Here is a 144,179-nt window from a genome sequence, read left to right on the forward strand (position 1 = left end):
GTAGAGGTCGAGCCAATCCTTCCTCATCATGTACGGTGGGTCGCGAGCCAGGTCCGGGCCGGTGCCATCATCGGGGTCGTTGGGAAAGGCACTCCTACACTCGTCGACATCGATCTCCTCGTCCTCGGGGCCCACCTTGACGCCCTTCGTGCTACCATCGCCGCCGCCTTCGACCTCATCATCAAAAGAGAGAGCGATAACCTTGTCGCCCTCCACACCGCCGTCATCGCTGCCTTCGACCTTGTCATCAGAGGAGAGCGCGATAACCTCGCCGCCTCCACGCCGGCAAAGATCGCTCGCTCTGCCTCCACGAGCTCTGGGTGCTGCTGGCGGAGCTCTTGCATGTAGGCCCCGTTGGCGGCCTCGGCCTCGAGGCGCTCCCATGCCTCGCGGTCCTCCTGCACCATAGCCAAGCTCACCACCCTGGGTCTGGCGGAATGAGGTCGACCGTATGTGTGACGAAGGGGAAATTGAGCCTAGCCGCCGTGCCGTGGTAGCGGACCTGCCAGCGGTCGTACTCCATGGCCGCGAGTTCGACCGTGTAGAAGCTACCGAGCCACCGGCGGGTGTGGATTGACCCCGCGGAGGATAACGGGGACACCTTGGCGGCCACCTCGCCGGCATCGGGCGAGAAAGCCGCGATAATCCTCTTTTTGGCCATTGGCTCCTCGAGCTCTTCGGCACACATATAGAGGTTGAGGATGGAGGCGCCGGCGATGCCGGTGACCTACCAATGGTTTAGAGGGTTGTGTGTGTCTGTGTGAAGAGTCGTTTTGGGAAGTGTGTGGTGTGTGTGGAGGGGGGGCAAGGTGGTGTTTGAGGAAATACTGTGGCAACTGGAAATTTTACTATGTGGGAGTAACAAGGTGGGGCTACTGAAAATTTGGATCAAGGGTGAGCAGATATTTTTGAGATTGCGAGGGATGCAGAAGCGGGAGTAAAATGGCAGGGCTACTAAAAATTTGAATCAAGGGACTGAAGCAAAGCGGGAGTAACAGACATCACACATGGTCCGCACAAGCTAATCGTGTGCTATCAAACATTAAAACCTTCCATGCAGTAGATCTTTTTGAGATTACGAGGCAGTAATATTTTCGAGATTGCGAGGGATGCAGCGGCGGGAGTATTTGGGGAGGGAGCTAGTGTGCTTGACACGCCGGCTGTGGAATGTAGCCGTCACACCTTCTTGAGTAAGACATAGGCGTACTATACACCGACGGTGCTCCATGATATTTTGTACTACATCTCACATGGTTGGTGATAATAAACTGTGTGGGATCTACTTGATTTTTCATCTTGATTTGAATTACATAATGGGGTCACAGCGGCAATGGATGGTGTTTGAATTGCTAGATCTTTTATCCGCAGTGAACATTGTCAGATTTCGGGTTCCGGCAAACCCTTGTGAGGTTCAAACTTTGGGGTGCACATGAAGTACTCTCTCCCCCTAGCTCGCTTGCTCAACGATTCCACAACCTAGCTCGACGAACCCAAAGAACATGAGTCACAGAGGTTTATACTGGTTCAGGCCACCGTGTGGTGTAATACCCTACTCCAGTGTGGTGGTGAATTGCCTCGAAGGCTAAGGATGAACTAGTACATTGGATGAACAACCTCAGGAGGGAAGGCGTTCTTGAGGTCAGTGAGCTGGTGGATGTGAGGACAGAATGGGTCCAATCCCAGATCCGATCCTATCAGATCAGATCAGATAAGATCAGATGATTTCTATGGTGGTGGCTAGGTCCTATTTATAGAGGCCTTGGTCCTCTTCCCAAATGTTAGGCGGGAAGGGATCCCACAACGGCCAAGTTTGAAGGGAGACAACTAGTACAAGCTATCCTGATAAAAGGTGGTCTTTGCCTGCCAAAGGCTCTGGTGGTGATGCTGTTGTGGGCTCCGTGATGACCTTCGTCCAGCCGTCCTGGCGGTCTTTGTCTTGTTGCACTGATATGGAAACCTTTGCCTGATGCCTCGGGACCCCACGCCTGCGCTTTCCGCCTTAGCACCAAAGAGGAAACTGGTACACTACGCCTGCTAGCACCCGCCTGGCCTTGGTCGTCATGGCTCACGTCACGTGAACCACGCGAGGTGCTCTGTGCATAGATATCTCCACTCCTTAGGAGCCAGCCTAGAGAGGCTACCCCTAGGGAGGTCTTAGTGTCGTCCGCCTTGTGAGGCTTGGCCCCTCACGAGGGTCTTTAGTTGTTGCTGAAGATGGGCTGTACCAGGCCGTTGGTGGAGCCACGCTCTGGGCTGCAGGCATCACTACAAAAAAAACACACTTTCGTGATGATACGTGTTTGTCACAGTAGGTCGCATTTTTTGTCATGCATGCACATCCTTGACAATTTTATGACAGAATCAAGATAGTCACATCTGTGCTGTCGTAGAAGTGTTCAATGACATTACCAAAATTATCATCATAGAAGTGTCCACTTCCATGACGATAAATCGCGCGTCATAGAAGTGCTTTCGTCAAGGGTGACCGACACGTGGCATCCACCATAACGGAACGCTGTTAAGCTATCGGGTCTGGTTTTGGATCTGATAACCCGCTAACAGCCCCGACCAATGGGGATTTTCTATGTGTAAAATCATCATTGGCTGGAGGAAACACGTGTCGGCTCACCGTTGGGATAGATGTCATCCACTCATTGGACATAAGGCGCCTATGATACGTCGACACGTGGCACGGCCCAACAGAGGCCCATTCCTATGAAAAGGTCGGCCCGTTGACTTTGTCAAAAGGTGGCGGGCCGGCCCACGGAAAGCCTGTTAACGGCATGTTCGCATATAGCCCATTTACAGCCCGCTAACCCAGGGCCCATTATGACCTATCTGAATTAGGCCCAGTAGCGTAATCTGGGCCGTCCAATATGATTCCAGCCCATTTTAAGTTCCGTCCCATGTATGGGCCATGACGTCTTTCGGCCCAAATGAGGCCCTTTGTAAGTCTTGGCCCATTAACGGCCCGTGGTGAAACTGGCCCGTAATGAACAGTGTATCACTTTATACCCATTAACGGCCCATTAATCCATTGGGCCGTTTTGCAGCCTATGTTGTATTTCGGCCTTCTCAAGGCCCATTTATTCTTGGGCTCATTTCCAGCATTTGGTTACTTACGGCCCGTTACTGCCATTTTCTGCTTGTGGGCCAAATTCAGCCCGTGGTTACAGTCGGCCCGTTTGTGGCCCGTTAATACATTGGGTTGTTTTCATAGCGTCATCAAATACGGCCTAGTAACGACGGCCCGTTATGGTCGGCCCATGAATGGACGACTCCAACTCTAGCCCGTTTACGGCCATAATGCGGTCTGTTTTTGGCCCATGTTTGGCCAATCGATAATACGGCCCGTCTAAGGCCCATTGATGATACGGCCCATAGAAGGCCCATTGTTTCTACGGCCCGTAGAAGGCCCATTGTTTCTATGGCCCGTAGGAAGCCCAGTGTCACTACAGTAAATATGTAGCCCATGGCATGTTAAAGGTGGGAAACTACTATAGGTTTAGACCTGCTAATGGCCCAAGATGATTATAGGCCCACGTTTTGGCCCATATGAGTAACGAGTCGGCCTGAAGACCAACAACACTGAGATCCATTGATCCTTCCGGCCTAAATTATAGCATACCGACCAAAGAATAAACCTAGACTATACAACAAAGAAATTACGGCATATTATGAATCAAAGTTCGCTACCCAGTGATAACAAAGCGCAACATGACCGCGAATTACATACATTGGTCATCAAAGGTCGCCACCAGTGCATATAAATGCACCGACAAAAGAATATACAAAACTGAGAACACTTCAGAAGGCAATAGACCTGGCAAGCTCAGGCCCCGCAAGCAGTCGAACAAGCTGATGAGACCTCAGTTGTGTCAATGATAGATGCTTCATCCCTAGCTGTATGGCACCATAGTGCGCAAGGCAGTCCCCTGACATCTTCATTACATCTTTGACTTCAAGTCGGAGCTGAGCTGAAGAAAGCCTTTCCGCTTTAAGTTGAGACTGAAGAAGTCGAACTAATTGAGGCAGCGACTGCACAGAGGTTATCTCACGCCTGCTGGTGAGTAGCCTCAACTCATTGTCTTCATCAAGACAGGACCTTGGGGTCATCTTACTGTCCTCAAGATGGTTTGGCTCACTATCTTTCCTAAAGTTCTGCCTGGCATAAGAGATACGACTCTAAAAGAGAAACAAGGAGACACGTAACAGGTTTCACAATTATATAAGCAAATAAATGGATCTGTTCTGCATAAGGAACATGTTTTTACAACTACAATTTAAAACTGGTAGTTGTTGCAAACATCCAATCAAATGTAAACAGCAGTGGAGGAAATGATGCCTATCCAAATCTATACTAGAACAAAGTTTCAAGGCTTGAGAAGGATGAACTTACATTACATGTTAACACGGGCTGGACAAAGCCCTTCTCCATGTTGATGGAAATATAATTCAATAAATTCCCCAAAGAAAATTCTTTTATAAGCGTTGCCAGTATTCTACATTTTGCAAAGAGTAAATATAGATCAAATAATATTGGAAGAAATAGAGGATAATGAAGCTCAGGTGCAGACTGACGATACATAATCAAATAGCAATTAATTAAGTACAGCATTACCAAGGCAAAAGGTACTGACAAGAGGAATGCAGACATCAACGTGTGCAGTGCCATTGGCTTTATTCAACATTTTGGTAAGAGTAAATGTAGACATGATAATTTGGAGAAAGTGGAGGGCAGGGCAAATAAGATGCAGAGTAATGCTAGACAATCAACTATCTCACGATGCATGTACAGTAATACCACCACCGTCCGCTATTAGTTGTCGCTCAAATGGATGTATCTAGAACTATTAAGTTCTAAATACATCCAATTGATCAACAATTAATTCGATGCAGAGGGAGTACATGACAACAGGTACTTACATGAGCAATCCAAAACTTCATAACCATTGTGTTAATTCTACATTTATCTAAGAGTAAATATAGATCTTCTAATTTCAAGCAAAGGAAGGATAAAGAAGCAAACATTTACAGTGATGCTACATAATCAAACAGCAATGAGTGTAAGTATGCCGACAAAGGGCAAGAGGTACTGACAAGAACAATGCAGAGCCCAGTATTGTCATGAGATCCTATGATCCTTTGAGCAAGGAGATTCATCTGAAATTAGTTTTCATACAAGAGAGAAGGTAAGGCACATGCAGAAATTTACGAGCTCAAATTTTGAATTAATGTCATAGACAGTACCTGACGCTGGGCTGTCAGCAGTTCTAACAGGGGTTTGGCCACTGGAGTAGGGGTAAAGTCTATTACAGTTGGGCATGTGTTTTCTGTGGCTACTGATGTATCTGATTTAACAGGTATCACTACCTTTTCCAAATACCTAGTTTGTACTCCTTGAGGATCTGCAATCACGCTCTTCCTTTTGGACATCTATTATGAAAGAACAACATTTGACTGGAAAAACATAGTATGACAACACATGGAATAGGTACAGAAAATGGATAGGTATGGCATATACTCATATATGATGCTTAAACTAAGCAGATGGTGTAACAAAGTAGAAGTAATGCAAGAGGTCAGATGCAAAATATATGCGACCAATACAACTTTGCCAAGTTAGAGCATGCACCTTGATGGGTGAATAAGATAGGCCATCCTCCACCATGCCAAGTTTGTTAGCCAGTGGATCGTTCCACAATATTACTCTCATGCACCCATTCTCATATTCATTTTGATAATGTTCAATACCTGACATGCATGAAAACATAAAAACAAGTGAGATTATATTTGTAATACCTGACATGCATGAAAGCACCTACGCAGATCATAGTAGAGTAGATAAAAGGGGAAAACCCTAAGCATCAAGAGTAAAATTAGGAAAGTGGAACTAGATGGACCAGTGGGTGGCGCACATGCTTTTCAAAATGAATATAGGAACATTAGGTGACCAATTAAACATTCTCTGTTTTAGTAATATGAGCATCATATCAGATTCGTATTTCAACACGTAAGCTTTGGAATTATGAGTGGCATGTTGTTTCGCTTGATGTGTTGAGGTCTTGAGGAGCAGTGCTAGCACGACACGATGCAGGGACGCACCTACGATGATGGTAGTGAATATAAAGGGGGGAAACCATAAGCTTTACGAGTATAGTGACCGTGACATGGCGTATCTGAAGGTGCAAACCGGACAAAGCTACTTCGCAACCAATGTTTGCATTCAACTAGCCACTACGATTTGGTATGGACAAGAAAAGTACAGTAACCAATTTAAGATCTATTTTCCGGGTGAGATCAATAACTTAAGCACATATGGAAGAGTACCACCTCTCTTGCGACACCGTGTAGGCCCCTGCTGATACATTGAGGGTGCTGCGGGTGCGATGGCTATCGACGGCGGGGAAGAAGACTTTAGATGGCAGACGGCCGGGTTGGGGGATAAATCCTGTTGCCGTGGACGAGGCGGTCGTAGGAGCGACAACGGCGAAGTGGATGATGACGCCGATGAAGCAAGATGAAGCGATGAAAGGATCCTGGTCTGGCGCCGTGGATGAGAGATGTCCATCTCTTGCAGTGGACGACGAGGTAGGGGTAGCGGCTCCGGCAAGGTGGAGGATGGGGTGGTGAACGGAGGAGGCTGGCCGCAGTGGGGAGGTTATCGTGGAGCCTACGGTGTATGAATGGGGAAATGGAGGGGGAGGGGGATCTCAAACTTTGGGACGTGCTTGTCTGAAATGTGGGAAAGTTACGAACTTATGCCCCGTTTAAAATTTCAGACATCACGTCGGTTGGGGATAGGACGTTAATCTCCCATCTCCCAAATGTTTGCCGGTAATGATTTCGGGCGAGGAGAGGGTGTTTTGCCGCCCACGATTGGCGCCCATGGTGTATGAACGGGGCTGACAGGTAGGGCGGTTGTGTCACGTCTGAGGGAAGTTACACATCCGCCCCTATTTAAAATATTAACCTACATCGATTTCGGACGAGAAGAGTTTGTTTTGCCGCCCACCGTGGATGAATGGGGAAATGGAGGGAGAGACACATGTCTCTCGGACGAGCTTGAATCAAATGTGTTTTGCCGCCCACATTTGGCGCCCACCATGTATGAATGGGCTTAGAGGCCGTCGTGTCATGTCTGATTGAAGTTACTAGTCTACCCCTATCGACAACAGTGTAAATCTGGTCGATAAGGATGTCAAGTGTTAGGGTTAGACAGTAATTTCCATCTCGCCAACACTTGCTTCGGGCTACCCACAAATGATAGTGGGTGTTTAGCCGCTTCGTTCAAAACTTGGGAGAATTAGCATTCACGTTTGCCCTGGGCCCTGGAAACTAAATCCAAATCCAATTTTTATCCAATTGCGAATATCCACAGATAATTCTACGTTTTTTATTTATTTCTTCAAAACCACAACAAAGATCTATTCCACCTTTATATATGATTATGATTTAGAAATGTCGTGATCTTCGAGTTCAGTAGGTTGGATACACTTTGAGTCAAACAGTTATTTCATCCAATACAATATGCTCACATGAAAAATAGTTCACCTTATGTCAGTCATACAAGTACTGAGGATTACCTCGCCTAAAAAATTTGGATCATTACAACACATGGACAACATAGGGGGTCTTACAACATAATCCATTCAGAGACATGACACAACATGCAAGTACAATAATCTAATGACAATTTCAACTGCTATCTAAAGAAGAACTGGGATTACCCTAGGCTTCAGATAGCAGAAGCAGCAGGACCTCCTCCGTCTTCAAATGCAACATTCTTACTTCCTCCCATTCTTGGGTTGCTTGCATAATGCGTGCAGCTAATTGCATAATTTCCAGCTTCAAGATCGAGATTACCTCATTCATGGCAGCCACACCATCTCTTTTTGCCTCTAGTAGAGCCTCAAGAACTATAATATCTGTGCTCAGAATGCTCTCCGGTGGTGTTGCCTCTGAGCTGTTACCATCTGGTAACATGGATGGCGCACTGCTTCCACAAATAGATTATGGGGTTGTACATTGTGTCCTAGTGTGAACGGCATCCTGAAAGGTTTCCGCTGGAGATAAGTAAGAGATAGTTATCGCATGATCCAGGCAGTAAGCTTACATGGTAAACGACATACGAATTATTGCCGAGCATGGCAAGCTATATTTAAATGTTTCGAAGCAGAATCAGCCGAAAAGAAATTAAAATGGTAAGATGAAACTACAAATGTAAGTGGCAAATAAACGACATCCGCCGGTCCCATCTAGTAAGTTTTTGCTAGCTCCCTGGTTCATTTTCCTCAAAAAAACAAAAACTCTTTTGAACTATCATACCACTAGTGGACTTTAATCGGGATTAAACGGGGCCCAGTTGACATCCCTAGTTGAAAGGGAGGGTACCACTGCTATATTTAAGTTGCCAAGGCATCTAAGCAGTTGAAATAATCTGAGAAAGCACTTGACAGTGTAGCCTCATATAAACTACGAAGACAGTCTTGTGATGAAGTTCAGAGGAAAAGTTAAGGAATCAAATGAACTAGGCATGCATTTCTTTATGATAGTATAGCAGGCACTGCTGACATATTGGCCAACTCAGGTATAGAGTAACAAGTAACAAACAAGCATTCGAATCAAGCAATACAGCAAAGCAGACAACTGAACTATTTGTTATTCTCTAGGATTAGAGGTTGAGGGCACAAGCCAAGAAACCAGCCCACACACATTACATTTCACATGTACTAAAACACACTGGCTTACCATATGTTGCTGTGAAGCCTCACTGCTGTTGCAATGTTCTTTGAAGATATCGTCAGCATCCTGTGGTTGCAAATCTACTTGTTGTAGTTTATTCTACACCCTCTATTTAGGTAAAAATTAATTTTAATCGCATGCACTGGTTCGAATTGATCATCAATGGTTCATCTAAACTAATGAAAGAAGGGTGTGTGCATACACGACAATATATCTGCTTCCCTCTATTTTTATGCTTGTTCGAGGTGCCAGCCCCAAAAGAACAAATATTTTTCTTGATGGGGTTGGCAGCTCCATAATTAATAGAAGCATCAAATTAGTCATGCAACTTGGGAAGATCAAGAACACACAAAAAAGTAATGAATAGAGGCTCGTAGCAGTGATGTAATAGCCAGCATCAGAAAATGTAGGGTAAAACAAACAAAAACCAGCGGAACCACATGCTAGTTTGCGGATGTGTAATTAAGCATGGAGAACATGAAGTAGTATGATGGAACCAATAGGTGGCATCAGAACAACACCATTATCATAAATATAGCATGCAAGAAGTAAAATAGTAGGCACTGATATCTAGGAAGTACAATAATACTTAGGACAAAACTAAAGCATATTAACTATATGTGCACTGGTATGTAATTTAGCACGTGTAACATGTTCGTTGCCAGAAGTATGGCCCTACAGGTGCAAGCAGAATAACGCGTCTCATGAAAAACTGAATGTTGCCCTGAAGAAATTCAAAGGTGCGGTGCTTATGCTAAGAAGGTGAACGTAGGCGTCGGCCATTGGATAATAGTACCTGATTCTCGGCGAGGTATGGGTATCGTTGGCATACTTGATAGATAAGGATCATTGATGGTGCTCATGTTGCGGTTGAGTTTGGGCCGGCTGTCGCCGTCACTGAAGCGGCTCCGGTGCTACGGTTGCGGCGCCTGTCGACATACAAGAAAGCTCATCTATGGTAAGTGAACAGTTGCACGATAAAAAGAAAAACCGAAGGATTACAGATCGAAATAACCTGATGAGGTTGCGGTGTCGGTAAAGCAGGGTCGGTGAAGTTGAATATGGCATCCGTGGAGCGGGTCCGGTGTAGTGGACGAAGGCTTCGGCGGGCGCATTGTACAGTGCTTTTGGTGAGGCGGATCTGTTGTGGCGGACGAGTGCTTGTATGAAGGGCCAGCGAAGGGACGAACGAGGGAGTCAGTGAAGGGCCTACACTGTGGTGGACGAGGGCGTCGGTTAAGCAGATCCGGTGCGGTGGACCATGATGGCGGTCAAGGAGATCTGGAGCGATGTACAAGCCAGTCGCTGAAGCGGCTCCGGTGAAGTGGTGAGTTGGCAGTTGGGGGTTCCAAGGTGCGGAACGTAGATCCGTCGGGTTGTGAGGTCCACCGCTGCAGCGGAGGACTAGATTCGGCGGCTTGCCGTGGTTGGGGGGGTCGGGGAGGGGAAGGGGAGGGGCTCTGGGAAGAATGTTGGGGGCAAAGAGGGGAAAATAATGGAGTTACCAAAGCAGCCCTTTTCCGTTCATGTGGCAGGGGTAAAACAGGAATATCGCAGGGCTAAACTTTCGAGCGCGAGATATTTCGATGTGAGCGGGAAGTTTGAAAGCTTTTGGCGCCTGAAATTATATTTTGCTCTTGTACGGCCGACTATGATATCATGGCCGAGAATTTGTTTGTTTTGCACGCAAAATAAGTGCAAGTTTTGAATATCAATGTCTCCAACTCGAAACTTAGATTGTCCATTCAATTCAAATATGGATCATTGAGCTACTACAAGCAAATACCATCATATGGTCCAATTCAAATGCAATTCCAAATGTGTTTATCCTAAATATGACGACACAAGCAAAAATGTGTATGTGTATAAATAAAGTGGATGATTATAAAGTTTGAACATGCCCGTATGGGTATATCTCTAGGTTTGATATATGAATTTGAAATCATGAAATCCCGGCTTAAAAATGTACCTCCATTTAAATGAATTACAAATGCTAATGATGGAGTCGAATTCCAAAATTCCAATCTTAGGTTTGTAATTCTGGTACATTAAAGTATATCACGCATGTTCAAAAGTATCGTTATCTCATAGTCCAAATTGTGAAACAAATTGATCAACCTTGAGTGCACACACTATTGACCATGTATATCTCAATTATGCTAAAGTCCCTCAAATATAGCCAAAAACTACTACCTACCGATTAGGTTAGTTTAAACCCTTTTATGACAGGGTTGGCCCACACGTCCCTGCTGACGAGGCAGCTTAAACCAACACATTTTGTTTGACCATTGACACAAGGGACCCACATCTGACCTTCTATCCTGTTATTCCCCCTCAAATCATGATTTTCCTGAACATTACTTCAAACAGTACTGATGCGTGTTCGTCGGTGGCTCCGGTGATGAGCGAGTTGGCCGCCGCTCCGCCGGACGGGCCGGATGCCGCGCTGGCCTCCGCAACAGTTGGCAGGCTGGCCCGAGGGTGACTCACGAGTGAGAAAGCCCCTACGCTGGCCTTCGCTCGAGCCAGATGACTAGCCTTAGCGCGGCGCGCGTGAGCAAGCCGCCGCGCCGCCGTGCCAATCTAGCTAACAAACCTTGCAGACAAGAAGCTGGACAGAGCTATCTTGGCTAGCTAGCGGCCGCGAGCGCCGGACGGAGCTGGCATCCGGGCTGCCGCAAGATGGGCTCCGCACCGCTGGCGGTTTTGACCTCGCCTTCTGCCGTTGGCGGTAGCTGTGTCCCGTGGCCAAGGATGACTAGGTGGACGGCCGGAGATAGGAGGTCACTCAGGGATTTTTGTGCAGACGGACATGTAGGTCCCAGAAGTCATAACGTGTCACACCCTGCATTTTGTAACACTTCATTTGCATTATTAAAGCATGAAAATTTGGACCAACAAAAAACTTTTGCATTGTTTGGCTTTTTATTTTGGAGTTGGTTTTTCTCTCTGTGATTTTTCTAGTGCTCTTTAAAGTCAACTACTCCACCTTCTGTACTTCATCTCCTTGCCCCAAACTTCTGCCCAATGATCATGCCATGTGTATAGTACAATATAGTATTTTCTTACAAAAATAATTTGGCCAAAAAGTATTTTCTAAAATTAGATTTCCAAAAACCCTTGAATTGAGATTTGCTGCAAGTACTTAATTAAGGGCAGCAAAAATATTTCCAAAAGTATTTTTGACTCCTATTAGATATAGGATACCCATAAACCCCAAAAAAATAATTTTAAAAGTTATTTTCCTATTTTATTTAAAGGCTTTTTCTTAAGGCCAGAAATGGTCTTTAATAGGGATAAATTATTTTATTGATTCAAAAATATTTGACAAAAATCAGGGAAACTCAGTGGGCATATATTTCCCATATATAAGAGTTTCAACACATGGTCATGTTCAAAATATTGGACAAAACCTCCCAAAACCATTTCTGCCCATTTCAAGGATTTGAAATATTTCTACAGGAAATATTTTCATAAAAATCCAAGAAAAATCCAGCAAGTCACAAATGCATGTTGTGATCACCTTGCAAAGCCTCAAGTCAATTAAAGTCATTTTGGTTCACCAAAATGCCCCAAAACCCTTTTGTGTCCAGAACCAAATTTGAGCAACTCTACATTGCCAAGTGTGTTCTTTTAATTTGAATTTTTGTGGACATGTTCAAATCCCCAAATGATGATGCTACACCAAGTGGTGCATCAAGGAGAATGGTTTTGCATGACTAGATCTTGGAAAACCCATTTCTGCTAATTTCTAGGGTTTACCAAAGTTACATTGGCTACTTTGCCCAAATGAGATCAAACTTGGTGGAACATCCTATTTCTAAGTGTCATTCCATCCTCTTAAGTATGATGGCAATTGGAGTTCATTTGCTTGACAAAACCTTTATCAAACACCTTCTGCCATTTTTCCAAAAACACCATTTTGACCCCTTCCACTAATCTCCTTGAGCTCAACTTTTTACCACAGCTCCTCCTAGTCCCCTTTCACCTCCAGTATTAATGGAAAATCCACAGCTCACTTATTGGATGGGTAAAACCCCACTTCCTCTCTCTGGACAGCCCATTTGCACACTTCTTCTTCCTCTCCCCTCACCCTAGTGGCCATCCATGTCATCCAATGCTTCCTCCCCTTTCTTTACTCCCTCCTAGAGCTACCAGACATTAGTGGCCGCGCCCACAAGGCATATAAAATGCCATGGCATGCCATTTGGGCGCTCTGGAGCGCGCTACAGTGCGCTCCCGCACTGTAGCCGCCCCCTGCCAAGCACCTCCGGCCACCTCGGGCCTCCCCCGCACGCCTGCCGATGCGCCTCAGCGTCCGCAGCACGCTACGCGGTCGGCCCCCTCCTCTCTCCTCCTCCCCGTGCCTCCGCGCTAGCAAACAGAGGCCGCCCGAGCGCGCCAATGGCGCGGCTCATACGCGCGCGTCTCTGACCCCTTCCCGCTCTCTCCCTTAGCTCCCCTCGGCAGTCCACGCCCAGGAACACCCCAGACACGGCGCCAGCTCCTCCCAAGCCCTGTGGCGACGAGCAAGAGCTCTCCGGTGCACGAGTCCATGGCACCTCGCCGTTCACCTATTTAAAGGCCTCCCCGAGCCCTTTTCTCCTCACCACTCGCTCTCTGCACCACCAAAACCTCCCCCTGCACCCCCAGTTCCTCTCCAGAGCCGCCCAAGCTCGAGATCGAGCTCGAGCTCTGCCGCTTCGGCTCGCCGGAGTTCGCGAGGTATAGGCTTCCCCCGCTCCTCCTCTGCCTCGATCTGGAACCCCTGCATCCCACTGATCATTTCCCCTCTCTCCCCCGCCTCGTTTGCAGCCGGAGTCGGCCGGAACCGTCGACACCCGAAGCTCCTCCGCCGCAAGACCTCGTCGCCGGCAAACCAGGAAAATCCGGTGACGTCCACCACCTCCACCCGAACGGCAACACGACGCTGAGCCCAGTCGCGCCCTCGCCCGACCTCGCCGTGCCCTACATCGTCGCCGGTGAGCTCGCCGGCCGCCTGGACTCAGGGTTAGGAATGACAGGCGGGCCCCACCTGTCAGCCTCTCCCCTCCATCGCCCCCCTCTCTCTCGCTGACACCTGGGCCCCGCCCGTCAGGTTTAAACCTGGCACGCGCGCGTGCACCAGTGCGCTGGGCCGCCTCGCTGGCTGGGCCTGCTGCCCTGCGGCTGTTCTGGCCCAGCAGTCACTTTTTCCAAAAATTCTACAGGACAGAATATATGTCCAAATGAATTAATTCCAATTCCTAAATTCCAAAAATATTGCAACCTATTTAATGGTGCAACTTTCATTCAAATCCAACAACCTTTTCTTCACTGTAAATATTTAAATGTGATTTTAAGCATTTAAATATGCCTTTGTAAATCCATTTCTCCTATTCTGCTACACCAAGTCCAAAACTAGGAATTTTCCCCTTCTTAGTTTTCAACCTAGTATTTTACAAAAATGAGTTGACATTTTTCTGAGCACTTTGGTTTTTCTGTTTTATTATTGCCTTATTTTTTTCTCGTTATTATTTTGCGACGATAGATTGCGTTGCTGACGAAGGAGTTGGACCAGAAGACTTTGAAGACCCAGAAGACTTTGTTGAGCCTGGCAAGCAGCCCTTTGACCATGTCTATGAAACCCTTTTTCTGCATTTCATATAGCACTTTATTATTGTTGCATCGGGATCATGATGAGAGGGTAGCCACTTTGGTGGGTTGCCTTCATTTCCTCCTAGTTGATACCTACATTGTGCATGACCCTACCTCCTTATGAGGGTTATGCCGGTGGGAGTAGATAGGATGCTAAAGTAGTGCTACGCATAAAGGGATGGGAATATGCATGGTGATGGAGACATAGTATTTTCCAGGACTTTTCGAAAACCCCATCGGGTGACACTTATGCCCGGGGGAGATGATGAGTTGGGTAGCCACTTGATGACGAAGTGGTGTACTGAGGCGAGTGTGTGTGTTGCTTTCAAAAATGGATTGGTTTAAGTTGCGACCGTTATTCCAACCTTACATGCGCAACCACTCTACCCTTATATGGGAAAGGGCGTTATTGATTACCTAGGTCGATACTAGCTTGGAGCCCGCATTACTAGTGACGGGGGAGAGTTGGTGCTCTCTCTCGGGACGGGGTCGTGCCAGGTAGGGCGGCTAAGAACATTTTTATGGGGCACCGGACACACCGTTGGTACCCCGTGCCAGTGGTATGTGATGAATATGGGAGCAAGGCTCCACAATTTTTAGGTTGTGAAATGTTGGGCACGGGGGTTACTACCAATCGAGTGGACTCCATGTTAGTGTCGTCTAGGGAAAGATAGTGATCGGGTGCTTACCCCGGGTACTTGAGGTACCGCGGGTCGTGGATGACACGGAAGTTCCCCGGATCTTGTGGGTAAAGTGTGCAACCTCTACAGAGTGTAAAACTATTCGAATAGCCGTGTCCATGGTCAAGGACAGTTGGGTAACCGCTCTTGGGCTACGTCCACTTGTTTACAAACCAGTGTGTGTGTTGGATAAGTGGGAAGAACTACTTGGGTCAAGTCAAGGACTTGACATGATTGAGTTGGGTTGGTGCCCGCTCTGTTTATGTTGATATCTATAACCTGTCCTCATGGTTACTTGAATTCTCCTGATGCATGTCTTATGAGTGGTCGAACTTGTCATTGCACTCAAAACTAGCTTTCCGCAAAAATTTACCTATATCATGATTGTTGTATCTTGAACCAAAACATGGGTTGCTTGCGAGTACATTCAAAGTACTCATTGGCTTGCCACTGGTTAATTAATTGGCCAGGCATGGAAGAACAGGAGTTTGAAGAAGAATTCTGTGGAGACGAACATGCGAACTAGGACGCTTCCCAGTCAGAATGCCTGTAGGGTTAAGGCAGATGGCATGGGTTCTACTTATCGACGAAGATTTCCGCTGCTTGTGTTTCATTTGATGTTCAGCCCTTAAGGCTTTATCAATGTAAGGCTTGACCATAATGGTCATAATTTGTGTAAGACGATATGTATGGATGTAAGACTCTTGTTATTCAGCTTCTGTGTGTTCAGTGAGCAATGATCTCTGGGATCACTGTACATGTGCATTCAGTGATCATGACTTATGAGTCGGGGTCCCCATAGAGCTGGTATCAGAGTCATCCTGACTGTAGGAAGCCTTAGTTAGCATGGGCGTTAGTTAGCTTGAGACCATCTAGACTTCTCTTCTTTTCTAAAGCTTACCCACCCCAATATATATTTCCCTTATTGACCTCTCCCATTCAACCTTTGTAGATGGCTGTCGTACCTGAAGACTTCCTGACCACAGGATTTCCCGTGCTTCTCGGGGATAGCCTCAAGAAGTGCCAGTTCCACCGAGCTCCCATTTTCACCTACCATGAGCATTGGATCAATGACACCGAGACGGAGTATCATGTGGAAGTGATCGTGAAGGCCAATGACTCTCCAACAAGCTGGTTCTTCGAGGGACCCCAGATGGCAACGCTGGTTCTTGCCGTCGAGACGGCAACCCTCAAGGCACTCACCCGCCTCCGAGACCTTCTTCCAGAGATGGCAGACGAGTTGGCAACCTGCTTCTTGCCTTATCGGAAGGAAGGTGAGGATGAGGGTAGTGCACCAGCTCCACCATTAGAAGAAGGACTTCCACTCCGATTCCAGACCTACTTCAGCCTTTGTGCCGATAGTTTGGCACAACACTTGGCCTCGAAATCGATGAAGCTCCGAAAGGAACTTCATGAGACCAAGGCACTTCTTCGCCAAGCACAAGAGAAGACGGATAGGATCAAGAAGGAAGGTGCTTCCCCTAGTCAACCCGCAATCGCATACAGAGGCGGAAGACCCCCAAAGGATGGAGAACCACCACAGCAACACCGCATGAGCGCAAAGGAATACCGCAAGCTCTTCGCACCACCGGCAAAGCAACGCCGTGTTGAGCTCCTTCACTCCCCCACCCCTTCAAGTGAAGAGGAAAGTCAGGCCACCGATGACGAGGAGGAAGACCCAGAAGAGCCAGACTACGCGACCGAGCATTCCACCACTTAGGCATCATTCGCAACCCGGATATGCCCGTTAGTAACCCCTACGGTAGGATAGATTGTGTACCCCTATGCGAAGTCGAGTCCTTGTAATGGTTCATATGAAACCATGTAGTGTTGTGTTTGCTTTGATGTGTTTGATGGACGTCGTGCTTTCCTTCGGGAACTTGTAAGCGACCACATCACCCATTTGGATTTCAATGAATGTGTTTGGCCTTTTGGCCCTTGCATGAAAACAATTGGTGTCATACCAACCCCCTTACTAGGCATCCCGTCTATATTGCTTTTCCCATCTTTCCCAATCATGAGACCTTGATCGCTCCAACAGGATGCCTGTTGTAACTCGTACTGGTACCTCTACCCAGCAGCAAGAAGCCGGAGAAGGAGCCAGTCAGGACCAAACCCAAGGACAAGTTCCACCACCGCCACCACCTCCAAACATGGACATGGCTCAGCTTCTCCAAGCCTTCCGAGAGGAACGCCAAGCCAACACTGCAGCCCTCCAGATGATTGCTCAAGCTTTCAACCGCCAGCCGGCGGGAAACGGCAATGGACGTTCCACGTTGGTGGAGTTCAAGAAGCATGCACCACCCACCTTCATCGAGACTGCTGAACCCCTGGATGCAGACGACTGGGTCCGCACCATCGAGGATCTGCTGGAACTAGTCGGATGCACTGAGGACCGTGAGAAGGTGGCATATGCTGCTCACTGTCTCGGGGGAACTGCTAGAGCTTGGTGGGATGGATTCAAGGCCATGCATGCTGAGCGAAACATCACTTGGAATGACTTCAAGGCAGAATTCCGCAAAGCCCACATTCCTTCCGGAATCATGGCCATCAAGAAGCGTGAGTTCCGAGCCCTGAAGCAAGGTAGTAGCACTGTCAAGGAGTACATGCAGAAGTTCAGTGTTCTCTCAAGGTATGCCCCTGAAGATGTCAGCACTGATGCTGCCAAAAGGGAGCGCTTCATGGAAGGCCTTAACCAGACTCTGCAGTACTCGCTTGTTGTGTGTGACTACCCGACCTTTCCTGATCTGGTGAACAAGGCACTCATGCTTGAAGATAAGCGACGTGCTTTGGATGACACCCGTAAGCGCAAGATGATCAGCAAGGGTAGCTCCAGCAACCAGAAGCCTCGCCCGTGGCAGCCAGCCCCGGTCAAGCCAACCTATCAGCAGCCAAGAGCTCCTGCACCCCGCACCAACTATCCACCCCAGCAGTATGCCAACCCCAGGCCATCTTACAACAACCCCAATAACAATGCCGGCAAGAGTAGCAACCCCAACCAAGTCACTTGCTTTGGATGTGGTCAGCCAGGACACTACTCCAAGAATTGCCCCAACAAGAAGCCATATGCCCCGCGCCCCAATGCGCAGGACCCAGGACAAGGTCGTGGAATGCCACTAAGGAACCAAGCTCCCCGCAACCCTCCCAACAACGGCAGGGGTCGTGTGAATCATGTCACTGCTGAAGAAGCCCAAGAAGACTCGGACGTCGTGCTGGGTACGTTCCTTGTCAACTCAACACCTGCAACTGTCTTGTTTGATTCTGGAGCCACGCATTCATTTGTCACCCAAAGATTTGCATTAAAAAGTGGCATGACCCCTACATCCCTAAATAACCCTATGGTGGTACAAACCCCCGAAGCAGAGATGAGAGCCAAGATAGGATGTAAAGGAGTCGGGATTGTCATTAATGGGGTAGACTTCCAAGCAGACCTTATCATCTTAAGATCGCAAGGCTTGGATGTGATCTTAGGAATGAATTGGCTCATCAAGCACCAAGGCTTGTTAGATTGTGCCAACCGGACCGTCACTGTGACCAATGACCAAGGAGTCAAAGTTAAATTTGCCTCCAACCCCTCCTCTGCTCAAGCCACCCAAGTCAACTCTCTGTCAGAAGTTGGATTGGAGCAAGTGCCGGTAGTATGCGAATACCCCGATGTCTTTCCTGATGAGCTACCGGGAATGCCTCCTGACCGAGACATTGAGTTCATCATCGAACTCATACCCGGGGCAGGACCCATCTATAAGAAGCCTTATAGAATGGGATCGGAAGAGTTAGCAGAATTGAAGAAGCAACTGGAAGAGCAGTTGAGGAAGGGATTTATCCGCCCTAGTGCCTCCCCTTGGGGATCACCTATTCTGTTTGTGGAAAAGAAGGACGGTACCATCCGCTTATGCATTGACTACCGCTCCCTCAATGAAGTTACAATCAAGAACAAGTATCCACTTCCCAAGATTGAAGATCTGTTTGATCAACTCAATGGGGCCAAGGTGTTCTCCAAGATCGACCTCAGATCTGGATATTACCAGCTGAAAATCAGACCCCAAGATATTCCGAAGACGACATTTGTAACCAAATATGGCCTGTACGAGTGCACGGTCATGTCCTTTGGATTGACCAATGCCCCAGCTTACTTCATGTATCTCATGAATAAGGTCTTCATGGAATATTTGGACAAGTTTGTCGTTGTCTTCATTGATGACATTCTTGTCTTCTCGAAGACGGAAGAAGAGCACGAGCAACACTTGAGGATGGTCCTAGACAAGCTTCGAGAGCACCAACTGTATGCCAAGTTCAGAAAGTGCAAATTTTGGCTGCGCGAAGTTGGATTCTTGGGTCATGTTTTGACTGAAGAAGGATTGTCGGTCGATCCCACTAAGATTGAAGCCGTGACTGAATGGCAATCCCCAAGCAATGTGAAGGAAGTCAGAAGCTTCCTCGGACTCGCGGGATATTACCGCAAGTTCGTTGAAGGATTCTCAAGCATTGCACGACCCATGACTCAGCTCTTGAAGAAGGACAAGAAGTTTGAATGGACGCCGAAGTGTGAAGAGAGCTTCCAGGAGCTAAAGAAGAGACTGACCACCGCCCCAGTTCTGGCCACACCAGATATACACAAGGAGTTTGTGATATATTGTGATGCGTCAAGAACCGGACTGGGAGGTGTTCTGATGCAAGAAGGCAGAGTCGTAGCTTACCTTTCAAGGCAACTACGGCCTCATGAAGAGAACTATGCTACTCATGACCTCGAGTTGGCAGCTGTAGTTCATGCCCTGAAAACATGGCGACATTACCTCCTAGGGAAGCGGTGTGAGATATACACAGATCATAAAAGTCTGAAGTATATTTTCACTCAGAAGGAATTGAACATGAGGCAGAGAAGGTGGCTAGAGTTGATCAAGGATTATGACCTCAGTGTTCAATACCACCCTGGAAAGGCTAATGTGGTAGCAGATGCATTAAGCAGGAAGGCTTGTTCCTTGAATGCTATGCTTAAGGAAAGGCTACCCGCCTTGTATAAAGAACTTAAAAGCTTCGGGTTGGAACTGGTTGCACCAGGATTCTTAGCCAACCTTGAAGTCAAGCCTACCCTGATGGATGATATTAAGGAAGCTCAGAAGGGACACGAAAGTATCGAAGGCATCAAGAGGAAGATCAAGGCAGGCAAGGCCCCAGGATTCTCAGAGGATGAGCAAGGAATTGTGTGGTTTGGGAATCGCATTTGCGTACCCAACAAGATTGAGCTCAAGAATTTGATCTTGCAAGAAGCTCATGACACCCCGTATTCCATCCACCCCGGAGGAACCAAGATGTATCAAGACCTAAAGGAAAGATTCTGGTGGCATGGCATGAAGAGAGAGAGATAGCCACTTTCGTCGCTAAGTGTGACATATGCCAAAGGGTTAAAGTTGAACATCAGCGACCCGCTGGATTGTTACAGCCTCTCAAGGTGCCTGAATGGAAATGGGATAAAGTCGGAATGGACTTCATCACTGGATTACCCAGGTCAAATAAGGGACATGACTCCATCTGGGTCATAGTCGACCATTTGACCAAAGTAGCCCATTTCATTCCTGTCAAAACGACTTACAAGGGAAACCAGCTAGCCAGCCTCTACATCAATAGAATCGTAAGCCTTCATGGTGTTCCCAAGGAGATGTGTCAGACCGAGGAACCCAATTTACCTCAAGGTTCTGGAAGAAGTTCCAAGAGGCCATGGGGACCAAGTTGTCCTTCAGCACTGCTTTCCACCCACAGACTTGAGGTCAGACAGAACGAGTGAATCAGATACTCGAAGACATGCTCCGAGCCTGTGTCTTAGCATACGGAGCTAGGTGGGAAGATTGCCTCCCTTTCGCCGAGTTCTCCTACAACAACAGTTATCAGTCAAGCCTCCAGATGGCACCATTTGAGGTATTGTATGGGCGCAAGTGCCGCACACCCCTCAATTGGTCAGAAACCGGAGAAGGACTAGTCTTTGGGCCCGATATCCTCCGTGAAGCAGAAGAGCAAGTCCAGCTTGTTAGAGAGCGTTTGAAGACTGCCAAGTCAAGGAAGAAGAGCTACGTTGACTCACGTCGGAGAGACATGACCTTCCGAGTTGGAGACCATGTCTATCTCCGGGTCACACCTCTCAAGGGAACCCAGCGTTTCCATGTCAAAGGGAAGCTCGCCCCAAGATACATCGGCCCCTTCAAGATCACTGACCGATGAGGAGAAGTGGCTTACCAGTTGGAACTGCCACCTGAACTATCCGAGGTGCACAATGTATTCCACGTGTCACAACTCCAGAAGTGTCTCCAAGTCCCAGACAAGCCTAATCTTTACAAGGACGTCGATCACCAAGCCATTGACCTTCAGCCTGATTTGACTTACCGTGAGAGGCCCATCTGCATTTTGGATGAGGCTGAGCGACGCACTCGAAGCCGCAGTATCAAGTACTTCAAGGTCTAGTGGAGCAACCACACTGAAGCAGAAGCAACCTGGGAACGTGAAGACTACCTTAGATCCGAGTTTCCGTATCTCTTTAAAGCCTAGTTTAGGAATCTCGGGGACGAGATTCTTGTAAGGGGGGTAGGTCTGTCACACCCTGCATTTTGTAACACTTCATTTGCATTATTAAAGCATGAAAATTTGGACCAACAAAAAACTTTTGCATTGTTTGGCTTTTTATTTTGGAGTTGGTTTTTCTCTCTGTGATTTTTCTAGTGCTCTTTAAAGTCAACTACTCCACCTTCTGTACTTCATCTCCTTGCCCCAAACTTCTGCCCAATGATCATGCCATGTGTATAGTACAATATAGTATTTTCTTACAAAAATAATTTGGCCAAAAAGTATTTTCTAAAATTAGATTTCCAAAAACCCTTGAATTGAGATTTGCACCGCAAGTACTTAATTAAGGGCAGCAAAAATATTTCCAAAAGTATTTTTGACTCCTATTAGATATAGGATACCCATAAACCCCAAAAACATAATTTTAAAAGTTATTTTCCTATTTTATTTAAAGGCTTTTTCTTAAGGCCAGAAATGGTCTTTAATAGGGAAAAATTATTTTATTGATTCAAAAATATTTGAAAAAAATCAGGGAAACTCAGTGGGCATATATTTCCCATATATAAGAGTTTCAACACATGGTCATGTTCAAAATATTGGACAAAACCTCCCAAAACCAGTTCTGCCCATTTCAAAGATTTGAAATATTTCTACAAGAAATATTTTCATAAAAATCCAAGAAAAATCCAGAAAGTCACAAATGCATGTTGTGATCACCTTGCAAAGCCTCAAGTCAATTAAAGTCATTTTGGTTCACCAAAATGCCCCAAAACCCTTTTTTGTCCAGAACCAAATTTGAGCAACTCTACATTGCCATGTGTGTTCTTTTAATCTGAATTTTTGTGGACATGTTCAAATCCCCAAATGATGACGCTACACCAAGTGGTGCATCAAGGAGAATGGTTTTGCATGACTAGATCTTGGAAAACCCATTTCTGCTAATTTCTAGGGTTTACCAAAGTTACATTGGCTACTTTGCCCAAATGAGCTCAAACTTGGTGGAACATCCTATTTCTAAGTGTCATTCCATCCTGTTAAGTATGATGGCAATTGGAGTTCATTTGCTTGCCAAAACCTTAATCAAACACCTTCTGCCATTTTTCCAAAAACACCATTTTGACCCCTTCCACTAATCTCCTTGAGCTCAACTTTTTACCACGACTCCTCCTAGTCCCCTTTCACCTCCAGTATCAATGGAAAATCCACGGCTCACTTATTGGATGGGTAAAACCCCACTTCCTCTCTCTGGACAGCCCATTTGCACACTTCTTCTTCCTCTCCCCTCACCCCAGTGGCCATCCATGGCATCCAATGCTTCCTCCCCTTTCTTTACTCCCTCCTAGAGCTACCAGACATTAGTGGTCGCGCCCACAAGGCATATAAAATGCCATGGCATGCCATTTGGGTGCTCTGGAGCGCGCTACAGTGCGCTCCCGCACTGTAGCCGCCCCCTACCAAGCACCTCCAGCCACCTCGGGCCTCCCCCACACGCCTGCCGATGCGCCTCGGCGTCCGAAGCACGCTACGCGGTCGGCCCCCTCCTCTCTCCTCCTCCCCGCGCCTCCGCGCTAGCAAACAGAGGCCGCCTGAGCGCGCCAATGGCGTGGCTCACACGCGCGTGTCTCTGACCCCTTCCCGCTCTCTCCCTTACCTCCCCTCGGCGTAGTCCACGCCCAGGAACACCCCAGACACGGCGCCAGCTCCTCCCAAGCCCTGTGGCGACGAGAAGGAGCTCTCCGGCGCACGAGTCCACGACACCTCGCCGTTCGCCTATTTAAAGCCTCCCCGAGCCCTTTTCTCCTCACCACTCGCTCTCTGTACCACCAAAACCTCCCCCTGCACCCCCAGTTCCTCTCCAAAGCCGCCCGAGCTCGAGATCGAGCTCGAGCTCCGCCGCTTCGGCTCGCCGGAGTTCGCGAGGTATAGGCCTCCCCCGCTCCTCCTCTACCTCGATCTGGAACCCCTGCATCCGACTGATCATTTCCCCTCTCTCCCCCGCCTCGTTTGCAGCCGGAGTCGGCCGGAACCGTCGACACCCGAAGCTCCTCCGCCGCAAGACCTCGTCGCCGGCAAACCAGGCAACTCCGGTGACGTCCACCACCTCCACCCGAACGGCGACACGACGCTGAGCTCAGCCGTGCCCTCGCCCGACCTCGCCGTGCCCTGCATCATCGCCGGTCAGCTCACCGGCCGCCTGGACTCAGGGTTAGGGATGACAGGCGGGCCCCGCCTGTCAGCCTCTCCCCTCCATCGCCCCCCTCTCTCTCGCTGACGCCTGGGCCCCGCCCGTCAGGTTTAAACATGGCGCGCGCGCGTGCACCAGTGCGCTGGGCCGCCTCGCTGGCTGGGCCTGCTGCCCTGCTGCTGTTCTGGCCCAGCAGGCACAGGGCCCTTTTTCTTTTTCTTTTCAGTCACTTTTTCCAAAAATTCTACAGGACAGAATATATGTCCAAATGAATTAATTCCAATTCCTAAATTCCGAAAATATTGCAACCTATTTAATGGTGCAACTTTCATTCAAATCCAACAACCTTTTCTTCACTGTAAATATTTAAATGTGATTTTAAGCATTTAAATATGCCTTTGTAAATCCATTTCTCCTATTCTTCTACACCAGGTCCAAAACTAGGAATTTTCCCCTTCTTAGTTTTCAACCTAGTATTTTACAAAAATGAGTTGACATTTTTCTGAGCACTTTGGTTTTTCTGTTTTATTATTGCCTTATTTTTTCTCGTTATTATTTTGCGACGATAGATTGCGTTGCTAACGAAGGAGTTGGACCAGAAGACTTTGAAGTCCCAGAAGACTTTGTTGAGCCAGGCAAGCAGCCCTTTGACCATGTCTATGAAACCCTTTTTATGCATTTCATATAGCACTTTATTATTGTTGCATCGGGATCATGATGAGAGGGTAGCCACTTTGGTGGGTTGCCTTCATTTCCTCCTTGTTGATACCTGCATTGTGCATGACCCTACCTCCTTATGAGGGTTATGCCGGTGGGAGTAGATAGGATGCTAAAGTAGTGCTACGCATAAAGGGACGGGAATATGCATGGTGATGGAGACATAGTATTTTCAAGGACTTTTCGAAAACCCCATCGGGTGACACTTATGCCTGGGGAGATGATGAGTTGGGTAGCCACTTGATGACGAAGTGGTGTACCGAGGCGAGTGTGTGTGTTGCTTTCAAAAACGGATTGGTTTAAGTTGCGACCGTTATTCCAACCTTACATGCGCAACCACTCTACCCTTATATGGGAAAGGGCATTATTGATTACCTAGGCCGATACTAGCTTGGAGCCCGCATTACTAGTGACGGGGGAGAGTTGGTGCTCTCTCTCGGGACGGGATCGTGCCAGGTAGGGCGGCCAAGAACATTTTTATGGGGCACCGGACACACCGTTGGTACCCCGTGCCAGTGGTATGTGATGAATATGGGAGCAAGGCTCCACAATTTTTAGGTTGTGAAATGTTGGGTACGGGGGTTACAACCAATCGAGTGGACTCCATGTTACTGTCGTCTAGGGAAAGATAGTGATCGGGTGCTTACCCCGGGTACTTGAGGTACCACGGGTCGTGGATGACACGGAAGTTCCCCGGATCTTGTGGGTAAAGTGTGCAACCTCTACAGAGTGTAAAACTATTCGAATAGCCGTGTCCACGGTCAAGGACAGTTGGGTAACCGCTCTTGGGCTATGTCCACTTGTTTACAAACCAGTGTGTGTTGGATAAGTGGGAAGAACTACTTGGGTCAAGTCAAGGACTTGACATGATTGAGTTGGGTTGGTGCCCGCTCTATTTATGTTGATATCTGTAACCTGTCCTCATGGTTACTTGAATTCTCCTGATGCATGTCTTATGAGTGGTCGAACTTGTCATTGAACTCAAAACTAGCTTTCCGCAAAAATTTACCTATATCATGCATTGTTGTATCTTGAACCAAAACATGGGTTGCTTGCGAGTACATTCAAAGTACTCATTGGCTTGCCACTGGTTAATTAATTGGCCAGGCATGGAAGAACAGGAGTTCAAAGAAGAATTCTATGGAGACGAACATGCGAACTAGGACGCTTCCCAGTCAGAATGCCTGTAGGGTTAAGGCAGATGGCATGGGTTCTACTTATCGACGAAGATTTCCGCTGCTTGTGTTTCATTTGATGTTCAGCCCTTAAGGCTTTATCAATGTAAGGCTTGACCATAATGGTCATAATTTGTGTAAGACGATATGTATGGATGTAAGACTCTTGTTATTCAGCTTTTGTGTGTTCAGTGAGCATTGATCTCTGGGATCACTGTACACGTGCATTCAGTGATCATGACTTATGAGTCGGGGCCCCACATTACGCCCGGTCAAATAGAAGGCGTTGTCTTAATGGGCGACATGGGCCCTTTTTGGATAAGTTAGAGGTTAGATTCTAACCCTGTACTAACTCTAACCAAAGTGGTGTTTGGATGGCAGGGTTAGATTGACAACAAATGTATCCAAACAGGGCCATGGGTTGAAACGTGCCTATAACGGCACTTTGTATAGTAGTCGTTTCTTGGTAGGGCTGGTTGGTAAGAGCATGTACAATGGTTGATAAGGTAGTCTTATCTTAAGTCTGCCACGTATGCAAGTGGTAGTAGTTTCTTGGCATTATTTGTGGTTTCTTGCATTATTAGGGGTTTCTTGTAAGGCTACTCATAGTGGGGACTGGGAGTATCATATGCTAGTAACATGCGTATGATGCTAGTGTATGATACTACCTCCATAGTGCATAGTATCATAAACTAGTATCATAGATGATCATATTTATTGCCATGCATGACACAAAGTAGCATAGCATTTAACATGATACGGTATCTACCTATGTTACTCTAACACTCTCTCTTCTTTAATTATGTGCCACATAAGCATGTTTGCTAGTCCCAAGTGCATGTTACCACTTATGTTACCCCCACTATGGCCAGCCTAAGGAACAATGTACTACTAGCGACAAAAGGTGATTCTATGTTGCGTTGTACTCCAACGAGTACTACTACTGGTCGCGGGAGTGTATACCTCGTTTTGTGGGTTCGATCCCGGCCGAATGCACGGCGGTCTTTCTTTAAATTGTAACTTCACTGCGAGCCAATATTTTACACGGGTAGTTTGAGTTTTGAAGTCAAACGGACGTGCGGCAACACAATTTGGGTGCACTGGCACTGGTAGAAAAAGGGACTGTTGTCCCGGTTTGTAAGAGCCTTTTGTCCCGGTTCTTGAACCGGGACTAAAGGGTCGATACTAATGCCCCGTCCCTTTAGTCTCGGTTCAATCTAGAACCGGGACAGATGGGCCTCCACGTGGCCTGTGCGCGGAGCCCAGGCAGGAGACCCTTTGGTCCCGGTTAGTGGCACCAACCGAGACCAATAGGCATCCACGCGTCAGCATTTCTGTAGCTGGGGTTTTTGTTTTTTTTTTGAAAGGGGGGGGGGTTTGGAGGTTTGGGGGGGCTAATTTAGGTGTTTCTTATATTGTGTTAGCTAGTTATAATTAATAGAGAGAAGTGTCCTCTCTTATGTCCGTGCTTGGTCGACGCTACGTACTATACATACATATAGAGAGGACTAGACACGCTAGCTAGCTTGTAAGCAAACGAAGGAAAGAGAAGATCGTCATGAACATATATGCATATAGAGAGAAGTGATATCGACCACCTCTCCTTCTCCGAGAGATTGGTCGAACAACAAGTTCTCGTATATCTATCCGACACTACCGGCTACATATATACAATAATTATCTCTTACAAATATAATCATACGGACTCATGGTCCACATAGTATTCTCCGTCTTCAGCGATCACGTGTCAAGAAAGAATGCCGCCAATTCCTCTTGAATTGCTCGCATGCGAGCTGGTGCTAGGAGTTCATCCCGCTTCAGAAACATCTAATTTGAAGAAGGGGGTCAATACATATATATATGAATGAATGAAACTCAACATAAATGATGGTAATAAAATAAAATTGTGAATGTTGTTATTTACGTACTTCATATTGTTCGTCAGTGTAGCCCCGCTCACAGGTCGTGTGGCGGATGGACTCGCAAACATAGTATCCACAGAAATCATTCCCTTGTTCCTGCCACAACCACTTTACAAGAAATAGAGGTCAATCAAACTGATAAGCAAGAATGCCAAATGGTATTGATGAAACTAGCGCTTGAATCAATAGGAGATGCGCGGAACGTGCTACTATAGTACTTACTTTCGGGTGTCTAAATTGCAGCTTCTTCGGGAGTCCTGGAGCTTTTTTGGAGAATTTTTTTCCAAACCCTGCCAGACAAAGAAAACAATTACTTGATATATCAGGAAATGAACAAAGTTGCTGATATGGTGGATAATGATCGATTTAACTTACTTCTCGAGCATTTGAGTCATGTCCGCATAGTCCTGGGGATCTTTTCGTCTTGAGTCTAAGACGGTTACTAGTCCCTGCTCAAGCTTAATCTCTAGGAGAATATAGTGGTAACTGCACACGCATGCATAACTCATCAATTACATTACTATAACCTTGACTAATATATAAGGGAAACTGAATACGCACAAGACAGTAACACTCACCTGAAGTTGTAAGGAAAGAGTATTATATCTTTGTTTTCATTTATTACCAACGATCGTAGCAAGTTGGCCTCGGTATCTGTGGCATGAAATTTAACCTGAGTTGCATCTATGAGATATGTGTTAATGAACCCAATATCACCGACTTGTCTTTTCTTCAATTCGGCGATCTTCAATCTGCATAATATAGTGAGGATGATTATAAATACATGCAGTGAAAGAGCTGAGCTATATAGAGAGACTTAATGACAGAAGTAGTACTACTTACAGACAGTAGCAGGTGACCGTTGTTTTATCGAGGGCCAATTGATTGAAAAACTGAAAGAACTCCTCAAATGGAACAGGCAACAATTCAATTCCAACGAAGTCATGCTCCTATTTAACTTTCACATACAAAGTACTCCTCCCCCCAGAGTCTCTGCAGATTTTCAAGTACCAATCATGCAATCTTCGCATCATCGTTGATAGAGATCTTTCATCTTTGACGAGAGGCTTCCCGTACTCGTATCTTTGTATCTGCACCTCCATGAAATCATAACGTACATCGTCGGGCAGGTAATCGCCAAGATTGCTATAACCGGGCACCATCCTCGGATCATTAGCGATGTTGTCGCTAGGCACCTTGAGCGGGGGGCACGATTGCTTCGCTTGTTTGCCGAGCTGGGCAATTTGTTTCCCAGCTCGTCGTTCTTTCAGCCTTTGATCACTGACAGTACTTCCCGACCGCTCCGCTTCGGCAAATTCCTTTCCAGTAATGCGCTCATAGCTTGCTTTCGGCGGAGACTTGGGTGGTTTTGTCAGGGCAACCAGAGTGCGCTTCGCTTTCACCGGATCTACCTTCTCCTCCGGAGGTGGATGTTTCTTTGCTTTCACCCCTTCAAAGTAGTTCCTCACTTCTTCTCGTGCGATCTCGGCATTCTCCTCCGGGGTCCTCTCGTATGGTAACTTCTCTGGAGTCTTCAGAGAAGGACCGAATCTGTATTTCCTCCCGCCTCTGGCTGTACTGCTAGACGCCGGCAGAGCAGACGGAGCAGTTGTCTTCTTTACTAGCTTACGAGGCAGACGAGAAGGACTACAACGCGCCGGAGCAGCCGGAGCGGCGGCAGGTCTCTTCCGCCCTTGCTGACGAGGCGGAGAAGGAGGAGGCTGGCTTCTCGGGTGCGTCGGCGCAGGCGGAGAAGGAGGCGGAGTGCCGCCAAGCACCGGAGAAGGAGCCGGTCGAGTGCCCTGATCATCACTCGCTGGAGGAGGAGGCGGTGGAGGAGGCGGAGTGCTCTGACTCGCCGGAGGAGGAGGCGGTGGAGGAGGCAGAGTGCCCTGACTTGCCGGAGGAGGAGGCGGTGGAGGAGGCGGAGTGCCCTAACTTGCCGGAGGAGGAGGAGGCGGAGGCGTCCAGTTCGGAAGGTTGATGAGCTCCTTCCGCCATAGGCATGGAGTCTTCAGAGTAGACCCCCAGCCTAGTCTCCCCTTCACCGGTAGGGTGGTCAAGCTGGAGGTCCTCAAATCCCTCTGTTATTTCATCCACCATCACCCTAGCATATCCTTCTGGAATCGGCCGGCAGTGAAAAGTTGCGCCGGGTTCAGTAGGATAAACAGAGCCAACAGCCGCCTTGACCTTCAAATTCATCCATTGCATCATAAGGTGGCAATTTGAGACTCCGTGATAGCATCCATGGGATAGCTGGCAGGAGCCGTCAAGGCATGCTCCGGCTGAAGCAGCTCGGTGGAAGCCACGCTTCTTCTCCGCTGAGATGGCGGGGTAGCTTCGGGGGAAGCTTCGGCAGTACGTTTGCTGCGATTTGCTTCTCGTTCCTCTATCGCTTGTACCCTTGCTTGCAGCGCCTGCATTTGGGTCTGCTGCAATTTTTTCCTCCTCTCCTGGGATTTGTAACCGCCTGTGTCTGGAAACCCAACCGTCCACGAAATGGAGCCTGGCATGCCTCGTGTCCGTCCAGGGTGGTCAGGATTCCCGAGGACCATTGTGAGCTCGTCGTTCTCTCTGTCTGGAAAGAACGTCCCTTGTTGCGCTGCTTCAATATACTGCTGAAGCTTCCTGACTGGTATGTCCATTTGATCATTCGTCCAAGTGCACTTCCCTGTTACAGGGTCCAAGGTTCCGCCAGCCCCAAAGAACCAAGTCCGGCAACGGTCCGACCAGTTAATTGTCTCTGGTTTGATCCCTTTTTCAACCAGATCATTCTCAATCTTGGCCCACTTAGGCCGGGCTACGAGGTAGCCACCTGACCCCGTGCGATGGTGATGCTTCTTCTTCGCAGCATTTTGCTTGTTTGTCGCCGACATCTTCTTACTCTTTTCCGATGTCTTGTGGGCCACAAATGCGGGCCAGTGATCTCTGATCTTCTCATATCTGCCCTTGAATTCTGGTGTCTCTTTATTTTTGACAAACTTATTCAGCTCTTTCTTCCACCTCCTGAATAGTTCTGCCATCCTCTTAAGAGCAAAAGACTTGATTAATTGCTCTTTAACTGGCTTCTCTGGATCATCCTCTGGCGGTAGGGTGAAATTTGACTTCAGCTCAGTCCAAAGATCATTTTTCTGCATATCATTGACATAAGACACCTCAGGGTCTTCTGTAGCCGGCTTTAACCATTGCTGGATGCTGATCGGGATCTTGTCCCTAACCAAACCCCCGCACTGAGCAACAAATGCGCTCTTTGTCCGGAGGGGTTCAATTGGTTGGCCGTCGGGCGCGATTGCTAAGATCTCAAACTTTTCATCCGAGCTCAACTTTTTCTTCGGGCCTCGTCTCTTTACCGAAGTTGTGCTCGATCCGGAGGGCTAGAAAAAAGAACAAAGACTTAATTAATATGTGTACATACCAAAACAATGAATGCATCAATTAGCTAGTCAGCAGAAGCTTAACTAATATATATACCTGGTCGGACTCGGTTCGGTCACCGGAGACGTCATCACGGTCTCCTTCTTGCACCGGCATTGGGTCACCGGAGCCGTCCTCATGGTCTCCTTCTTGCACCGGCATTAGGTCACCGGAGCCATCATAATCATAGCCAGCTGCTTCCAGACCATCGGTGTCGTTGAGAAACAACGAGACGACGGCATCACTTCCACATGCGATTATGTCCCCCAACAACTCTTCTTGTACTTCATCTCGGGCGGTGTCCATAGTTTCTACAAATATTGACAACATGGCAATTATTATTCAAACATGACAGATGGATATATTAGTGGCAAACGTAGAACTAATATTAATTAGTGGCCTCGACGCTGCTTCTCTAGGGTTTGGGGTGGCCTCGACAACGCTTCAAGGATAAAAAAAGAAGAGGAAGAAGAAAAAAAAGAGGAGAAGAAAGAATAGAGTAAGAACTCCTCTATTCTTTCTTCTCCTCTTTTTTTCTTCTTCTTCCTCTTTTTTTATCGGGAACGAGGGTCGTCGAGGTTCACCGAGCGGTAGAGGAAACCCTAAATAGCAAGTATAGTGGGTGTGAGATACATGTGGCCGTCGGTGTCGGACACTACATCCACATCCCACAAGTGACGTGGGCGTCGAAGCCCGCGTCACTTGTGGGACATGGATGTAGTGTCCGACACCGACGGCCACATGTATCTCACACCGACGATACTTGCTATTTAGGGTTTCCTCTACCGCTCGGCGACCCTGACCCTTGACGACCCTCGTTCCCGATAAAATAAAGAGGAAGAAGAAAAAAAAACAGAAGAAGAGGAAGAAGAAAAAAAAGAGAAGAAGAAATCTTTCTTCTCCTCCTTTTTTTCTTCTTCTTCTCTTCTTCTCTTTTTTTTCTTCTCTTCTTCTCTTTTTTTTCTTCTTCTTCCTCTTTATTTTATCGGAAACGAGGGTCATCGAGGGTCAGGGTCGCCGAACGGTAGAGGAAAACCTAAATAGCAAGTATCGTGGGTGTGAGATACATGTGGCCGTCGGTATCGGACACTACATCCACATCCCACAAGTGACGCGGGTCGTCGAGGGTCAGGGTCGCGGAACGGTAGAGGAAACCCTAAATAGCAAGTATCGTGGGTGTGAGATACATGTGGCCGTCGGTGTCGGACACTACATCCACATCCCAGAAGTGACGTGGGCGTCGAAGCCCGCGTCACTTGTGGGACGTGGATGTAGTGTCCGATACCGACGGCCACATGTATCTCACACCGACGATACTTGCTATTTAGGGTTTCCTCTACCGCTCGGTGACCCTCGACGACCCTCGTTCCCGATAAAAAAAGAGGAAGAAGAAGAAAAAAAGAGGAGAAGAAAGAATAGAGGAGATATCCTCTATTCTTTGTTCTCCTCTTTTTTTTCTTCTTCCTCTTCTTTTTTTATCCTCTTCTTCCTCTCATGTTGGACGACCCTCGACCCCTCGGCGACCCAAGACCCCCTCTCGACCCCCTCACGTCGAAGTTGTCGGGTAGGGGGTATATCGACAACGACATACCCGATACATACATACATACATACATATCACATGCATCCATCCATACAAACATACATACATATCACGGGGCTTCTTCTCTTCTGGGTCTGCGGCAGGCAGCTCGAGGAGGGAGAGACGCCCTTCCTCAGCCCTGGCGCACTTGGTTGCCAAGTTGAACAACTCCAAGGAAGTGCACAGGTCTTCATGCATCGCCAGCTCCTCCTTCATCTTGACATCGCGCACGCCGTCGGAGAAGGCTGAGATGATGGCCTCCTCGGTCACCTTGGGAATCTTGAGGCGTGCGTTGTTGAAGCGCTGGATGTACTTCTGCAGGGTCTCTCCGGGTTGTTGCTTGATGCGGTGCATGTCGCTCACGGCGGGTGGCCGGTCGCGAGTACCTTGGAAGTTGGCGATGAAGCGGGTGCGCATCTCGTCCCAGGAGGAGATCGTGCCTGGAGCCAGGTTCAGGAGCCAGGTGCGGGCCCCGTCCTTGAGCGCCATGGGAAACCAGTTCGCCATGACCTTCTCGTCTCCGTTGGCAGCTTCGATGCCCAGCTCATAGAGCTGGAGGAACTCCGCAGGGTCGGCCGTGCCGTCGTAACGAGGAGGCAGGTCTGGCTTGAACTTGCCGGGCCACGCGACGCTGCGTAGCTCGGTGGTGAAGGCACGGCAACCTGCTGTGGCCATGGGAGGCCTTGGGTGACGGAGAGCTTGGTCTTGCATGTCCCCACGCGCTGCAGCCGGGAGCAGCACGGGGTCTTGACGTGCGGGAGCAGGAGCATGGTCGTGACGTGCTGGAGCAGGGAGCGCCCGGGCAGCTTCTTGCGGGCGAGGGACTTCTTGGCAGCTCTGCTCTTGCCGCGCTGGCACCTGACGGAGCGGGTTCCGCCCAGGGGCCACGCGCCTTGGAGCCATGGCACCTTCTTGAGGAGGAGGCGGCTGGGGCGCCCCCGGAGCTTCGCCGCCCGCGTGGGGCGGGGTGCGGTGCAGTGGAACGGACGGCGCAGGAGAGCCCCCTGCAGCGCGGACAAGCTCGGCGACGCGGTCGAGCCATTCTTCGTAGACGTCGTCGACGGGACGGTAGCGCAGGAGCTCGTTTGCCGTGATGAGCGCAGCTCGAGCCTCCATGGGTGCGCGGAGCGCGCGGGACGAAGAACCAGCTTGGGTGAGCGAGGGAGTAGCGGTGCGGCCGTCTTGCCGCACGGACGGATGCTGAGACGACACTTGCTGCTCGTTCCCCGCCGGGCCGGTGGCGGCGTTGACGGCAGGTGACGGGGAACGGCGAGGACGCCCGCCGACAGGAGCCGTCTGGGCGACGCGGGAAGCGAGAGCGGCCCGGCGCTCGGCGCGGGCCCGACGAGCGTCAGACATGGACGCGATGGTCGGAGGAGAACGGGGTGGTGGAAGACGAATTTCGGCGCACCCCTACCTGGCGCGCCAAATGTCGGATTTCAGGTTCCGGCAGACCCTTGAGGTTCGAACACTGGGGTGCGCGCGGAGATTTCGCCTTCTACCTACCTGCACCCCTCCGCCTCGCTAAGATCTAAACTATGGAAAGAACAGCACAAGAGACACATGGTTTATACTGGTTCGGGCCACCGTTGTGGTGTAATACCCTACTCGAGTGTGTGGTGTGGTGCATTGCCTCTTGGGCTGATGATGATGAGCAATACAAGGAAGAACAGCCTCGCGAGGGTCTGTTCTTGGCTGGGGGGGATGAACTGCTAGGAGGAGTTCAGTCGCCCTTCTCTCTCTCTGTGTGTGTGTGTGATGCTACTCGATCCGATCCTAGCTAGTTTCTCTCTTGGCTTCTAGATTCTCCCTTCTTGATTGCCCCTCTACCCTGGGGGTGGCTAGTCCTATTTATAGGCAAAGGCCCTGGGCCTCTTCCCAAATATTGAGCGGGAAGGGCGCCAATATTGGCCATTTTGAAGGGGAACATCTGGTACACTTATCCTGACTAAAGTTGGTCCTCGCCTGCCAAAGGCTCTGGTGGTGACGCTGGCTTGGGCTCCACAATGACTTCCTCCCTGCCGCTGGACTGGTCTTGGTCTCGTTGCACCAAAACGGGTGCCTTTACTTGATGCTCTCGCCTGCGCTTGCTCCCTTTGCACCAAAGAGGAAAGGAGGACACTTCGCGGCTGGCGCCCGCCTGGCGCCTTTGGTCGTCATGGCTTGCGTCACGGGCACCTCGTGAGGTACCCCGCCTTGATCTCTCCGCCTCCTCGCGAGCCAGCCTGATGAGGCCGTGGCTGAGGAAGCTCCGTGTTGTCCGCCCCGCGAGGCTTGGCCCCTCGCGAGGGTCTTGGATCTGTGTTGATGAAGATGGGCCGTGCTGGGCCCCCTTTTGAGCCACGCCGCAGGCCGCAGGTAGGCAAGTCTGGGGACCCCCGTTCCCAGAACGCCGACAAATACATATAGGAAGAAGAAGAAAAAAGAAGAGAAGAAAGAATAGAGGAGGAGAAAGAATAGAGGAGAAGACTTCCTCTCCTCTTCTTCTCCCTCTTCTTCCCCTTCTTCCCCGCCTCTCTCATAAATTTCCGACGTCCCCCCTCCCCCCCCCCCTCATCATCATCTATCATCCCCCCTCTCATGTTCGACGACCCCCGACGCCTCGGCCGCCCTCTCGACACACCCACGACCTAAAATGACCTAAAATGAAAATAACCTAAAATGCACTAAAGTTATCGAGGACCCTCTCGACACACCCACGAATAAGAAAATATATCATGTTCTTCATCTCCTCTTCTTTGCATATTCACATAGCCACATACACATACATAGCCACATACATCTTCATCTATGAATAAAAAAACATCATAGGTACAATTCATATCGACATTCATACATACATGAAAAAAATTATATGAACATCGTGAACAAAAAGGTCATCGAGCAAAATTATTTTCCATGAACATACATATAGCCACATTCATATAGAACTTTTGCATATATGAACATATATAGATGATTTTCTAAAAATGTATCTTTTGCATATAAACAGAGAGCAGCGGCGGCAATGGGTGGCATCATCAGCGACGGGGATGGAAAAGGGGGGAGCTCACTGGGGGCGGGCGGCGACGGGGAGAGGAGCCCAGCGACGGGAAGGAGGACGGCGGGCTCGGGGATGCCGGCGACGGGGACGGCGTGCGCGGGGCGCGCGGCACGCGTTGACGGGGACGATGGGCTCGGGGTGGCACACGGTGACGGGGACGGCGGCGGGCTCGGGGTGGCACACGGCGACGGGGACGAGGAGGCGGGGCTCGGGGCAGGGCGGACGGCAGCGGGCTCGGGGCAGGGCGGCCGGCGACGGTGACGGGGCAGGGCGCGGCGACGGCGACAGCGACAGGGCGCGGCGACGGCGACGGGGCAGGGCGCGGCGACGGCAAGCACACGGGGATGGGGCAGGGCGCGGCGATGGCGACGAGGAGGACGAGCAGCCTAGCGGCGTCAGCGATGGGGAATGGAGCAGTTGGCGAAATTTTCGCAAGTGTGGGCTTATATAGGCGGACCTATGGTCCCGGTTCATCGCACGAACCGGGACGAATGCGCACCTATGGTCCCGGTTGGTGCTACAAACCGGGACCAAAGGCCTCTTTTCGGCAGCCCAAAGGGCGAGAAGCAGAGGCGTTTGGTCCCGGTTGGTCGCACCAACCGGGAGTAAAGGGGGGCATTCGTCCCGGTTGGTGTTACGAACCGGTACCAATGCACCCCTTTAGTCCCGGTTGGTGCTACCAACCGGGACCAAACGCCCTGTGCTGGCGCGGTGTGGTCGTAAGTTTAGTCCCACCTCGCTAGTTGAGAGGGGCTCGGAGTGGTTTATAAGCCTCGCTGCCACATCCCTCTCGAGCTCCTCTCTATTGCAGGCTTACGGGCCTAATCTGTGCATTGCTATGCCTGTTGGGCCTGCTGGGCCTTCTGCGGGCCTGAATCCTGGCCCATGTAAGGGTTTCTAGTCGTATTCAGGCCGTGGAGGCCTAGTAGGTGGCATTTCTTTTGTTTTCTTCTTTTGATTTCTTTTTTGCTTTTTATTTTTTTATTTGTACTAAATACTTATAGTTTTTAGTGATTTCTTTTTGCTTTTAGGTCATAAAAATTATAAACTTTCTGTTAGTGCCATTAGTTTTAAAATTTGATTTTTTTTTGTTTTCTTTTTTGTTTTTTTATTTGTACTAAATACTTATAGTTTTTTAGTGATTTCTTTTTGCTTTTAGGTCACAAAAATTATAAACTTTCTGTTAGTGCCATTAGTTTTAAAATTTGAATTTTTTTTGTTTTCTTCTTTTGTTTTATTTTTTGCTTTTTATTTTTTTATTTGTACTAAATACTTATAGTTTTAAAATGTATGTGAATCACTAGTTTATGAATAACTTTACTATGAAGTTAGATTTTTGAGTGATTCTTTTTCCTGCTACTTAATATTATAGTGTTTTATCATTATACTCTATTTGGTAATTTTAGGTTATTTTTAATATCTGTTCTAATCAAAAACAAATTTTGTTATTTTTTTGCTATTAAATTCTTTTTGCTATTAATGTGTTGAACAAAAAATACTTTCTGAATTTAAGTTGCATAAATTTTATATAAGTTTAGTTTCAAAAATACTAGAGGTTTATAAAAACTTTTTAGTTGATTCCTTTTGCTTTTTTGAGCTATAAGACCCTGAAATTGAAAAGCATTTCAAATGAACTCCGAAAAGGTTGAAAGTTGGCATGGTATCATCATTTCACCCACATAGCATGTGCAACAAAGTTGAGATGGTTACGGCAAAAACTGGATGCACTTCGTGTACAAAACGGAGAATCTCTTTTGATGTATCAGGGTTTCGGACGAAAGATCATCTGTTACAAAGGGATTTCATTTTCTTGAACTTATTTGAACTCCATATTTTTTCTGTGTTCAAAATGCACCATTCAAAGCCACATCATCAATTTTCAACCCTTTCTGACTTCATTTGTTATTTTTCATGCATTTACTGATTTTTTTGAGCTATAAGACCCTGAAATTGAAAAGCATTTCAAATGAACTCCGAAAAGGTTGAAAGTTGGCATGGTATCATCATTTCACCCACATAGCATGTGCAACAAAGTTGAGATGGTTACGGCAAAAACTGGATGCACTTCGTGTACAAAACGGACAATCTCTTTCAAAGTATCAGGGTTTCGGACGAAAGATCATCTGTTACAAAGGGATTTCATTTTCTTGAACTTATTTGAACTCCATATTTTTTCTATGTTCAAAATGCACCATTCAAAGCCACATCATCAATTTTCAACCCTTTCTGACTTCATTTATTATTTTTCATGCATTTACTGATTTTTTTGAGCTATAAGACCCTGAAATTGAAAAGCATTTCAAATGAACTCCGAAAAGGTTGAAAGATGGCATGGTATCATCATTTCACCCATATAGCATGTGCAACAAAGTTGAGATGGTTACGGCAAAAACTGGATGCACTTCGTGTACAAAACGGACAATCTCTTTCAAAGTATCAAGGTTTCGGACGAAAGATCATCTGTTACAAAGTTGGCATGGTATCATCATAATAGTTGCGGGAGAAAGTCTTCACTTTTTCGTCACTTGTGTCATTTGCTTATTGTGCCGTAACCATGGATAATCTTCATCGTTTATCAGGATGCTTGGGTCAGCCTTGACATTGAAGGGAGGAATTTCATGAAACTTTTCATAATCTTCAGACATGTCTGTCTTGCCGTCCACTCCCAGGATGTCCCTTTTTCCTGAAAGAACTATGTGGCGCTTTGGCTCATCGTATGATGTATTCGCTTCCTTATATTTTCTTTTTCTTGGTTTGGTAGACATGTCCTTCACATAGATAACATGTGCCACATCATTGGCTAGGACGAACGGTTCGTTAGTGTACCTAAGATTTTTCAGATCCACTGTTGTCATTCCATACTGTGGGTCTACCTGTACCCCGCCGCCTGACAGATTGACCCATTTGCACTTAAACAAAGGGACCTTAAAATCAGGTCCGTAGTCAAGTTCCCATATGTCCACTATGTAACCATAATATGTGTCCTTTTCGCTCTCGGTTGCTGCATCAAAGCGGACACCGCTGTTTTGGTTGGTGCTCTTTTGATCTTGGGCGATCGTGTAAAATGTATTCCCATTTATCTCATATCCTTTGTAAGTCAATACAGTCAAAGATGGTCCCCTGGACAACAAGTACAACTCATCACAAACAGTGTTGTCACCTCTGAGATGTGTTTCCAACCAACTGCTGAAAGTCCTGATGTGTTCACATGTAATCCAGTCGTCGCACTGCTCCGGGTGTTTGGAGCGCAGACTGTTCTTGTGTTCATCGACATACGGGGTCACCAAGGTAGAGTTCTGTAGAACTGTGTAGTGTGCTTGAGACCAAGAATATCCGTCCCTGCATATTATTGAGTCACTTCCAAGAGTGCCTTTTCCAGTCAGTCTCCCCTCATACCGCGATTTAGGGAGACCTATCTTCTTAAGGCCGGGAATGAAGTCAACACAAAACCCGATAACATCCTCTGTTTGATGGCCCATGGAGATGCTTCCTTCTGGCCTAGCGCGATTACGGACATATTTCTTTAGGACTCCCATGAACCTCTCAAAGGGGAACATATTGTGTAGAAATACGGGCACCGGGATGACAATCTCGTCGACTAGATGAACTAGGACGTGCGTCATGATATTGAAGAAGGATGGTGGGAACACCAGCTCGAAACTAACAAGACATTGCGCCACATCACTCCTTAGCCTTGGTACGATTTCTGGATCGATCACCTTCTGAGAGATTGCATTGAGGAATGCACATAGCTTCACAATGGCTAATCGGACGTTTTTCGGTAGAAGCCCCCTCAATGCAACCGGAAGCAGTTGCGTCATAATCACGTGGCAGTCATGAGACTTTAGGTTCTGAAACTTTTTCTCTGGCATATTTATTATTCCCTTTATATTTGACGAGAAGCCAGTCATGACCTTCATACTGAGCAGGCATTCAAAGAAGATTTCTTTCTCTTCTTTCGTAAGAGCGTAGCTGGCAGGACCTTTATACTGCTTCGGAGGCATGCCGTCTTTTTCGTGCAAACGTTGCAGGTCCTCCCGTGCCTCAGGTGTATCTTTTGTCTTCCCATACACGCCCAAGAAGCGTAGCAGGTTCACGCAAAGGTTCTTTGTCACGTGCATTACGTCGATTGAAAGCGGACCTCTAGGTCTTTCCAGTAGGGTAGGTCCCAAAATATAGATTTCTTCTTCCACGTGGGTGCGTGTCCCTCAGCGTCATTCGGAACAGCTAGTCCACCAGGACCCTTTCCAAAGATTACGTGTAAATCATTGACCATAGCAAGTACGTGATCACCGATACGCATGGCGGGCTTCTTCCAGTGATCTGCCTCGCCTTTGAAATGCTTGCCTTTCTTTCGACATTGATGGTTGGTCGGAAGAAATCGACGATGGCCCAGGTACACATTCTTCCTGCATTTGTCTAGGTATATACTTTCAGTGTCATCTAAACAGTGCGTGCATGCGTGGTATCCTTTGTTTGTCTGTCCTGAAAGGTTACTGAGAGTGGGCCAATCATTGATGGTCACGAATAGCAACGCCTTAAGGTTAAATTCCTCCTGTCTGTGCTCATCCCACGTACGTACACCGTTTCCATTCCACAGTTGTAAAACTTCTTCAACTAATGGCCTTAGGTACACATCAATGTCGTTGCCGGGTTGCTTAGGGACTTGGATGAGAACTGGCATCATAATGAACTTCCGCTTCATGCACATCCAAGGAGGAAGGTTATACATACATAGAGTCACGGGCCAGGTGTTGTGGTTGCTCCTCTGCTCCCCGAAAGGATTAATGCCATCCACGCTTAAAGAAAACCATACATTCCTTGGGTCCTTTGCAAACTCATCCCAGTACTTTCTCTCGATTTTTCTCCACTGCGACCCGTCAGCGGGTGCTCTCAACTTCCCATCTTTCTTTCAGTTCTCACTGTGCCATTGCATCAACTTGGCATGCTCTTCGTTTCTGAATAGACGTTTCAACCGTGGTATTATAGGAGCATACCACATCACCTTCGCAGGAACCCTCTTCCTGGGGGGCTCGTCGTCAACATCACCAGGGTCATCTCGTCTAATCTTATACCACAATGCACCGCATACCGGGCATGCGTTCAGATCCTTGTATGCACCGCGGTAGAGGATGCAGTCATTAGGGCATGCATGTATCTTCTCCACCTCCAATCCTAGAGGGCATACAACCTTCTTTGCTGCGTATGTACTGTCGGGCAATTCGTTATCCTTTGGAAGCTTCTTCTTCAATATTTTCAGTAGCTTCTCAAATCCTTTGTCAGCCACAGCATTCTCGGCCTTCCACTGCAGCAATTCCAGTACGGTACCGAGCTTTGTGTTGCCATCTTCGCAATTGGGGTACAACCCTTTTTTGTGATCCTCTAACATGCGATCGAACTTCAGCTTCTCCTTTTAACTTTTGCATTGCGTCCTTGCATCGACAATGACCCGGCGGAGATCATCATCATTGGGCACATCGTCTAGTTCCTCTTGATCTTCAGCAGCTTCACCCGTTGCAGCATCATTAGGCACATCGTCTGGTTCCTCTTGATCTTCACCAGCTCCCCCCGTTGCAGCATCACCGTATTCAGGGGGCACATAGTTGTCATCGTACTCTTCTTCTTCGCCGTCTTCCATCATAACCCCTATTTCTCCGTGCCTCGTCCAAACATTATAGTGTGGCATGAAACCCTTGTAAAGCAGGTGGGAGTGAAGGATTTTCCGGTTAGAGTAAGACCTCGTATTCCCACATTAAGTGCATGGACAACACATAAAACCATTCTGCTTGTTTGCCTCAGCCGCATCGAGAAACTCATGCACGCCCTTAATGTACTCGCAGGTGTGTCTATCACCGTACATCCATTGCCGGTTCATCTGCATGCATTATATATAATTAAGTGTCCAAATTAATAGAAGTTCATCATCACATTAAAACCAAAGTGCATACATAGTTCTCATCTAACAACATATAGCTCTCCAGAGCATCTAATTAATTAAACCATACAATGAAACTATGTAAAACATTTCAATGCGAAAACAAATGCGATCATAATCGCAACCAAGGTAACAATTGATCCAACGGCATAATGATACCAAGCCTCGGTATGAATGGCATATTTTCTAATCTTTCTAATCTTCAAGCGCATTGCATCCATCTTGATCTTGTGATCATCGATGACATCCGCAACATGCAACTCCAATATCATCTTCTACTCCTCAATATTTTTTATTTTTTCCTTCAACAAATTGTTTTCTTCTTCAACTAAATTTAACCTCTCTACAATAGGGTCGGTTGGCATTTCCGATTCACATACATCCTACATAAATAAAATCTATGTCACGTTGGTCGGCATAATTTTCATAAACAATAAATGAACCAATAGTTATAAAGATAATATATATACCACATCCGAATCATAGACAGGACGAGGGCCGATGGGGGCGGATAGCAAAACCATCGCACTATATAAGATGCAATAATAAAAGTAAGAAAATAATACAAGTATCTATGTAAACATACAAGTAAGAATATTTTTCCTTTCAGAAAGAAGATAAGAACAAGAGGCTCACCACAGTGGTGCCGGCGATGAGCTCGGCGCGGGTGATCGACGGCGGTGAAGACGGGGACGGGGCATGACGGACCGCTAAACCTAGAGAAATATTGTGGAAAATGGAGCTTGGAGGTCGAGCTTGGAGAGGAGAAAGCTTAAGTAGTGTGGCTCGGGCATTCCATCGAACACCTTGTGTGCATAGGAGGTGAGCTAGAGCACCACCAAGCCCTCTCCCCCTCGGCCAGAAAAAAACAGAGCAGTGTGCTCTGCTCTTATGCGAGGGGGTATATATAGGCACTTCCTTGGTCCCGGTTGGTGGCATGAACCGGGACTAAAGGGGAGCCTTTGGTCCCGGTTCAAGCCACCAACCGGGACCAATGGTGGTGGGCCAGGAGCGAGGCCCATTGGTCCCGGTTCAACCCACCAACCGGGACCAAAAGGTCCAGATGAACCGGGACCAATGGCCCACGTGGCCCGGCCGGCCCCCTGGGCTCACGAACCGGGACCAATGCCCCCATTGGTCCCGGTTCTGGACTGAACCGGGACTAATGGGCTGACCCGGCCTGGACCAAAGCCCTGTTTTCTACTAGTGTGGATAGCCTAGCCACGTGAACGGGTTTTCCTTCCCAGCATCTCGTGGCTCGCATGCTCACCCTAGCCGCACCTCGCTTGCAGCTTCCTCATCAGCTAGTAGCATATTTAAACTAGCGCCTCCCAATTAAGCCCGAGGAGCCGGAAAAGCCTGTCGGGGCAATGGGAACTGTGCAATATGGCTCTGTATGTAAAGTGCTCTACTACTACTCTGTAGCTCGTGGCGTTGCACACATGGACTTCACTCCATTATTGGCTCTACTATAAAAGAAATTCCTCTTGACGTGTTTTTTGGAACGGAGGCAAAAGCTTTGCTTCATCTCATTCATAAAGAAGGAACTATTAACAAAGTTTGATGAGATCCATTACACCTCCACAAATGGAAGCGAAAAGCCTAGTCTCGCTCTATCAAATAACTCAAATGTTCTGCCCCCGCAGTAATCGTCGCTGATAAACATGCTGCTAGTGTGTGCGTGAGAGGAGCGCCTGAGTAGGCCAGCTACATGAGAGGAGCGGCTGAATAGAGCACCGAGAGTACCCACTAGGCCACTACGCAGGTGTACTTTCCCTGCATTGATAGTACAACGATGGTTCTAGAGAACAGTAGTACCCTTCACTTCCAACTATATCTCCTTGGCCCTGAGATTCAAGAGTTCAAAACTGGTGCACTATACTAGAAGTACAGTACATAGCACTAGTAGTACCCTCGCACTACTAGTTGAGAAAGTAGTACTAGTACTACTACAATACAAGTACATAGTCCTCCGTCGTGTAATGTAAGACGTTTTTTGACACTAGTTGGCGTGTACAAAAATTAGCAAAAACATACCCAAAATTTCTTAATCCACGCCAAAAACTACTACTATAGCTTACTACGCTCTATAGTTGGAAGGGACGAGGCCCTGTGGTTACTACGCTCTTATCTCCTCCTCGCCAGTTCCCCTCCCCCCGAAGAGAAGGCAGTTCGTCGCTGCTCCCATGGATTTGCCAGGCGGTTCTCCTCCTCGTCGGGGCTGGGAGACCTTGGACGATGATCCTCTGGGAGAAATCACACGGTGCTCTGACGTCCTCACCGCCGCAAGACTCGGTGCTTCCTGCACCAACTATTTCAAGACAGTGCTTAAAATGGCTTGGGAAAAGGCCATGCTTGTTGGTCTTCCATGCGTCCTCGAGGAGAAGGTTCTTCTATGGGACAATCCTTCGAACAGTCCACCGCTCCCTGGCCATGGTTGCACGTTGACTCCGCTAGAGTTGCCGACGTTGAGAGCTAGTCGGATTTTGTCCGATGAGCAAGTTAGTAATGGAGTTTGATCATGTAGTACTTAGTTATTCCATTTCCATCCCATAATTTCTCCGCTGCCCACTGTCTTATATATAGGTCTAGGTCGGTGCCAACGAAGATTGGCTTGCATACCTCCAGCCGGATACCATCATCATTTTGCACAACATCCACAACAGTGCGGCCGTTCCGGTAGACCCCTTCTCCACCATTGGGATCGGCCTTCCGGACTGGCTGGGCTTGAATACGTATGATGATGCCTACATGAGATTAAAGAAGATAGCAATTGCGGACCCGCCGACAAAGCGACGCGGCTACGATGATTACTATCTCATTGCGGTGTTCGACATAAGGATTGCCATAAATGCAAGAGGCAGTAACGGTAGAGGCTGGCGCATGTTGGCGGCGGCAGATTTGTACCCCTACACGTTCGAAGACGCCGTGCGCCATCTAGGCTGCATCTTCGCGGTGACAAGCTAGGGGATTTGTTTCATCTGGTTGCCATCATACGGTACGGGAGATTACAAACGGAATGCACAAACCATCATTTGCATCCCTAACGGTACTCCATTATTTTGCAGGGACCAGTCATCCTGTGATCAAAATAAGATCGCCGATCCTGGATGTGCATTTGCATCCGCGATTTGGTCTAACCTGGAACCTTGTAGCTAACTTTGGCATATTGGGATAAACTATCTTAGAAGTCATTACCCATGGTACCACTGATGTGCAACATGGTCTCACAATCTACCACGATCGGACCGTCACCATCTACCCAGGTATTCCATTTTCTAACCCTCTCGCCTTCTCTTTCATTGTTGTACTAGTAGGAGTACTTTTTACCTTGGAGGACATGTATAGCTAGCTAGGCCCTTGAAGACTTGAACCCACTAGCTGCCACCATTTTTGTTTTTCCATGTCTTACTATCTCATCCATGTAGCCAACAGTGGCTATATATAATAAGCCGGTTATTTTACTTCCTCTATACCGGAGTAGTACTATTTGCTGCGCAGTATTACTGACCGCCATATTTGAGCACAACATTATTATGCATGGACCTTGACTATGTACGTCACCATGTGTCCAGATCTGAGATGCCGCGTGTACCAGATGAACGGCGCCAAGTTCGACCCTCGTGATGCTACGTGGGTGCCGAGGAACACTCTTGAAGAGTACTCACTTTTCATTGGGGACAGCTACCCCATTGTGAAGCGGATGCCACCTTTCGTGCACGACACGAAAGGCCTGCCGTTCATGAAGCATGGCTATGTCTTTAGTGCGCACTGCCATATGAACGACATGCTGGGACACGCTATCCCTGATTTATGCTGCTTCAGCTTGGATGAGTTTCCATTGTGTGGAACCAGACTAGAAAGCTGTGACAATGATTCCCGTTTCCCACCGCTATGGATCGTGCCATCCAAGAAGAGCACCTGGGACTGGAACCTGGAGGAGGACATGTAGCCCATCTATAACGTGTAAGTGGAGTACGATAAATTGTGAACGGTAGCGCTGTGAATATATGTAGACTAGTCGTGCATAAATTTATCACATGAATTGGAGATGAACTTGTGTGGTATACTGGCATTTGTCCTCTAGAATTTATTACTTGTAAATGTGTTATTTGTACGTGTAACTTGTGTGGTTGTTGCACGGGCTCCAACACACTCTTTGAGAAAAAAGGTGGCACAACTTTGGATATATGTGACATGGTGGCATCATACAGTAGCATCGTTCGCTATAGTTGTAGTACGCTCCTACTAGGACGACAACTCCTATAGAACCTTGTGCTTGGCTCTTTGCCTCTTCGGGAGGTTCAACAGGTCGTACTCAAGTGAACCTTGCACTTGGCTCTTCGCCTCTTCGAAAGGTCCAACAATGATGATACTACAGTACACATTATGCTTCTGGCAATCTGACACCGATTGAACTGCTGCACGTCCACCGCGAGGGAGAGGGCGCTGTAGTCAAAACCCTCTCCTCGTCCTGCGAACCACCGCACACGTGGGAGAGGGAGAGGCGTAGTAAGCAAGCTTCTCCTCCTTCGGCGAGTAGACGGGACACATCAAAGCAGTACTAGTACTAGTCCATACTGCGTCCTTTCTGGTTAATATGGCTTAATTTGAAATGAGAAAAATACACTGGCGGTCAACGTATGTAACAATACGCTCTTTACGGTCACTATATATAGTTTTGCGGTGATTATACAACCACTAGCTCATCGTAGATCACCGTATTGCACCCTACTGACCGGCCACATAGTCGACGTGGCACTTTGTTGACTGGTTAAATTGTCACCTGATTTCTGGGTCCCACCTGTCAGTTGGCAGAGCAAAGAAACCAGCTAAAAAATAAAGAGTGTAGTACATCTACACTTCCAATGCATTGAACCTTTAATCTAAATCGATATTGATTGACTAATGCACCAACTTGTGCTCTAGGTATAGGCTACATGTCTATCCTTAATTACAGCATGCAATGACCTTCATTTAATCTTCTTCTCTCAATGGTTGCATGCACACATAAGTCTGCTACTTTTGGGCGTTAATTATTCCCTGGTCAATGTGTAAATCTCTAAATGTACAGTCTTTCACGGACGCAGGGAGTAGGTTGAGCACTTGAGCGTGAGCGTGTGTGTTGCGTCGTGTGCTGTGTGCCGCATGGGTGCGTGAGTGTTGCGTGCGTCCATGTGTACGTGTGAGTGTTGCATGTTGCATGCATGCATGCATGCATGGGGCTTACTCCCTCCCATTGACATGTTCATATTTCAAGCTTCCTCTGTTCCCTCCATATGGTGATACTCCCTCTGTTCCCAAATACGGAGTATTTGTCTTTCTACAGATTTCAACAAGTAACTACGTACGGAGCAACATGAGTGAAGTGAGCGTAGAGGCATAGGGATAATGTAGAAAGGAAGTCTTCGCGATCCATTATTCCCCATCTCGGTCAGAGAGAACTATTCAACTAGTCTTTGCATTTAAGTGACAATACACGCTGGAGCAGATGGGACACTTAATTAATAAGCTGAACCAGCATGTTGGTGTTACTAAATCAGCCTTACCTGATACTGCCATCATGTTTGCCAGTAGAGCACGCTTCTGTCCTCCATTAACTGACATATGGGCCCTCTTGTGGTAGACCCACATGTCATCGGTGTAACTATTTACACTCCGAAGGATGGTATATCCTAGTAGTAGTAGTAGAATTGAGATTTAATGCACTTTCTTCCCCATCTTCCACTCTTCTTCCTCCTCTCTTCCCCATCGTCGGCCGCACACCATTTCCCCCCGCTCACTGCTCGCTCGCCCACGCTATCTTCCTTGGTAGCTCGCGCGTACCATATCCCCCTGCTCACTGCTCGGCCACGCGAGGAGAAGCTTCTTCGCTCGCCCGCTCGAATCCACTTCCCCGCTGGCTCGCAGGCACCGAAAACCCCAATGGCAGAACCGACTAACACGCAGAGCCGCGATTGGAATTCCCTCCCCGATGTTCTCTTGGAGCAGATCTATAATCGTATGGACCTACTCAGCATCGTCCGTCTGGCCGCATGCTCTGTGTATTTGTACCATCTACTCGTCTGCAACCGGCCAACTCTTTTCAAGACACCCTGCTTGCTAATGCCCGATCCTCGCAGGTGGCCCAGACACCGACTTGACGAGCCTACAGAGGTTGCCGTGGTGCCCCTCGATATGCTACCACTACCCGTCCACCCATCCTTCATGCGCGGCCACTACTGGGGGGCATGAAGGCCAACTGGATCGTCCTCATCCACCAATCCAGTAGTCCGTGGCATCTCGTGGATATCTACACCCAGCGAGAGATCACCCTTCCATCTTTGGATACCGTCGCCATCGAGCCTCGTGGCCCGCCGGACACTCCTGCCTACTACGCAGGAGACGCGTCGAGGTTTTGGCTCGACCTCTGTTTGCTAAAGCTTGTAATCTGCGAAGTGCCCACATCATCAGAAGACTACATGGATTACAAGCTCATTGTCGTGTTCAACATGGGATTAGTCTATCTGGAATTCGGTCGCCATACATGGTTATGGCTCATCGTCGATCCTCTTTACCCAACACTTCTGTCTAATGCTATAGTGCATGATGGCATCGTTTATGCGGTCGACGCATGGATTGGCTGCCTATACTGGTGGAATCTATCGTCGTGTAATTGTTCTATCTCATCTCATCTTTACCTTAAGAATACGACTGCCTGTTCATTGTTACAAATTTAGAATATATGGTATGACTATAACCACATCATTGCTATATGTTCCTCTCATTTCCTAGATTTTTATGACCACACATGTTATTGTTAGAGTTGATATGAGAACAATTGGTATCTAATGATTGTTAGAATAGATATTATGAGTATAACCTCATGATTGCTACATGTTACTCTCATTTCCAGGATTTTTATAACAACGCATGTTATTGCTTAGAGTTGATATGATAACTATAGTAAGTGCTATGGTAGAATATGAGTAGGCCCTGTCATATCTGTTTTCCTATCATTGTTACATGATGTTTGAACCATGATATATTGCTAGAATATGAAAGCCATTAATCCTCCTTTTCTAAAAAAAGAATATGAAAGCCATTGGCTTATTTTTTTAACTTGGGGTATGATTATGACCACGACATTGCAATTCTTTGTCTATGATATGTGTCACTGTTATAATAATCTTAATTCCACACATACTCTGAACATGATTGTTTAATTTTGTCCTTTTGGTCTCCAATTTGAATTGTTGCAGCAGACGCAAATGCGCTAGCCTTCATGATCCAGCACCTGGAATCATACCAGCCGATGGGTGGTGGTTTATCGCTCGTTCAGCTGACGGTGGTCATTTGATGCTCATTTGCATGTACCAAATTGACCAAACCATTTCACCAAACCACATGCAGTACAATGCTTGGGGCGTTTGTGACATTGATGGCTATGGCTGCTTCGTGTTCGAGAATGATCCCAGCTCCGTTGGGCCAGTCGTATTCAACTGGAGGCAGGTTTACAGCCTCGGCAACCACTCCATGTTCCTCGGGCTCAATTATCCGATCATCCAACCAATCATCGATCATATCATCGGCGATGATTACCGTGCTATGCAACTTCCATTCGCTAGGGGGGGGGGGGCTATGTTTACACATCATACCATGGGTTTGATGAATCACCAAATCCAGAGATTCGTCGACACAGCTTGTTGCCAGATAATCTTCAGTGTGTGAAAGGCATCAAGCTTCCATGCGATGGATGGCTTTTGCAAACCCGGCATGCGGTGACGTGGTTCATGCCAATAGCAAATATGCACAACTTGATTCATATTGATATGTAGACTGAGCCATGTATTCTGCTGCTGTAGCACGACCCTCTTTTGTTGGATATTATGTACTATTGTTAGTTTGAAGCACTCCTCTGGTTTGAAGGATAGATACCTTTCTGGGATCAAGTGCATCCTAACTCTCCTGCGCAGGATGTACTGATAATGATGATGGAGATGCTGTGTAGTATATATATATATATATATCACTTAGGCTTTAAGTGTGTACTTGTTAGTTAAACCTATGGTTAAAATGTGACACTAAATACGACTAGTAAGTAGTACAGTAGCAGTACTAGTATACGTCGGTCAAATTATTCATCATGTCCACACATTGAATTAGGTGACACAAGAGTCTCGGCGGCGTGTTCGGGTATTCTGGACTTTAGATTTGGAGTACCACTTATCTGTCGAAATCTTTCATCATTCACTTAAAACAGTTGATTGATCATACATTGAGTACCATATAACTGGAATTAACCCATGCAAGTCGAAGAAGGATTGGCCGGTGCTGCCGGCTGGCGTCAAGTTCAAACCCACGGATCAAGAGCTGATCGAGCACCTTGAGGCCTAAGCAAGCATTCCTTCTAGCGCAATTCCAGGGCATTCAAAAGGGGCACGTGGACGCGTCGCAAGATACAGTTGGAGTGCGGCATGCACGCGATGTGGCAAAACACTAGCACGGCCGGAAGACGGGCAGCAAAAAGGTTCTGGTGCTGCACACCAACAAGAACTTTGACCAGCAGAGGACCAACTGGGTGATGCACCAGTACCACCTCAGGGACCTGGAGCAAGAAAAGGAGCGGGAGCTGGTCCTCTGCAAGATTTTCTACCAGACGAACACTAGGGCCAGGACTAAAAAGATTATAAGTTAGTTTGGTATTGGTACTTGTACTACCTTGTCATCCGCAAGTTGGTATTGTTGTTAACGATCTTTTGGTAGGAACTTGGCATTTGCTTCCAACCATCATGCCGAGGGTCGACGTGGATATAAAGTTGAATCATTTGTTTCAAAACGAATTTTCAGGCACCTGATTTTTATTTGATGGATAGCATAAGCACCTGCCGTTTGAATTCCTAGTTCTCCAAATTTTTTGAAACAAGTGCATGCTCTTATTATCACGATGAAAAAACTATATCCCTGCTGTATCCCAGTTATCAGTCTGTACTTGCAGAATTCTCTCGTTTATTGAGCACGTATATTGTTTTTTCAGGTCGAGCAAGTTTCAACTGGGCTATAGACTGCACAGGCTTGGTTTTGTTTTTAACAGGCCCAGCCCATGACGACAATGGGGCACAAAGATCCAGCAGGTATCTTACAACATCCGCAGGCACTTTTTTTACTGAATCAAACACACAACCCAGTTCTATTTTCCTCTTGAAACGCATTGTCCTACATCCGTTTTCTAATCTCTACCTATAGTTTTACTAGTTCATATACATGTATCATTATATTGAAAATACATAAAATTCACTTTTCATATTTACATCCTTATTTTTGTTGTTGTTTTCCCTCCTAGCGCTTATTTTTTTACCACTGGTTTTCCCTTAAACCAACTCAATTGTCGCACGTCTTATTTGCTTACAAAAACAAAACGATTTTTTTGGCAAATCAATAAGTTCTTAATTTTTTTTATCATTTCGGGATTACAAAAGTTCGAACTCCACTGAAATATGCAAAATAAGGTCGAACTTTTTGACCGTGGTCCTGCGCAGAAAATGGGCTGTAACAAATTACTTAAGAATTAGCAAATGGGCTGCAAATTATTAAAACATAGCAAATGGGCTCTATGTTGTCTGCCACAGATTTGGAGGCTGACTTGTGGGCCTACTAAGTTCATGCGTACACAAGGTTTATCAAAAAAGAAACTTAGTCAACAATCGACTCTACCAGCGTCAGACCGTTAGATGTCAATCTAACAGCAATCATGCTTCTTCAGTCGCTGATCTTCCTGCCCTAGCCGCCCAAACCAGCGCCATCGGAACCGCCTGCTCCAGCCTCCCATGGCCGGCTGTGCTGCCGGGCAGGCCTCACGGCCCCATCATATACTCGCATCCCTGGCATGTCTATCCCTCTACTCACCCACACCTCCAGTTATTTTCTGGCGACGGCAGCCGAACCAGTCAACCCTCGTACTCTCCATCGCATGGGCAGCCACTGCCGTGTCTTCCCCGGCTCCGTGTCGTTCCCTTCGTAGGCCTCGCCGTCGTCCACCGTCCTGGTGCTCTCGGCGCGGCGTGGTCAACGTGGTCAACGAACGACATCCATCGGAAGTGGACTGTACGTGGAGAGGCTGACAGCTGGGTCCACGGACGCACACAAGGAAATGCCTCCATATTACGCGCAAAATAATGATTCCTCCACCTGACATCTGGGAACCACCGGAAGGGCCTCTGTATTTCGCAAAAAAAATGTTCCCTCCGCTGACAGGTCGGACCCACCAACTATATCTTCGCACGCAAGGAAGTGCCTCCTTATTGCGCACAAAAAAAATGAACACCCCCTGCCAGCTGGGACCCACCATAGTGGGAGGCTAACTTGTGGGCCTACTAAGTTGACGGGGACGGAGGGCTTTGTCAAGTTAGTCAATATGAACGGTTCTAGCTCCAGTGACCGTACGATGTCCATCCAACGGCCTTAGTGCTTCTTCAACCTCTGGTCTTCTTACTCCAGTCGCCCAAAGCAGCGCCGGTCGTGCCGCCTGCTCCTGCCTCGCGTGGCCGGCTGTGCTGCCGCGGAGGCCTCACTGCCCCCATACTACTCCCACCGCTGGCCAGGCCATCCCTCCACTCACCCACACCCCTTTTATTCTGCGGCGACGGCATCCTCACACTATAGCCGGACCAGTGAACCCTCGTACTCCTCTCCGCATGGGCATCTACTGCCGCGTCTTCCCCGACTCCGCGTCGTCCCCTTCCTAGGCCTCGCCGTCGTCCACCGCCTTGATGCTCTCGGCCCGGCATGGTCAATGTGGTCAACGACCGACTTTCATCGAAAGAGTACAGTACGTGGAGAGGCTGACAGCTGGGTCCACAGCCACAACCCAGTTTTTTGTGATTTGCCAAGTAAGTTGCTTTGTCAGACCTGTTGGGCTGCAAATCTTTCAAGACGAGGAGAGCTTCATTCGGCTGGCCGAGAAAATGGCCTATCAGTAATGAGAAATGGGTTGTACATTTTTAAAACACATCAAACCGGCAATTAGTTTCAAATTTGTTTTTTTCATTTCGAGATTTTAGATTGCATTGATTTTTATGCGTGGATAATTTGTTTGATTTTATATTGATATACATTTATTTTTAAAATCAGTTTGAATGTGACTCGAAATTTCGGGATTAAAAATAGTTCGGACCGCACCGAAATATGCAAATTTTCATATAATTTTTTAACCGTGGCCACAATATGGGCTGTAATGCTAACAAAAAGAATATGGGCTCCAAAAAAATCCTTAAGAATTAGCAAATGGGCTGTAAATTATTAGAAATAATGGCAGATGGGAAGTATGATGTTTTCCATAAATTTGAGGCTTTCCTAAAAAAAGGTTGACGCACAAGCAGTGACTGCTGGATGTCCATCCAACGGCCGTCGTGCTTCTTCAATCTCCGCTCTTCCTGCTCCAGCCGTTCAAACAAGCGCCGGCAGGACTGCCTGCTCCCTCCTCCCCGCGGCCGGCTGTGCTACCGCGCAGGCCTCACCGCCCCACCGTACTCCCATCGCTGGCCTAGTGATCGCTCTACTCACCCACACCTACTGTTATTCTCCGGCGACGGCAAACGAACCAGTAAACCCTCGTACAATCGTACTCCCCTCCGCGTGGGAAACAACTGCCGAGTCTTCCCTGCCTCCATGCCGTTCCCTTCCTAGGCCTCGCCGTCGTCCACCGCCCTGGTGCTCTCGGCGCGGCCTGGTCAACGTGGTCAATGACCGACATGCATCTGAAGTGGACTGTATGTGGAGAGGCTGACAGCTGGGTCCACGGCTGTACGCAAGGAAATGCCTCCTTATTACGCGCAAAACAATGATTCCTCCACCTGACATCTGGGACCCACCAAATGGGCCTCTGTATTTCGCGAAAAAACGTTACCGCCGCTGACAGCTTGGACCCACCAGCTATATCTTCGCACGCAAAGAAGTGCCTCCTTATTACGCACAAAAAAATGAATACTCCCCCTGCTAGCTGGGACCTAGTATAGTGGCAGGCTGACTTCCGGGCCTACTAAGTTGACGGGGACGAAGGGCTTTGCCAACTTAGTCAATATGCACGTTCTAACTCCATTGACCGTACGATGTCCATCCAACGGCATTCGTGCTTCTTCAACCTCTGGTCATCCTTCTCCAGCCACCCAAACCAGCGCTGGTCGTGCCTCGTGTTCCTACCTCTCGTGGCCGGCTACGATGCGGCGGAGGCCTCACCGCCCCCTACTACTCCCACCGCTGGCCAGGCCATCCCACTGCTCACCCACACCCCCTGTTATTCTGCGGCGACAGCAGCCTCACACCGCAGTGAACCATTGAACCTTCATACTCCTCTACGCATGGGCATCCACTGCCGCGTCTTCCCTGGCTCCGCGTCGTCCCCTTCCTAGGCCTTGCCGTCGTCCACCGCCCTGGTGCTCTCGGCGCGGCGTGGTCAACGTGGTCAAGGAACGGCTTCCATCGGACGTGGACTGTACGTGGAGAGGCTGACAGCTGGGTCCACGGCCGCAGCAAGGAAGTGCCTCCTTATTACGCGCAAAATAATTATTCCTCCACATGATAGCGGGGACCCACCGGACGGGCCACCGTATTTCACGAAAAAACGTTTCCCCTGACTACTGGGACCCACGAGCTACATCTTCGCACGCAAGGAAGTGCGTCTGGGCAAAAAACGATTCGCCCCCCTAACTGCTTGGACCCACCAGCTACATCTTCACAGGCAAGGAAGTGTCTGACAGTTGGGACCCACCAGGTCAAAGCGTACGTAGCGTTGTCATTCTGGTCGCGAACGTGTACGTACATACTGGTTGATGTAGAGGCGTGCACGTGTCGTAGTAGAGGCGCGCACGTAGACCCTGCCCGTATGTACGTACGTGGCCGTATTTTCTTTCTTGCACACTGGCCGCTTACTAAGAAATGCCTACTCGCGCATACGTACGGCCAGGGCTCGTGTACATGGCTGGGTTGGAACGGAGAAACAGCGTCGTCATCGTGTTCATGGGGAGCCAACCGGCTTGGTCAGAACAGAATGCGTTGTCGTGTTCATCGAGAGGGCTTGGATGGAACAACCGATGGAAACAAGGCCTGGCGTACCGCAGAACGGAGGAAACGGCCTTGTGTTCGACCGGGCACGTTCGAAACGGGATCCTGTTCATCGGGAGGGGTCTGGCGTATCGCAAAACAGAGGAAACAGACCTCCTACGGTCGAAACGGGGGTCCTGTTGATCGGGAGGGGTGTGGCATACCGCAAAACGGAGGAAACGGACTTGTGTTGGAGCGCTACGGTCGAAACGGGGTCCTGTTCATCTCCACCATCGATCCCCTCCAGCCTCCACGGGCTACTGTTCATCCACCGTCGACCTCCTCCAGCCTCCACCTGTGACTGTTCATCCACGGGCTCCTGTTCATCCAGCCTCCACCGCGTGCTACTCCACCGGCTACTGTTCAACCAGCCCTCTCCACGGGCTCCTGTTCAACCACCCCTCTATGGGCTCCTGTTCATCCTGCCCTCCACCGTCTACTGTTCTTCCTGCCCTCCACGGGGTCCTGTTCATCCAGCCCCAACCGGCTCGATCGATCGGGGTCCTGTTCATCCAGAGGAAACACCACGGCGTCCTGTTCATCCACCCCACCTGGAACTGTTCATCAAACCCCCCCCCCCCAGCAACGCTCACTGTTCATCCAGAGGCAGCATCGATCGGCTTCAGTTAGCAGCAGTAGTGAAGGAATCGCTCGATCGGGTTTAGTTAACAACCATCGATCGATCGCTCGGGTTCAGTAACGCGTAGCCTGCAGTGCAATCGCTCGGGTTCGGTTAGAGCCCAACGCCTCGCACCCACGTGCGTGCGTGTACGAGAGAAACGCGCATCGCTCCGCCCCGACCACCCACCGTAACCGAGAACACCCTGATATTTTCCTCGCCCTCGCTTCTACCACGGTTTTTTCTGTCATGGGCGGCCCAAAGAATGTCATGAAGCTGCGTCTCCGGCCCGCCCAGGACGAAAAGCCCATTTTCTGTCATGATTTTTTGTCATTGAAGTAGGACCCCACCACATCTATGATGATACCGGGTTTTGTCAAAATTAACGTCATAGAAGTGTCATAGGTATGACAGATAAAAATTTCGTTCAGCCCAAAATGTCACAGATGTGTCTTTTTTTGTAGTGTATGCAACTCTGGGCACCCCCGGTCCCAGAACGCCGACAGTAGCCCCCGGGCCTAAGGCGCGCTCGAGCTTGGCTTCGAGGCGAATCCAAAGGGAAAGTGAGGAGCGCCATGGGCCCCAACCGCATGTGGCCTTGATTGACGCGTGGCGATTGGTGGGACACTGGCACCTCCACTTTCTCACACAGCCTTGACAACAGTTCTCGTCTGATAAAAGGCTGGCGCACGCTACAGAGTCTTCATTGCCTTCCTTCGTCTTGCTCCAGATCCCCTTTTCCTGTTCTTCACCCCAAGATCCGCCAGGAGTCCTCCCCAAGCTTGCAGCCGATGGCGTCTGACAAGCCGAAGGCCGCACGCTCGCCCTCCTGGTACGAGCCCGCCTTGAGCGCGCCTAATCTCTCGGAGATAAACTTCGCCACCGTGCTCCTGATGGCGGCCGGCGACAGCAATGAGGGCGGAGAAACCGCGCTTCGGGTCGGCTCCGACAAGCCGGAGGCCACCGATAGTACTTTCTACACCTTCTTCATGCACAATGTCTTTGCGCGGCTGGTCCCCCCTTTCTCTGAGTTTTTCTACGCCGTCCTCCGCCATTACAAGCTCCACGCACTCCATCTTCATCCCAATTCCGTCCTTCTCCCGTTGATCTTCGCCTTCTACTGCGAAGCATTCATGGGGGTGATGCCATCCGTGGCGCTGCTTTCCCTTTTCTTCTACCTCTAGAACAAGGATGGCGCACATGCTCAGGGTGCGCCAACTTCATTGTGGCAAACGAAACCAATGCAATTTCAAGAGCCGGGAAGAAGGCAGAGGGCTTCCGGAACAAACGGGTTCTCATGAACGCCAAGAGCCCCTACCCTCGGCTGGTGCTGCCGACGGGGGGGGGGGGCAGTGCCTCACAAGGGGTGGACTAGTGAGAAGCTCACCGACCCGCGGGCAGAGCAGATGTTGGGGAGGATGGCGGCCGACCTAAAGCCGGATGATCCAAAGGCGGAGAAGCTTGCGGGGGCCATGATCATCAAGGAGTTCCTGTCGCAGCACCTGGCCCCGCTCCAGGCGCGCTCGCACCCCTTGTGGAGGCTAATGGAAGAAGGAGGAGGTGACCTCCGCCTGCGCCCGGATGCCTTGTCCAACAAGGAGCTGGACAAGGTTCTCCACCTCCTCGTTGTGGAGGATCATGGATATCCGCCCGATACCCATCTTCCATTGTACCACCGCCCGGATGGGTCAAAGATCGCTGCCACCATGCCCGTCTTCAACGAGCGCGGGCTCGAGCTGCCGGTGTCTACCGGGGCCCCGGTGATGGTGTCCTCCGACGAGCCCGACGAGGAGGAGAGGCCTGACTCGGAGGCGACCCAGGAGGGAGCTGTGGAGACCTCTCCTCTCCACGTGGCAGATCTCCTCCGCACCTTCCCTGACGACAATGAGGCCAGCGAGCACATAGTGATGGAGTCGTCGATCTCTGCTGGGGTCACGACAAGGTCCGGGGGCACCCCCCGAAGAAGCCGCCGGCCGGGGTCCCGAAGAAGGGCAGATCGGCGCTGATCCCCTGAGGCGACGCTGCTGCTCCGTCGCCAGCAGGCGCTGCTGCGGGTTCGGCTGTCGCGCCCTCGCGTGCCCCTGGGGCTCGCGTGCCAGTGCCCTAGGAAAAACCTTCAGGCTTGGTGCTCCAGAAGAGGCCAAGGGAGTATGCCGCCATAGATCAGTAAGTGCTTTGTCCTAATCCTTCATTCCTGTCCTTGTTGTAGTTTCTTGATATCTTCCTTTGCACTGACAGGCCAACATCGATGGTGAAGAAGAAGGGGGTGACCGCAACCCCTGAGGCCCCGCAACCAGCTGCTGTCGCGCCTCCTCCGACGCAGAGGGACGGTGGTGGCTCGCGAGCCTCAGTATCCGGGTCGTCCTCGCAATATTCATAGGCCTGACCTTAGGAGAAGGCGATCTCCATGGCCACGGCAGCTCCGGAGGCGCCTGCCCCCAGCTTGCTTGCTGAGGCTCCGAAGGCTCAGGAGGCCCCGGCCTCTTCTGGTGCCGCCGACCTACAGGCCTTGGCGCCGATGCTGCCTCCTCCTGTTCCTATCACGCTGTTGGGTTGTGATCCTTCTGCCTCACCTGATGCTCTGGAGGAGGCTTTTTCCGTGCTGAGCCAGCTTTGGGTCGACCTTCAGGGCGCCGACCGTCGCTTGGCGTCAGGGCACCTGGAGCTGATCTCGGGGTGGTTGCGGTCTGACGCGTCCATGAGGGTGGCGTGGGGCCAGGCAGTGGCAGCTTCTAAGGAGGGTAAGCGGGCCGTCGACCTGGCCGCAGCCGCCTGCGAGGTGGCGTTGAAGGATGCCGAGGACGTCAAGGAGCGCTACCGGGTGGCAGAAGCCGGGCTGGAGACCCTGCGCAATGAACATGCTGCCGAAGCTCGTCAGCACGAGGCACGGGAGGAGAAGCAGAAGGCTCGGGAAGACGTGGTGACCGGTCGTGACACGGAGCTGGAGCAGCTGGCGCGGGCGTAGGCCGTGGAGCGCCGCCGTCTGGAGGAGCTGGAGAAGAAGATGGAGACGGGGAAGGCCCAGCTGGAGGCCAAGGCGAAGGTTCTTGCTGAAGGTCACCTGGCCTTCAAGTCCCTTGAGCTAAGGTCCCGCGAGGCACTGCAGGAGCTCTACGAGAAGGGCTTGGATAAGCCGTTTGTGACTGATGATGATGGCCCCGCCCAGCTACTTCCTCAGCTCGTTAAGGCGCTCGAGGACGTCGTTAATGGAATCGGCCCCGTGGTGGAGGGGGAAGCCCGCGCGCTCTCCTCCTCGGCTTTGACGCGCGTCTTCAGCCACCTTCATCTTCATGACCCTGATGTCAACCTCGGTGTCCTACTCGAGCCTATGGATGAAGAGCGCTGCGTAGCTGCTGCCGAAGCCGTGAAGTACCAGGTGGAGGCCCTATTGAAGAAGTTCCTCGCCATCAACCCTGCACCTCCGGCTGATGGTGTCGCCAATCCCCAGACCACGGCCGATGTCACAAGCGATGGCGACGCTGCCAACGGGGAGGCGCTCCCTGACGACAGCGCCCAAGGCTGAAGAGGAGGCTTGCTTGCGGACGGTGGTGCTCCTTCCCATTTTTACTTTCCTGCGATATGCAACGTGCTTCGTGGAGGCGTCAAAACTTGTGTTTGGTATTTGAAGAATAACTAGTACAAATGCCCGTGCGTTGCACCGGGCGGAATATTAAATATAACTTGCTCCACATGCCATTATGCAACACTTTTTAAATCCAAGTTTTGCAAACATCAGAAATAAGGATGCACTGAGTATTTCTTTTTGGACCATGAAATTTGGATGTATCCTAACAATGTTCGACATGACCTATTTCAGCTCTCCGATGAAACAGTAATTGTGTATGGCATAGTCTTTCAATCAATTTTATTTATTGTTGTACAGAAAAACATGAATATTTTTTAATTTTGAGAAGGTGTTTTTTAAGAAATTGGAGTTAATTCTCATTTTTATGGTGACGAACGTTTTTTGAAATATTATATTTCATTTGTAATTTATTTTGAACTGATTTTTGGGCTTGACCCATTGAAATACTTTTATTCACACACACACACACAGACACACACACACACACACACACACACAAAACACGCACGGACTCAATCTTTCTTCCCGTTCCCCAGTCTTCTTCCCCACTGCCGCCGCCGCCTCCCTTGCCCCCCTCGTTCTCGGAAGACAAGGGTAGAAAGAATAATGCTTCCGGTGGCTGCAACGTTATGTCTTCCGCCTGCGCCGCCGTATGAACAAGACCTTGGGTGGCTCCTGCTTCCTCCCTGTTCCCTCCCACCCCTCCTCCCGCAGTCTCCAACCATGGCGGTTGGTGGACGTGCAGCTGTTGTATGGAAGCTTGTCCTTAGCATTCAAATTGGCAACCCCTCCTTTCTTTCTTATGCTCCAACCTTGGTTAGTTGTGGCAGTAGTAGTATAGTTAGCAGATTCATATTTGCTTTGGTACTAGCCTTTGACACTTTTTGATTAGTTACTAAACAATGTGTATGGCCCAAATGGCAGCATGTAGTCAGCATGAGAAAGATCTCTATTGCTCGATAGTGTACTGCTTACATGTTCAAGCATCTTAGTCCTAACAAAACAGAGCATCACAATTGCCTTAGGAATATGCAACGCTATACTCTGAGGTCACCTTTAGAGAACAAATCAGAAGATCTTGCAGCATGTCGAGTCAACTCATGTACAACATTAATAGGTATTTTTAGATCCACTATGAATTACTCTCTCTCTCGTGTGTGTGTGTGTGTGTGTATTTCTTCTCTAGATACCAAGAACCATTTTTCTTGATTTACATTTACAGACAAACATCCAATGTTACCGACACACATCTCACTCGCATGCCTAGCTGCCTGACATGTTTTTGTGACGGATTCTTTGGCGGTTGCTAGTAGTACCCTATAAATATTTCTCATAGCTAGTTCATGATGCCACTTGTTGCAGTTGGTTGCATCGAAATTTCGTTGATTCCAGTCAATCAACAAGTTTTTCTACTAAAGCTTAGTATGTACTCACGGGAGTAACTTAAGTCTCTGGCCGAGGGATCTTTACTTTGAAAAGGTTTGATCTGAATCTATCTTGAAAGAACAGCTTGAGGTCTCGCTTATTAAGATCAGGCTTTTATGTTCTACATTTATTAAAGAAAGTATTCTAGAGAAAGAGAGCACACTTTATTCAACTTGCAGTTTACATAGGCTAAGATGTACACTGAAAACACAAAAGCTGGTGATGCCAAATAAACCATACATGTGTTTTTTTTCTTTGCATTCCTCTCGATAAACTTGCATATCTTACATTGTGCTGTTCCTGTAATTGATGCAAAGATCTAATAATTTCACATCTATCAGTCCTAAAGAGTGCAAGCTGTCCATATACACGCAAGGTAATGATGATGGAACCTATGGTTGCAGGCACAAAGGAAAGTTCATGCCTTTTTCAAAACGACAGAACCGTAGTTAGCTTGGCAAGCTTGGCATGAGATCGGGCGTACCTCAGGTGGAGCACGGTCTGTACTACGAGATTGTAAGACAGCGTAGAAAGGCGACTTGTAGCGCAAAGTGGACGTACAAAGCTAGCCAAGCCAGCGGAAGCCGTGTGTTTGTAAGCTGTGTGCTTGTATTTGTAGTAGCGCGCATAAAAAACAGAGAAAGTTGTTGGTTTAATGCCTCCAGTGTATATCAACAAAACTTAAATTGTGAGCAATCAGAAGTAGCGCCAATTTTTCAGAAAAAATAAACTGAAACATAGTGCGCCACAGAGCAAACACAATATCCATGAATCAAGATTAGCTGCAGGAATTAGAAGATCCTCTGCACACTTATGGGCAGATCCATCCTTGGATCCACTCTCTAACATCTCGGAAAGATTAATCTCAAACCACAGACAAATTCGAAAGTGATCAGGCCCAAATTCTACAGAACTTCCTAAGTAAACAAATGAACATTGTAGCAAACTGACTAGACGACTTTAGTTTGAACAGTCCAACAAGCAATTCAGCAGCACAATACCCATGACAAAGTGATACAACATTTGCGCGACTGAACCTACTCCAATTTTGGTCCTAATTTGTATCTGAAACTCATCGGTGGACACAGAGCATACGACCACAGTAAAGCAGGGCACAATTCAGTTCTAGATCAGATCTCAAGCAAGTGCTACTCTGGAGGCCGGTCGCCAGCAAGAGCAAAGGAGTAGTAACCTACGGGCCTATTGAGCAGCGAGGCGGAAAAAATAAACTGAAACAGGGGCTCAGGTGATGGATGGCTCAGGCGATGGACAGCTCAGGCGATTAACTTTCAAGAGGAGACATACCTCTGGTGTAGCCGCCTCAGGCGATGGACGGCTTGACGGATGTTCTCCTTCCGCCGACGAACTTGGCATTGGACGGCTCGACGACTCGACATCCCAGACTCCCAGCTATCTTGCTCTGGCAGCTTACTGGTAGCAGACCAAAATGTTTGGATGCCTGTTCTGGAAGTTGTTCCAAATTTGTGCAGCTCCCTAGGTGGACTCATAGAAGGTTGAACAATGTTTTGTTAATCAGATACAGCATCCCTACACTTAAAAAATGCATAAACAAAATCTACCTCATTAGATGCATCCTTATATGATTCTTGGCAGTTAGCTGAACACAGAGATAATAAGAAACACAAGAAACTGGATTTTTAAACTTGCATTATTGCAGTATGTAAGAAATTGATGATATTGTCCCCAAGTGGTCTAACAATGCACCAAGTGATTATGTAGAGAATTATAGATTCACCAAATTCTTAAATCAGTATTTTAATCAAACAACATTTGTTAATTTGAAACTATTTGATATTGTTGATTGTTCGTAAGTCTATTTTAGTTAGAGAATGTTCTCAATCGGATTACCATCCCTCTTTCTTTCAATTAGGTTCAGCAAATTCCTGTTATTACCTTGACAGTGCCCACTGCTGGACAGAGTTAATTATTTTGGCAAGAAATCTCTGTTATAAATGGTCCAAATTTATCTATATGTATTATGTATATCCCCAACAATAGAAAAAAACATTCTGGTCCTCTTCCTCGCTAGCAAATTTTCGTCAGAGATAGGGATATGCCAATGACCTTTCTCTGATTTCTGAGTTTCAGAGGTAGAGGGTGGAACAATTAGAAAGTCAACAAAGGGCTAGACGAATCTGATTGAAAAACTAAAACAAACAGAATATCTTGTTGTGAATAAATAATCAATTATATGTCCAATTAGTACTGTCCAGTTAAAGGTCGATGCTAGAATCATAGATCTTACAACTGTACTTCCGAAAAGAACCATTCAGTGTCAGACTTTTATTATTGATAAATGTCAGGATCTCATATCATACAATCATAGTCCTCCTAGATTAGGATTATACCAAATTAGTGAACGAATAAAATAACTACAATTTGGAGCTTCAAGTAAAGCAAACGGTTAACTAAATTCTCTAGTCGACAGCCATGTTGGTACCTGAAGAATCACCCTCCCCCTGCTGTTAGTTCAGCACCTCGGTCCCTCGCTCTTCGCGCAGCATCCGATCCCAAATCTCCAACCTGGTAGCCAATTATGGTCAACAAATAGTAGCATGGAATACTTTTACAACTAAGTTAGAATCAGAAAATAAGACATGCTTACCATGTTGACGTACATGACACTGGAACCACTCGTGCAATCATTTTCTAGATGTGTCTCTTTAGGTTCAAAACTGTGAATTTCAGAGATGCGCTTCTCTGAAAGCATAAAGATGCCGTATCAGACTCGACACTTGGCTCAACAAATCGTATAGTTCGGTGCAAGTATTTATACTGCTTTCATGTGCAAATCCAAGTGAGAGTAGTATATTGGTAATCCATATTTCAGATGGAAACAGGAAAACTGAAGTGTGATTTTAGAGGTGAATACCTTATCCTCCACCTCATGGATAAAACAGTCGCCGTCAGATGTGTGGTGAAGTGCTGGCCACCATGCGATCAATGCAAACAAGCACACCACTGCCCATCATATTTTGGGGGAAAATTATATAGTAGTGCTCTCCGGCGTTCATCCTTTGTTCTGTGTTTTCTTTTCACTTCTTCTTTGCAATTCTTGTTCTTGTCAGGCGTCGTGAAAAATTGACGAAGGGAAAAACAAAATAATAAAGTAAGAACAGAGGCAACGGACGCCATGGTGTGAGCTGTGAGCACAAAAATTCCTCTCACTGAATTTTTACAGCTTGGTCGACCTTTCACTTGGGCCCTTTTTTCACCACATGCCGACATCATTAGCTGTGTGGCGGTGTCGGTGGCGGCGGCGCGGCCGCTAAAGGCATTCTGCGCGGATGGCACTGCCACCGCGGATGACGAAGATGCTGTCAGTTGCTGTCGATCTACCACCAATACAAATCTTGTTTTCTGAAGAGAATCTCACCAAACAATATCAGACTCGACACTTGGCTCAACAAATCGTACAGTTCGGTGCAAGTATTTATACTGCTTTCATGTGCAAATCCAAGTGAGAGTAGTATATTGGTAATCCATATTTCAGATGGAAACAGGAAAACGGAAGTGTGATTTTAGAGGTGAATACCTTATCCTCCACCTCATGGATAAAACAGTCGTCGTCAGATGTGTGGTGAAGTGCTGGCCACCATGCGATCAATGCAAGCAAGCACACCACTACCCATCATATTTTGGGGGAAAATTATATAGTAGAAAGCATGTGAATAGAACAAAAAACATCTACTGATCTCCATCCATCATGCCATGTATGTTGGTTCCCTTGCAGTTCAGGTAAGACAAGACAACCAAATTAAGCAATTGAACAGAGAAAGCCATCCTGCAGGAGCAGAGGAGCGGGATTGATCAAGCAGTTGGGAATCAGTTAAAAAACAAAGAGGAAAGGGGAGAGGCTAGGGTGGAAGTAAGCTCACGGGAAGGTAGTGAACGGAGGGAGCGCAGCGACCGCGGCCAGAGCCTCCGTGTCCGTGTCGCCGTAAGCCTCGGCCGGATCGGACGCTGCCCCGCCTCCCGCGCGTCCTCCTCCTCCCGGTCATTTCCTGCGGCGGAGAGGAGCGTGATGAGCAGCTGGTCGCGGTCGGCGGCGTGCGCTCGAACCGGCCGACGCGGGCCAGGAGCGCGGCGGCCTGGGCCTCGCCTTCGGCGAACCGCGCCCGGAGGACTCGGACGACGCGGGGAGGAGGGCGCGGCGGAGAGGAGACAGGCCAGGGTGCGGGGAGGACGGCGCGGCGGAGGATGGCGTGCCGGCGCACGAATTGGGGATGGGTATTTTTTCTGTCGAACGCGTGCACGAGTGAGCCAGAAATACGGAACGTTTTTTTTCCATATTATTTAACAGACTGCGGGTTAATTCAAAAAAGCACAGGGACCTTTATGTAAAAACGCCATGACGGTGAACCCGAAGACTCAATTCGTGCTTTATTATTAGGGAGAGATATGTCTTGTAATAATTTGTTAGGATTCCGCGATTTCCTTCCCGTTTGCTTGATGTTCTATGTTGGCAGAGCCCGACCCCGTGCATACCTCAGCTGTCGGTGGGTCGTCCATATCATCAGGACGAGACCAAGGGTGAGGGGCTACGTGACCAGTTAAGCTTCTGAGTCGCAATGCTCAGGAGTCCCCCTTGACGCACGAACAACCTGCAGAAAGGAGATGCGAAAGTAGGTTTTAGTGTTCTGCATTGGCAGGGCCCGACCCCACGCGTACCTCATCCGCCGTTGGGTCATCCGGATCACCAGGACGTGACCAAGGGGTGAGGGGCTACATGGCCAGTTAGGCTCCTGAGTCGTGATGCTTAGGAGTCCCCCTTAACGTACAAATAGACCTCCATACCTGTCCTCAGCGAGGTCCTGCTCGGGAGGGGGGCGCGACTACCAGGTCTGGGTGTCGTCGTCCTGGGAATGGGGGTACCCAGACTTGCCTTCCTGCGGCCCACGACGTGGCTCCACCAGCGGCCTAGTATGGCCCATCATCTGCAGCAACAGCTCAAGACCCTCACGAGGGGCCAAGCCTCGCGAGGCGGACGATGCCAAGACCTCCATGGGGGCAGCCTCACTAGGCTGGCTCCGGAGGAGCTGAGGTATCTATGCAAGGGGCACCTCACAAGGTTCACGTGACGTGAGCCATGATGACCAAGGCCAGGCAGGCGCCAGCGGGCGCATTACACCGGTTTCCTCTTTGGTGCTAAAGAGGCAGGCGCAGGCAAGGAGTATCGAGGCATCAGGCAAAGGTTTCCTTATCGGTGCAACAGGACCAAGGGCCAGCAGGACGGAGGTCACCACGAGGCCCACGGCAGTGTTGTCATGGTACTAAGGCTAACAGTAGAATTGGGGGTAGGTATGAAGAGGCAAGATCCTAGCTATGGTGAAGTTGTACACACAAATTTTACGAGTTCAAGTCCTTCACGGAGGAAGTAATAGCCCTACGTCTCGATGCCCAGAGGCGGTCGACTGGATTATGTGTGTGTGTGTGTTACAGGGGTGCGAACCCTTATCCCTGAGGAGGGGGTGGCTTATATAGAGTTCGCCAGACCCCTCCTGCCCTCAGTTACACATGGTTTAAGGTACATAAAGATGAGGGCGTTACTGGTAACGCTAGTCATAAAGTGACATAAATGATCATTAAGTCTACAGAGTAAACGTCCGACCGTTGCAGTTCCAAATGGCCTTTGATCTTCTATCTATCGAGTGGTTATTGCCACGGTCGAGTGACATTGGGTCTTCCAAGTGGAATGCTTCTGGTCGGGTGGATGATGGTATCCCTTGAATGTTTTTGCCTTTAGGGTGATGTCCTAGGGAGGGTGTCTAGGTCAGGCCTATGACCCTACCCTAGGTACATAACTTCCTCATTAGCCCCCGAATGGTTCAGGGTACGAGTGGAGAAGGAGTTGAAAATACCTCCGACTCAATTTTTGCGCTTCGGAAACGTCTTGCTTGGATCAATGAACAACTTGATGGCTTCAACTTCTTTTTCAGTCGCCTCGATCCATTCTTCAATTTGTCGAATGAACTTTTGCTCATAAGCTTCGAGTGCTGATACGAAGGAAATCTTTAGTCTGATAGGGTGCTCTGCAGTTCCTGGATCTCGCAGGATTCGAAATTTTGGGAAGCGTGTGGGACGGGTGAGGGAGTCCTGGACTAAGGGGTCCTCGGGCATCCAGCCTATTATCCATGGGATGGACTGATGGGCTGTGAAGACATGAAGGCCGAAGACTGCACCGTGTCCAGATTGGACTCTACTTGGCGTGGAAGGCAAGCTTGGAGACTGAAGATTCCTTTTTATGTAACCGACTCCATGTAAACCCTAGATCTCCTCGGCGTCTATATAAACCGAAGGGGATAGTCCGCAAAAGACGCCACATATACTCATTACCATATTCATAGGCTAGATTGTTGGGAAACGTTGCAGAAAACAAAAATTTTCCTACAGTTTCACCAAGATCCATCTAGGAGTTCATCTAGCAACGAGTGATCGGATTGCATCTACATACCTTTGTAGATCACGCGCGGAAGTGTTCAAAGAACGGGGATGAGGTAGTCGAACACGACGTGATCCAAATCACCGAAGATCTTAGCACCGAACGGACGGTGCCTCCGCGTTCAACACACGTACGGTCAGCGTAACGTCTCCTTCTTCTTGATCCAGCAAGAGGGAAGGAGAGGTTGAGGAAGATGGCTCCAGCAGCAGCACGACGGCGTGGTGGTGATGGAGCTGCAGTACTTCGTCAGGGCTTCGCCAAGCGCTATGGAGGAGGAGGAGGTGTTGGAGAGGGAGAAGGAGGCAACCAAAGGCGTGGGAGAAAAGCCCTCCTTCCCTCACTATATATAGGAGGGCCAAGGGGGGGCGCCGGCCGTAGGAGATCCAATCTCCTAGGGTGGGGCGGCGGCCAAGGGGGGTTTCCCTCTCCCCCAAGGCACCTAGGAGGTGCCTTCCCCTCCTAGGACTCTTTCCCCTTATAACCCTAGGCGCATGGGCCTCTTGGGGCTGGTGTCCTTGGCCCATGTAGGCCAAGGCGCACCCCCTACAGCCCATGTTCCCCCCCGGGACAGGTGGCCCCATCCGGTGGACCCCCGGGACCCTTCAGGTGGTCCCGGTACAATGCCGATTACCCCGAAACTTGTCCCGATGGCCGAAACAGGACTTCCCATATATAAATCTTTACCTCCGGACCATTCCGGAACTCCTCGTGACGTCCGAGATCTCATCCGGGACTCCGAACAACATTCGGGTTACTGCATATACATATCCCTACAACCCTAGCGTCACCGAACCTTAAGTGTGTAGACCCTACGGGTTCGGGAGACATGTAGACATGACCGAGACGACTCTCCGGTCAATAACCAACAGCGGGATCTGGATACCCATGTTGGCTCCCACATGCTCCACGATGATCTCATCGGATGAACCACGATGTCGAGGATTCAAGCAACCCTGTATGCAATTCCCTTTGTCAATCGGTATGTTACTTGCCCGAGATTCGATCGTTGGTATCCCAATACCTCGTTCAATCTCGTTACCGGCAAGTCACTTTACTCGTACCGTAATGCATGATCCCGTGACCAGACACTTGGTCACTTTGAGCTCATTATGATGATGCATTACCGAGTGGGCCCAGTGATACCTCTCCGTCATACGGAGTGACAAATCCCAGTCTCGATCCGTGTCAACCCAACAGACACTTTTGGAGATACCTGTAGTGCACCTTTATAGTCACCCAGTTACGTTGTGACGTTTGGTACACCCAAAGCACTCCTACGGTATCCGGGAGTTACACGATCTCATGGTCAAAGGAAAAGATACTTGACATTGGAAAAGCTCTAGCAAACGAACTACACGATCTTGCGCTATGCTTAGGATTGGGTCTTATCCATCACATCATTCTCCTAATGATGTGATCCCGTTATCAATGACATCCAATGTCCATAGCCAGGAAACCATGACTATCTGTTGATCAACGAGCTAGTCAACTAGAGGCTTACTAGGGACATATTATGGTCTATGTATTCACACGTGTATTACGATTTCCGGATAATACAGTTATAGCATGAATAAAGACAATTATCATGAACAAAGAAATATAATAATAATACTTTTATTATTGCCTCTAGGGCATATTTCCAACAGTCTCCCACTTGCACTAGAGTCAATAATCTAGTTACATTGTGATGAATCGAACACCCATGGAATTCTGGTGTTGATCATGTTTTGCTATAGGGAGAGGTTTAGTCAACGGATCTGCTACATTCAGGTCCGTATGTACTTTACAAATCTCTATGTCTCCATCTTGAACATTTTCACGAATGGAGTTGAAGCGACGCTTGATGTGCCTTGTCTTCTTGTGAAACCTAGGCTCCTTGGCAAGTGCAATAGCTCCAGTGTTGTCACAGAAGAGCTTGATCGGCCCCAACGCATTGGGTATGACTCCTAGGTCGGTGATGAACTCCTTCACCCAAATTGCTTCATGTGCTGCCTCCGAGGCTGCCATGTACTCCACTTCACATGTAGATCCCGCCACGACGCTCTGCTTGTAGCTGCACCAGCTCACTGCTCCACCATTCAACATATACACGTATCCGGTTTGTGACTTAGAGTCATCCAGATCTGTGTCGAAGCTAGCGTCGACGTAACCCTTTACGACGAGCTCTTCGTCACCTCCATAAACGAGAAACATGTCCTTTGTCCTTTTCAGGTACTTTAGGATATTCTTGACCGCTGTCCAGTGTTCCTTGCCAGGATTACTTTGGTACCTTCCTACCAAACTTACGGCAAGGTTTACATCAGGTCTGGTACACAGCATGGCATACATAATAGAACCTATGGCTGAGGCATAGGGGATGACACTCATCTCTTCTATATCTTCTGCCGTGGTCGGACATTGAGCTGAGCTCAATTTCACACCTTGCAAAACAGGCAAGAACCCTTTCTTGGACTGATCCATTTTGAACTTCTTCAAAATCTTATCAAGGTATGTGCTTTGTGAAAGACCTATGAGGCGTCTTGATCTATCCCTATAGATCTTGATGCCTAATATATAAGCAGCTTCTCCAAGGTCCTTCATTGAAAAACTCTTATTCAAGTAGGCCTTAATGCTGTCCAAAAGTTCTATATCATTTCCCATCAAAAGTATGTCATCTACATATAGTATGAGAAATGCTACAGAGCTCCCACTCACTTTCTTGTAAACGCAGGCTTCTCCATAAGTCTGCGTAAACCCAAATGCTTTGATCATCTCATCAAAGCGAATGTTCCAACTCCGAGATGCTTGCACCAGCCCATAAATCGAGCATTGGAGCTTGCACACCTTGTTAGCATTCTTAGGATCGACAAAACCTTCCGGCTGCATCATATACAATTCTTCCTTAAGGAAACCATTAAGGAATGCCGTTTTGACGTCCATTTGCCATATCTCATAATCGTAGAATGCGGCAATTGCTAACATGATTCGGACGGACTTCAGCTTCGCCACCGGTGAGAAAGTCTCATCGTAGTCAACCCCTTGAACTTGTCGATAACCCTTAGCGACAAGCCTAGCTTTATAGATGGTCACATTACCATCCGCGTCTGTCTTCTTCTTAAAGATCCATTTATTTTCTATGGCTCGCCGTTCAACGGGCAAGTCAGTCAAAGTCCACACTTGGTTTTCATACATGGATCCTATCTCGGATTTCATGGCTTCTAGCCATTTGTCAGAATCCGGGCCCGCCATCGCTTCTTCATAGTTCAAAGGTTCACTGTTGTCTAACAACATGATTTCCAAGACAGGGTTACCGTACCACTCTGGTGCGGAACGTGTCCTTGTGGACCTTCGAATTTCAGTAGGAGCTTGATCAAAAGTATCTTGATCATCATCAACAACTTCCTCTCTAGTTGGTGCAGGCACCTCAGGAACATTTTCTTGAGTTGTGCCATTTTCCGGTTCAAGAGGTAACACTTCATCAAGTTCTACTTTCCTCCCACTTACTTCTTTCGAGAGAAACTCTCTAGAAAGAATCCATTCTTGGCAACAAAGATCTTGCCTTCGGATCTGAGGTAGAAGGTATACCCAACAGTTTCTTTAGGGTATCCTATGAAGACGCATTTTTCCGACTTGGGTTCGAGCTTTTCAGGTTGAAGTTTCTTGACATAAGCATCGCATCCCCAAACTTTCAGAAACGACAGCTTAGGTTTCTTCCCAAACCATAATTCAAACGGTGTCGTCTCAACGGATTTCGACGGAGCCCTATTTAAAGTGAATGCGGCAGTCTCTAAAGCATAGCCCCAAAAGGAGAGCGGTAAATCGGTAAGAGACATCATAGATCGCACCATATCTAATAGAGTGCGATTACGACGTTCGGACACACCATTACGCTGAGGTGTTCCAGGCGGCGTGAGTTGTGAAACTATTCCACATTTTCTTAAGTGTGTGCCAAATTCGTGACTCAAGTATTCTCCTCCACGATCTGATCGTAGAAACTTGATTTTCCTGTCACGTTGATTCTCAACTTCACTCTGAAATTCCTTGAACTTTTCAAAGGTTTTAGACTTGTGTTTCATTAAGTAGACATACCCATATCTACTCAAGTCATCAGTGAGGGTGAGAACATAACGATAGCCACCGCGAGCCTCAACACTCATTGGACCGCACACATCAGTATGTATGATTTCTAATAAGTTGGTTGCTCGCTCCATTGTTCCTGAGAACGGAGTCTTGGTCATCTTACCCATGAGGCATGGTTCGCACGTGTCAAATGATTCGTAATCAAGAGACTCTAAAAGTCCATCTGCATGGAGCTTCTTCATGCGTTTGACACTTATGTGACCAAGGCGGCAGTGCCACAAGTATGTGGGACTATCATTATCAACTTTACATCTTTTGGTACTCACACTATGAATATGTGTAGCATTACGCTCGAGATTCATTAAGAATAAACCATTCACCATAGGAGCATGACCATAAAACATATCTCTCATATAAATAGAACAACCATTATTCTCGGATTTAAATGAGTAGCCATCTCGAATTAAACGAGATCCCGATACAATGTTCATGCTCAAAGCTGGCACTAAATAACAATTATTAAGGCTTAAAACTAATCCCGAAGGTAAATATAGAGGTAGCGTGCCGACGGCGATCACATTGACCTTGGAACCATTCCCGACGCGCATCGTCACCTCGTCCTTTGCCAGTCTCCGCTTATTCCGCAGCCCCTGCTTTGAGTTACAAATGTGAGCAACTGCACCGGTATAAAATACCCAGGAGCTACTACGGGTACTAGTAAGGTACACATCAATTACATGTATATCATATATACCTTTTGTTTTGCCGGCCTTCTTGTCCGCTAAGTATTTGGGGCAGTTCCGCTTCCAGTGACCATTTCCCTTGCAATAAAAGCACCCAGTCTCGGGCTTGGGTCCATTCTTTGGCTTCTTCCCGGCAGCTTTCTTGCCAGGCGTGGCAACTTCCTTGCTGTCCTTCTTGGAGTTCTTTTTACCCTTGCCCTTCTTGAACTTAGTGGTTTTATTTACCATCAACACTTGATGTTCCTTCTTGACTTCTACCTCTGCTGATTTCAGCATTGCAAATACTTCAGGAATGGTCTTTTCCATCCCCTGCATATTGAAGTTCATCACAAAGCTCTTGTAGCTTGGTGGAAGCGACTGGAGGATTCTGTCAATGACCGCGTCATCCGGGAGATTAACTCCCAGCTGAGTCAAGCGGTTATGTAACCCAGACATAGTGAGTATGTGCTCACTGACAGAACTATTTTCCTCCATCTTACAGCTGAAGAATTTGTCGGAGACTTCATATCTCTCGACCTGGGCATGAGCTTGGAAAACCATTTTCAGCTCTTCGAACATCTCATATGCTCCATGTCTCTCGAAACACTTTTGGAGCCCCGGCTCTAAGCTGTAAAGCATGCCGCACTGAACGAGGGAGTAGTCATCAGCACGTGTTTGCCAAGCGTTCATAACGTCTTGGTTTTGTGGGACGGGTGGATCACCTAGCGGTGCTTGTAGGACATAATCTTTCTTGGCAGCTATGAGGATGATCCTCAGGTTCCGGACCCAGTCCGTGTAGTTGCTGCCATCGTCTTTCAGCTTGGTTTTCTCTAGGAACGCGTTGAAGTTGAGGACTACGTTGGCCATTTGATCTACAAGACATATTGTAAAGATTTTAGACTAAGTTCATGATAATTAAGTTCATCTAATCAAATTATTCAATGAACTCCCACTTAGACAGAAATCCCTCTTCTAGTCATCTAAGTATAACATGATCCGAGTCAACTAGGCCATGTCCGATCATCACGTGAGACGGACTAGTCAACGTCGGTGAACATCTTCATGTTGATCGTATCTTCTATACGACTCATGCTCGACCTTTCGGTCTTCTGTGTTCCGAGGCCATGTCTATACACATGCTAGGCTCGTCAAGTCAACCTAAGTGTTTGCATGTGTAAATCTGTCTTACACCCGTTGTATGTGAACGTTTGAATCAAACACCCGATCATCACGTGGTGCATTGAAGCAACGAACTGTCGCAACGGTGCACAGTTAGGGGGAACACTTTCTTGAAATTATTATGAGGGATCATCTTACTTACTACCGTCCTTCTAAGTAAACAAGATGTAAAACATGATAAACATCAAATGCAATCAAATTATAATAGTGACATGATATGGCCAATATCACATAGCTCCTTTGATCTCCATCTTGGGGCTCCATGATCATCTTGTCACCGGCATGACACCATGATCTCCATCATTGTGTCTCCATGAAGTTGCTCGCCAACTATTACTTCTACTACTATGGCTAACGCGTTTAGCAATGAAGTAAAGTAATTTACATGGCGTTTCTCAATGACACGCAGGTCATACAAAAATAAAGACAACTCCTATGGCTCCTGCCGGTTGTCATACTCATCGACATGCAAGTCGTGATTCCTATTACAATAGCATGAATATCTCATACATCACATATAGATCATTCATCATTCATCACAACTTTGGCCATATCATATCACAAAGCACTTGCTGCAAAAACAAGTTAGACGTCCTCTAATTGTTGTTGCAAGTTTTACGTGGCTGAAGTAGGGTTCTAGCAAGAACGTTTTCTTACCTACGTGAAAGCCACAACGTGATTTGTCAACTTCTATTTACCCTTCATAAGGACCCTTTTCATCGAATCCGCTCCAACTAAAGTAGGAGAGACAGACACCCGCCAGCCACCTTATGCATCTTGTGCATGTTAGTCGGTGGAACCGGTCTCACGTAAGCGTACGTGTAAGGTTGGTCCGGGCCGCTTCATCCCACAATACCGTTGAAGCAAGATAAGACTAGTAGCGGCAAGAAAGTTGACAACATCTACGCCCACAACAAATTGTGTTCTACTCGCGCAAGAAGAACTACGCATAGACCTAGCTCATGATGCCACTGTTGGGGAACGTTGCAGAAAACAAAAATTTTCCTACGGTTTCACCAAGATCCATCTAGGAGTTCATCTAGCAACGAGTGATCGGATTGCATCTACATACCTTTGTAGATCACGCGCGGAAGTGTTCAAAGAACGGGGATGAGGTAGTCGAACACGACGTGATCCAAATCACCGAAGATCTTAGCACCGAACGGACGGTGCCTCCGCGTTCAACACACGTACGGTCAGCGTAACGTCTCCTTCTTCTTGATCCAGCAAGAGGGAAGGAGAGGTTGAGGAAGATGGCTCTAGCAGTAGCACGACGGCGTGGTGGTGATGGAGCTGCAGTACTTCGTCAGGGCTTCGCCAAGCGCTATGGAGGACGAGGAGGTGTTGGAGAGGGAGAAGGAGGCAACCAAAGGCGTGGGAGAAAAGCCCTCCTTCCCTCACTATATATAGGAGGGCCAAGGGGGGGCGCCGGCCGTAGGAGATCCAATCTCCTAGGGTGGGGCGGCGGCCAAGGGGGGTTTCCCTCCCCCCCAAGGCACCTAGGAGGTGCCTTCCCCTCCTAGGACTCTTTCCCCTTGTAACCCTAGGCGCATGGGCCTCTTGGGGCTGGTGTCCTTGGCCCATGTAGGCCAAGGCGCACCCCCTACAGCCCATGTGGCCCCCCAGGACAGGTGGCCCCACCCGGTGGACCCCCGGGACCCTTCCGGTGGTCCCGGTACAATACCGATTACCCCGAAACTTGTCCCGATGGCCGAAACAGGACTTCCCATATACAAATCTTTACCTCCGGACCATTCCGGAACTCCTCGTGACGTCCGGGATCTCATCCGGGACTCCGAACAACATTCGGGTTACTGCATATACATATCCCTACAACCCTAGCGTCACCGAACCTTAAGTGTGTAGACCCTACGGGTTCGGGAGACATGTAGACATGACCGAGACGACTCTCCGGTCAATAACCAACAGCGGGATCTGGATACCCATGTTGGCTCCCACATGCTCCACGATGATCTCATCGGATGAACCACGATGTCGAGGATTCAAGCAACCCCGTATGCAATTCCCTTTGTCAATCGGTATGTTACTTGCCCGAGATTCGATCGTTGGTATCCCAATACCTCGTTCAATCTCGTTACCGGCAAGTCACTTTACTCGTACCGTAATGCATGATCCCGTGACCAGACACTTGGTCACTTTGAGCTCATTATGATGATGCATTACCGAGTGGGCCCAGTGATACCTCTCCGTCATACGGAGTGACAAATCCCAGTCTCGATCCGTGTCAACCCAACAGACACTTTTGGAGATACCTGTAGTGCACCTTTATAGTCACCCAGTTACGTTGTGATGTTTGGTACACCCAAAGCACCCCTACGGTATCCGGGAGTTACACGATCTCATGGTCAAAGTAAAAGATACTTGACATTGGAAAAGCTCTAGCAAACGAACTACACGATCTTGCGCTATGCTTAGGATTGGGTCTTGTCCATCACATCATTCTCCTAATGATGTGATCCCGTTATCAATGACATCCAATGTCCATAGCCAGGAAACCATGACTATCTGTTGATCAACGAGCTAGTCAACTAGAGGCTTACTAGGGACATATTATGGTCTATGTATTCACACGCGTATTACGATTTCCGGATAATACAGTTATAGCATGAACAAAGACAATTATCATGAACAAAGAAATATAATAATAATACTTTTATTATTGCCTCTAGGGCATATTTCCAACATAGATTTCTAGGGTTTATCCATTACGATCTCATGGTAGATCAACTCATGTAATACTCATATTCATCAAGATCAATCAAGCAGGAAGTAGGGTATTACCTCCATAGAGAGGGCCCAAACCTGGGTAAACATCGTGTCCCCTGTCTCCTGTTACCATCAATCCTAGACTCATAGTTCGGGACCCCCTACCCGAGATCCGCCGGTTTTGACACCGACATTGGTGCTTTCATTGAGAGTTCCACTGTGTCATCGACAAAAGGTTCGATGCCCCCCTCAATCGTCAATAATGACGTTGTCCGAGGAGGAACCTTCCTCCCCGGACAGATCCTCGTATTCGGCGGCTTCGTACTGCGGGCCAACTCGCTTGGCCATCTGGAGCGGATCGACAGCTACACACCTGGCCATCGGGTCGGATTCGGAAGCTTGAACTATGCCGCGGATATCCGTGGAGACTTGATCTTCGAGGGACTTGAGCCCGCGGCGATCGCTCCCCCTCATCCCGATGAATGTGACTTAAATCTGTCATCGGATCACACCCAGGAGATGGTTCCTGCGGCTGCAACGACCTTAGAGCCAAAGCAGATCGAGCCATCCGAGGCCTCAGAGTCCGCGGCATTGGAGCCGCACGTGGACGCGATGCCCTGCGATATTCGCTTTAACGGAACTTCGGACTCGTCTTCGGCTATAAGTTCCGGACTGTGTACACCCGCGGACACCGAGCTAGATCGGTTATGGATCTTCGAGTTAAGCGCCGCTGACGTGTTCCAGCACTCGCCTTTGGGTGACGTGCTAAAATCTTTAAAGAATTTGTCCTTGGAAAAGGACTCACAGCCGAACTATGTCCAGTTCGAGCTAGAGACGGATGATGAGGAATTTCGCTTCCCACCCGCCACCCACTTCATAGCCACCGTCAATGACTTAACTGACATGCTTGACTATGACTCAGAAGACATCGACGGTATGGACGACAATGCCGACAAGGAGCACGGCCAAGACCCTCCATTCACTGGACGTTGGACGGCCACCTCTTCATACGACGTGTACATGGTTGATACACCTAAAGGATCTAGCGACGACAAAGAAGAGCCGGATACAAACGAAACCGCCGAGACACAGTCCAAGCGCCGGCGGCCCAAACGCCGCCCCGAGCCCCGCCGCTCAAAGGACGACAACACTGGCACCGGAGAAAATAGTACTCCGGGCGATGCCAAAAACAGTGAAGACCCCACCGGGGCTACATCCGAACAGGAACATGACAGCAGGCAAGACAACCGTGACGAACAGGCCATAGAAGATGACCCGGAGGATGATAGTTACCGGCCGCCCTCCGAGGAGGAGACAAGCCTTGGCAACGAAGACTTCATCGTGCCTGAGGATCCTCTCGAGCAGGAGTGCTGTAAGCTTCAGCTCATAGCCACTGCCAGGAGCCTGAAAAAGAAACAACGGCAGCTTCAAGCTAAACAAGATCTGCTCGTCGATAGATGGACTGATATCCTGACAGCCGAAGAATACGGCCTCAACCACCCAGCCAAGAGCTACCCGAAACGCAGACGCTACCTCAATTCTATGAGGAGGCGCCGGAGCATATATCTCCCTCGCGTAATGCGGATCGACCACCACATGGTCGGGATAGGACGGCGGAACGGCCACCCTGCGGTCAAGATAAAGCGGCAACTCAGGCCGAACAGCAGACCGCCCCACCACCCCGTCAAAATAGGGACGGAAGAGTCCGAAGTCATACGTACGACCTCCGACAGACTCTGGATAGTAGTGCAGGGCACACAAGATCGATCTACGGATCACGAGGACGTGCCTCGAGGCGCGACAATGGCTACTTATTCGGACATGACAAACCTAACCACGCTCGGGCCGAATGTCGCAGACAGACTCCTTCAGAGCTCCGCCATGATGCGGCCAAATATAGAGGCGCCGCACACCCGCTCTACTTCACAGATGAAGTACTGGATCATGAATTCCCCGAGGGGTTTAAGCCCGTCAATATCGAATCATACGACTGCACAACCAATCCTGCAGTATGGATCAAGGATTTCATTCTCTACATCCACATGGTCTGAGGAAACGACCTCCACGCCATCAAATACCTCCCATTAAAACTCAAAGGACCAGCTCGACACTGGTTAAATAGCCTACCTGAGAACTCAATCGGCAGCTGGGAGGACTTGGAAGAGGCTTTCCTCGACAACTTCCAAGGAACTTATGTCCGGCCACCAGATGCCGATGACCTAAGCCACATAGTTCAACAACCCGGAGAATTGGCCAGGAAATTCTGGACTAGATTCCTAACCAAAAAGAACCAGATCGTTGACTTTTCGGATGTCGAGGCCCTAGAAGCCTTCAAACACAGCATCTATGACAAATGGCTAGCACACCACCTCGGACAAGAAAAGCCAAAGTCAATGGCAGCCCTTACGGCACTCATGACCCGCTTTTGCGCAGGTGAGGATAGCTGACTAGCTCGTAGCAAAAACACAGCCAGCGAGGCAGGCCCCACAGAGGCCAAGAACAGCACCGTAGACTCCGGCGCAATAGACACAAACGCAGAAGCAATGGCGACAACACCGAGGACACCACAATCAACGCCGGATTCAGTGGCTCCAAGTCCGGCCAATGGAAGAAACCCTACAAAAAAACAACAAAGGACCTTCCAGCCTGGACCGCATACTTGACCGTCCGTGCCAAATTCACAGCACCCCGGATAAGTAAGCCAATCATACCAATAGGGATTGTTGGGTCTTCAAGTAGGCTGGCAAATTAAATGCCGAAAACAAAGAAAAGGGATCACAAAGCGAGGACGAGGATGAAGAGCCCCGGCAGCAGAACACAGGGGGACAGAAGAAATTCCCCCCAAGTCAAAACGGTGACCATGATATATGCCACGCACATCCCTAGAAAGGAGCGCAAACGAGCGCTCAGGGACGTCTACGCGGTAGAGCCAGTCGCCCCAAAATTCTATCCATGGTCGTCATTTCCGATCACCTTCGATCGACGAGATCATCCGACTAGTATCCGCCACGGCGGTTCGGCCGCTCTGGTCCTTGACCCAATCATCGACGGATTCCACCTCACACGAGTCCTGATGGATGGCGGAAGCAGCCTCAACCTACTGTACCAGGATACAGTACGGAAGATGGGCATTAATCCCTCACGAATCAAACCAAGAAAGACTACCTTTAAAGGAGTCATACCAGGTGTAGAGGCCCGCTACACGGGTTCAATCACGCTGGAGGTGGTCTTCGGCTCTCTGGACAACTTCCGAAGCGAAGAGTTAATCTTCGATATCGTCCCCTTCCGCAACGGCTACAACGCACTGCTCGGACGAACCATGTTTACTAGATTTAACACAATGCCACACTATGCTTATCTCAAGCTCAAGATGCCCAGTCCATGCAGCGTCATAACAGTCAATGGCAATACGAAACGCTCCCTCCGAACCGAGGAGCAAACCACCACCCTAGCAGCAGAAGTACATAGAGGCCTTCTCAAGCAGCATTATAATCCAGCTGCCGAGCCCTTGGACACCATCAAGCGGGTCCGGACTATACTGCAACAGGACAGCGCGGCTCGTCAAGAGCTTGACTAGCAATTTGGCCTCCGTCCCAGCCCCAATGAGGTCGTGGCATTTGTACCACGCATACACAATTACACACTCAAAATTCCATGGACATCGACGGAGGCACGAGATAACCCGGGGTCTACAATTCGGCCAGACCGATCCGGACACACATACTTTTACCTCTTTTTCTTGTTTCAGGCACCTTTTCCACTGGCCTGATGTCAAGTCCTTTAGAAGGACTAAAGTACAATGGAGGCAAGCAACACAGGTGTGTAGGGTAACCTTTATACGTTCTTCTTGACAGTATTCATACTTATTTTTCAGGACCCGCACGCTGCGCCCCATTCCGGCATGTTAAATGGCCGGACACTTCTCGCACCATCTGTACAAAATACGCCTTGACGCATCCATCCAGTTATAATAAAAATGGTCCGTGGCCCAGTTCATGTGGTTTTCGCCTGTTACTTCGTTTTTATTTCGATCTGCTTATTTGCTGCATCGACACTCTTTTACGTTTAATATTCGCCAGGGGCTACCTGTCGCCCCACAATATGGCAGCACAGTCCGAACACTTCTTATATATGTGTTTGGCACCCCGAATTTAACATTATATGCATTAGCTCTGAATCATGTCTTTGGTCAATAGTTGGGTTGCCCGGCTCCTGTGCTTGCTACCCTATGTTCCGCTCCATCGGCTAGGGTAGTAAAGGGAGAACTTCTGCGATTGTGCCCTGGCTTTGACCAAACGAGCACCTCAGTAGAGAAAGCCGAAAACTGACTGTCATGATGTGGCGAGAGCTGGTCAGCTACTCGAGGGTTACAAATCGTTGGAGATTTTTTCCACGTAACGCGAGAGATCGGCACTTCCTGATCAGATGCTGACAGCACTCTGGCTTAAACCAGGGGCTGCGCTCATGCTTTATTATAAAACTCCTATGGCTAAGTGAGGGCGTTAAAGACATAAAGTTTGATTGCCTTTTTTGTTGCGCTAAACAACTCCTTCAAGGACCATATAATTGGATTAAGATTGTTTAGATTCCATCTCGAACACCTCCGTACTATCTACCTGAGGGCAGAAGCCGACGACTGGCCAACCCTCAGATTACGCACAACACGGCCGCACAGGAGGAAACAATTCAAAGCATAATAAAATTACTTTACAAAAACAGGCTTTGTTCCCATAATACAAGACAAAGGCAACATGAATACATTTATTCAAATACAATGTCCTACGAACATTGCGCCGCTACAAGTTGAGACCCTTCTACAACATCCTTGAAATACCGCTTGGGTGTGCGGTGCTCCTTGCCCTCCGGCGGCCCGCTGGCGACTTCAACAACATTCATCTTCGCCCACCACATCTTGCAACGAGCGAAGGCCATGCAGGCACCTTCAATACAGATGGAGCGCTTGATAACGTCCAGCCGAGGACAGGCATTCACCATCCGCCTCACGAGTCCGAAGTAGCTTCTAGGCATAGCTTCGGCTGGCCACAGCCGGATTATCACTTCCTTAATGGCTAGTTCGGCCACCCTATGCAGCTCCACCAGCAGTTTCAGCTGATCGGTGAAGGGCATGGGATGCTCTGGTGTCGCATACTGCGACCAGAAGAGCCTCTCCGAAGAACCCCCTCTTTCGGCTTGATAGAACTCCACGGCGTCTGATACACTGCATGGCAAATCCGCAAAAGCCCCTAGGGAACTCCGAACCCGGGTTAGTAAAAGGTACTGCTTCTCTGCATACTTGCTTTGCATCTTAAATGCCTTACCCGCAGTGATCTTCTTGGCCTCCTGGATCTCCTGGCGGGCGACCTAGGCCTCATTTCATGCGGTTTCCACGCCTGACGAGCCTTGGCGAGTTTGGCCCTCGATCCGACGCATCACGCGCCAAGGCCTCGCATTTTTTCACCGCATCCTGGAGCTCCTACTGGACTTCTTTGACCGGGGCCTTTAGCTTCTTAAGGGCGGCTTGCTGCTGGACAGCTTGCTCCTCGGACTTGCCCAAGGCCTTCCTCAGGGCCTCGACCTCGGTCGCGGCCTTTGCACATATCACAATACCGCTGTCAATATACAGCTCTTATCCTTTCTCGAACATATAGCAAGTCGTTCCTCACCTTGCTTCTCCTGGAGCCAAACCTTAACCTCACCGAGCTCGTTCTCGGTCCGCTCCAGCCTCCGCTTCAGCTCGGAGACCTCGGCAGCATGCGAGGTCGCGGCCAACAGGGACGCCTTCTTATCGATACATATTCATTCAGCCTCTTAGAATTAAAGATTGATCCCCTGTCCGGTTCTCCCCACCGAACACCGGACAGCGTCTCAGGGGCTACGGACTATACGGGTTTTTTCTCTTTCTTACCTCGAAACCTGTTAACAGGCTGCTGCAAGCTTCATTCAGTCCGCTCTTGGTGGACTGAACCTTCTCGATCACCGCACCCATAAGTATATGATGCTCATCCACAACGGAGGCGCTTCGTAGCGCCCCCATCAGGTCATCTAGCGCTCCTGGATGGACAGGAGCCACCGGTGGAAGCGACGCACCCTCCTCCTTCAAAGGAGGCTGCTCGCCCGATTCCGGAGCCACATTGGTCTCCGGAATCGTATTCGGCTGAGGGCCGAACTGGATATGGCCCTCTTTGCCAGTCTCCATGAGGATTGATTCCCCCATGTGTCCGGTAGTGGAGGTCCTGTCTTGTGGCGCCTCTCGGACAACGTCCGGGGCTCCTCCCTTCGGAGCGGTCCTCCGGGATAACACTTCGGTGTCGTCCCTGGCCCCTGGGGAGTAAGCAGGCGGTGGCGACATGCTCGCCATCTCCGACGGAGCCAACGAAACTCCAGATGAGGATCGCTGGATAAGATCACGGGCCGGACTGCGTTAGTGTGGATTAACCATATTAGAATAATAAAAAGGAAGGGCTGGATGTGCGCGTAAATAAGCCATGTCACTTATGATGCGGCCTAGGGCCTAGTGCAAGCGTGACATTCCAGACTGCTATCGACGTCCCACGCGGTGTCGACCGCTGGGGCGCCCTTCCCCTTTTTGGGCGCTTGTGCCTCCACATGCGTCGAGGCCACCCTCTTCTTCTTCTTCTCCTCGGGAGGAGGGATGTTTTCCTCCTCCTCCTCCTCTTCCTCGTCGTTGTCCTCAGGGACAGAGGAATGGGCCTCGTCGTCTTCGGACGTCGCGTCCGAAGTGCCCTTGCGACGGGGGCCACTCTTGGCCCCCTTGGCTTTCTTCTTGGCCTTCTTCTCCGGCGCCGTATCTGGCACTAGTACCAGCATCCTCGGCAAGCGCGGGATGACTGGTTCTTCAGGCAACGGAGCCAAACACTGGATCCGCTTCGTCCTCTCCTCCCAGTCCTGAGAGAGCAATACTAAGATCTTAGACATCATCCTCGAAACATTTAAGTTGGGAATACGTCAAAAGTAACATACCTCGCTGGCGGGGCGGTTACAATTGTGAACATGGTCTGAGTCCGTGGCCGGTGGCTTCTCGTTGCCCTTAAAGAGCAACTTCCAGGCCCCTTCATGAGAAGTGTCGAAGAGCCTTCTTAGGGTCTGGTGCTTCTTCAAATTGAACTCCCATAAAGGGCGGCTTCGGCGCTAGCACGGAAGAATCCGGCGGATTAGCATCACCTGGATAACGTCAACGAGCTTGACGTCCTTGGTCACCATTCTTTGAATGCACATCTGCAGCGCTATCAGCTCGTCAGGTGAACACCAGTCCGGACTCCTCTTGACCCAGGAGGTGAGTCGCATGGGAGCATTGGGGCGGAATTTGGCAGCTGTGGCCCAGGTGGTGCCGTGAGGTTCCATGATGTAGAGCCACTGCTTCTGCCATTCATTTACTGTCTCCATAAAGGTGCCTTTGGGCCAAGAGACGTTGGATAGTTTGCTCACCATGGCCTCTTCGCACTCCGCATGCTGGCCATCCACCACCTTCGGCTTCACGTTGAAGACTTTGAGCCACAACCCAAAGTGGGGATGAATGCGATGGAAGGCCTCGCACACGACGATAAACGCCGAGATGTTGAGGAAGGAATTCAGGAACAGATCATGGAAATCTATCCCGTAGTAGTACATCAGCCCACGGACGAAAGGGTGGAGTGGAAACCCTAGCTCACGGAGGAAATGGGGGATGAATACTACCCTCTCTGTGGGCTCCGGCGTGGGGACAACTTGTCCCTCGGCTGGCAGGCGATGAGCGATCTCCTTCGCCAAATATCCGGCCGCCCGGAGCTTAGTAATGTCCTCCTCCTTGACAGAGGAGACCATCCACTTGCCCTAACCACCAGATCCGGACATGGTTGCTTGAGTGGGAAGGAGACGAGAACTTGGGCGCTAGAGCTTGAGATCGGAAATGCGGAGATAGGGAGAGAGCGTGAGGAGAGGAGGAGTGAATCCTTATCCCCTTATAAAGGCAGCAAATATTAAACGCCTCCTCACTCGCCTTAGGGTTCACCTGTTCCCTAGGACTGTATAAATGGCACGGTTGAGTTACCCATGCCCGCATTGATGAAAACCCCGCAATAAGGGGGCACGATCTCTGTTTCGACAAGACGTGCCAATGGCAACCACGTCTCGAAGCGTGGGATGGCAGAAGAAAAACGGTTCGAAATTAAAACGGGACAGACGTGATGTCGTGTTGGAAAAAAGCTGTCAACAGATTAGATTTGTGCAAATATTATATTCTCTCTGCGGTTGTGTATGGTGTGCGTAATAGGTCAGGATACTATCATTGCATCCGAAGACTATCTTGGAGTTCGGAGAAAGGGGAACCCGCCTTACAATGCCAAGACAATCAACACGCCAGACTCCTCGTCATTGAAAGCCAGGTTCAGGGGCTACTGAGGGAGTCCTGGACTAAGGGGTCCTCGGGCGTCCGGCCTATTATCCATGGGCCGGACTGATGGGCTATGAAGACATGAAGGCCGAAGACTGCACCGTGTCCGGATTGGACTCTACTTGGCGTGGAAGGCAAGCTTGGTGACCGAAGATTCCTTTTTATGTAACCGACTCCATGTAAACCCTAGATCCCCTCGGTGTCTATATAAACCGAAGGGGATAGTCTGGAAAGGACACCACATATACTCATTACCATATTCATAGGCTAGATTTCTATGGTTTAGCCATTACGATCTCGTGGTATATCAACTCTTGTAATACTCATATTCATCAAGATCAATCAAGCAGGAAGTAGGGTATTACCTCCATAGAGAGGGCCCGAACTTGGGTAAACATCGTGTCCCCTGTCTCCTGTTGCCATCGATCCTAGACGCACAGTTCAGGACCCCCTACCCGAGATCCGCCGGTTTTGACACCGACAACGGGGGACGCCGCAGTAACCGGGACGGATTAGGCAGCGACGCCTCGATCATCACGCCGCATTTTTCGCCACGTACCGAGCGAGCGACAGTTGCGGGATTTGACACGATTGCCCGAGCCCAGTCGCCAGTCGCTCGGAAATGACTCCATATAAGACGCCCGGCTGGGAGATTTTGCACAGTGCGCCCCAGTTTCCCCTTCTTCCTCCTTTGTTCCCGTCTCCACTCTCGGCGCCGCCATCGACCTCGAGCCCGTTCCGCCGCAATGGGGAAGGACAAGACCGCCACCCTGGAGCGTGCAAAGAAAGCGACGACGAAGGCGAAGGGGAAGAAGACGAGCCGGGGCGGGTCGTCGTCAAGATCTGCTTTGCCGCGCGGCTGGGTCCAGGGCGACTGGATCCAATCCGCCCTCGTGCTAGAGGATTTGCAGGATCTGACCAAGAGTGGATTGATCGAGCATGATTCCTGGAATCTCCCAGGAGACGAAACCGAGCCACAGCCCAAAGAGGGCGAAATCCTCTTGCTCGCCACCCATGTCGACCGCGGTTTTTCCTTGCCCCCGCATCCTTTTTCCTTACTTTTCTGAAATTCTTCGGAGCTCAACTCCACCATTTCTCCCCAAATACTATCACATACCTTGTTGCCTTTGTCTCAATGTGCGAAAACTTCCTGGGATGTCGACCGCACTGGGGTCTGTTCAAGCATATCTTCACATGTCGCTCGCAGACCGTGAAGAAAGCCAGCCTGAGTGATGAAAAGACCCAGGTGATCCAAATGTGTGGGGGCTTAGGCATCCAGATGAGGGGGAAGAGTGCTTTTCCTGCGATGACTCTTCCCGACTCGGTTAGAGGGTGGCAGTCGACTTGGTTTTATTGCAAGGACAAGCCGACCCCAAGTCACTCGACAGGTCTCCCCCCTTTTCCTTGGCACGAGTCCAAAATCCCACTTCTTTGAGAGTGACTCCAGCAGAGAAGGTGGAGGTGTCCATGTTGATGGAGCGAGTAGCTCAGCTGATTCATAAGGGAGTGACCAGCTTGGATCTGCTCGAGGTATTCCTCAGTCGACGTATTCAACCTCTCCAAGCTCGTGATCACTTCATGTGGATGTACTCGGGGATTGAAGATTCCACTCGGATCAATGCGGAGGACGTTGATGAGAAGACGGTGGCACAGTGGGTGCAAAGCACGACAGGGAACAAAGACAACCCCAGGGGGTCCCGAAGAGTTTTACCATTCGACACCAACAACCAACCAGACAAGGTCTGCCTCTTATTTCCGAGTGTTTTTCATTCTGACTTGCAATTTCTTACTGAGTCGACTATCCCCTGGTCATCTTTTTTGTTTTGCGGGTTTATACTGAAACGTACTCAATGCCGAACGGGGAGCAAGAGCAGCACCAGGATGGAGAGGAAAGCGGAGGCGATAGCATGGATTGGCAATCTGATGGAGGGGAAGAGGAGGAGGAAAGCGAGGACTCGAGCAGTGGTGAAGAAGTCGAGTCACCGTCTCGCACCGAAAAATGTTCCAAACATAAGCACGACCCAGTGAGAGCCTGTGGAGAGCTAGCTAGGCCGACCGGATAGACTTCCAAGCGCACTCGGACCTCTTCTCCAGTGCCGACTGAGAAGGCCTCAAAGCAGCAAAAGGTTGTAGAATCAAAGCCTCGGAAGACCCTGCCCAAGATCAAGATCGACGTCTCCGTCGCTTCTGCGTAAGTGTCTTGTCTCAATTTTTCGATCGAAGATTTGTGCCGTTGACTCTCTTTCTCATTTGTCCGAGTGAATCTTGAAACTTGCAGAGCTGGTACTTCTAAGTCTTCTGCTTACAGGGACGATGATGAGGACGTAGAAGACACGGTCACTTCTAACCCGGGTATGACTTTTGCGAACTTGTCTTTGCTTTCTCAGCCATTTTGTCACCCGGCTGAATTCTGACGACTAATTCTTTCTACAGCTCCTCCCCATGTCATTGATCTTCCGGATGACGATGAGGACGTGCCGCTGAGGCCCAGAAGGAGTAAGAAGGCATCAACTAGCAATACGTCCCAATCGGTGCCGGCGACGGAGCCAATGATTCAACGGCCTGAAGATGTGACTCGGGCTTCTATTACTTTCGCTGATCCAGTATCAAGTGAACGCCCCACATCGTCGACTACACCAGTGTTGGCTTCGACCATCCAGCCTCATGCCTCGGAACGTCAAGCTTCCGCGACTGACCGCCAACCCCATTCTTCACTACCCATCACATTCCAGAAGACTAGGCAGGCGTCGCTGCAGAAGCCATTCGCCAAGCCGGCATAATGATGGAGCGGGTGAAGGTGGTGCATGAAAACAGTCAGGCTGCTTATGACGCCAGTGCGGCCCTTCGAGCCAATGTCCAGGTAAGTTGGCTTCTGACTGAACTCTTATCTTGTTGCTTGTTCTGTTAGGATATGCTATCTGAAGACTTTTCTTTGTTCATCTTCTTGTTATTCCGCACTCCACATCTGCACACCCACTGGGTGTTTGAATTTATGTCGAGTAACTTTCTCAGTTGAGTCGACTAGTTTGTGTCGATTGTAGTTCTGGGTTAGTGGGGGCACGCGTAGTGCACCCACTGGGTGTAGTCCCCGAGGCCACCGTCGAATGTGTGATTCGATGGAGGTCTTAAAAATGTCTTTACTGTTTCACTCTTCCACTCGGTCTGGGCGGACCATGTCGAGTGGAACCCGAACTAGTGGGGGCACGCTAAGTGCACCTACTGGGTATAGTCCCCGATACCGCGGTCGACTGCGGGCAGTCAGTTGGGGTCTGAGAATGTCTTTTGTTGACTTCGAAGAATGTCTTTGGTCTTTTTTATTCTTCTTCCACTCGGTCTGGGCAGACCATGTCGAGTGGAATCTGAACCAGTGGGGGCACGATAAGTGCACCCATTGGGTGTAGTCCCCGAGACTACTATAGAATGTTTGATTCTGCGGTAGTCTTAGAGTTTTATTCACTCAGAAGCGAATAATCTTTGATCTTGTCCATTGACATATCTTTTGCCGATTGTAGAAATCCTATGCGCTTATCTCCAAGTTTGCTGAATTCGAGGAAAAGCAGAGGCAACTCAACCTTGACTTGGAGCTGGCCAACCAGAACTTGAAAAAGGCTAAAGATGAAGTAGCTGGTAAGGAAGGTAACGACCTATCGACTGTTTATCTTGACCATCCCCCAAGTTATCTCTTCATTCTTCTATTTGACCCAAGTGTATATCTTGCAGAAAAAATGAGGCAGGCTCTGGCGAAGAAGGACCTCGATCTTGCAGCTGCGCAAAAGGAGGCTCAGGAGAAGACTGCACTTGCTGACAAGAAGCTGACTTCGGTCGGTGCGCTAGAGGAAGAAATCACCAAGCTAAAGGCATCCCTTAATGAGTCTAACCGAGAAGCAACTCGTCTGAAGAAAGATAAGGTGGCTCTGAATGAGAAGCTGGAAGGCATTTCTCGTAAGAGAAATGACCTGGAAGCTTATCTGGAAGCACTCGCCAAGAATATAACGCCCTCGATGCGTCTATATCTCCCACGTGTCGAAGCACGACTTAGAGGCATAACCGCATTGAAAGCAATGTCGCAAGTGAGGTAATCTTCGCAAACAACCCATGTAATACAATAGGGGAAAAGATACATAGTTGGCTTACAATCGCCACTTCACACAATTACATGAATAAAGCATTACATCAACCAGATACAATCAAGGTCCGACTACGGAACCAAAATAAAAGAAGAACCCCAAATGCGACAAGGTCCCCGATCGACCCCAACTGGGCTCCACTACTGATCAACTAGAACGAAACAACACAAAGGACAAGATCTTCATCGAGCTCCTCCTGAGCTTGGTTGCGTCATCTGCACGGTCTCATCGGCACCTGCAAGCTGGTTTTGGAAGTATCTGTGAGTCACGGGGACTCAGCAATCTCACACCCTCGCGATCAAGACTATTTAAGCTTATGGGTAAGGTAAAAGGTATGAGGTGGAGTTGCAGCAAGCGACTAGCATATATGGTGGCTAACATACGCAAATGAGAGCGAGAAGAGAAGGCAAAGCACGGTCGATAAAAGTATGATCAAGAAGTGATCCTAGAACAACCTACGTCAAGCATAACTTCAACACCGTGTTCACTTCCCGGACTCCGCCGGAAAGAGACCATCACGGTTACACACGCGGTTGATGTATTTTAATTTAGGTCAACTTCAGGTTTTCTACAACCGGACATTAACAAATTCCCATCTGCCCATAACCGCGGGCACGGCTTTCGAAAGTTCAAATCCCTGTAGGGGAGTCCCAACTTAGCCCATGACTAGCTCTCACGGTCAACGAAGGATATACCTTCTCCCGAGACATTCCGATCAAACTCAGTATCCCGGTTCTACAAGACAACTTCGACAAGTTAAAACAAATCCAGCAACACCACCCGAATGTGCCGACAAATCCCGATAGGAGCTGCACATATCTCGTTCTCAGGGCACACTCAGATGAGCGCTCCATACAACTAAAACCAAACCTCGAGTTTCCCCGAGGGGGCGCTGCACAGGGCTCTAGTTTGGACCAACACTCAGAGGAGCACTGGCCCCGGGGGGGTTAAAATAAAGATGACCCTTGAGTCCGCGAAACCCAAGGGAAAAAGAGGCTAGGTGGCGAACGGTAAAACCAATGTTGGGCATTGCTGGAGGAGTTTTATCCAAGGCGAACTGTCAAGGGGTTCTCATAATAGCCCAACCGCGTAAGGAACGCAAAATCCAGGAACATAACACCGATATGATGGAAACTAGGGCGGCAAGAGTGGAACAAAACACCAGGCAAAAGGCCGAGGCCTTCCACCCTTTACCAAGTATATAGATGCATTAATTAAATAAGAGTTATTGTGATATCCCAACAAGTAAACATGTTCCAACAAGGAACAACATCTCCATGTTCCAAACAAGGAACAACTTCATCTTCACCTGCAACTAACAACGCTATAAGAGGGGCTAAGCAAAGCGGTAACATAGCCAATCAACGGTTTGCTAGGACCAGGTGGGTTAGAGGCTTGGTTCAACAATATGGGAGGCATGATAAGCAAGTGGTAGGTATCGTAGCATAGGCATAGCAAAAAAGCGAGCATCTAGCAAGCAAAGATAGAAGTGATTTCAAGGGTATGATCATCTTGCCTGAGATCCCGCAAGGAAGAAGAACGAGTCCATGAAGAAGTCAAACGGTCGTAGTCGAAACGAATCCTCACAAACGCGACGTTATCGGAACTAACCCGAGGAAGCAACACCAGAAAGAAACAAACAACATAGTAAACAACCACTACAATAACATGGCATGATGCACAATCAAGTATGATGCATGTCTGGTTTATTGAAGCATGGCATGGTAAAGTGCACAAACAATCCTACAAATTAAGTGGGGCTCAATATGCAACGGGTTGCATATTGACGAAACACCACATCAAGTTATTTAGTTCGATCTCGTTTATGTACCCAACAATATTAAATGTTGTTAAACATGGCAAGAGGGTGAAGCAAAGTAAAACTACCTATCTAGTCAAGTTTAAATGAGGCCGGAAGCAACGAACAACAATTCCGGTAAATCCCCATATGCATATATTAGGTTTGGTACTGTTCTTCCCTAAACCATATTTTATAGTTGTTAATCATGCAAAGTGATGCCACCATGTTAAACTAGGCATTTTCCACCCCATTTACACATAAAGTTTGTTACAAACCGAGTTACGGTTAAAAAGTTATGAATTAAATCATTTTAACGTGGTATTTAAGCAAAGTAATTCAAAGAGAAAGTTTAAACATCTTAAACATGGATGGGAGTTGGAAAATATGAAACTAGATGAAATTCTAAGCACTTTACACATTTAAAGCATTTTAATCCGATGCACGGTTTGTGAGATATTAAATGCATGAACTCTAGGGACTTTTCTATAAAACGGCATTCTCTGGAATAAAAGACAAATTCGCAGGCAAGGAAAAAAACACCAACGGGCTGAAACTGCTGGCCCAACAGTGCACAGGGGGTTTGGGTGGCTGCTCACATCGGGCTCTCGGGCCGGAAGCGAAGAAGCGGCTGGACGCAGGCTGGACCTTGGAGGTCCCACGCTCGACTAGCAAGGTCAACAGGCACGGGCGGCTTCGTTCTATCGCTCAAAGCAGAGGACATGGACAGGCGACGCGGCTGCAGCGGAGCTGATGCAGGGAGCGGCGACGCGACACTGAAGATGGCGGGGCGGCCATGGCGCAGCTCCCGGCGACGAGGACCAGGCGAGGAGGAGCGGATCCAGGCGGAGGCGACCAGGAACTTGGCGCGCGAGGAAGGAACTTGGCGGCGGAGACTTGGGCGCAAACAGGGCTGCGGGGCGACGCTGCTGGTGAGCTGGGGATGCCGGGACCCGAAGTAGAGGAGTGGGCGCTGCTCTGGCGGTGAGACGGCGACCCGGCGAGAACCGAGGCAAGGCAGGGGCGCGAGCGTCCTCTTTTGATCGACCTGAAGCAAAGCAGCAACGGCGACAGCTTGCAGGAGGGTTCGTGGGGCTCCGGCAACAGGGAGGCGCGTCCTTGGCGAGGCAGGGGCGCGGATGACGCGGAGACGGCCGGATCCGGGCGGCGAGGAGGCAAACGGCGACTGGACTAGGACGGCACAAGGACGACGCCGACGAGCTCCACGCCACGGCAGACGGCGGAACTTGCCAGTCTTGGAGGAGATCGAGGCACGGCAGGAGGGGCCTTGCTGGAGCTAGATGGCTGGATCATTGCGGTTGCGGGTTGGACGCGCCGTGGGTCGTGGGGACTTGGTCACCGGAGCGGCGCGGTGACGAGGCCAAGGCTGACTCCTTTCGGTCCCTGCGAGAAGACGCAGAGGAAGAGGGAGATGAGATGATGGGGATGGAAACAGAGGGAAGAAGGAAAGGGAAAGGGCGAGGGAGTCCTGGCCTGGCGCTCCGGTGGCGGCGAACTCCGGCGGTGAGCTGCAGGAGGAGAGCACGGGAGGGGCTCCAAGAGAAGGTCCTCTTCTCTGGGACGACAGGAGGCAGAAGCCCTTGCTCAGGAGGAGCTTGTTGACTGCGAGTGAAGCGGGAAGTCGGAGGCTGCGATCTGCTGGGGATTGTTGGTGGCGCAGAAATCACGGGAGGCGGTCGGATGGTGGTTGGCTCGGTGAGGAAGACGAGGAGGACACCGGGTGGGCTAGCGGCGGCGCGATGGGAATGGATGGATGGGACAGGAGGCTAGGCTAGGGTTATCTGTGTATATAGCATGAGGATTTGGTTAGGGGTTATCTTGCCCCTAAGATCGGACGGTTGAGAAAAATAGACTAGGGAGGTTAAATAGATAACTGGGGATGTTTCAGGGATGTTTGGAGATGATCCGGACACGACGGTGGCGACTGCTCGGGTCGGATCCGGGACAATTTTCGGACGCACGCGCGAGTAGGGCCGCGGGCTGATGAGAGAGGTTAGGTTGGACCTGGTGGTAGGTAGTGGGCTGTGTAGACGGTCTCGAGCTGAGAGAAGAGAAGAGAGGGAGGCCCGGCGACTGTTTCCGGAGACCGAAAACGTCCGACGTTAGACCGGCTACTATTGCCGCTATATTTATCCGTTGGGGCGTCAAACGGACTCCGAATGTGATGAAACTTGACATGCGGTCTATCTACACTACAATAAGACCACACGTCAACTGTCATCCCATTCCGAGAACATTTTCTGGCCACTTATAAAATACTATTTTGGACATGCCGCGGGCGCGTGCAAGTGTGGTTGGGCTCAGAACGGACAACGGAGAGAACTCGGAGAACCCGGACGAATGCAAGTTTTAAAACATGATGATGCAATGCACATGATGACATGATATGCAATGCATGACATGCAAGCAAAGACAAGGCAACAACATCAAATAACTGGAAGACATCTGGCGCATCGGTCTCGGGGCTTTACAACACTCCACCACTACGAGAGGATCTCGTCCCGAGATCTAGAATGGCACCGGAGGGACAACGGAAGAGAAAGAGAAGAGGTAAAACTAAGTTGCTCCTTTGACAAACTAGTGAAACCAAAGAACCTTGAGAGGTTGAACACATTGAAATAAAGAATACAATGGAGATGAACAAAGTTGAAAGCACTCTGTTTGAAAAGAAAGGAATTGAATAAGAACTTGATAAGGTGATAGAACTTGAAAAGAGGGCACGACATTCCGGTTAAATGGACAATCATGAAAAGAACATGATCTTTGACAAACGAGATGATGGGTTGAGAAGATCAACATCACAATGCCTCCGGAACGAAAGAATAGAATATAGATAATTCAAATAGGAGAAATGAGGAGAAAATGCCAACTTCTGCCAAAAAGAGCTTGAGAAGGCATCCTTAGGTGAAGGGTCGAACGGAGTTTTTGGAAACCAACAACGAAAAGAATAAGCTTGATATGGTCTTATGGAATACGTGTCAAATTATGAGGTGACAAACTGCCACTCACGGGAAAAGAATTGGATTGATATGACCAAGGAGGCGAGAAAATTATTTCACCAGGAGGATAGATGAAGAACTTGGATCATATATTATCACCATTAATAGCAAAATCCTTAGGGAAAGCTTTAGGTGAAATATAACCCAAGATAACTCAAATGACGAGATTGATGGATTTAAAATATCTCATTCTTAACAATATGTGAATCATGAAGTATGAACTCAAATTATCAAGAATGACTTAATACCACCTCCAATGATACAGAAGAAAGAATTGCACTCCGGATTGCAAGATGAAGAATGCTTGAACTCCTCTGAAAATAATCTTGATGAACACTTCGAGAAGGAATTAAATTCTCGATGAACCATCATGTAGAACCTTGATGAAGAACTCCGGTAACAAAAGGATAATGAAAAGAAAGAGAAGTTGAGAATATAAGGTGAAGCCTTGCGATGATTCAGATGGAGCTTCGTGACGATATAATGCAGAAAAACTTGGAACTCCAAAAAAGAAAAGATGAAACAACCGAAATCAAGAATTTTGATGAACCTCCGGAATAAGGAATTAAATCACTTGGATGAAACAATAATAAGAATTACATTATGCTTATCCTTCACCAATTCAAATTGATGACAAGCAATGGATTTTGACATACTACTTATTCTCGTAGAAAGGATTAAGATAGATATAGCACAAACTTGAGAAGGTATTGAATGAACCACCGGAAGGGTTGAAACAACGAATAAATTGATATGGTGACCAAGGAAGAGAACTCTTGAACGGACCACCGTAAGAATTGAAAATGATCGAAGTAGGGGTGAATCACCGGTAAGAATTAGCAAATGAACGAAGGTGCTTGAGACAAACTAGACACATGAGAACGAAGGGATCACGAACTGACTAGAGATCACTTGAACGATGCACCGGTAAGATTTGGAGAACCATAGCTGAAAGCCGAGAATGAATAAATCTCAAATGATGGGCTCCAGATAATCAAACTGAACAGAATCTTGAATTGCTCCGGATAGGTGAAAAGAATTCTCACAATCAAAAACAATTATGAGAGGATGGCAACAAGCTAGAATCACGAATCTCTGAGAGAACGGATAAGATATGAAGGAAAAACTCATCTTCGGTCTTCAAAATCCGAGAAAGACGACGAGAAACACCACCAAGAATTGTTGAGGCACTCCAGAATGAAGAATGGAAAAGGTTGAGCCAACGATGAAAAGAATTTAACCGATCTTGGAGAAAGGCATTTGACTGATGATAAATCATTGTTACGTCAAACTTTGAGATGAATATGAGAATAACTCCGAAAATTAGAAGAGTCAGGTAAGATCCTAGGGAAAAGACCTGTGGGTTAGGGCCCACTCAAAAGATACACCGTTGAACGATTTGAAGGAGAGATTGCACCGGTTGAATTAAATGACTTGAAAGAGATAACATCCTCGAAAGAGTTTGAACGAATGCAGAGTGGAAACACGAATCTTCGAGATATCTTGAGCACTCCGGAACAATTGAATAGAGAGAAGTGGATGATTACGAGGTGCACCGGCATGAGAAAGCATTAGAAACGAGGGAAAAGGGATATGATCAACACCAAAAGCTTGAATTGGTTCCACCGGAGAAGAAAAAGAGCAAATAATGATGAACTTGTGGCTCCGTTAGTATCTTCATTAGAATCACTAGATAAGAACATTGACGGAAAAGGATGGAGAGACTTCACAAGAATAAAAGGATGCTTTTATTAAGATATTAGATACCTTGAAGAAAAAGGGTGGGTGGGCGAGAAAAACAAAGGAAACTTGGAGACGGATGAAACAAACAACGTTGATGAAAAACTGAGATTGGATCTTGCGGATGTTGAAATGATCGGATCCACTTGAAGAGAAGCACACCGGTTGACAAGAAATTGAAATGACAAACTCGATGATCGAGAAGGATTAGTATTCACATCGAAGTATGAGAACACCATTTGGGGGAAGGTATGGAATCAACATTTGACATTGAAGCAACTCGAATACCACAACTCAAAAACAAAACAAAGGATTGGCTTGCAGAATAAGCCAGAACAAACATATGATAGAGATTTCATCCAAACTTTTCGTGGTGGGGCCTACAAGGGCTCGATCGTACAGCACCATCATGTACAAGGCAGTGCACATGACATACGAAGCGTCCCCGAGTCGGCATAGCCAAGGACTCTTTAATACACAACTAGACCACTGTAAAACCAACCGTGAATAGGCGGACCACTAGACGTCGAACCCCAATTTCGTATCATACATCTGTCGGAAAGATATCCTACGAGCTACTTGAATTCCCACCTATGAAACTCCCGAACCTTTCCGGTTATGCAATCAGGTGTTGGGGATACAGGGGAAGCATAATATCTCACCCAAAACTAGCCAATCCTACATCCAGCTGTATCCATCCTTCAACACATAACCAAGAAACCTTCGGAAATCGTTTACCTCAACCTTTGAAAAGCATCCGTTATACGAGTTATGGCAATACTCCCGAACTCCCGCCCCAGTACTAGGTGGCATCGAGGTTATCTCACCAACAACTGCATAAAAGAGATTTTCGATGTCGGCGAAACTAAACTCAGGTATTCCAGAACTGCAACGATAAAATTGTGACGACAACACCTCGGAGCTCAACTCTCCAAGACACTGCCACAACCCCTAAATGACAGGAGGCACTAGGAACAATGTTCTCGTCACAAATCGATCGGAACGATTCCAAGATACCCGCGTGATCCTAAATTTTTTTAGTGAAATTTGAGAAGAGAAGAGTCAAAACTCTACGTCAGGATACCTTACCAGAGAGATGAAGGGATCGGGGAGTAAAAAGAATTCCTAACTCTCCGATATATAATTCCTAAAAGACTCAAAACATTTTTTCTAGACTCAACTCGTCAGCTAATTCGATCAAACAGTGGGGCTCCTAAGGTCGGGGAAGGCTCTGATTACCAACTTATAACGCCCTCGATGCGGCTATATCTCCCACATGTCGAAGCACGACTTAGAGGCATAACCGCATTGAAAGCAATGTCGCAAGTGAGGTAATCTTCGCAAACAACCCATGTAATACAATAGGGGAAAAGATACATAGTTGGCTTACAATCGCCACTTCACACAATTACATGAATAAAGCATTACATCAACCAGATAAAATCAAGGTCCGACTACGGAACCAAAATAAAAGAAGAACCCCAAATGCGACAAGGTCCTCGATCGACCCCAACTGGGCTCCACTACTGATCAACTAGAATGAAACAACACAAAGGACAAGATCTTCATCGAGCTCCTCCTGAGCTTGGTTGCGTCATCTACACGGTCTCATCGGCACCTACAAGCTGGTTTTGGAAGTATCTGTGAGTCACGGGGACTCAGCAATCTCACACCCTCGCGATCAAGACTATTTAAGCTTATGGGTAATGTAAAAGGTATGAGGTGGAGCTGTAGCAAGCGACTAGCATATATGATGGCTAACATACGCAAATGAGAGCGAGAAGAGAAGTCAAAGTACGGTCGATAAAAGTATGATCAAGAAGTGATCCTAGAACAACCTACGTCAAGCATAACTCCAACACCGTGTTCACTTCCCAGACTCCGCCGGAAAGAGACCATCACGGTTACACACGCGGTTGATGTATTTTAATTTAGGTAAACTTCAGGTTTTCTACAACCGGACATTAACAAATTCCCATCTGCCCATAACCGCGGGCACGACTTTCGAAAGTTCAAATCCCTGCAGGGGAGTCCCAACTTAGCCCATGACAAGCTCTCATGGTCAACGAAGGATATACCTTCTCCCGAGACATTCTGATCAAACTCGGTATCCCGGTTCTACAAGACAACTTCGACAAGTTAAAACAAATCCAGCAACACCGCCTGAATGTGCCGACAAATCTCGATAGGAGCTGCACATATCTCGTTCTCAGGGCACACTCAGATGAGCGCTCCATACAACTAAAACCAAACCTCGAGTTTCCCCGAGGGGGCGCTGCACAGGGCTCTAGTTTGGACCAACACTCAAAGGAGCACTGGCCCCGGGGGGGGGGTTAAAATAAAGATGACCCTTGAGTCCGCGAAACCCAAGGGAAAAAGAGGCTAGGTGGTGAATGGTAAAACCAATGTTGGGCATTGCTGGAGGAGTTTTATCCAAGGCGAACTGTCAAGGGGTTCCCATAATAGCCCAACCGCATAAGGAACGCAAAATCCGGGAACATAACACCGATATGATGGAAACTAGGGCGGCAAGAGTGGTACAAAACACCAGGCAAAAGGCCGAGCCTTCCACCCTTTACCAAGTATATAGATGCATTAATTAAATAAGAGTTATTGTGATATCCCAACAAGTAAACATGTTCCAACAAGGAACAACATCTCCATGTTCCAAACAAGGAACAACTTCATCTTCACCTGCAACTAACAACGCTATAAGAGGGGCTAAGCAAAGCGGTAACATAGCCAATCAACGGTTTGCTAGGACCAGGTGGGTTAGAGGCTTGGTTCAACAATATGGGAGGCATGATAAGTAAGTGGCAGGTATCGCAGCATAGGCATAGCAAAAGAGCGAGCATCTAGCAAGCAAAGATAGAAGTGATTTCGAGGGTATGATCATCTTGCCTGAGATCCCGCAAGGAAGAAGAACGAGTCCATGAAGAAGTCAAACGGTCGTAGTCGAAACGAATCCTCACAAACGCGACGTTATCGGAACTAACCCGAGGAAGCAACACCGGAAAGAAACAAACAACATAGTAAACAACCACTACAACAACATGGCATGATGCACAATCAAGTATGATGCATGTCCGGTTTAATGAAGCATGGCATGGTAAAGTGCACAAACAACCCTACAAATTAAGTGGGGCTCAATATGCAACGGGTTGCATATTGACGAAACACCACATCAAGTTATTTAGTTCGATCTCGTTTATGTACCCAACAATATTAAATGTTGTTAAACATGGCAAGAGGGTGAAGCAAAGTAAAACTACCTATCTAGTCAAGTTTAAATGAGGCCGGAAGCAACGAACAACAATTCCGGTAAATCCCCATATGCATATATTAGGTTTGGTACTGTTCTTCCCTAAACCATATTTTATAGTTGTTAATCATGCAAAGTGATGCCACCATGTTAAACTAGGCATTTTTCCACCCCATTTACACATAAAGTTTGTTACAAACCGAGTTACGGTTAAAAAGTTATGAATTAAATCATTTTAATGTGGTATTTAAGCAAAGTAATGCAAAGAGCAAGTTTAAACATCTTAAACATGGATGGGAGTTGGAAAATATGAAACTAGATGAAATTCTAAGCACTTTACACATTTAAAGCATTTTAATCCGATGCACGGTTTGTGAGATATTAAATGCATGAACTCTAGGGACTTTTCTATAAAATGGCATTCTCTGGAATAAAAGACAAATTCGCAGGCAAGGAAAAAAACACCAACGGGCTGAAACTGCTGGCCCAACAGTGCATAGGGGGTTTGGGTGGCTGCTCACATCGAGCTCTCGGGCCGGAAGCGAAGAAGCGGCTGGGCGCAGGCTGGACCTTGGAGGTCCCACGCTCGACCAGCGAGGTCAACAGGCACGGGCGGCTTCGTTCTGTCGCTCGAAGCAGAGGACATGGACAGGCGACGCGGCTGTAGCGGAGCTGATGCAGGGAGCGGCGGCGTGACACTGAAGATGGCGGGGCGGCCATGGCGCAGCTCCCGGCGACGAGGACCAGGCGAGGAGAAGCGGATCCAGGCGGAGGCGACCAGGAACTTGGAGCGAGCAAGGAACTTGGCGGCGGAGACTTGGGCGCAGGCAGGGCTGCGGGGCGACGCTGCTGGCGAGCTGGGGACGACGAGACCTGAAGTAGAGGAGTGGGCGCTGCTCCGGCGGTGAGACGGCGACCCGGCGAGAACCGAGGCGAGGCAGGGGCGCGAGCATCCTCTTTTGATCGACCTAAAGCAAAGCAGCAACGGCGACAGCTTGCAGGAGAGTTCGTGGGGCTCCGGCAATAGGGAGGCACGTCCTTGGCGAGGCAGGGGCGCGGACGACGCGGAGACGGCCAGATCCGGGCGGCGAGGAGGCAAACGGCGGCTGGACTAGGACGGCACAAGGACGACGCCGACGAGCTCCATGCCACGGCAGACGGCGGAACTTGCCATTCTTGGAGGAGATCGAGGCACGGCAGGAGGGGCCTCGCTGGAGCTAGATGGATGGATCATTGCGGTTGCGGGTTGGACGCGCCGTGGGTCATGGGGACATGGTCGCCGGAGCGGCGCGGTGACGAGGCCAAGGCTTACTCCTTTCGGTCCCTGCGAGAAGACGCGGAGGAAGAGGGAGATGAGATGATGGGGATGGAAACAAAGGGAAGAAGGAAAGGGAAAGGGCGAGGGAGTCCTGGCCTGGCGCTCCGGTGGCGGCGAACTCCGGCGGTGAGCTACAGGAGGAGAGCACGGGAGGGGCTCCAAGCGAAGGTCCTCTTCTCTGGGACGACAGGAGGCAGAAGCCCTTGCTCAGGAGGAGCTTGTTGACCGCGAGTGAAGCGGGAAGGCGGATGCTGCGATCTGCTGGGGATTGTTGGTGGCACGGAAATCACGGGAGGCGGTCGGATGGTGGTTGGCTCGGTGAGGAAGACGAGGAGTAGACCAGGTGGGCTAGCGGCGGCGCGATGGGAAAGGATGGATGGGACAGGAGGCTAGGCTAGGGTTATCTGTTTATATAGCATGAGGATTTGGTTAGGGGTTATCTTGCCCCTAAGATCAAAATCGGACGGTTGAGAAAAATAGACTAGGGAGGTTAAATAGAGAAACTGGGGATGTTTCAGGGATGTTTGGAGATGATCCGGACACGACGGTGACGATTGCTCGGGTCGGGTTCGGGACAATTTTCGGACGCGCGCGCAAGGAGGGCCTTGGGCTGATGAGAGAGGTTAGGTTGGACCTGGTGGTAGGTAGTGGGCTGTGTAGACGGTCTCGAGCTGGGAGAAGAGAAGAGAGGGAGGGCCGACGACTGTTTCCGGAGACCGAAAACGTCCGATGTTAGATCGGCTACTATTGCCGCTATATTTATCCGTTGGGGTGTCAAACGGACTCCGAATGCGATGAAACTTGACAGGCGGTCTATCTACACTACAATAAGACCACATGTCAACTCTCATCCCATTCCAAGAACATTTTCCGGCCACTTATAAAATACTATTTCGGACATGCCGCGGGCGCGTGCAAGTGTGGTGGGCTCAGAATGGACAACGGAGAGAACTCGCAGAACCCGGACGAATGCAAGTTTTAAAACATGATGATGCAATGCAGATGATGACATGATATGCAATGCATGAAACGCAAGCAAAGACAAGGCAACAACATCGAATACTGGAAGACACCTGGCGCATCGGTCTCGGGGCGTTACAAAGAAGCTCTTCCTTATGCTCGAAGGTATTTTCCTTTGTCCGACTAATTTACTGTTTGCAAGTCACCCTGAACCAGTCGACTCATTAACTCCTTGAATCTGCAGAATTCTGCCAAAACTTTGAAGAAGAAACTAGACGGATCGAGACAGGCTTGGACCCCACCCTTTCTCCTGTCGGTGATGAGGCTGCCATGAACGTGCTCCGACTGGAATCCCGTGTTGCCAGCGTTATGAGCTATCTTGCTCGTCTGAAGGTGGCGGTGTCGCGCATCGATACAACACTCTGGCCAAGGGCGACACTTCAAAATGACCTTGAGTCCCTGATGACTCGACTCAATGAGGTCCCTGGTCAAGTGCAAGAATGGAAGAAGTCTTCTCCCCGATGCGGTGCTGACGTGGCTTTGTCGCTCGTTCGTGTCCACTGCAAAGAAGCTCGAGAAGAGAAGCTGGCAGCGATCAAGGTTGCCAACACCAAAAGGCATGACTTCCGATCCTTCATGGAAACCTTAATTGATGCTGCCACTCGGATTGCTAACGGAGTTTATCTGGACGAGTTCGTCGAGCCTGCAAGCCTCCTCCTGCGGAGTGAACAAACTTTATGCCTTGCCTTAAATTTGCCTCGGAATATCGAGTGATTTTGTAACCGTTAAACTCCTTCGGGCATGATGCCCGAGTACTTTTATCCGTGTTCTGGAACTTTACGATTTATCTGAACTTGGTTTATCTTCTGAATATGCCTGTGTTTGCCTTCGAGTGGAAATTATTTCTTCACTCAGAATAGTCTTTGTAGTTGTAATGCAGCTCTGAGGAGAAGCTAATCAGTCCACCTGCACCTCGTCGTCCTCGAGGATCGATATGAAGCCGGTGTTGAATTTGTGTCGAAGCTCTAAGGACAGACCGCGGTCGACCTGCGCCTCGCCATCCTTGAGGATAAGGATGGAGCAGACATTGTATTTGTGTCGAAGCTCCGAGGACAGATCGCGGTCGACCTACACCACGTCGTCCTTGCGGATAAGGATGGAGCGGACATTGTATTTGTGTCAAAGGTCCAAGGACAGATCGTGGTCGACCTACGCCTCGTCGTCCTTGCGGATAAGGATGGAATGGACATTGTATTTGTGTCGAAGCTCCGAGGACAGATCGTGGTCGACCTACGCCTGTTCGTCCTTGCAGATAAGAATGGAGCATGTTTTTATACTTAGGCGAGTACTGGATTGCAGCTAAGCCTCTGAGTGGAAGGGTTGCTCACCACTCGGTAGGATTTTTTAAACTTAGGCGAGTACTTGACTGCAGCTAAGCCCCCGAGTGGGAGGGTTGCTCACCACTCGGTAGGATTTTTTCAAACTTGGGCGAGCACTGGGTTGCAGCTAAGCACCCGAGTGGGAGGGCTACTCACCACTCGGTAGGATTTTTTAAACTTAGGCGAGCATTGAGCTGCAGCTAAGACCCCGAGTGGGAGGGTTGCTCACCACTCGGTAGGATTTTTTAAACTTAGGCGAGCACTGGGCTGCAGCTAAGCCCCCGAGTGGGAGGGTTGCTGACCACTCGGTAGGATTTTTTAAACTTAGGCAAGCACTGGGCTGTAGCTAAGCCCCCCAGTGGGAGGGTTGCTCACCACTTGGTAGGATTTTTTAAACTTAGGCGAGCACTGTGCTGAAGCTAAGCCCCCGAGTGGGAGGGTTCCTCACCACTCAATATGATTTTTTTAACTTAGGCGAGCACTGGGCTGCAGCTAAGCCCCCGAGTGGGAGGGTTGCTCACCACTCGGTAGGATTTTTTAAAGTTAGGAGAGCACTGGGCTGCAGGTAAGCCCCCAAGTGGGAGGGTTGCTCACCACTCGGTAGGATTTTTTTCAAACTTAGGCGAGTACTTGAATGCATCTAAACCCCCGAGTGCAAGGGTTGCTCACCACTCGGTAGGATTATTTTAAAACTCAGGTGAGCACTGGGCTGCTTCTAAGCCGCCGAGTGGGAGGGTTGCTCACCACTCGGTAGGATTTTTTAAACTTAGGCGAGCATTGGGCTGTAGCTAAGCCCGCGAGTGGGAGGGTTGCTCACCACTCGGTAGGATTTTTTAAACTTAGGCGAGCACTGGGCTGCAGCTAAGCCCCCGAGTGGGAGGGTTGCTCAACTCTCGGTAGGATTTTTTAAACTTAGGCGAGCACTGGGCTGCAGCTAAGCCTCTGAGTGGGAGGGTTGCTCACCACTGGTAGGATTTTTAAAACTTAGGAGAGCACTGGGCTGTAGCTAAGCCCCCGAGTGGGAGGGTTGCTCACCACTCAGTAGGATTTTTTAAACTTAGCCAAGCACTGGGCTGCAGCTAAGCCCCCGAGTGGGATGGTTGGTCACCACTTGGTAGGATTTTTTAAACTTAGGCGAGCACTGGGCTGCAGCTAAGCCCCCGAGTGGGAGGGTTGCTCACCACTCGGTAGGATTTTTAAACTTAGGTGAGCACTGGGCTGCAGCTAAGCCACCGAGTGGGAGGGTTGCTCACCACTCGGTAGGAGTTTTTAAACTTAGGCGAGCACTGGGCTGCAGCTAAGCCCCGAGTGGGAGGGTTGCTCACCACTCGGTAGGATTTTTTCAAACTTAGGCCAACACTGGGCTGCAGCTAAGCCCCCGAGTGGGAGGGTTGCTCACCACTCGATAGGATTTTTTAAACTTAGGCAAAACGGATTCACAGCTAAGGCACCCACTGGGGGATTTAGAACACTTAAAAAGGAATAACAATCATCTAGGAGACTGTGAAACTGTGTCTTTGATAATCAAACTAGAATGTATTTCTTATTACATCTCGGCAACCTGAATGCTTAAGTATAAAATGGGCGGAGCAACTCTGCATTCCAAGCGTGTGGCTCGTCTTTATTGTGCTCCACATTGCAGAGGCGATAAGATCCATTGTGAAGCACTTTGGTCACGATGAAATGTCCTTCCCAAGTAGGAGCGAGCTTGTGTGGTTTCTGCTGATCCACTCGAAGAACCAAATCTCCCTCTTGAAATGCTCGACCTCTCATGTTTCTGGCATGGAGTCGACACATGTCCTGCTGATAAATGGTCGACCGGATTAGGGCCATCTCCCTTTCCTCTTCCAGAATATCAACAGAATCCTGACGGGCTTGTTCTGCTTTGGCTTCTGAAAAAATTTCTACTCGTGGGGCATTGTGAAGCAAGTCACTCGGAAGCACAGCTTCATCCCCATAGACTAAAAAGAATGGAGTTTGCCCAGTTGACCGATTAGGAGTTGTCATCAATCCCCAAAGTACTGATGGAAGTTCATCGACCCAGGCACCTACTGCATGCTTAAGGTCACGCATCAATCGGGGTTTCAGTCCTTTGAGAATCAAACTGTTTTCTCTTTCAACTTGTCCATTCGATTGGGGGTAGGCGACCGAAGCATAGTCGAGCCGAGTGCCCTGGGAAGTGCAAAAGGCTCTGAACTCGTCGGAATCGAAGTTTGACCCATTATCTGTGATGATGCTGTGCGGGACACCATATCTGAATATTAACTCTCTGATGAAGCTGACAGCCGTACTTGCTTCGAGATTTTTGATAAGCTTGGCTTCAATCCATTTGGTGAACTTGTCGACTGCTACGAGCACATGAGTGAAGCCACTTCTGCCAGTCCTAAGAGGTCCAACCATATCTAATCCCCAAACAGCAAAGGGCCAGATGAGTGGAATTGTCTTCAAGGTTGATGCAGGCTTGTGAGACATGTTGGAATAGAACTGGCAACCTTCACATCTGTCGACTATGTCTTTTGCCATTTCATTTGCTCATGGCCAATAAAATCCCGCTCGGTATGCTTTGGCCACAATGGTCCGAGAGGACGCATGATGACCACAGGTCCCCGAGTGGATATCGTTGAGGATTACTCGACCTTCTTCCGGTGTTATGCACTTCTGAGCAACTCCGGTAAAACTTTCCCTGTAAAGCTGACCACCGATTACTATGAAATCTTTAGACCGACGGACAATCTAACGGGCCTCTTCTTCATCCTCTGGGAGCTCTTTCCTGAGAATATATGCAATGTACGACACTATCCAATTGGGTATGACGACCAAAGCTTCCATGACCAAGTCGACCATAGCTGGGATTTCGACTTCAGTCGGATCGGTAGGGCTCTTAGTCTGTGGGGGCTCCTCCGTGAAGGGGTCCTCTTGGACGTATGGCGAGTGAAGATGCTCCAGGAACACATTATTGGGAATAGGCTCACGCTTGGAGCCTATCTTTGCCAAGTCATCAGTGCTTGATTTTTCAGTCGGGGTACATGATGGAGCTCTAACCCCTCAAACTTCTTCTCTAGCTTTCTCACTGCATTACAATAGCCAGTCATAGCGGGGCTTCTGACGTCCCACTCCTTCATTACTTGATCAACCACCAAATCTGAGTCGCCATAGACCATTAGGCGACGGATGCCGAGTGAAATGGCCATACGCAACCCGTACAGAAGTGCCTCGTATTCACCTTCGTTGCTGGGGGAATTAAAATGAATCTAAAGAACATAGCTGAGTCTGTCTCCTCATGGGGATACAAACACCAACCCAGCACCAGAACCATTCAGCATCTTGGATCCATCAAAGAACATGGTCCAATGCTCCGAGTGAATCTGAGTCGGTAGTTGCTGCTCAACCCACTCGGCGAGGAAATCTGCTATTGCTTGGGACTTGATAGCTTTCTTTGCCTCAAACTTGATATCCAAGGGAAGGAGTTCAATCGCCCATTTTGCCACTCGACCGGTTGCATCTCTGTTGTTCAGAATTTCTAACAATGGTGCGTCGCTGACGACTGTAATGGAGTGATCAGAGAAATAATGTGCAACCTTCTTCGTGGTCATGTAAATTCCATAAACAAGCTTCTGATAATGTGGATATCTCTGCTTGGATGGAGTCAGGACTTCAGAAATATAGTACACTGGGCGCTGAACTTTATAGGTTTTTCCTTCTACTTCCCGCTCGACTGTAAGCACTGTACTCACAACTTGTCCAGTGGCTGCAATATAAAGCAGTAAAGGCTCTTTGCTGGTTGGGGTAGCAAGCACCGGCTGGGTGGAAAGTAGGGTTTTGAGCTATGCAAACACTTCATCAGCTTCAGGAGTCCACTCGAACTTGTCAGATTTCTTCATCAGTCGGTAAAGAGGTAATGCCTTTTCACTGAGGCGAGAGATGAATCGACTCAAGGCAGCCAAACAACCAGTAAGCTTCTGAAGATCATGCACACGCATGGGGCGTTTCATCCGGAGTATGGCTCCAACTTTATCTGGGTTCGCATCGATCCCTCGTTCAGAAACGAGGAAACCAAGTAACTTTCCTCCTGGGACTCTGAATGTGCACTTCAATGGATTAAGCTTGATCCCATACCTTCTCATGTTGGCAAAGGTTTCCACGAGGTCAGTCAGCAGGTCGAAACCTTTACGCGACTTGACAACGATGTCATCCATATATGCTTCCACATTCTAATTGATTTGAGTGAGTAGGCACTTCTGAATCATTCTCATAAATGTGGCACCAGCGTTCTTGAGACCGAATGTCATGGTGACATAACAAAAGCACCCGAATGGAGTGATGAAAGTTGTTTTTATCTCACCAGGACCATACAGACGGATCTGATGATACCCGGAATAGGCGTCTAGAAAAGACAAGCGCTCACACCCTGCAGTCGAGTCGACGATTTGATTGATATGGGGAAGAGGGAAATAATCTTTCGGGCAGGCCCGATTGATATGCTTGAAGTCAATGCACATATGAAGTGAGTCGTCCTTTTTGGGGACCATGACCACATTGGTGAGCCACTTGGAGTGGTAAATTTCCCAGATAAACTCAGCCGCCAGGAGCGCCACTTCCTTGCCAATTGCTTTTCTCTTTTGTACGGTGGACCGTCGAAGATGTTCCTTGACTGGTTTTACTTTTGGGTCGACTCACAAAGGGTGCTCAGCCAGTACCCTGGGTACACCCGGCATGTCAGAAGGTTTCCATGCAAAGATGTCCCAGTTCTCACGGAGGAACTGGATGAGCGCTTCTTCCTATTTGCTGTCGAGTGATGTTGTGATATGAGTAGGAGCAGCATTAGGATTGGTCGGGTGAATATGAATCGGCTTCGTTTCACCGGACGGCTGAAATGCAGAATCTGTGGAGGGCTTCTTGGCTCGCAACAAATCACTCGGATCTGCATTTTTTCGGTATTCTTGCATTTCTACTATTGCCATTTGTGCATCGGCAATTTTTGAGCCCTTATGGAAGCACTGTTCTACCTTCTGTCGATTGCCAGTAATTTTGATCACTCCTCTGGGACCAGGCATCTTCAATTTGAGGTATACGTAACATGGTCGAGCCATAAAACGTGCATAAGCAGGCCTACCCAGAATTGCATGATAAGCACTCTGGAAATCCACTACTTCAAATGTCAACTTTTCCTTGCGGTAATTCTTGGAATCACCGAAAACCACATCAAGGGCGATTTGGCCAAGTGATTCGGCTTTCTTTCCAGGGATAACGCCATGGAAACTCATATTTCTTTCGCTAAGCTTGGACATCGGAATGCCCATCCCCTTCAAGGTTTCGACATAAAGGATATTCATGCCGCTACCACCATCCATTAGCACTTTGGTCAGTCAAGTGCCTTCAACAACTGGGTCGACCACCAACGCTTGCCTCCCAGGGGTGGCTATACGCGCTGGGTGATCAGACTGGTCGAACGTGATGGCAATCTGAGACCACTTCAGATAACTGGGTGTTGCCGGAGCAACCATGTTCACTTCTCTGTTGATAACTTTTAGTCAACTTTTGCTCTCCACATCGGCAAAAATCACCAGAGTGGAATTGATGTTGGGAAAACCATCATCATCTTCTTCCTTATCTTCATCTTTATCCAATTCCTTTTCCTTCTCATTGGGTTGCTTTTCTCGGAACTGCTGGATCAAAACTCGACACTGTCGAGTGGTATGTTTAGGATAAATCAGATTACCCTCTTCATCCTTCTGGTTGTGAATGTGACATGGTAAATCCAACACATCATTTCCGGCTTGATCTTTCACTTTCTTGGGGGTCCAGGGCCCTTTGGGCTTCCCCTTGAACTTTCCTTGAACCACGACTAAAGCTTCACCAGGAGCAGCTGGCTCGGCCTTGTGCTTCTGTTTTCGATTGGAAGTGTTCCCACCGGTGTCCTGACAGACTGGTTTGCGCTTACCACTGCGGAGTCGATCCTCTTCTTCTCCGTTAGCATATCGAGTGGCTATTTCGATCATCCGAGTCAGAGACATATCTCCAGTCTGCCCGAATTTCAGGTTAAGCTCTTGATACGAACGCCTTCCTTGAAGGCACAAACTGCTTGATGCTCGAATACATTTTCCACTGTGTGATGCAAAGTGGTCCACCTCTAAATGTAATCTCTCAGAGTCTCATTCTGTTTTTGAACGCAATGTTGCAACTTTGTTAACCCTCCTGGCCGCTCGTAAGTACCCTCAAAAGTCCTAACAAACACTCGGACAAGTTCTTCCCAACCGAATATACTGCCTGGTGCTAACTGAGTCAACCATGCTCTGGCCGAACCTTCCAACATCAGAGGAAGATGCTTCATGGCCACTTCATCATTGCCGCCACCAATCTGCACAGCCACTCGGTAATCCTCAAGCCAAGTGTCAGACTTGGACTCACCATTGAACTTGTTGACTCCAGTCGCCAACCTGAAGTTGGGAGGAATCACTACGGCTCTGACAGCTCTGCTAAAACATTCTGGACCTGAAACATGAACTCTGCTGCCAGTCGGATAATCTCTGTCAAGGCCTTCCCTGTGCGCTCTGTTCCTGTCAACCAGACCTTGAACAAGAATAGATCTCGCATGAAAGCCTGGCTCCCTTGGGTCAGTCAGTACCCTTCGTTTGCCATTGTGAGGGCTTCTTTCATCATATTGCCGAGGCACATATGATCCACTCCTCGAAGGAGGTGTGGGCACTCGACGACGATCATCACGGCCGAGTCGGTGATCATACTGCTTGTGGTTTTTGTACTGATCCTACCGGTGGCCACGTCTCTCACGTCGCGCGGGCGATCTTGGGCTATGGGCCGACTGAACTGTATCTGCCATCACAGATCTGCTATGAATCCTATTCCTCGACTGAGACACTGCTGTGTTCTGCTCTCCTGCCGCCCGGAGTAAGGGCCGGATCTGCATCAAACCTCTGCCAGCTTCTGACTATGAAGGCTGAATTGATTCTGCTATATGGGCTGCAGCTATGAGATTTTGAATCAGAGTGCGGTATACCTAAGGTTGAGGCGGAAAAAGCTGTTGTTGACTGGACTTAGGGATCCGTTGTCGAGCACGTTCGTCAAGTGCACGTTGTAGGTTCTCCAGTCGAGTGCGCTCAGCCAAGTTGGCCAAGCGCGCCTCCTCCAAGGCCCGGGCCTCAGAGGTTTCCCCAACGATGGGCGTGTGAAGTGCATCCATGTTGCGGCGGCGGAGCTCTTCCCACTGTTGCAAGGAAAGAAGAGGCTCGGGGCGGTATTCCTAGTGAGCACGTGACGGATCGCCGCCACCATCACCTCCATCGTCGCGGTGGAAGCCAGGAGGACTACGTGGTCTATTGACCATCAAGACATCAGCCGCGGGATCGCTGCTATCGCACTCGGATGCCGTCTCGACGGAGCCAGTCGAACAGGCTGTAGAGAGTTTCGTCGGGCTCGATTGCGGCGACTTGTGGGGTGGCCGACTGACGGGCCACCGCGTGTCTCACCCACCGCTGAAGCCGCGACCGACCGGATCGGTTGCGTCAGTGAATAGCAGGGAGCGAAGACACCACGGGAGCCGACCGATACTGGGTCGATGGCTGCCGGAGAAGGACGTCGCGGCCGCATGCGCGGAAGTGCGTCACCCCGCGGACGGGGAGCACCTCGACGTCGAGAGGAGCTTCCTGAAGCCAGGCGGAGTCGTCGGCAACGAAGACGAGCGCGCCGAGACAGATCTCGCGGCCCTCAGCCAATCCACCGCCGGAAACCATGATTATGGGAATCGGAAAAATCGAAACTTCACCAAAAAGTCGCTAAGACACCCGCCCCATGGTGGGCGCCAACTGTCGTGGTACTAAGGTTGACAATAGAATGGGGGTAGGTATGAAGAGGCAAGATCCTAGCTGTGGTGAAGTTCTACACACAAGTTTTACAAGTTCAGGCCCTTCACGGTGGATGTAATAGCCCTACGTCTCGATGCCCAGAGGCGGTCGACTGGATTATGCGTGTGTGTGTTACAGGGGGTGCGAACCCTTGTCCCTGAGGAGGGGGTGGCTTATATAGAGTTCGTCAGACCCCTCCCGCCCTTAGTTACACAGGGTTTAAGGTACATAAAGATGAGGGCGTTACTGGTAACGCTAGTCATAAAGTGACATAAATGATCATTAAGTCTACAGAGTAAACGTCCGACCGTTGAAGTTCCGAATGGCCTTTGATCTTCTGTCTGTCGAGTGGTTATTGCCACGGTCGACTGACATTGGGTCTTCCATGTGGAATGCTTCTAGTCGGGTGGATGATGGTATCCCTTGAATGTTTTTGCCTTTAGGGTGATGTCCTAGGGAGGGTGTCTTGGTCAGGCCTATGACCCTACCCTAGGCACATAACTTCATCAGGTGTCACCACCAGAGCCTTTGGCAGGCGAAGACCACCTTTTGTCAGGATAGCTTGTACTAGTTGTCCCCCTACAGACTTGGCCATTGTTGGATCCCTTCCCGCCTAACATTTGGGAAGAGGACCAGAGCCTCTATAAATAGGGCTAGCCACCACCGTAGCAAGGGACGGATGATTCAGACGGATCATTCAGACCATCCTCACACACACCGGCTCATCGAGCTCCAGAACACCTCTCCTCAGGAGGCAGTTCATCCATTGTACTAGTTCATCCCTAGCCCTCGAGGCAATCCACCACCACCACACTGGAGTAGGGTATTACACCACAATAGTGGCCTGAACCAGTATAAACCTCTGTGTCTCGTGTTCCTTGGGTTCGTCGAGCTAGGCCGTGGGATCGACGAGCGAGCGAACTAGTGTGGAGGAATACTTCGTGCGCACCCTAGTGTTCGAACCTCAACGGTTTGCTGGAACCCACGATCCAACATTTTGCGCGCCAGGTAGGGGGTGAGCTGAAGCTTTCCTCCGACGGTCCAAGATCCACCGCTCCACCAATTACATGGCTGATGCTCGCCGAGCCCGCGCCGAGTGCTGAGCCGCTCTCAATGCTCGCATCGCTCAAATGGCGCCGATCGACGGGCCTCCTCATCACTCTCCATCGCCCGCTGCCAACACCACCAGCGACCCGGTGGCGAACGAGCAGCAGGCTTCGTCACTGCACCCCTCTTTTCTGCAGGACGAAAGCATCGCCACCCCATTGCTGACTCTAGCTGGCTCGTCATCCCACACTCGTCGTGCACCCACGGATGCGCAGGCTGCGTTGCTCATGGCGCGCGAGCTCCTGCGCTACCGCCCCGTCGACGACCTCTACGACGACTGGCTGGACCGCATCGCTGAGCTCGTCAGCACCGCTGGGGGCTCTCCCGCCCCATCCCTCTCGCTGCCTTGCCCACCTCCTGCTGCGGGCGACGTGGCCCATAGAGTGCCTGCACCACCTCCTCATCAAGACGCCGCCCTCGCACCAAGACGCGTGGCCCCGCGGCGCGACCCGTCGCGCAGGGCGCCTGCGCATGAAGAAAGAAGCTACCAAGAAGTCCCTCGGCCGCAACAAGATAACACCCCCACGCTCCCGGCACCACCGCGTCAAGACTGTGCACCGCCCGCGGTGGTGGCACACGGATACCAAGACCTGGCTCCACCCCGCGACGGGCTCCAGTGGCTACAACAGGCTGTCGCGCCTTCACTCCTGAGCTGCGTAGCTTTGTCTGACCCGACAAGATCAAGCCAGACCTGCCTCCGTGCTACGACGGCACCCCCGACCCTGCCGAGGTCTTTCAACTCTACGAGCTAAGCATCGAGGCGGCCATCGGCGACGAAAAGGTCATGGCGAACTGGTTTCCCATGGCCCTCAAGGATGGCGCGCGCTCGTGGCTCCTGAACCTACCCGCGGGATAGATCTCCTCCTAGGGAGAGATGTGCGAGCGCTTCGTCGCCACTTCCAGGGCACTCGCGACCACCCCCCGGCTGCGGGTGACCTGCGGCGCATCAAGCAGCAGCCAGGGGAAACCCTGCAGAAATACATCCAGCGCTTCAACAACGTTCTCCTCAAGATCCCCAAGGTGACGGACGAGGTCATCATCTTCACGTTCTCCAATGGCGTCTGCGACGTCAAGATAAAGGAGGAGCTCACCATCCACGAAGACCTATGCATGGCTCTGGAGATGTTCAACATGGCAACCAAGTGTGCAAGAGCTGAGGAGGGGCATCTCTCCCTCATGGAACTCCCTGCTACCGACCCATAAGACAAGAAGGCCAAGGCCAAGGATGTGAAGCGTAAGGGAGCGGTCATGCTTGCGGCCGAGCCAGAGATGAAGCGCGGTCGCGACCACCCAGAGTCTTCGAAGGGCAGCCGTCCGTTCTGTGCCTTCCACAACGTGCACAGCCACAACACCAATGACTGTCAAGAGCTCAGGGCCATCCATGATGGGTGTTTTGATCAACGCCCCGAGCACTATGATCGAGGCTACGTCCGAGGAGGAGGATGAAGCGGAGGACGCTGGGACGACCGAGGCCTCGCCAGGAGTGGCGTGACTAGCCCCGTGAGGACCGCTGGCAGGACCAGCCTCGCGAGGACGCCTGGAGGGACCAGCCTCGTGAGGACCGACCTCAAGGCAAGGCTGGCCTCCCTCCGTTGCCTCCACCACAAAGGAGGAACGACGACCATCATCAAGATGAGGGGCTGGGGCTCAGGCCCCAGCCTCCCAGCGCAAGTAGTTCGCCCGCGAGGTAAACACGGCTCTCCCCAGGCTCGAGACCACGTGCCCGCTTAGATGGTCCAAGTGTGCCATTACCTTCAGCTCGCCATACCAGCTCAAGTGCGCAGCAACTGCCGGCGCCCTTCCGATGCTTTGTTCACCCATCATCACCAATGTCCATGTGATAGCCTGGCTTATTAGGGATGATAGACTACTCATATCAATAAGGAATTCCTTCTTTTCTGGAAGCCCAGTTGGACAGAACTCCAAAGTTAAGCGTGCTCAGCTTGGAGTAGTTTCAGGATGGGTGACCGACCGGGAAGTTGCTCCCGGGTGCGCACGAGTGAGGACAAAGTGCACAGAAAAGACTAGAATTGATTTGTGGGGCCAGTCTAGATCCCGCCAGGAGTAACGACCACCGGCGGGTGTGTCTGGGGCGTTACAAGTTGGTATCAGAGCCGACCCTCGTGGTTACACGGATGTTTGCGGACAAGTGCGCGGTCATGTTGTTCATGACGTTTGTGACCCGTCGTGGCACACGGCATGGCACATGTACCGGACTGGATGCACAAATGTATGTGCCAAGAGGGAACGTTCCTGTGGCCCGACGAGGACGCTGGTTCCTCCGAGTGGGGGTGTATGTGATAGCCTGGCTTATTAGGGATGATAGACTACTCATATCAATAAGGAATTCCTTCTTTTCCAGAAGCCCAGTCGGACAGAACTCCAAAGTTAAGCGTGCTCAGCTTGGAGTAGTTTCAGGATGGGTGACCAACCGGGAAGTTGCTCCCGGGTGCGCACGAGTGAGGACAAAATGCGCAGAAAAGACTAGTATTGATTTGTGGGGCTAGTCTAGATCTCGCCAGGAGTAACGACCACCGGCGGGTGTGTCCGAGGCATTACAGTCCATGTCACCAAGACCCTCATCGATGGGGGTGTAGGGCTCAACGTCATGTCCATCGAGACATTCGACCGTCTCCAAGTGCCATATGACCAGCTGCAGCCTACCAAGCCCTTCTCAGGAGTGACCGACAGCTCTACCACCCTGATAGGGCAGGTCCGCCTCCCTGTCACCTTCAGCACCCGCGAGAACTACCGCACCGAGCTGAGGTACGCGCGGGGCTGGGCCCTGCCGACGTAGAACCCAAGGCCCACGCTTCCTTTCCGAAGGTTGTTTGAACGCCAAAGGGGACTTCTAAAGTCACGTAGCCCCTCACCCCTTGGACTCGTCCTGGCGATCCGGACGACCCAATGGCGGCTGACGCACGCGCGAGACCGGGCCTTGTCGACGTAGAACATCAAACAACGAAAAGGAAATCACATAATACTAATTATTACAAGACATATTGTTCTTCAAACACCAAACAGAAGTTTTGACGCCACCATGAGGCACATTGCATATCGCAGGTAAAGTAAAAATGGGAAGGAGCACCATCGTTCACCAGCAAGCCTCCTCTTCAGCCTTGGGCGTGGTCGTCAGAAAGCGCCCTCTGATGTCTACTACACAACCTTCTTCTTGTAGACGTTGTTGGGCCTCCAAGTGCAGAGGTTTGTAGGACAGTAGCAAATTTCCCTCAAGTGGATGACCTAAGGTTTATCAATCCGTGGGAGGCATAGGATGAAGATGGTCTCTCTCAAACAACCCTACAACCAAATAACAAAGAGTCTCTTGTGTCCCCAACACACCCAATACGATGGTAAATTGTATAGGTGCACTAGTTCGTCAAAGAGATGGTGATACAAGTGCAATATGGATGGTAGATATAGTTTTTGTAATCTGAAAATATAAAAAAATCAAGGTAGCAAGTGGTAAAAGTGAGCGTAAACAATATTGAATGCTAGGAAACAAGGCATAGGGTTCATACTTTCACTAGTGCAAGTTCTCTCAACATAGTTGGATCATATAACTATCCCTCAAACATGCAACAAAGAATCACTCCAAAGTCACTAATAGCGGAGAGCAAACGAAGAGATTATTGTAGGGTACGAAACCACCTCAAACTTATCCTTTCTGATCAATCTATTCAAGAGTCCGTAGTAAAATAACACGAAGCTATTCTTTCCGTTCGATCTATCCTAGAGTTTGTACTAGAATAATACCTTAAGACGCAAATTAACCAAAACCCTAATGTCACCTAGATACTCCAATGTCACCTCAAGTATCCGTGGGTATGATTATACGATATGCATCACACAATCTCAGATTCATCTATTCAACCAACACATAGAACCTCAAAGAGTGCCCCAAAGTTTCTACTGGAGAATCACGACGAAAACGTGTGCCAACCCCTATGCATAGGTTCATGGGCGGAACCTGCAAGTTGATCACCAAAACATACATCAAGGGAATCACGTGATATCCCATTGTCACCACAGATAAACACATGCAAGACATACATCAAGTGTTCTCAAATCCTTAAAGACTCAATCCGATAAGATAACTTCAAAGGGAAAACTCAATTCATCACAAAGAGTAGAGGGGGAGAAACATCATAAGATCCAACATTAATAGCAAAGCTCACGATACATCAAGATCGTGCGAATCAAGAACACGAGAGAGATAGAGATAGAGAGAGAGAGAGATCAAACACATAGCTATGGGTACATACCCTCAGCCCCGAGGGTGAACTACTCCCTCCTCGTCATGGAGAGCGCCGAGATGATGAAGATGGCCACCGGAGAGGGATTCCCCCCTCCGGCAGGGTGCCGAAATGGGTCTAGATTGGTTTTCGGTGGCTACAGAGGCTTGCGGTGGCGGAACTCCCGATCTAGGTTTCTTTCTAGAAGTTTGGGGTTATATAAGAGGTGTTGGAGTCAGGAACAAGTCAGGGGGTCCCCGAGGCGGCCACGAGGTAGGGGGCGCGCCCCCACACTCGTGGTGGCCTCGGGGCTCTTCTGGCCCATCTCCGGTACTCCATGGGCTTCTTCTGGTCCAAAAATGATCTTCGTGAAATTTCAGGTCAATTGGACTCCATTTGGTTTTCCTTTTCTGCGATACTCAAAAACAAGCAAAAAAACAAAAACTGGCACTTTGCACTAGGTTAATAGGTTAGTCCCAAAAATCATATAAAATAGCATATAAATGCATATAAAACATCCAAGGTTGATAATATAATAGCATGGAACAATCAAAAATTATAGATACGTTGGAGACGTATCAAGCATCCCCAAGCTTAATTCCTGCTCGTCCTCGAGTAGGTAAATGATAAAAACAGAATTTTTGATGTGGAATGCTACCTAACATATTTATCCATGTAATTCTCTTTATTGTGGCAAGAATATTCAGATCCGAAAGATTCAAGACAAAAGTTTAATATTGACATAAAAATAATAATACTTCAAGCATACTAACAAAGTAATCATGTCTTCTCAAAATAACATGGCCAAAGAAAGCTATCCCTACAAAATCATATAGTCTGGCTATGCTCTATCTTCGTCACACAAAATATTTAAATCATGCACAACCCCGATGACAAGTCAAGCAATTGTTTCATACTTTTGATGTTCTCAAACTTTTTCAATCTTCACGCAATACATGACCGTGAGCCATGGACATAGCACTATAGGTGGAATAGAATGGTGGTTGTGGAGAAGACAAAAAGGAGAAGATAGTCTCACATCAACTAGGCATATCAACGGGCTATGGAGATGCCCATCAATAGATATCAATGTGAGTGAGTAGGGATTGCCATGCAACAGATGCACTTGAGCTATAAGTGTATGAAAGCTCAAAAAGAAACTAAGTGGGCGTGCATCCAACTCGCTTGCTCACGAAGACCTAGGGCATTTTGAGGAAGCCCATCATTGGAATATGCAAGACAAGTTCTATAATGAAATATTCCCACTAGTATATGAAAGTGACAACATAGGAGACTCTATATCATGAAGATCATGGTGCTACTTTGAAGCACAAGTGTGGTAAAAGGATAGTAGCATTGCCCCTTCTCTCTTTTTCTCTCATTTTTTGTTTTTTGGGCCTTCTCTCTCTTTTTATGGCCTTTTTTCCTTTTTTTATTGTTCATCTAGAGTCTCATCCCGACTTGTGGGGGAATCATAGTCTCCATCATCCTTTCCTCACATGGGACAATGCTCTAATAATGATGATCATCACACTTTTATTTACTTACAACTCAAGAATTCCAACTCGATACTTAGAACAAAATATGACTCTATGTGAATGCCTCTGGCGGTGTACCGGGATGTGCAATGAATCAAGAGTGACATGTATGAAAGAATTATGAATGGTGGCTTTGCCACAAATACGATGTCAACTACATGATGATGCAAAGCAATATGACCATGATGGAGCGTGTCATAATAAATGGAACGATGGAAACTTGCATGGCAATATATCTCAGAATGGCTATGGAAATGCCATAATAGGTAGGTATGGTGGCTGTTTTGAGGAAGATATATGGTGGGTTTATGGTACCGGCGAAAGTTGCGCGGTACTAGAGAGGCTAGCAATGGTGGAAGGGTGAGAGTGTGTATAATCCATGGACTCAACATTAGTCATAAAGAACTCACATACTTATTGCAAAAATCTATTAGTTATCGAAACAAAGTACTACGTGCTTGCTCCTAGGGGAATATATTGGTAGGAAAAGACCATCGCTCGTCCCCGACCGCCACTCATAAGGAAGACAATCAAAAAATAAATCATGCTCCAACTTCATCACATAACGGTTCACCATAAGTGCATGCTACGGGAATCACAAACTTCAACACAAGTATCTCTCAAATTCACAACTACTCACTAGCATGACTCTAATTTTACCATCCTCATATCTCAAAACAATCATCAAGTATCAAACTTCTCATAGTATTCAACGCACTTTATATGAAAGTTTTTATTATACCCATCTTGGATGCCTAACATATTAGGACTAATTTCATAACCAAAGCAAACTACCATGCTGTTCTAAAAGACTCTCAAAATAATATAAGTGAAGCATGAGAGATCAACAATTTCTTCAAAATAAAACTACCGCCGTGCTCCAAAAAAATAGTAGTGAAGCACTAGAGCAAACGACAAACTACTCCGAAAGATATAAGTGAGGATCAATGAGTCGTCGAATAATTATGTAACTATGTGAAGACTCTCTAACATTTAAGAATTTTAGAGCTTTGTATATTATTCAAACAGAAAGCAAAACAAAATAGAATAAAATGATGCTCCAAGCAAAACACATATCCTGGGGTGAATAAAAATATAGCTCCTAGTAAAGTTACCGATGAACGAAGACGAAAGAGGGGATGCCATCCGGGGCATCCACAAGCTTAGGCTCTTGGTTGTCCTTGAATGTTACCTTGGGGTGCCTTGGGAATCCCCAAGCTTAGGCTCTTTCCACTCCTTATTCCATAGTCCATCGAATCTTTACCCAAAACTTGAAAACTTCACAACACAAAACTCAACAGAAAATCTCATAAGCTCCGTTAGTATAAGAAAATAAATCACCACTTAGGTACTGTTTTGAACTCATTCTAAATTCATATTGGTTTAATATCTACTGTATTCCAAATTCTCTATGGTTCAAACCCTCCGATACTACTCATAGATTCATCAAAATAAGCAAACAACATATAGAAAACAGAATCTGTCAAAAACAGAACAGTCTGTAGTAATCTGTAGGTTTCGAATACTTATATAACCCCAACAATTCTGAGATAAATTGGTGGACGTGAGGAATTTTTCTACTAATCGTCTGCAAAAAGAATTAACCTAATCGCACTCTCTAGTAAAAAATAGGAGCTAATCTCGTGAGCACTAAAGTTTCTGTTTTTTACAGCAAGATCACAAAGACTTCCCCCAAGTCTTCCCAAATGTTCTACTTGGCACAAACACTAATTAAAAAATAAAACCACATCTAAACAGAGGCTAGATGAATTTTTATTACTAAACAGGAACAAAAGGTAAAGAACAAAAATAAAATTGGGTTGCCTCCCAACAAGCGCTATCGTTTAACGCCCCTAGCTGGCATAATGATTTCAGTGATGCTCACATAAAAGATAAGAATTGAGACATAAAGAGAGCATCATGAAGAATATGACTAAAACATTTAAGCCTAATGCACTTCCTATGCATAGGGATTTTGTGAGCAAACAACTTGTGGGAACAAGAATCAACTTGCATAGGAAGGTCAAACAAGGATAACTTCAAGATTTTCAACACATAGAGAGGAAACTTGATATTATTGCAACTCCTACAAGCATATATTACTCCCTCATAATAATTTTCAGTAGCATCATGAATGAATTCAACAATATAACTATCACATAAAGCATTCTTTTCATGATCTACAAGCATAGAATTTTTATTACTCTCCACATAAGCAAATTTCTTCTCATGAATAGTAGTGGGAGCATACTCAACAAAATAACTAACATGTGAGGCATAATCCAATTGAAAGTTAAAATCATGATGACAAGTTTCATGGATATCATTATTCTTTATAGCATACAATTCATCACAAGAATCATCATAAATAGGGGGCATTCTCTCATCATAATAAATTTTCTCATCAAAACTTGGGGGACAAAAAATATCATCTTTATCAAACATAGCATCCCCAAGCTTGTGGCTTTGCATATCATTAGCATCATGGATATCCAAAGAATTCATACTAACAACATTGCAATCATGCTCATCATCCAAAGATTTAGTGCCAAACATTTAATACATTCTTCTTCTAACACTTTGGCACAATTATCAGAATCCTTATTTTTCATGAAAGACCTTAAAAAGATGAAGCATATGAGGTACCCTCAATTCCATTTTTTTAGTTTTCTTTTATAGACTAAACTAGTGATAAAACAAGAAACTAAAAGATTCGATTGCAAGATCTAAAGATATACCTTCAAGCGCTAACCTCCCTGGCAACATCGCCAGAAAAAGAGCTTGATGTCTACTACACAACCTTCTTGTAGACGTTGTTGGCCCTCCAAGTGCAGAGGTTTCTAGGACATTAGCAAATTTCCCTCAAGTGGATGACCTATGGTTTATCAATCCGTGGGATGTGTAGGATGAAGAAGGTCTCTCTCAAACAACCCTGCAACCAAATAACAAAGAGTCTCTTGTGTCCCCAACACACACAATGCAATGGTAAATTGTATAGGTGCACTAGTTCGGCAAAGAGATGGTGGTACGGGTGCAATATGGATGGTAGATATAGGTTTTTGTAATCTGAAATTATACAAACAGCAAGGCAGTAAGTGGTAAAAGTGAGCGTAAACGGTATTGCAATGCTAGGAAACAAGGCCTAGGGTTCATACTTTCACTAGTGCAAGTTCTCTCAACACAGTTGGATCATATAACTATCCCTCAACATGCAACAAAGAGTCACTCCAAAGTCAGTAATAGCGGAGAACAAACGAAGAGATTATTGTAGGGTACGAAACCACCTCAAAGTTATCCTTTCTGATCGATCTATCCAAGAGTCCGTAGTAAAATAACACGAAGCTATTCTTTCCGTTCGACCTATCCTAGTGTTCGTACTAGAATAACACCTTAAGACGCAAATAAACCAAAACCCTAATGTCACCTAGATACTCCAATGTCACCTCAAGTATCCATGGGTATGATTATACGATATGCACCACACAATCTCAGATTCATCTATTCAACCAACACAAAGAACTTCAACGAGTGCCCAAAAGTTTCTATCGAGGAGTCAAGATGAAAACGTGTGCCAACCCCTATGCATAAGTTCATGAGGTCACGAAACTCGCAAGTTGATCACCAAAACATACATCAAGTGGATCACGTGATATCCCATTGTCATCACAGATAAACACATGCAAGACATACATCAAGTGTTCTCAAATCCTTAAAGACTCAATCCGATAAGATAACTTCAAAGGGAAAACTCAATCCATTACAACATTACAAGAGAGTAGAGGGGGAGAAACATCATAAGATCCAACTATAATACCAAAGCTCGCGATACGTGAAGATCGTGCGAATCAAGAATACGAGAGAGAGAGAGAGAGATGAAACACATAGCTACTGGTACATACCCTCAGCCCCGAGGGTGAAACTCCCTCCTCGTCATGGAGAGCGCTGGGATGATGAAGATGGCCACCGGAGAGGGATTCCCCCCTCCGACAGGGTGCCAGAATGGGTCTAGATTGGTTTTCGGTGGCTACAGAGGTTTGCGGCGGCGGAACTCCCGATCTAGGTTTCTTTCTGGAAGTTTGGGGTTATATAAGAGGTGTTGGAGTCAGGAACAAGTCAGGGGGGTCCCCAAGGCGGCCACAAGGTAGGGGGCGCGCCTAGGGGGTAGGACGCGCCCCCCACCCTCGTGGTGGCCTCGGGACTCTTCTGGCCCATCTCCGGTACTCCGTGGGCTTCTTCTGGTCCAAAAATGATCTTCGTGAAATTTCGGGTCAATTGGACTCCGTTTGGTTTTCCTTTTCTGCGATACTCAAAAACAAGGAAAAAACAGAAACTGGCATTGGGCTCTAGGTTAATAGGTTAGTCCCAAAAATCATGTAAAATAGCATATAAGTGCATATAAAACATCCAAGGTTGATAATATAATAGCATGGAACAATCAGAAATTATAGATACGTTGGAGACGTATCACCCTCCTGTTGGCAGCATCATCGTCGCCCGTGTCATCGGCCTTGGTTGCGGGACCGGCGGCACCATCGGCCGGAGGCACAGGGTCGATGGCAAGGAACGTCTTCAACAAGGCCTCCACTTGGCCCTTCACGGTTTCGGCAGCAGTCGCGCAGTGCTCTTCGTCCACAGGCTCGAGCAGGACACCAAGGTCGACATTGGGATCACGAAGGTGAAGGTGGCTGAGGACGCGCGTCAGGGCCGACGAGGAGAGTGCTCGCGCTTCCCCCCTCCACCATGGGGCCGATTCCGTTGAGGACGCCCTCGAGCGCTGTGACAAGTTGAGGAAGTAGCTGGACGGGGTCTTCCTCATCAGTCACCAGCGGCTTCTCCAGGCCCTTCTTGTAGAGCTCCTGCAGTGCCTCAAGGGACTTCTCCTCAAGAGATTTGAAGGCTGCACGATCCTCAGCAAGAACCTTCGCCTTAGCTTCCAGCAGGACCTTCTCCGCCTCCACCTTCTTCTCCAGCTTCTCCAGGCGTTCGTGTTCCACGGCCCGCGCTTGCGCCAGCCGATCCAGCTTGGCATCGCGGCTAGTGACTGCCTCTTCTCAAGCCTTCAGCTTCTCCTCCCGTGCCTCGTGCTGGCAAGCCGCGGCAGTGTTCTCCTTGAGCAGGTTCTCCAGCTCGCCCTCCGCCACCCGGTAGCGTTCTTGGGTGCCTCGACATCCTTCAACGCTGCCTCGCAGGCAGCCGCGACCAGGTCGACGGCCCGCTTACCCTCCCCAGAAGCTGCCACGGCCTGACCCCAGGCCGCCCTCACAGACACGTCGGATCACAGCCACCCCATGATCAACTCTAGGCGCCCTGACGCCAGACGATGATCGGTGGCCTGAAGGTCATCCCGAAGCTGGGTCAGCGCAGAAAGAGCCTCCTCCAGAGCGTCAGGTGAAGCAGAAGGATCATGGCCCTGCGGCGCGATGGGATGAGGAGAAGAGAGCGTCGCCGCCAGGGCTTGCGGGCTGGTGGCAGCAGACGGAGCCGGGGGCTCCTGGGCCCTTGGGACCTTGGCAGCCGAGCCAGAAACTGGCGCCTCCGGAGCCAACTTGGCTGTGGAGGTTGCCTTCTCCCGAGATCGGTCCTCCGGGCCTCGCGAGGGTGACCGAGCCGGAGAGGCACGAGTGCTGTCACTGCTCTTCCACACCAGGGAAGGTGCGGTCGTGGCAGGCCTTGGGTGTAACACCCCAGATGTAACTTTCCCTATTTGTACTCCAACTCTTGCCGTTTCCGGCGTTAAGTTATATTTATTTCCTCGGGTTCGGGTTTTTGTCTCCGTGTGTTGCTGTCGTTGTCATGCATCTCATATCATGTCATCATGTGCATTGCATTTGCATACGTGTTCATCTCATGCATTCGAGCATTTTCCCCGTTGTCCGTTTTGCATTCCAGCGCTTCGTTCTCCTCCGATGGCCATTTCTAGCTTTCTTTCGTGTGTGGGGATTAAACATTTCCGGATTGGACCGAGACTTGCCAAGCGGCCTTGGTTTACTACCGGTAGACCGCCTGTCAAGTTTCGTACCATTTGGACTTCGTTTGATACTCCAACGGTTAACCGAGGGAACGAAAAGGCCTCGTGTGTGTTTCAGCCCAACACCCCTCCAATTTGGCCCAAAACCCACCAAACTCTGCTCCATCATCTAGAGCGTTCGATCACGATTGCGTGGCCGAAAACCGCACCTCATTTGGACTCTCCTAGCTCCTCCTATGCCTATAAATAGGTCCCACTCGAAATATCTCGGATCCCCCTCCCCGAAACCCTAGATCCGCTCCTCCTCGCGCCGCCGGACAACGTCCGCGCCGAGTAGGACGTGTCCGACCTGCGCACCGCCGTCGCCAGCCACTCGCCGCCCGCCACGTGGCAACCCGGTGCCCCACATTGCCGCCTCCTCCGCCGGCCCGCCGCGGCCCATCGCGGGCCCCCGGGCCCAGTCGCGCGCCCCGCCGCTCGAATCCACCGTGCCGCCTCCTCCCCCGACTCCGGCCGCCGCCGCCTCGCCGCTCCACCGCGCGCCCGACCGCCGCCGCCTCGCGTCCTCCTCGCTCCGCCGCCTCCATCGCGCCTCCCCGCGCCTCCCGCCGCACGGCGCCCGACCGCCGCCGCCGCCCGGCCCCGCCTCCCCCTCGCCGGAGATCCTCGCCGGCGACCTCGATCCCATTGCGGATGAACAGTAGATCGGCGCGGGTGAACATTGAACCCTAATTTTCGCGAGGTTGTTTTTTTTGTCTTAAGTCCCAAAATTGCAGATCCAAGTTGCCATGTTCGCGGCTCCGTAACTTTGCATCCGTAGCTCCGATTCATGCATATAGCATATCAAAATGTTCACCTCAGAGAGTACATTATTTCATTCCATTGCATCATTTTCATTTGAGTTCATCTTGATTCCCGAAATTCTGTTAGAAGAGGGCTACTTGAGATAATTGTCAGATCTGCTACTCCGTTTAGCACTTTTGTCATTTTTGCCATGATTATTGTGTGCATGATATACCCTGATGCTCTATATATGTTTTGTTAAGGGTTTTGTCATCTTTCCAGAGGTGCAACCCATGTATTTTTGTGATGTGTGAGGTGACTAGTGCAAGCTTGCAAAGTGAGGCACTCGGTAAATCTGTTTTCAGGGACTTAGTAATTTCACTAAGTCCTGGGATTGTTCATCTCATGATGCCATATGTTCATGTTGTTTACTAGTGATCCGTGCCTCTTTTGAGGATGATCAGTAAGGATGTTTTGTTAATCTTGTAGTGCTATATCCATCCATGTATTTGTTTGCAATTATGGAGCACCCTAGCTTGAGTCAATCGAGCTCTACTTTTGCTACTTTGTGAATCTGGGCAGATTGTCAACTTGTTTGCAATTTTGCCGGTGATGTTGTAGTTGACCCGTGCATGCTATACTATTGTTCTTGCCATTTCTAGCTTTTATTTTGTGCCTTCTTGATGGATGTATGCTTGTCTTGCCATGACTTGCACCGTAGTGAGTGCATCGAGCTCGTAAACATGCCTCCTTGAGTTATATTTCAGCATGTGCCAGTTTTCACTAAGTATGAAAACTGATTATGTTTTTGCTATGTTCACATGCTTGCAATTGTATTTTCTGATCCTTTTTGGCTCAAGGTCACTAAGGGACTTTTGTTAAGCTCTTTGAGTAGCTCCATGCCATGCTTTACTTTGCCATGTTCAGATCCTGTAGCATATAGTTTTGTTGCTCCGAAGAGGGCTACCTGATCTGAAATTCCAAACAAGTGTTGATTTCACTAAGTCTGAGATTTGTTTGTCATATGCATTTTTGCCATGCTTGTTTGAACCTGTTAATGGATGATTTGGCCGTAGATCAGTGCTAGACTTTTGTTAAGCATCTTGTGTGAATCCCTGCCATGCATTTTGTTGTCATGTTTGGGTGCTGTAGCATGTTCATTTCATTGCATTTAGATGCCTACTTGCTGTATATCGCAGACCGGTGTCATTTTTGAATCGCTTGCCATTTCCAAACCGTAACTCCGATTCCGGCGTTCTTTATATCGTTTTCAAGCGATTTCATCTCATCTTTCCAGTGGCACACTTGGTTTTCCAAGTTGAGGCCAGGTTCATGCATTTCCTGTCATATCTTGCATTTTGCATCCCGCATCGCATCCCGCATAGCATATCATCTTTGCATCGTGTTTTTTGAGTTTGCACGTGGTTGATTGTATCCTTGTTGCTTGTTTGTCTTGTTTGGGTAGATCCGGGAGACGAGTTCGCTAACGAGGAGCCTGTTGAGTTTGCTTTCGAGGATCCAGTCAACTCTGACAACTGTGCAGGCAAGATGATCATACCCTCGAAATCACTACTATCTTTGCTATGCTAGTTTGCTCGCTCTTTTGCTATGCCAATGCTACGATGCCTACCACTTGCTTGAAAGCCTCCCAAATTGCCATGTCAAACCTCTAACCCACCATTGTCCCAGCAAACCGTTGATTGGCTATGTTACTGCTTTGCTCAGCCCCTCTTATAGCGTTGCTAGTTGCAGGTGAAGTTTGGAGGCCGTTCCTTGTTGGAACATCATTTATTTACTTGTTGGGATATCATTATATTGCCATGTTATCTTAATGCATCTATATACTTGGTAAAGGGTGGAAGGCTCGGCCTCTCGCCTAGTGTTTTGTTCCACTCTTGCCGCCCTAGTTTCCGTCATATCGGTGTTATGTTCCCGGATTTTGCGTTCCTTACGCGGTTGGGTTATAATGGGAACCCCTTGATATTTCGCCTTGATTAAAGCTTTTCCAGCAATGCCCAACATTGGTCTTACCATTTGCCACCTAGCCTCTTTTTCCCTTAGGTTTCCGGAGCCCGAGGGTCATCTTATTTTAAACCCCCCCGGGCCAGTGCTCCTCTGAGTGCTGGTCCAAATAGAGCCACTTGCAGCGCCACCTCGGGGCAACTTGAGGGTTGGTTTTAGTGGTACGTAGTGTTCATCTGAGTGTGCCCTGAGAAAGAGATATGTGCAGCTCCTATCGGGATTTGTCGGCACATTCGGGCGGTGTTGCTGGATTTGTTTTAACCTGTCGAAGTGTCTTGAATTACCGAGATACCGAGTCTGATCGGAACATCTTGGGAGGAGGTCTATTCCTTCGTTGACCGTGAGAGCTTGTCATGGGCTAAGTTGGGACTCCCCTGCAGGGATTTGAACTTTCGAAAGCCGTGCCCGCGGTTATGGGCAGATGGGAATTTGTTAATGTCCGGTTGTAGATAACTTGAACCTTAATTAATTAAAATGAATCAACCGAGTGTGTTACCGTGATGGCCTCTTCTCGGCGGAGTCCGGGAAGTGGACACGGTGTTGGAGTAATGTTTGCGCAGGTTGCTCTCTAGTTTCTCGCTCGCGCTTTGCCTCCTCTTCTCGCTCTCCTTTGCGAATAAGTTAGCCACCATACTTGCTAGTCGCTTGCTGCAGCTCCACATATATTTACCTTGCCTTACCTACGAGCTTAAATAGTCTTGATCACGAGGGTGCGAGATTGCTGAGTCCCTGTGGCTCACAGATTACTATTACACCAGATGCAGGGCCTGATGATTCCGCTCCAGCAGACGCGTATGAGCTCAAGTGGGAGTTCGACGAAGACTCTCAACGTTACTGTGTTTCCTTTCCCGATGATCAGTAGTGGTGCCCAGTTGGGGGTGATTGGGGCCATGTCGCATGTTGGGTTCTCTTTTATTTTGGCGCCATACTCGGGCCATGAGTGTTTGGATGATGTAATGTTATTTATGTACTTGATTGACGTGGCGAGTGTAAGCCAACTATGTTATCTCCCCTTTATTATTTATATTACATGGGATGTTGTGAAGATTGCCTAACTTGCGACATATGCCTTCAATGCGATTATGTCTCTAAGTCGTGCCTCGACACGTGGGAGCTATAGTCGCATCGAGGGTGTGACAAGTTGGTATTAGAGCCGACCCTCGCGGTTACACGGATGGTTGCGGACAGGTGCGTGGTCATGTTGTTCATGACGTTTGTGACCCGTCGTGGCACCCGGCATGGCACATGTACCAGACTGGAAGCACAGACGTTTGTGCCATGAGGGAACGTTCCTGTGGCCCGACGAGGACGTTGGTTCCTCTGAGTGGGGGTGTATGTGATAGCCTGGCTTATTAGGGATGATAGACTACTCATATCAATAAGGAATTCCTTCTTTTCCGGGAGCCCATTCGGACAGAACTCCAAAGTTAAGCGTGCTCAGCTTGGAGTAGTGTCAGGATGGGTGACCGACCGGGAAGTTGCTCCCGAGTGCGCACGAGTGAGGACAAAGTGCGCAGAAAAGACTAGTATTGATCTGTGGGGCCAGTATAGATCCCGTCAGGAGTAACGACCACCGGCGGGTGTGTTCGGGGCATTACATTGGGTCCCAGAGGGCACGCCCGCTCCCTCTCTCTTCTTCTTCGCCAGCGTTGGCCTGGTGGCGCAAAGGAAAAGCGTCAAGAAGCAGCGGCAGGAGCAGGAACAAAATCAGGACAAAGCACTTTCTGGTCCATGGCGGTGTAATCCCTCGGCCTCTTCTGAAGCATGAAGCCCGAAGGCTTCGCAGCCTGAGGCACAGGCGTGTGGGTCCCTGGGATGGATGAGGGGGCAGCAGCTGGGCCTCGGCCCCAATTGGCCTCGAGAGTGACCTTGGACCTCGTAGTGACTCCAGCGGGGGGTAGGGACTCCCTCACCGGATGGTCATCGGCATCGTTGTCGTGGGGGAAGGCATGGAGAAGATCAGTCACGTGCGGAGGGGAAGTCTCCCCTTCCCCCTCCTGGGTCGCCTCCGAGTCTGGCCTCTCAGCCTTGCTAGACTCTCCTGAGGACACCACCACGGGAGCCATCAACACCGGGGCCTCAGAAGGTGCTGGCGGCACGAGCCCGCGCCCGTCGATGGCAGGCATGGCGGCGGCCACCTCCGCCCCATTGGGACGGTGATACAGGGGAATATGGGTGTCCGACGGATACCCCTGGTCGTCCCTGACCAGAAGGTGGAGGGCCTTGCCCAGGTCCTCATCCGACAAGACGTCCGGACGCGGACGCAGATCGTCCTCCTCATCCCCAAGCTTCCACAAGGGGCTCGAGCGTGCCTGGAGTGGGGCTATGCGCCGCGTCAGGAATTCCTTGACGATCATGGCCCCCATCAGCTTCTCAGCCGTTGGGTCATCAGGCTTCAAGTCGGCAGTCATCTTCTCCAGCACCTACTTCGCCCGACAGCGGAGGCGCCCACGTCCCGTCAAGCGCCATGCAGCGACCAAGGTCGTAGGCGGTTGGGGCCCGCGGCGCTCCGCACTTGCCCTTTGGCTTCGCCTCAAAGCCAAGTTCGAGCACGCCTTGGGCCCGGGGGCTACTGTCAGCGTCTTGGGAATGGGGTTACCTAGACTTGCCTGCCTGAGGCCCACAGCGTGGATCCACCAGCGGCCTGGTACGACCCATTATCTATAGCAACAACTCAAGACCCTCGCGAGGGGCCAAGCCTCGCGAGGCGGACGACGCCAAGACCTCCCTGGGGGCATCCTCACTAGGATAGCTCCGAAGGAGTGGAGATATCTATGCAAGGGGAACCTCGCGAGGTTCACGTGACGTGAGCCATGATGACTAAGGCCAGGCGGGCACCAGCGGGCGCAGTGTACCAGTTTCCTCTTTGGTGCTAAAGAGGCAGGCATAGGGGAGGAGTCCCGAGGCATCAGGCAAAGGTTTTCTTATCGGTGCAACAAGACCAAGGCCAGTAGGACGGCAGGACGGAGGTTACCACAGGGCCCACGATAGCGTCACCACTAGAGCCTTTGGCAGGCGAAGACCACCTTTTGTCAGGATAGCTTGTACTAGTTGTCCCCCTTCAAACTTGGCCATTGTTGGATCCCTTCCCGCCTATCATTTGGGAAGAGGACTATGGCCTCTATGAGTAGGGCTAGCCACCACTGTAGCAAGGGACGGATGATTCAGACAGATGATTCAGACCATCCTCACACACACCGGCTCATCGAGCTCCAGAACACCTCTCCTCAGGAGGCAGTTCATCCATTGTACTAGTTCATCCCTAGCCCTCGAGGCAATCCACCACCGCCACACTGGAGTAGGGTATTACACTACAATAGTGGGCCGAACCAGTATAAACCTCCGTGTCTCGTGTTCCTTGGGTTCGTCGAGCTAGACCATGGGATCGACGAGCGAGCAAACTAGTGTGGAGGAATACTTCATGTGCACCCCCAGTGTTTGACCCTCAAGGGTACGCCAGGCATGACCTAAGCAAAGCCCCCATGCCAGCCCCCTCGCGCGACTCTCCTGGGGGGAAAGTGTTGCGATGAGGCTAGACGACGAGCAGGGTGGCTCCCTAAGGTTGATGCGGCCATGGCGCCGCCCTCAGTTGTTCATCACTAGCGTGGAGCATAGCGCTTCCACACTTGCATGGGCATAGCCGCTCCTCGACCATGTCGACTGCCAGCGCGGAGCATGGTGCTTCCACTGGTACGTGGGTGAGGGCTCCCTCTGAGTGGAGCCCTTGGGGCGTGTATAGCCCCGCCCTGACACATGGCTTGCACGGCAGGGCCAGACGAGGCGTGTCTGGGCACTCGTGAGCCAGCGCGGGACTCACGAGGCCCTACCTCATGCCGGGTTGCGCCTGACTTAATTCTTGACAGCTGTGGTGGACTGCTACCTCTTGAGCATGCGTTAGTTTTCCCTTGAAGAGGAAAGGGTGATGCAACAAAGTAGCATAAGTATTCCCCTCAGTTTTGAGAACCAAGGTATCAATCCAGTAGGAGACAACGCTCAAGTCACCTAGTACCTGCACAAACAATCAAGAACCTTGCAACCAACGTGATAAAGGGGTTGTCAATCCCTGCACGGCCACTCGCAAAAGTGAGATCTGATAAATATAATAAGATAAATATTTTTGGTATTTTTGTTGTATAGATTGGAAAGTAAAGATTGCAAAATAGTAAACGAGATGCGATGTAAATAAAAGAGATGCAATATAATAAGAAAGAGACCCGGGGGACATAGGTTTCACTAGTGGCTTCTCTCAAGATAGCATGTATTACGGTGGGTGAACAAATTACTGCCAAGCAATTGATAGAAAAGAGCATAGTTATGAAGATATATAAGGTAATGATCATGAATATAGGCATCACGTCCGTGTCAAGTAGACCGAAACGATTCTGCATCTACTACTATTACTCCACACATCGACCACTATCCAACATGCATCTAGAGTGTTAAGTTCATGAGAATAAAGTAACGCAATAAGCAAGATGACATGATGTAGAGGGATAAACTAAAGCAATATGATATCAACCCCATCTTTTTATCCTCGATGGCAACAATACAATACGTGCCTTGCTGCCCCTACTGTCACTGGGAAAGGACACCGCAAGATTGAACCCAAAGCTAAGAACTTCTCCCATTGGAAGAAAGATCAACCTAGTAGGCCAAACTAAACCGATAATTCGAAGAGACTTGCAAAGATATCAAATCATGCATATAAGAATTCAGAGAAGAACAAAATAATATTCATAGATAATCAAGTTCATAAATCGACAATTCATCAGATCTCGGCAAACACACCGCAAAAGAGTATTACATCGAATAGATCTCCAAGAACATCGAGGAGAACTTTGTATTGAAGATCAAAGAAAGAGAAGAAGCCATCTAGCTAATAACTATGGACACGAAGGTCTGTGGTAAACTACTCACGCTTCATCGGAGAGGCTATTGTGTTGATGTAGAAGCCCTTCGTGATTGATTCCCCTTCCGGCAGATCACCGAAAAAGGCCCCAAGATGCGATCTAACGGGTACAGAAGGTTGCGGTGGTGGAAAAGCGGTTTTCGTGGCTCCCCTTGATGTTTCTTGGGTATAAGAGTATATATAGGCGAAAGAAGTATGTCGGTGGAGCTTTGTGGGGCCCACAAGGGTGGGGGCGCGCCTACCCCCCTGGGCGCGCCCTCCTGCCTCGTGGCCGCCTCGCAGAGTTCCAGACTTCTACTCCATGTCTCCTTGTTTGGTTTCGGTCCAAGAAAGATCATCGCGAAGGTTTCATTCCATTTGGATTCCGTTTGGTATTCCTTTTCTGCGGTACTCTAAAATAGGAAAAAAATATAAACTAGCACTCTGCCTCCGGTTAATAGGTTAGTCCCAAAAATAATATAAAAGATCATATTAAAGCCCATTAAACATCCAAAACAGATAATATAATAGCATGGAACAATAAAAAATTATAGATACGTTGGAGAGGTATCAAGCATCCCCAAGCTTAATTCCCGCTCGTCCTCGAGTAGGTAAATGATAAAAAACAGAATTTTTGATGTGGAATTCTACCTAACATATTTATCAATGTAACTTTATTTATTGTGGCATGAATGTTCAGATCCAAAAGATTCGAGACAAAAGTTTAATATTGACATAAAAATAATAATACTTCAAGCATACTAACAAAGTAATTATGTCCTCTCAAAATAACATGGCCAAAGAAAGTTTATCCCTACAAAATCATATAGTTTGGTTAGCTCCATCTTCGTCACACAATATATCCAAATCATGCACAACCCTGATGACAAACCAAGCAATTGTTTCATACTTTAGTATTCTCAAACTTTTTCAACTTTCACGCAATACATGAGCGTGAGCCATGGACATAGCACTATAGGTGGAATAGAGTGGTGCTTGTGGAGAAGACAAAAAGGAGGAAGATGGTCTCACATCAACTAGGCCTATCAATGGGCTATGGAGATGCCCATCAATAGATATCAATGTGAGTGAGTAGGGATTGCCATGCAACAGATGCACTAGAGCTATAAATGTATGAAATCTCAACAAAAGAAACTAAGTGGGTGTGCATCCAACTTGCTTGCTCACGAAGACCTAGGGCATTTGAGGAAGCCCATCGTTGGAATATACAAGCAAAGTTCTATAATGAAAGTTTCCCACTTGTATATGAATGTGACAAAATAAGAGACTCTGTCATGAAGATCATGGTGCTACTTTGAAGCACAAGTGTGGAAAAAGGATAGTAGCATTGTCCCTTCTCTCTTTCTCTTTCTCTCTCTCTTTGTTTGGCTTCTTTGGCCTCTTTTTTTCCTCACATGGGATAATGCTCTAATAATGATGATCATCACACTTCTATTTATTTACAACTCAAAGATTACAACTCGATACTTAGAACAAAAATATGACTCTATATGCGTGCCTCCAGCGGTGTACCGGGATGTGCAATGAATCAAGAGTGACATGTATGAAAAAATTATGAATGGTGGCTTTGCCACAAATACGATGTTAACTACATGATCATGCAATGCAATATGACAAAGATGGAACGTGTCATAATAAACGGAATGATGGAAGGTTGCATGGCAATATATCTCAGAATGGCTATGGAAATGCCATAATAGGTAGGTATGGTGGCTGTTTTGAGGAAGTTAAATGGTGGGTTTATGGTACCGGCGAAAGTTGCGCGGTACTAGAGAGGCTAGCAACAGTGGAAGGGTGAGAGTGCGTATAATCCATGGACTCAACATTAGTCATAAAGAAATCACATACTTATTGCAAAAATCTACAAGTCATCAAAAACCAAGCACGACGCGCATGCTCCTAGGGTGATAGATTGGTAGGAAAAGTCCATCGCTCGTCCCCGACCACCACTCATAAGGTAGACAATCAAAGAAATACCTCATGCTTCAAATTTGTTACACAACAGTTACCATATGTTCATGCTACGGGACTTGCAACCTCAACACGGGTATTTCTCAAATTCACAACTACTCAACTAGCATGACTCTAATATCACCATCCTCATGTCTCAAAACAATCATGAAGCATCAAACTTCTCATAGTATTCAACGCACTTTATATGAAAGTTTTTAGTATACCCATCTTGGATGCCCATCATATTAGTACTAGTTTTATAGCCAAAGCAAATTACCATGCTGTTCTAAAAGACTCTCAAAATAATATAAGTGAAGCATGAGAGATCAATAATTTCTATAAAATAAAACCACCACCGTGCTCTAAAAAGATATAAGTGAAGCACTAGAGCAAAATTGTATAGCTCAAAAGATATAAGTGAAGCACATAGAGTATTCTAATAAATTCCGATTCATGCGTGTCTCTCCCAAAAGTTGTGTACAGAAAGATGATTGTGGTAAACTAAAAAGAAAAGACTCAAATCATACAAGACGCTCCAAGCAAAACACATATCATGTGGTGAATAAAAATATAGCCTCAAGTAAAGTTACCGATAGACGAAGACAAAAGAGGGGATGCCTTCTGGGGCATACCCAAGCTTAGGATTTTGGTTGTCCTTGAATTTTACCTTGGGGTGCCTTGGTCATCCCCAATCTTAGGCTCTTGCCACTCCTTGTTCCAAAATCCATCAAATCTTTACCCAAAAACTTGAAAACTTCACAACACAAAACTCAACAGAAAATCTCATGAGCTCCGTTAGTATAAGAAAATAATCCACCACTTTAAGGTACGGTAATGAACTCATTCCTTATTTATATTGGTGTTAAACGTAATGTATTCCAACTTCTCTATGGTTCATACCCCCCGATACTGGCCATAGATGCATCAAAATAAGCAAACATCACGCGAAAAACAGAATCTGTCAAAAACAGAACAATTTGTAGCAATATGGATGTTTCGAATACTTCTGGAACTCCAAAAATTCTGAAAAATTAGGACAACCAGGACAATTTGTATATTGATCTACGGAAGTTGGAATTGGTATTTTATCGCTCTCTGGTAAAAAACGAAAATTATTTCTGTGAATGCATAATTTCTGTTTTTATCAGCAAGATCAAACAACAATCACCTAAGAAGATCCTAAAGGCTTTACTTGGCAAAAACACTAACTAAAACATAAAAAACACAATAATAACAGAGGCTAGATGAATTATTTATTACTAAACAGGAACAAAAAGTAAAAAACAAAAATAAAATCGGGTTGCCTCCCAACAAGCGCTATCATTTAACGCCCCTAGCTAGGCATAAAAACAAGAATAGATCTAGGTATTGTCACCTTCTCCCTTTTGGTGATAAAGAGAGAATTTCTACTCTAAAGCACTTATGTTTCTATTTTGTGAGAGTATGTGTCCATTAATGGTAGAAGAAAGATTAAGCACACTACAAAAATTTGCATCTAAGCTAGCCTTCATCTCTTTGATAATTTCATTCTAATAAAAACACAGAAGAGAGGTGGATTCAACCTTTTCACTCATGGGGTGCCCAAATATAGCTTTCATCTTTTCATAGGTATCGATATCACCCCCCTCAAGAAAACCTTCTTCAAAAATAGAATCCAAAACTTGCTTGAAGGAAGAAGGTAAGCCAACATAAAAACCTTTTAAGTAGATCTCAATTTGATATTGGGGCACATAGCTGGCTCGGATCCTTAATAGCCGATCCCAAGCATCTTTCAAAGATTCATCGATCAAATAACGAAAATTCCAAGATCATCTTCATCAAAATTATTCAAGCTCTCATTGGTAATCCTGGTAGGTCTTTCCATAGCATCATTATTTGTGAGCTTAGAAAGGACAGAGGGACTATCCAAAGTATTAAAACCCGGGAGAAAACCCCTAGCCCCTTTTGGTTCGGCCATGGCGATAGAAAGGAAAAGATTTTTGAAAATCGTTTTAGAAGTGGGGAAGAGGAAAAAAAGAGGCGAATGACAAATAATGTATTGCGAGGGAGAAGAGTTTATGATGGGTACTTGGTATGTCTTGACTTGGCATAGATCTCCCCGACAACGGCACCAAAAATCCTTCTTGCTACCTCTTGAGCATGCGTTGGTTTTCCCTTGAAAAGGAAAGGGTGATGCAGTAAAGTAGCGTAAGTATTTCCCTTACTTTTGAGAACCAAGGTATCAATCCAGTTGGAGACAATGCTCAAGTCACCTAGTACCTCCACAAACAATCAAGAACCTTGCAACCAACGCGATAAAGGGGTTTTCAATCCCTTCACGGCCACCCACAAAAGTGAGATCCGATAAAGATAATAAGATAAATATTTTTGGTATTTTTGTTGTATATGTCGGATCTCATGTTCCGGCAAAATCCTTAAGGTTCAAACACTGGGGTGCGCACGAATATCTAAGCCAACCAACTCACACCCTCAACTTCGCCATGATCTCAAATCTTAGCTCGACGAACTCGCGACACAAGAGACACAAGACTTATACTGGTCCGGGCCACCGTTGTGGTGGAATACCCTACTCCAGTGTGGTGTGGTGGATTGCCTCTCAAGCTGAGGATGAATAGTACAAGGGGAAGAACAGCCTCCTAAGGCGAGGTGTTCTTGTGCTTGGTGGGTGTGTGGATGGGTTGGATCTAGTCTAGGATGAAATGGCTGAGTCTCCGCTTAGTTGCCTGAGGCTTCCTCCCCTAGTTGTCGTCCTACTGTGGTGGCTAATCCTATTTATAGAGGCCCCGGTCCTCTCCCCAAATATTGAGCGGGAAGGGATGCCACAACGGCCAATTTGAAAGGGGACAACTAGTACAAGTTATCCTGACAAAAGCAGTCTTCGCCTGCCAAAGGCTCTGGTGGTGACGCCGCCTTGGGCTCCATGGTGACCTCCGTCTTGTAGTCTTGCTGGTCTTGGCCTCGTTGCACCGATATGGAAACCTTTGCTTGACACCTCGGTACTCCACGCCTGCGCTTGCCTCCTTAGCACCAAAGAGGAAATAAGGACACTGTGCGCGCTGGCACCCGCCTGGTCTCAATCATCATGGCTCACGTCATTGGAACCTCGCGAGGTTTGCCTTGCCTTGATTTCTCCGCCCCTCGTGAGCCATCCTGGTGAGGCCGCTCCTGAGGAGGTCTTGTGTCGTCCGCTTCGCGAGGCTTGGCCCCTTGCAAGGGTCTTGAATGCTTGTTGGTGAAGATGGGCCATACGGGCCTGCTTGCAGAGCCACGCCGTGGGCCGCAGGCAGGCAAGTCTGGTGACCCCCGTTCCCACAACGCTGACAGTAGCCCCCGGGCCCAAGGCGCGCTCGGGCTTGGCTTCGAGGCGAAGCCAAAGGGCAAGTGCAGAGCGTCGTGGGCCCCAGTAGCATGTGGCCTTTGTCGATGCGTGCCGGTTGATTGGATGTGGGCGTCTCTGCTTCCCCATGTTGCCTCGACAACTGCCCGACTTCAGGGCCCCTGTTGCATGCAAGGAAAAACCATCATTATTACCTTATATCATGGAGGCCGGCGGTTGGCCTCCCCTTGGCTATAAATGGGAAGTGGGGGGAGAGCCCCCATCACCCGTCTCTTCCTTGCTTCCCCTGCTTCTTCTCCTTCCTTGCTTCACTCCTTGAAGGTGTAGTCATGGCGCCGATTCGGAGGTTCTCGACCGCGGAGAAGGGCAAGACTCCCCTCAACGAGCCCGAGCTTCTCCCGCCGAAGAAGAGGAGGTCCCATGGTCGTGAGGTGGCCGTGAGGCCGGTGGTGAGGTAGGAGATGACAAGGCCTTGGTACGAGCGGCCTCGTCCTGGGTATCCGTTGCCCCTGTACGCCCAAGCTGAGGGCTCGGGAGGAAGAGGTGGCGAGCGGCGCCACGCGCGCTGCGGCCATGGTCGTCGTACCGTGGTGGTGCACGTCGCTGCCCCTAGAGTCCACGCCGCGGACTCCTCGCACGAACTTGTGCTGTGGGCGGCGATGCCTCCGAGCACTTGGATCCGCTTCCCTTCCTTCTTCTCTGCCGAGATGCCGCCGAGGGGGCCCATCGAGCTTTGGCTGCAGCACACTGACTGCGACGCGCCGTCGACTGGGGCAGAAGTCGAGGCCGTCCCCTCGGGCAAGATCTTCATGACCCGAGGCTGGGGTGAGGTCGCTCACGTGTGCTGTGCGGAAGACGCCCTTGCGACCCACTTCGAGTACGATGGCACCTCCACGCTATCCTTCAAGGTCTTCGACGCAAAAGGCCGCCGTCTTGAGTGCTGCTTCGGAAGGGACCGTCAGGACGGCGTCGCAGCAGGGGCAGGGCCTGCCGTCCATGTCGCCAGTAGCTCCTCCGGAAGTAGCAGCGAGGCCTGGGAGTCCAGCGATTCTCCCGAGCTCTACGAGACTCCGGAGATGAGCGACGACAGTTATGTGGCCCCAAGCTCTCACCGAGCCTGGAGCAGGGTTGCAGCGCCCGGCCGCCGCCGCCGCTGATCTGGGTGAGGTTGCTGCCAGCTTCCCGCGGCCCACTGTTGATGATGGCATCGGCCATTTGGCGCGTGTAGATAAGTTCTTTCCTTTTGTTCCCTGCGAGGAATCGAGAAGTACCCCATGGGGGCATGTAAAGGGTCCGCAATGTCCTTTGTTGATATTATCCTTATTATGAAGTTGTGCGCGTGCGTGCTCCGTTTCGGCTTGGTCTCCCCTTTCCAACCTCGCGACGGCTTGGTGCTCTACGCAGGCAGGTCCCGATCCCCAGGCAGGCTTTAGCCGTCGCTAGTATGCCAGGTCATGATGCCGTGGTCAAGGCCAGGAGGTGAGCGGCCCGAGGTCCAGTAAGAGCCCCTGAGACACGATGCTCAGGAGGTCCCCTTTGGCGCGCATGCAACCATCGAGAGGTAAGAAAGGGAGACTATGTTGCCGCAGCGGGGCAATACAGATGAGAACTCTATTCCGTAGCGGTTGGTTGACCCGAGCGTGAAACTTATCTTGGCAGTCCAGGGTCGATCCTTCGCGAGATGCCAGGCTCATGCGTAGGCAGTCATAGCTTATCCAGGTCAGGCCCGTACGTGCCCCCTCCTCTTCCCACGCTCTCCTTTGTGCTCTACGTCCTCAGGTCCCGGCCCTCGAGCGAGCTCAGCCACCGCTGGTATGCCAGGTCGCGATGTCGTGGTCAAGGCCAGGGGTGAGGGCTGGAGAGCCAGTAAGAGCTCCTGAGTCGCGATGCTCAGGAGCCCCCCTTTTAATGCGTAATCGGATTGTATGAGAGAAGATGGAGCCCGCAGTGCTGCCTGCTGAGGTCCTTACGAGGTTCCTGCAAGTCAGCACGAGGGAGGGCACATATTGCTGTTATGATAGCCGGGCGGCCACTGATTGCTTCGCCAGAGAATGGAGGCATTGAGGGCCTGGTGAGGTGGTGCGCGCGGCCAGAGCTTGGCCACTCAGATTTGTCGACGTTGCAGGGATGGACCCAAGCACAAGCGTCGTGCCAGCGTGAGCAGCTCCCGTGGTAGGTGACAATCAAGCAGGTGATAGTCATAGATAGGTTAAGCATGGAAAGCAAACATGCCACTAGGTCAGGCCCGAGTGGCTTCAGGATGATGCAGCTTGAGGGGCGCCCCTAGCAAGGTAAGCTAAAGACATAAACAAGAAGGGATACATTCCACAGGGACGGACCCACGCGGCCTGGGAATGATGCAGCCCTGAGGGCGCTCCCAGCTAAATGAACTTGGAAAATGTCACCTGATTCTGTTGATGAAGGAATGTTGGGGCAGCTGAAGGTACGCGGCGAAGAGGTTGCTCCTCACGAGCCACCGGGGCCCCGAGCCTCGGGAGGCTCTGGGGGTCCAGGCGGTTCCTTGAGGACCGTCTCCATCTCCGCCAGGACTGCATGATTCCTAGCCTCCTGAGCCACCAGGACGCTCCGCAGGTTGCGCAGGAAGGCAACAGCCACGCTCGATAGGCCGAACGGCATGCAGACGTAGCTGTGGGGTGGACCTTCGCAGCGTCCAGCACGCGAAGGGCAGAAGCGCTCCTGAGATGCGGCCCGGTTGAGCCTTGGGATGTCAATGCAGACGCGTAGCTCACCACCCTCACCGGGGTGGGGAGCAGCGCCAGGTGGGCGGTAGTCACCGCGAATTGCTCTTGCCTCCTGAAGCTCATGAGTGGCCTCGTCGATGAACTCCTGAGCGCCAGGTGCTCTTCGCCTAGCGCCCTCCTGAGGGAAACGTGCCGTGAAGCACGCCTCCACGTGGTGCCCGAGCGCCTCCCTCGTAATGTTGGCAAGGTCTGAGGCCCTCCAGAAGAGAGCCCCTGAGCCTTGCCCGAGGAGGGCGCCGGGCGCGCCTTCCTATGCGATAGAGGGAGGCGCCCCAGGTGCGGGCGCTGATCCTGACGTGGCGCCACTTGCGGCGCCGTTCTCCTAAGGCCCAGCACGGAGTAACTGCTTCTTCTTCTTGGGGATGGCCTCAAGAAGGTAGTCGCCCTTACTGTCGGGGTCGTTGATTGCTGCAACTTGGAAGGCACTATCGGATTTCGGGTTCCGGCAGACCCTTGAGGTCCGAACACTGGGGTGCGCGCGGAGATTTCACTTCCTACCTACCTGCACCCCTCCGCCTAGCTAAGATCTAAGCTATGGAAAGAACAACACAAGAGACACAGGGTTTATACTGGTTCATGCCACCGTTGTGGTGTAATACCCTACTCCAGTTTGTGGCATGGTGGATTGCCTCTTGGGCTGATGATGATGATTGATACAAGGAAGAACAGCCTCGCGAGGGTCTGTTCTTGGCTGGGGCGATGAACTGCTGGGAGGAGTTCAGTCACCCTTCTCTCTCTCTCTCTGATTGTCTTTTTTCGATTCAACCTCCTATCGAACCTCTACTCTTAACCCCCCTCTTCCCGGGGGGGTGGCTAGTCCTATTTATAGAGGCCCTGGTCCTCTTCCCAAATATCGAGCGGGAAGGGAGCCAACAATGGAGGGCAAATTTGAAGGGGGACAGCTAGTCCTAGCTACCCTGACAAAAGTAGTCTTCGCCTACACAAAGCTCTGGTGGTGACGCCGTCTTGGGCTCCACGATGACCTCCGTCTTGCAGTCCTTCTGGTCTTGGTCTTGTTGCACCGAAATGGCAACCTTTGCCTGACGCCTCGGTACTCCGCGGCTGTGCTTGCCCCCTTTGCACCAAAGAGGAAGGGAGGACACTGCGCGGGCTGGCACCCGCCTGGCGCCCTTGGTCGTCATGGCTTGCGTCATGGGCACCTCGTGAGGTACCCTGCCTTGATCTCTCCGCCTCCTCGTGAGCCAGCCTGATGAGGCCGCGCTTGAGGAAGCTCCGTGTCGTCCGCCCCGCGAGGCTTGGCCCCTCGCGAGGGTCTTGGGTCTGTGTTGATGAAGATGAGCCATGGTGGGCCCCCCTTTGAGCCACGCCGCAGGCCGCAGGCAGGCAAGTCTGTGGACCCCCGTTCCCAGAACGCCGACAGTAGCCCCCGGGCCCAAGGCGCGCCCGGACTTGGCCGTGCAGGGAGGCGGAAGGGCAAGAGCGAAGCACCGCGGGCCCTAACAGCCTGCGGCCTTGGGCGCCGCGTGGCGGTTGATTGGACGTGGGCGGCACTGTTCCCCCACGCCCTCCTTATTTTGCGCCATGCTAGGTGGACCCATAGTCGTACACAGCTGTTCCCCTTTCTGTTGCTCGAGCGCCCTGTGTCCTTCCTCCGCTCGAACTCTGGTTTCTGTTTTCAACCCAATCTTGAACCTCCCCCCCTTCCCATCACCATGGCTCCGACGAAGAAGGGAAGAGGGAAGAAACCCGTGTCTCCGCCTTGCCCGCCACCGTTGGCGGCCCCCGCCGAGGGCTTGGGCAAGGTCAGCTCGGCTCTGGCCACCATCTTCAACGAATGCGGGAGGACGACGGCCTGGCCCGCGTCCCACTTCTCCATCGATAGGATAGTCACCGAGGTCCTGTATTTTGCCGACGCCCTGTGGGCGGGTCTGGTTCCTCCCTTTTCTGATTTCTTCAATGCCATGCTTTCCCACTATCAGATCCCATGATGCATCTGGGTCCTGAATCCATCACTCTCCTTTCGGTCTTCGCCTTTGTTTGCGAGGCTATGATGGGCATCCTTCCTTCGGTTGCCTTGCTGCGCCACTTCTTCTTGCTGCACCTTGTTGACCCTACCCAATGTTGGGCGTGTGTGAGCTTCGTTGCCGCGTCTGAGACGACGGCCTCTGGGATTGACTTCAAGCTCCCTCCGCCCGTGGCTGGGTTCCGCGAGCGGTGGCTGTATGTGGATGCTAGGGTGCCCAGCCCCCTGCTGTCAGAGCCAACTTCGCCTGCTGTCCCCAATTCGGGCTGGGGCCAGGAGACGCTTGAGAGCCCCCGGCTCGTCTTCGTCTGGCACCGCTTCGCGTTCTTGAGGTCGCTTGGCGTGACAGCGCCCAAGGTGGTGAAGGAGTTCCTGCTACGCCGTGTTGCTCCTCTCCAATGCCACTCCCGCCGGATGTGGGCCTTCAGCGGGCGCGATGATCGTATGAGGCTCCAGGAAGAGGACCTGACGCCTGAAGTGCCAAGGACGACGCTCTTGACCCCGATGGGGGACCCCAACCCTGGCAGCATCCAGCAGGGAGGGGCCTTGATGTACCTCTGCCAGAGCAGGGGCGATTTTGTGAGGCAGATGCCTATCTTCGATGAGTGGGGGCCGCGCCCCGCTGGCCTCCAGGGGCCTCGCGAGAACCCAGTGGTGGTGACTGCCCTTCCAGTCGGCCAAAGCGACTCTTCCTCAAGTGGCGGAGCAGGGAGGCATGAGGCGCCAGAGGCCGAGGGGGCTCCCGGCGGGGTGACAACGCCGGGCGATGCTCATGAGGAAGCAGTTATTGGGGCCCATGCCACTGAGGCTGAGGGTGACAAGCAGCTGCCCTCTGCCCCTACGACCGAGGCCCGTGAGGCTCTGGCGGCTTCTCTTGGCGAGGCGATTGGCAGCGCACATCAGGCAGGCGCCCCTGACGCAGATCGCCTTGACGCTCCATCTTCGTCGCAGGTTGATCCCTGCGCCCAACTCTTAGGCCGCTTCCGCGTGGACTTTGAGGCCCTCCGGAAGATAAGGGAGGCCCTGGGCGACGATTACCCTTGTCGCCTGCTGAAGCATAGGAAGTACTTCGCCACTGATGAGTAAGCCTTCTCCTTTCCCAGCTCCCGATCCTTCTATTGCTCTTACTGACCCTTGCTCCGCAGGCCCCTTCCAGCCGAGCTTGCAGAGACGGTTGAGGAGCCGTCCCCCTTGGCTTCGCCCCCTCCACCGTCCTTAAGCGCTACAAGCAGTGGAGCCCTTGTGGTGAGGGCGATCGACGAGGCGAACCGTCCTGAGGCGTATCATGGCCCTGCGCACCCTGCGATCCTTCGCCGGCCTTCTAGTGGCATAGCCAGCCTGCCGTGGGCTTCTCGCCTGGTCGTGGACTGCGATTGGCTGAGGCGCTTCTTGCGCTCTTCACCTGGGGACGGGCTGGCCCCAGGCCGGGCTTCTGACGCGGCGTGCCCGGCCGTCACAAGGGTGCCAGCACCCAGCCCCCAGCCCGGAGGGGGAGTGCTGACTCGTGGCCCCTGGCGCTTGCTTGGGGCAGATGATGGTGTGGAAGACGTGCTCGAGCGTGCTCGGGAGCGTCGCGCTCTTCGCCAAGGATTCCTTCGAAGGGCGGCTCACGCGGTAAGCCTGCTTGGAGAGGAGCTTGCCGATGAAGACGCGCGCCTTGAGGCCGAGGGCCTGCGCCTGGCTGCAGAGAGGCGCGAGCTGGAGGGCGCCATCGCCCTTGCGCGCCGTTAGCGCGATCTTGACGATGCAGAGGCTAAGGCCTCGCTGGTGGCCTCTCGGGAGGCCCGATCTTGGGCCGCTGAGGAGGCTTGGGAAGCTGACCGGCGGCGAGCGACGGCGGAGGAGCGGGCTCGGGAGCTCCTGGCCTGGTGCCACTCACTGGAGGAGCAGGTGGAGCTGCGCGAGGCAGCCCTCGCGTCGATGAAGGTGGCCTCCGGAGACTCAGCAGAGCTCCAGAAGTGTGAGGAGGCGCTGACGCTGGAAGCCGCCGAACGTACCCGTGAGTATGAGCGTCTGGAGACGAGGGAGCGCTTGGTGACGCAGGCAGAGGATGATGTCGCTGCACAGGAAGCCCGCGTCCTGGAGGAGGTCGGACGTCGAGTGGCGATGGCGCATTTGAACCTCGAGCACGAGTTCGAAGAGAAGCTGGGGTTGATTCGGGCCGAAGCTGAAGGCAGGACTGCTGCCTTGAGGGCCAAGCTGGAGGAGGCGACGCGGCGGGCCAACGCTTTCCGGGCCGCTCTTGAGGTGGCGCAAGGTGAGTTAACCGCCTCCCAGGCCGAGGTGCTCCTTCTCCGCCAGCGGGTGGAGGAGGCTGAGGTCGTCGCGGGCCAGAACGCAGACGAGATACGTCAGCGGCGGATCCTGGAGCATGAGCACGGCCCCATGCTCACCATGCTCCGGGAGAGAGCCAACACAGCCTTGGGCAACATCTGCGAGGCGGCTATTGGCGAGCCGCACGCAGTCAACTATGCTGGCAATCTTCAGTTCTTCACTGACGTGGTGACGCAGCTGGAGGCGCGGTCGGTCAGGGCTGACAGGTTGGTGGAGGAGAGGAGCCGCGCCCTGCTCGGGCGTGCCTTTTCTCGCGTCTTCAGCCACCTCCGGAACATGGATCCCCACTTTTATTTTGACGCCGCCATCGCCCCAGTCCCCCAGGCCGTCCGAGGCGATCTGGCGCACTGGGTGGAAGACAATGTGGATGCTCTTATCAGGGCCTTCGCTTCAGACAACGACGACGTGATCGTGGCGGCCGACGAGGGCGGTGTGGTGAACGGCCCTGACGCCATTGGCGGCGACGCGGACAGCGATGGCGAGTTCAGCGACGCCAGCAACGGCTCGGGTGGTGCTCTTGAGAATGCATTGGGGGATTTATCCGACTGATTGTGCATCGTTCCTACTTCCTTACCCTTCATGAATAGAACTCAGGTTTTCGCCTGATGGCAGTGAGAGCATTTTGGAGGGGGAGCCCCTCATGTAAAACTTGTGTTCATCATATTAGTAGACGCTACATTGCCCATGCGCCCGCGCCAAGTGGTTGGCCTAAGCGACGCGCTGGTCGGCTAGTTTACCTTTGTCCCGTGCTGGCCCTGAGGTAGCCTGTGGAAGGTTGTGGTGTCTCGAGTGTTCCCTGATTGGGTTCGTAGGATCTGCAGTAAAACACCCTCCTGAGAGGACACGTCGGCGGCAGTCTGGTCTGCGCGCAAGCTAGGCCTGACCCGGCTCGCGAGGGGCTCGCGAGGAGAGGCAGCTGAGGTGAAGTGGTAACCAAAACGCGAGAAATTGCTCGGACGAGACTAAGCACCCCTTCCCCGAACACACGCAAATCTCAAATTCGAATCCAACTTGAATCCAACGGGGGAAAGCGACAACCAAAGGGAAAAGCAATGAAAGAAAACAAAAGGCCGCGTCCGGCACCTAGTCTAGTCTTGGACGTCTTCTCACCAGCACGGAGCTAAGTGCTGCCACTGGGCGTGGGAGGGAGCCCCAGGGCCTGAGGCCGGAACCCCTGAGACTCCGGGGCGTGTACAGCCCCACTCATTATTACGTGAGAGTGTCACGGGGCGGCGAGCTTCACAGGCACTGGGCCTTCTTCACAGGTACTGGCCTTGCTTCATATCGCCAGATGAGGGCCCCGCCTTGCGCCACACTCTAGTGCCATCAATGACGACCGGAAACCAGGACGCCGCCGATGGGGTGGAGCGGTCGCCAGCGGTTCCCCCGATGACCACGTGTCCTCCGCCGGGGGCAGGCCCTGAGGCACCTCCCAGCGGAGGGCCTACCTCCTGAGAACACCTTGCTCCGAACGCCGCGGTGGTGATGTCGGATCCCGGCCCCTCTCCTACAGCCCCCTGCGCCCTCCTCCTGAGGGGTATGAGACTGTGGGAGCGGGGCAGCTGCTCGCTGTGGCGACCTGCACCTCCTGCGATCCATGGTTAACGTATGCCTGCTCCTGAAGAATTAGCGGTACCCGATAATCGTTGCCTCCAGCATGGCCAGTGGGACCGTCCCGGGGCTCCCGGAAAGGCTCAGCTTCTGGCGCCTCGTCCCCCCAGCTTGGGCTGAGGTGCGAGCCTTGTTCGCTCTCATGAGGGTGTCCTTGGTCCATCATGAGGGGCACGTATTCCTCTGGCGCCGCCATCCCGAAGGCCACGCCGTAGTGCCCCGTGTGCCACGCGGTCCTGCCTGACGCGCCCACCATGAGGTGGCAGCGTGGCTGTCCACTGGGGCCGCGGGTCGTGTCGAGTCCTTCTTCTTCGTGGACCGGGAGCGGGGGCAGCACTGC

At 49.4% G+C, this 144,179-nt stretch overlaps 1 protein-coding gene and 1 pseudogene across 15 annotated transcripts; one reads left to right on the forward strand and one right to left on the reverse strand.

The window, feature by feature from the left end:
- The first annotated feature begins 17,104 nt into the window (after positions 1–17,104).
- Positions 17,105–18,230, forward strand: LOC147979169 (uncharacterized; annotated as a pseudogene).
- Positions 18,231–27,272: 9,042 nt separating this feature from the next.
- LOC147979170 (uncharacterized) lies at positions 27,273–64,581 on the reverse strand. 15 transcript variants are annotated; one of them, XM_087546782.1, is made up of 11 exons: positions 64,194–64,581; positions 63,188–64,099; positions 62,921–63,015; positions 61,600–62,838; positions 31,085–31,338; positions 28,457–30,987; positions 28,192–28,365; positions 27,989–28,099; positions 27,836–27,903; positions 27,620–27,721; positions 27,273–27,518 (listed from the first exon to the last, which is right to left on the reverse strand). In XM_087546782.1, exons 5-6 carry the CDS (start codon positions 31,331–31,333, stop codon positions 29,824–29,826), a joined length of 1,413 nt encoding a protein of 470 aa, XP_087402908.1. In that variant the 5' UTR covers positions 31,334–31,338; positions 61,600–62,838; positions 62,921–63,015; positions 63,188–64,099; positions 64,194–64,581; the 3' UTR covers positions 27,273–27,518; positions 27,620–27,721; positions 27,836–27,903; positions 27,989–28,099; positions 28,192–28,365; positions 28,457–29,823. The 15 variants fall into 15 exon arrangements, 9 of the variants coding, with proteins under 9 accessions (XP_087402908.1, XP_087402901.1, XP_087402902.1 ...); XM_087546775.1 differs by lacking the exons at positions 27,273–27,518; positions 27,620–27,721; positions 27,836–27,903; ... (2 more) ...; positions 28,457–30,987; positions 31,085–31,338 and adding an exon at positions 36,951–41,527 and having other exon boundaries at positions 63,188–63,675; positions 63,851–64,099; XM_087546776.1 differs by lacking the exons at positions 27,273–27,518; positions 27,620–27,721; positions 27,836–27,903; ... (2 more) ...; positions 28,457–30,987; positions 31,085–31,338 and adding an exon at positions 36,951–41,527 and having other exon boundaries at positions 63,188–63,753; positions 63,851–64,099.
- Between the last annotated feature and the right edge of the window lie 79,598 nt (positions 64,582–144,179).

Source organism: Triticum urartu, chromosome 3A (assembly GCF_056163025.1).
Source record: "Triticum urartu cultivar PI428250 chromosome 3A, HENAU_Tu73, whole genome shotgun sequence".
NCBI classification, from domain to species: domain Eukaryota; kingdom Viridiplantae; phylum Streptophyta; class Magnoliopsida; order Poales; family Poaceae; genus Triticum; species Triticum urartu.

What these genes read in the sequence shown, in the direction of transcription:
- LOC147979170 (XM_087546775.1), bottom strand. Translation starts at nt 39,773, where the DNA reads ATGCACGTGACAAAGAACCTTTGCGTGAACCTGCTACGCTTCTTGGGC.